The sequence below is a fragment of the Tamandua tetradactyla genome, chromosome 4, assembly GCF_023851605.1.
Source record: "Tamandua tetradactyla isolate mTamTet1 chromosome 4, mTamTet1.pri, whole genome shotgun sequence".
In the NCBI taxonomy this organism is placed as follows: domain Eukaryota; kingdom Metazoa; phylum Chordata; class Mammalia; order Pilosa; family Myrmecophagidae; genus Tamandua; species Tamandua tetradactyla.
The window spans coordinates 110301860-110446038 of record NC_135330.1 but is presented as its reverse complement, the minus strand read 5'-3'; the positions used below and the strand labels follow the sequence as shown (position 1 = coordinate 110446038).

General features: G+C 37.7%; 1 protein-coding gene, 1 long non-coding RNA gene, 1 other non-coding gene and 1 pseudogene across 4 annotated transcripts in view; 2 read left to right on the top strand and 2 right to left on the bottom strand.

Moving 5' to 3' along the window:
• Positions 1–50322: 50322 nt before the first annotated feature.
• SUCLA2 (succinate-CoA ligase ADP-forming subunit beta) lies at positions 50323–114912 on the bottom strand. 2 transcript variants are annotated; one of them, XM_077158244.1, is made up of 12 exons: positions 114779–114912; positions 101597–101786; positions 99606–99641; positions 92195–92294; positions 90690–90852; positions 84629–84757; positions 79867–80005; positions 60097–60258; positions 59863–60005; positions 54422–54542; positions 53687–53775; positions 50323–51116 (listed from the first exon to the last, which is right to left on the bottom strand). In XM_077158244.1, exons 1-12 carry the CDS (start codon positions 114866–114868, stop codon positions 51042–51044), a joined length of 1437 nt encoding a protein of 478 aa, XP_077014359.1. In that variant the 5' UTR covers positions 114869–114912; the 3' UTR covers positions 50323–51041. The 2 variants fall into 2 exon arrangements, with proteins under 2 accessions (XP_077014359.1, XP_077014360.1); XM_077158245.1 differs by lacking the exon at positions 99606–99641.
• LOC143679469 (pre-mRNA-splicing factor RBM22 pseudogene) lies at positions 64330–65418 on the top strand (annotated as a pseudogene).
• On the bottom strand, positions 74042–74144 carry LOC143681864 (U6 spliceosomal RNA). The gene has a single exon (XR_013174917.1). It is a non-coding gene; the product is annotated as a U6 spliceosomal RNA (small nuclear RNA).
• A 25013-nt stretch (positions 114913–139925) lies between the features above and the next one.
• LOC143679268 (uncharacterized) overlaps positions 139926–144179 on the top strand; it is a 9785-nt gene continuing 5531 nt past the window's right edge. The window contains exons 1-2 of the long non-coding RNA XR_013173622.1: positions 139926–140172; positions 141010–141095. This is a non-coding gene — a long non-coding RNA (uncharacterized LOC143679268). The remainder of the gene's footprint in view (positions 140173–141009; positions 141096–144179) is intronic.

The following is a 144179-nucleotide window of genomic DNA, read 5'->3' as shown; positions in this document are numbered from 1 at the left end:
GTTGCTTGCCCTGAACTGTCGCTGGGAGTTGGTATGTTTTCAGTATTTGTCAATGTTGAATAAATCCTGAATGGCACGAGGTGTGTCATCTAAACCACACAAGTTTCCAAGACAAATCAATTAATAAACATAAATTTATGAATATCAAAATAACAAGTATTAACATCTAATGAATACAGACCCTGTGCTAGGCCCAAGTGGAGCTCATTACTTGGTACCTCAACAAAACGGCACCACATGGCGGATATTCCAGGTATCCTGTCTTTCACAGATGGTGAAACTGATGTTTGGAGACTTGCCTAAAGTACAGAGCTAGCAGATAACACAGCCAGGATTTGAACCCTGGCATTCTGAATCTAACTTATAGGAACAGAATGCTCTGGGACAATAAGAGAAGACAATTTTCTAAAATGATACTTCGGATTCTAAACTAGAGAACAGTATTTACACTGGTCTTGATATCCATGTGTCTGAAAAAAAGATTACATACTTCTTTTCCTGAAGAAAGAGAAATAGACTAGAAATCTTCTGCTTTTCTGTTAATAACCCAAGAGAAATTGACATAAATACCTCAATAATTTAAGGCACAAATTGTTCTAGTGAGACTGAGGGATTATTTTATCTGAAAAATTATGGTGTCTTAGCTTGTCTTATAAAACCAAATTCATTTTTAAGAGTTTTGGCCATTACATATTCTAAGACACTTTGTAAAGCTTCTTTATGGCAAATGAGAACAGTTGGGGAAATAACTGCATGCATTGAAAAGAGCTACAATATCCTGTTCAAAAAGAAATGAAAATGGGTAGGCAACGGTGGCTCAGTGGCAGAATTCTTGCCTGCCATGCCAGAGACCTGGGTTCGTTTCCCTGGGCCTGTGCATGTAATAATAATAAAAACAAAATGATGCTAACTCTGAAAGCTACGTATCAGAACAAATGTCCATTTGCAAGTTTGGTTACCATCAGATCAAAGAATAATTTTTTAAAAAAATGTTAGGAAGAAGCTCCTGGCTTAGGTGATGGTAACACATTTTCAATTAGAGCTTCTAAAATGAAGTTCAGCCAGTTTATCTGGAAGATGCCCTCCCAATCACAGGTAGAAATCCTCTTCTATGGGAATTACTCCTGAAACCAGGTTCTTTCCTGAATGTTTATCCAGAAAAGTTCTATTGACTCATCACCTACCACATTGAGCTTGAAATTAAGCTGCAGAAGCTCTTTCCTGGCCTGTCTTGAATGGGATATGCCATTTCTCTGGGTCTTGGCTTTCTTGCTAGATGCAGGGGCCACCTACCATGCAACCAGCTGAACATTACAGCTGTCAGTGCAGGCTGGAACTGCTCCTGAAAAGGCAGCCAGTTCTTACATCTCTGTGACCACAAACCTTCCAGCTAAGATGCATTTAGCAAATAGTTCATTCATTTCCTATCCTTTCCCCAATCCCTTTTGTCATTTATTGTGGGGGTACCTTTGATTAGATTATTTCCATGGAGATGTGGCCCTGCCCATTCAAGATGGGTCTTAATTAGTTTACTGGCATTCTTAAAAGAGCTCATGGAGAGAGGGGGCAAGAGAGTTCAGAGCTGACACAGAGAGCAGATACACAGAGACATCTAGAGAGGCAGAAGGAGGTGAGCGAGCCATTTGAATTCAGAAGCAGGGGAGAAAGACAGCAGACTTCACCATATGCCTTCCAGAGAAAGCCTGGATATGATCAGCCTTTCTCAAGAGAAGGTATCCTCTTGTTGGTGCCTTAATTTGGACATTTTCGCAATCTTATAATTGTAATTTGTAACTTAATAAACCCCCTTTATAAAAGTCAATCTATTTCTGCCATATTGCATTCTGGCTGCCTTAGCAAACTGAAATAGTCATCTTTATTCCAGTTTGCAATGATGCATTCATCATTTCCATCTAAGGTCTCATCAAAAGTACCTTTAGCATCCATATTTCCACCAGCATTCTCTTCAAAGCAATCTAGGCCTTTTCTATGAAGCTACTCACAATTCTTCCAAAATCTTCCCCTTATCCATTTATAAAACTGTTCCAGCATTTTGGGTATTTACAAATTACAGCACCACTTATCTGGACCAGAATTTATTTTGGTTTGCTAAAGCTGCCAGAATGCAATATACTACAAATGGGTTGGCTTTTACACTGGGGATTTATTCGTTTATAAATTCACAGTTCCAAGGCCATGAAATGTCTCAATTAAGGCATCAATAGGATGATACCTTCTCTGAATAAAGGTCAATGGCATCTGGGGTTTCTCTGTCAAGAGAAGACACATGGCTGGCATCCACTGATCCTTCACTCCCAGAATTCATTGCTTTCAACTCCTGGTTTCAGTGGCTCTCTCTATGAGCTTCTGTGTGTCCACTGTTAGCATCTCTGTGGCATTTCTCTCTCTAAGTGCTCTTGCTTGGTGTTTCTGCCTTTTATCCTCTCATGTAGGGCTCCAGTAATGAACTAAGACCCACCTTGAATTGGGTGAGTTACATTCTCAATTGAAACAACTTAACCAAAAGGTCCCACCCACAGTAGATCTGCACCCACAAGAATGGATTAAAAGAACATGGCCTTTTCTGGGGTACATAACTGCTCCAAATTACCACCCTGCCATTGCCACCATTTGCCTTTGTTTTGCTTTTGCTAAAACTGATGAAATGCAATAGTCCAGAAACAGGTAGGCTTTCACAGTGGGGATTTATTAACTTAGAGTTTACAGTTCTTAGGCCATAAAAATGTCCAACTCAAGGCATCAACAGGATGATACTTAGGTTCTGAAGATAGGCTGCCAGCATCCAGGACACCTCTGTCACATGGGAAGGCACATGTGACTTCTGCTGGTTCTTCTCTCCTGGGTTCACTGCTTCCAGCTTCTGGCTGTGGTGGCTGCCTCTTTCAGCTTCTATGGAGCTTTTTCTAGGAGCTTCTCTTAATTTCATCTCTCTTGCTTCTCTGTGGCTACTTTTTTTTTTTTGCATGGGTAGGCACCTGGAATTGAACCAAGGTCTCCGGCATGGTAGGAGAGAATTCTGCCATTGAGCCACTGTCACACCTCTCTTCTCTGTGGCTTTTAAAAAGGACTCCAGTAGGAGGATCAAGACTGACTCTGAATGAGGTGGGTCACATCTCAATTGAAATAACTTAATCAAAAGGTGCCACCCACAGGAATGGATTAAAAGAACATGACCTTTTCTGGGGTACATAACAGCTTAAAGTCCCCACAACCCTGTTTCAATTTCTACCCACTGGAACTTATTATGCTTCTGAGGCAAAACAGAACAAGGCTGCCTTTCATAACAAAATACACCTTCAAAGATATGACATGGCCATCATATCTGCCCTTGGTTTTCTTTACACCAAACTAAATTTTTGCAATACTTTCAACAGGATACGGTTTCCAGGCCCCATAATATCTTGAATGCTTTCCTCTAATTTGTTAAAATCTCTCTCAACACTCCCTATTGAGAACTGAATTGACTAATCCAAAACAAAATATAAAGGAATTTTCCTGTCATGTGATGCAATCATTTGCTTCCAAAGTGGTTTTGGCTTTCTTAGAAATCACACTATACCATTGGAATAAAAACTTGTCTAAAACATCAGGAAATGAATTGTTTTCTCTCAGAGGTGATATTTCATTTGCGATATTACACATTTCCATCTTTCTTCAAAGCTACACTTTTTTAAAAGTAGTTATATTATAGGCCAGCACTGACCTTAGAGTGAATCGATTGTAAAGGAATTGACTGCTGATGCTGGTCAGGAAATGGCTCTTTTGCTGACAAGAAGAAAGGTCAATAGATGGCTTTTACAAAAGTAAACTAAGGAAAATGTCTTTCAAATTGAACATTTTCTTTGAGAAAAAGGGAGACTAAACAATGATGTGGACAGCAATTTCCTACTCTGGAGGAAAAATAATGAGCCATGAAAAGATGGAAAGTCACATAAAATTACATTTGTTGTGTTAATTAGGTGACATGCTGTGCGAAAGACTGAAGAAAATAAAAGGGAAGAAAAAGCAACCGATTTCTGATGTTAATCCCCCAATTTAAAGGAGAGGGACAATGCAATCACCTGCTCACCCTAAGGATTTTGCTTCAAGGAAAAATGCAGTTAGAGACATTGGTTTCACAATCAACCTTTGGACAATGTGAGGGATATAATCCTGCAAAAGATTTATATTGAGAAGCATGTTCCTGGGGAGCTGGCCTCTAATTTTTGTTTAATTCAAAACATTCATGTTTCCTTTTACTATTTCTCCTTGAATAAATCTCAGCTACAATTTGGTGAAACTGTAGGTAAAAGGACAAGGTGTATTCTTCAAAGAAGGATAACTGAAAAAACAAGAGTGTGTGGCACGAAAAAAACTAGAATGATTGTCACCACTTTTAGGTCAATCAATAAAGACTTACTGGGTTGTGGGTTTGTTCCAGGAGAGACTCCCGAGGCACTTATTTTCACCACAGTCATAAAAGTAGTTCCAGGCTAGTATAACTGCATGTGAATTCCCTTGTGTTATTATTTGAGGAAATACCTCTCTGCCCTCTCCCCAGCACACACCCAAAACCATTTTTTAAAGCACCCCTGAGAATGTTTGAAGTTTAAGAGACACATTTGTACCTTGAGTGATTTCACGCAGTGTGGTTAATGGAGCACACCATTTGACGTGCATACGAAACAGAGAGTCTATGTCAACTCTGAGAATTCATTGGGCCACCCTGGCAGTCACCATAGCCTCTCTTTGTTTTTTTTTTAATTTTCCCTCCCAAATATCTCCATACTACCATTTTTCCTTTGCTCTCAGTCACCTCTGGTGTCCTCTGGGACCAATCTTTCTGGTGGCATGCCTGGACCACAGCCCATTACATGAAACCTCCCATGCCCTTTGGGGCCCTGTAATGTTAACAAGGAGAATTCAGATTACATCTCTGATGCTGTGGATTCCAACCTTAGCTGCACGGTAGAATACTTTGTACAGCTTTTTTTTTTCTTTTGCATGGGCAGGCACCCAGAATCAAACCCGGCGTCTGGGCATAGCAGGCGAGAACTCTGCCTGCTGAGCCACCATGGCCCACCCTGTACAGTTTTTTTTAATTGCCAATCAAAGTCTCATCCTCAGAGATTCTGATTTAATCCCGGTCCCTGGCATTCGTAATCCTTAAAACTGTTTCAGTGATCTAATTTGCAGCCAAGGTTCAGAGTCATTGTTCTAATGCCCCAACATACATGGAAGATGTGACCTATGCCACCAGAAATAGGTTCTCACTGTCACAGTTATATTCATGGGGAGAAGGGTGGTAGATTCCTAGAGAAATACAGCTTCTAGCCAGTCACTGAATGTCCTTAGAAATAAACAGTCAAGGATAAAAATCTGAGAAAAAGTGATCCTAAAGTTCACGTGGACAATTAAACACACATGAATGGCTAAGAAAACAGTCATAGTACTCTTGCTTGGGGGGATAGCCCAACCTGACAGTAAAACATACCTAAAAGCCTCTAAAATTAAAAGAGTGTGTGAACAGACAAACAAATCAAAGAGATAGAATGGAAAGTTCAGAAATAGACCCAACTATATGTAACAATCAAGCCTATGATAAAGTTAGTGACTCAAATCGCTATGGCAAAGATAGTCATTGCAATAAATGGTGTTGGGACTTATATTCATTTGGAAAAATGTAAAATCAGACCCATTCCTCATACCAGAGACAATAATAACCTTCAAATGGATCAGAGATCTAAATGTAAAAAAGTAAAACTATGCAATTATGAGAAGGAAACATGAGTGAATATCTTTTACACTTTGGAGTAGAAAAAGGCTTCCTAATTATGACTCAAAATTCAGAGGCAATAAACAAAAGACTGAAAAACTTGACTAGGTAAAAAGAAAAAAAATTTTCATGTTCAAAAATAAGCAAAGTCAAAAGACAAATGACAAACTGGGAGAAAACATTTGCAATATTTATCAAAGGTTAAAGGCTAATATGCCCAATTTATTGAAAAAATTAATTGAGGAAAATGTCCAAAATTATATGTAAATTGAGCAAAAGACATGAACAGATAATTCACAAAAAAATAAGTAAAAATGAACCTCATATAAGTGAAAATATGGTTAACTTCTCTCATAATCAGCAAAATGCAAAATAAATTTTACTGAGATCTAATGGGTATATCTATCACCCATTAGATTGGCAAAAAAATTAAAATCACAATACACTGTTGTCAAGACTGGAGAACTGGCACGCTCACACATTGCTGGTGGGGAATGCAAAGAGGTATAGCCCCTATGGGGGGGAACCTGGTAAAATCTAATAAAACTATGTATGTATTTACTCTTCAACCCAGTAACCCTATTTCTAGGAATTTACCTAAGAGTATACCTCCGTTAATACTGGAATATGTATGCACAACTTTATTCATTACAGCATTAGTTGCAATTGTGAAATGTTGAAAACTGTCTAAATGCCCAAGTAAAGGGGATTGATTACATGAACTATGGTATATACACACAACAGGCAGCTCTGAAAAGGAATGAGAAGGGTCACAATGAACTGGTATGGAGTAATTTCCAAGGGATATTTTTAAGTGCAAAAAGCATATATAGGGTACTATATTTTGTGTAAATAAAAATATGAAAAATGCATACATTCGCTTATCATTAAAAAATAAATATAGGACCAATGAACCAAGAAACAATGAAGCTGGTCATCTACAAGGGTGAAGAGAAGAGTAGAAACTGGGAAAAAGTAATGCCTCTCTGAGTGTATCTTTTGGATAATTTTTACTTTAGAAAGCCATACCAGTTTTAAAAAATAAATTGAAATCATTAAGAATGAGAAAGAGAAAAAAACTAAAATTGAAAGCAAACTGACTTAGATGACTCTAATTGTATTTCAGATGAATAATATAACCGTATTGAATGGGGGGTGGGGAAAGTAAAAGGAAAGAATTAATCCAAATAACTCATGTACGCAGTATGGCAAAGGATTTGCCCCACAGTCTGGAGTAGGGTAGGCTATGAAGTGAGGGAAGAGAAGTGCCTACAAATCCTCAGCTCTTTGTATAGGTTTGTTTATTATAGCAGCAAAGGAAAAGAAATTCTGAAACTATTTTGGATGTATTATTAGACAAAGCAAAAGAGTCAATATGCTGATATTGTTGAAAGGCAGAATTTTCATTGGGAAAGAAGGGACATATAAATATGGAATGGGAGACAGTGGTGTTGTGAAGCTGTTATGTACCCCAGAAAAAGCCATGTTCTTTTAATCCATCCCTGTGGGGGCAGATCTTTTTTGGTGGGTAGGACCTTTTGATTTAAGTTGTTTCAATTGAAATGTGACCCACCCAATTAAAGGTACATCTTAATCCTTTTTATGTGAGTCCTTTATGAAAGGATAAAAGACAGAGAGCTCAGAGAGAAACACCCAGAGAAGCTCAGAAAAAAAAATCCAGAGATGCTGAGAAAGCCATAGAAACTAGAAGCTGAAAGCAGTAGAACCTGACACTAGCCACGTACTTTGCTAGCTGACATAGGAATCTCGGATGCTAACAGTGTTTTTTCAGAGAAGGTATCTTCCTCTTGATGCCTTAATTTGGATATTTTCATGGAATTAGAACTGTAAATTTGTAAAGTAAACAAATCCTCATTGTTAAAAGTCAATCCATTTCTGGTATATTGCATTCAGCAGCTTTACCAAATCAAAACAACGTATTTGTGTCTGAATATGTGTATATGCATGCACATATTTTCTATTCCTGTCTCTGAAAGGTCCAAGAGGCAGGGGCACCCCAGTAGTCATGAGTACACCTAACACCAGATCTTCATCTTTAACACCATTCTCCACTAAAAGGAACCAAAGCTTCTGTATGAAATGGCTGGTTCCATGGCTGGGACAAGATAATCCTGGAATACCTATCGTGCTAAAGAGTAAGGAAGTACTCAAAAAATGTCAGGAGCATGTCTCAAAGATACAAGATCCAATTTAAAGGGGCTTCCAATGGTCAAATCAGGGACAATTTGAGCACCAAAATAATTAATAACAATAAATTATAAGCCATCGGAAAATGGAAATTCATGTGTACGAGAAAGGGGAGATAGGGTGCTTTTGCTTGCAGGAGAATGTTGAGGTCAAGCTAGTAAATGTAGAAGGAGTTGCAAAAATCATTTTGAAACCATTGTTGTAAAGAATGGATCAGAAGAAAAGCATGGATGCCTATATCCAGGGGGAAATTTTAAATAAGAGCAGGATATCCACATAGTCTTAAAGGATCTCCCCAAAGACTGAACATTAGTAACAAGGACAAAAAGAAAACATTGATTATACAGTGGACCAATTGAGGAAAACCTTGAGAGATCAAAACTATCACTAAGGAGGGACAGGTGGCCACCATGTACCTCCGGCTGTGATACCTAAGGATGACACAACATTGCCTGTAAGGTATAGTAGCTGAAAATGCAAAATCTCAATCAATCACAAGGAAGAGCTAGATAAACACAAAATGAGAAATGTTCTATTTTTTTAAGTGAGGGGGCTGTATTTTCAATGTCACAAAAGACCAAAAAGAAATAGAAATACTACATTTTAAGGAAGCTAAAGAGATATAACAGCTAGACGCAATAGACAAGATCCTCACTAAAAGGGAACATGTATTGAAGACATTATTAGGTCATTGAATAGAATTGGAATATAAATGGTAGACCAAATTAAAGTTTTGTATCAATTTTCATTTATAAATTTAACAACAGTACTAACGTCATGGAAGAGAATATCCCTATCCTTAAGAAATACTCATTGAGATATTTAGTGGTAAAGGGCCATAATATATGTAACTTAACCTCAAATAGTTCAGGAGAGAAATTATGGAAATAGCAAGAGAAAGACTGGAAGATTAGACAAATGGGGTAAAGTGTAAACAATAGGCAAATCTAGATGAAGGGTACTGGAATGTTCCTTGTACTGTTTTTAACCTAGCAACTTCTTCTAAGTTTGAAATTATTCCCAAATAAAAAGGTCATTTGTTTAAGTATTTTAATATTAATATTCCAATCCAGATTCAAAAAGGGCATTCAGCCTGTAAAATGCTCACCAAAATTTCCTTTCAGTTATAAGCTTGAAGATGTAGTCTGGGGAGCACTCACACGTTCTTCCAGATCATTTTATATCTATTAATTTCCTACTGGCTTTGCTTGCCACCATTAGAACTAGAAATCTAAAATGTCTTTACAAGGCAAGGACAAGGTTCAAGAGCAATAACAAAACACTCCAGGTCCTATGACAAGTGGCTACAAAAGCAATGTAATTAAGCTCTATGGGTGTGACGTGTAGAAGGGGCTGTGCTTTCAGTCCACTGGGACTCAAGACCAACGAGAAGACCCTGTGAGCCCTGAGCCTCCTGGCTGCTGGGAGGCTCAGACACCACCAAGGTCACCTTCATGTTTCTCATGTTTTGCCCAGGTGCTACTCCTGCCTACCTCCACAGTGACTTTCTTTTCTAAGCCAATTAACATCATTGCAGGTGGTAACCCACACACATCACCTCTCTGGGTGCAGACCACACTCTCCCACCCTCTGTGCCTACCTGCCTGACTTCCATCCCTTCTTCAAAATATGGATGCAAAAACCTTCCCTGATCGCCGCAGGTCCGCAAAGGGTGACCCTCCTCTCTTCAAACCATCTCTTCTCCTGCAACTCCCTGAATATACCTTTGTCACTGTGGGAGCTACATTCCAGTAAAAGCAGTTCCTTAAAGGGCAGAGGTCTCGCTTTATTGATTTTTGTATCCCCAGTTCCTCCTAAATGTCTTGCAATTAACAAGCATGTTTAATTGAACTGGATTCTGGATTACAGGTGTTTTATTGTAAGCCACCTCAAGTCCTATGATGAAAAGAAGAACAACATAAATAAATCTGAACAGGAAATGTGATGGGTAGTAGGCAGTAGCTCTACCTCTCAGAAAAAGGAACAATCCTTCCTGCAAATGCCCTTTTGCTGAATGTGAGGCATGAGAAGAGGAAATAAGGAAGGGTGCATCAACTGTAATGCCTGTTTTGATATGTGGGAAATAAACCTCTGGTGCTGTCTTTTCAGGGTGACTGAGATTTTCATGTAAGAAAAAATGACTAATTATTGGGTGCTTAATTATAATGCTATCTTGTCTAGCAATGGAAAAAAAGTGGTATATTGTGCTGGGTTGACCTAAGGTCACAGCATTAGTTACATTAAAGAATATTTTAAGCACAAATCATACTCTCCATAAGTTAATCACTACCCAGACATGTGTTCTTTGCTGATTAAAGGCATAGCAATAGTGAACTACCTGGGTTACTTTTAGCCAGGAAAAGAAGAGATTTCTTATCCTTGCAAATTAAGGCATGAGATGTTCATTTGATTTTGCCACCTCTAAGGAGTTCACGTTTCATTCCTTCTCACACGGTCTGGTGTTCTTCCTATGCCTCTGCAGTGTTAACAGCTTTTGGGGAATGTGATTATAAAAGCTCCATCCCTTCATAACATTCTGTACCTATGTCTTTAACTAATACCCCCTCCAGCTTAGCTGTAGCTTACCAAGTACCATTATTTTCCTTTGCATGGCATTTTCTCACCATCTCCTGACTTGAGAGCATTAAAATCTATTTTGGGGTCGATTTTCTCTAAATACATTTCAATGTGGGGGGTTACAGGGTATGCTAATCATCTCATACCCTCTTCAGATTCAGAGGCTCTTAGGGTCAGCCCCATGCTCCTGCCAATGACAGAGAATGCATTAGATCCAAAGTCACCAACATTTCCAGTCCATGATATTAAGGCCTCAGTAGAAGAGAAGAGTAAAAAGAAATGTAAGGGATAATGTCATCGACATGGTAACATAAGATATCCCCCTGCAAAAATCTCCTGTCAGAATTAACTAACAAAAGAAAAAATCCTGCTTGCTTGAAATGCTGGAGGATGAGAGACACTAGGAAAGGATTCCATAAATGCTGAATCAAAGAAAAAAAAAAACAAAAAACAAAAAACATGTAGAAGATTTATGTCCCAGACCCACCAGTCTGACCCCTCCTGCTCACTCGGTCCAATGCAGTTTGAGTTCCCAGTTCCTCCTGCCACAGCTGCAGATCACAGAGTCACTCACAGCAGCTCCTGAGGACTCCATGCATATCCAAGCACAGGGACTCAAGTCTGCAGGGACCTAGTGTGAAAAAAGCTACTGAGAAGCACCACAGACAAAAGGTTCTCCAAGGAGCAAAAAAAAAGGTAGACAGACCATGGTAAAACTATTAGCAAGAGGTATACACATTCAATCCAGTCTCTCTTTGCTGGATCACCTAAACATAAAATGGAACTTTCTAAATTGACCCCATTTGGCCTCCCAGGGTGGAACACCCTATGGGGAATACACTGGAGCCAGTAAATCCACACAAGATTAAAAAAAGGGGGGGGGGGGGGGTTGAGTCAGACTGAACTGCTATAAAACAGAATAAAATGGAGACACTGCATTAGGAAGATAATTTAAATAAATCATAGAGGCTGGGAGGAAAGCTCTGCACAAAAACAGAGTGAACTGTGGAATTTAGTTCATCCTCTAGAGCAGCTAGTGAATAGCCAGGAACTCTCTGGAACAACTGTTTAGGGGACATCCATGACTGGACACATATAGTACACTAGTCTGGAACAAGTACTAAGGGCTAAGGTACTTAGGTGGAAGGGCTAAGATCATAGCACAGAATTGTAAGTAAAGCCACCAAACTGTGGAGTATAGAGCCCCTTCCCCATTGGCCTGCAGGCTCTATTGGAGATACTTCCCTGTGGGAAAAAGAGCTTCTTCTAAGAGCAATGGAAGGTAGCTCAATGAAACTCCAATTGCAGTTTTTTAAAACCATTTTTTATTGTGAAATATAATGTATTACAAAAATGCAATAAATTTCAATGTACATTTTTTTAATCATCACAATAAAATTTTTTTCTTTTTTGTGAAAAATAACATATATACAAAACAACAAATTTCAAAGCACATCACAACAATCAGTTGTAGAACAGATTTCAGAATTTGGTATGGGTTACAATTCCACAATTTTAGGCTTTTACTTCTAGCTGCTCTAAGATACTGCATACGAAAAGAAAAATCAATATAATGATTCAGCAAACATACTCATTTGTTAAACTTTACCTTCTCTGTATAAATCCACAATCACCTTTGATCTTTCTCCCACTCTTTAGGGGTATTTGGGCTATGCCCATTCTAACTTTCTCACATTGGAGGGGGCTGTTAATAATATCAGGTAGGGAGATGAAACTAGTTGATGTTCTGGAAAGGCTGGCCCCTCTGCATTTCAGAACTTATCTTGTCCAGGGACCCATCTGAAGGTTATAGGTTTCTAGAAAGTTACCCTAGTGCATGGAGCCTTTGTAGAGTCTTATATAATACCCTAGGTGTTCTTTAGGATTGGCAGGAATGATTTTGGTTGGGGGTTGTAAAGTTATGGTAGGTAGCAATGTCTAACTGAAGCTTGCATAAGAGTGACCTCCAGAGTAGCCTCTCGACTCTATTTTAATTCTCTCAGCCACTGATACCTTATTAGTTGCACTTCTTTCCCTCCTTCTGGTCAGGATGGCATTGTTGATCCCACAGTGCCAGGGCCAGGCTCATACCTGGGAGTCATTTCCCACACCACCAGGGAGACTTTCACCCCTGGATGTCATGTCCCATGTAGGGGGGAAGGCAATGATTTCACTTGCAAAGTTGAGCTTAAAAAAGAAGGAGAAGCCACATCTAAGTAACAAAAGAGATCTTCAGGAAGTAACTGTAAGCATACCTATAGGTAGGCTAAACTTCTTTACTACATACATAAGTTTCACAAGAGCAAACCTCAAGATCAAGGGCTTGGTCTATTGATTTGGGTGTCTCTAATGTTTGACACAGTATCAGGGGTTTCCCCAGTGGTAAAGTTTAATAGTTCTTTTTTCTCCCATCCTTCTAGGGACTTTGCCAATATACTTTTTATTATCTGCTTCATATACTCTGGGATGTATCCAGGCATTACATTCAGCTATAAAGGATTAAAGGCCCTCATTCTTATTCTGGGCTCCCTATGTTTAGATTGTTTAAATGATCTATGCAGACAAGGTAAGTTAGATTATGTGCTACGAAAAATTTAGATTCTAAACAAAATAAACCTTTCTTCCTTTGGTCTCAAAGAGTAGATGAAGTTCTAAAATACAAGTCTTCCTTACCCCTGTATTCTGAATTACCTTAATCCTGACCTGATTGGCTTCATTCTTATTTCTAAATACCAGATTATACATATATAAAACAGCCTCTCAAAAATCCAGAAATAACAATTTCCACTCCAGACTAAATGTGACTGCTAAAAGAGTTCACAATCTAAGCCTCTATTTTTTCATAAGTATTTTCTAAATGAGACCATACAATATTTGCTCTTTTGTTTCTGACTTATTTCACCTCACAAAATGTCCCATGGGTTCATTCACAACTTTTCATGCCTCACAACTTTGTTGCTTTTTGTAGCAGCACAGTTTTTGATCATATGTATACACCATCATTTGCCAATCCACTTGCAGTTTTAATTAGCAAATTTGGACTGCCTAAGACAATCTCCATGCACAGATAACCCCAAAGAAATCAGGAAAGTAACTCTGAGGTCTGTCCCAGCTGAGAGGAGACAGAGCTGATTAAGAAAAAAAGAAGAGACTGTTGGGGTCACCAAGCTCAGAAAACTGAAAAATGGCTGTGCACCCAAAACAGGGGGGCACACAGAGCTGTGTATCAACTCCAGCTCTTGACTGGACATTGGAGGCTGGCAATAATGTAACAAAATAAGGTATCAGTGGCTAAGAGAGGTCAAATAGAGTCTAGAGGCAATTCTTGAGGCTACTCTTATGTAAGCTCCAGCTAGATATTGCTAATCACCACAGTTTGCCAACCCCCAACTAAAATCATTCCTGTTAACCCTAAAGAACACCTAGGGCTCTATCTGAGATTCCACAAAAGTTTCAGACACTCTGAAAAGGGATCCCTCTTGAAATCCTCTGAAAAGGGATTTTTTTCTCTCTCCCTCTCTCTCTTTTCTTCATTCAAAGTATTTAAGTAGCACATTTGAGAAGGCCTCATGTGTTTTCAATAGTCAGTGCTGACCCAGGCAAGGCCAGAGTCAAGACAGGTCTAAGACACCAAGTTACAAGTCAAATGAAGGACATAATTCCCTAAAGGGCATTTCTTCCCTCAAGAAAAGGGGGTCGGGGCCCAGCTCAAGTGGTAACCCTCCTTCAGAGAATTCAGACCCCAGGGGCTGGGAATCAGAAACAGCCTAAGCTGGCCTTTCACTTCAGTCTGTCTCAGCCATGACCCTGGCAGACTGAGAATTAAAGGCTTCAAACCACTTTACACCAGTGGGGAGCTGGGGGCTGACAAGCGCCACCTGCTGAGCAGGATAGGAAAAACACAGAGTCTAAAACCTCCACAGGAAAGTCAGGCAACCTACTGGATCTCATCCTCAGGGAAACTTGATACTGATTACACTCTCCTCCTGAGTCCTGGGTCTGTCTTGTCTTGGAAAATCTGATTGGGTTTATCATATCTTGGAAGCCCGTCTTCAAAAAAAAGGTTACATATAAGTTCTTTTCCAAGAACTGGAAAAACAAGAGTTGAAAAACTCTGATCAGTTAAACAGAAGCTATGCTAGAACTGAATGCCAAAGAACAGATGGAAAACAAAGCCTTTGGTAAAAGAGGGAAAATGACCTCCAGAATAAACTAATCAAGGAAATAAGATGCCTAGACACCAGCAAAAAATAATGAATAACACTAGGAAAAATTAATATACAGCCCAGTCAAAGGAACAAACTAATACTTTAAATGAGATATAGGAGTTGAAACAACTAATTAGAGATATTCAAACAAGGATGCTAAATCAATTCAAAAATCGAATCAATGAGGGAAGATATGGCAAAAGAGATGAAAGTAATAAAGACATTGGGTGACCATAAAGAAGAACTCAAAAGCTTGAAAAAACAAATGGAAGAATTTTATGGGAATGAAAGACATGATAGAAGAGATGAAAACACAGTGGAGAATTACAACAGCATATTTGAAGAGGCAGAAGAGAGAATTAATGAACTAGAGGACAGGACATCTGAAATCCTACATACAAAAGAACAGATAGGGAAAAGCATGGAAAAATATGAGCAGAGTCTCAGGAATTGAATGACAACATGAAGCATATGAGTTTAAGTATTACAGGTGTCCCAGAAGAAAAAGAGAAGGGAAAAGGAGCAGAAAAAATAATGGAGAAAATAATCAATAAAAAATTTCCCTTCTCTTATGAAAAACATAAAATTACAGATCCTAAACAGAATAGATCTGATAGATATACTCTAAGAAACTTATTAATCAGGTTTTCAAATGTCAAAAACAAAGATAGAATTCTGAAAGCAGCAAAAGAAAAGCGATCCATTACATACATGGGAAGCTCAAAAAGACTGTCTGCAGATTTCTCAACAGAAACCAAGGAGGCAAGAAAGCAGTGGTATAATATATTGAAAGGGAAAAACAGTCAACCAAGAATTTTATATCCAGTGAAACTATCCTTTAAAAACAAAGGAGAGTTTAAAATATTTTCAGGCAAACAGACAAAGAGAGTTTGTGAAGAAAAGACCTGCTCTACAGAAAATGCTAAAGGGCATACTACAGGCAGATAGGAAAAGACAGGAAAGAGAAGTCTGGAGAAGAATATAGAAATGAAGACTATCAGTAAGGGTAAAAAGAGAGAAAAAATAAGATATGATATATGAATACAGCACATGATACACCATGAGGATATTATGTTGAGTGAAGTTAGCCAGAAACAAAAGGCAAATACTGTATGGCCTAACTAATACAAACCAACAAGTGAACTTTGAGAGTAAAAGTTGAGAATACAGATATGCTGATTCGAAAGTGTCATGTACCCCAGAAAAGCCATGTTCTTTAATCCTCATTCAGGATTGCTGGGTGGGATCTTTTTTTATTGTTTCCGTAAAGAGGTGGTAACTTTTGACTAGGTGGTTTCCATGGAGATGTGTCTCCACCTATTTAAGATGGGGATGTTTACTAGTGTCCTTTAAGAGGGAACCATTTTGGAAAGAGCTTTAGTACCAATAGAGCCCACACAACCAGAGATCTTTGGAGATGCCAAAGAAAAATACCCCTAGAGAAGCCTTATAAAATGAGGAGAGAAAGCTAGCAGACACAGCCATGTGTTTTCCCAGCTGACAGAGGTATCCAGAAACCAGACACCCCATCAGACACCAGCTGCATGCCTTCCCAGCTGACAGAGTTGCTCCAGAGGGTATCAGCCTTTCTTGAGTAATGGTAACCTCTTGTTGGTGCCTTAATTTGGACATTTTCATGGTCTCAGAACTGTAAACTTGCAACTTAATAAATTCCCTTTTTAAAAGCCATTCTATTTCTGGTTATTGTATTCCAGCAGCTTTAACAAACTAAAATAGCAGGTTATCAGAAGATAGAAAAAAGTTAGAGATTGGGTATTTAATGCTAAAGGAGCACATAATGTTCCACAGGATTGATTGTAAAGATGTTAGCACAATATTGTAAATACACTGAACAAAACTGAGTGTGAGTCTGGTTGAAAGAGAAGAGGGGCATGTATGACACTGGAAGTAAACATAGAAGACAAAGACTGGGACTGTATACCTTAGTAAAAACTAGAATGGACAATCATGGTGATTGAATGTACAAATATAAGAATGTTTTTACATGAGGGAGAACAAATGAATGTCAACAGTGCAAGGTGTTGAAAATGGAATGGTGTTTTAGTTTGTTAATGCTGCCAGAAATGTAATATACCACAAATGAATTGGCTTTTATAAGAGGAATTTATTAAGTTGCAAGTATCCAGTTCTAAGGCCTTAAAAATGTCCAAACTAAGGCATCCAGAGAAAGAAACCTTGACTCAAGAAAGGCTTACTCAAGAAGATCTGTCACATGGGAAGTCATGTGGCTCACATCTTTTGGTCCTTGTTCATGATTCTATTACTTCCTGCTTCTGATTACAGTGGTTTTCTCTCTAAATGTCTGTGGGCCTTCACTTAGCTCCTCTGGATTCTGGCTTGCTTAGTATCTCATGGGAAGGTTCATGGAAATGTCTGCTGGGCTCTAATTTCCAAATATCCATGTCTAGGCATCTGTTCTCCCTATCAGCACTCCAAGCTTCTCCGAAAGTCTGTGTCTCTGTCAGCTCTGGTCCCTATCTTGCTTCTGTTGGCTCTCTCAGCTCTTGGTGTCTCCTGGGGCTTCTGCATTTCCAAACATCTGTGTCTGCATCTGCATCTAAGGTTTCTCCAAATGTTTCTCCTTTTGAAGGACTCCAGTAAACTAACCAAGTCCCACCTTGAATGGAAGGAGTCACACCTCCATCTAATCAAAAGGTCACACCCACAATACTGTGTGTCATATCTCCATGAATACAATCCATTCAAAACCCTACAATATTGAATCAGGATTAAAAAAAAAAAAAAACATGGCTGTCCCTACAAGATTATATCAGGGAAAAAACATGGCTTTTCTGGGGTACATAACAGTTTCAAAATGGCACAAAAGGTATTTGGAAAAATACAATCAATACAAACTAGGGTCTATAGTTAGCAGTAATATTGTAATATGCTTCCATTAAGTGTAACAAAGGCAGAATATCAAAGCTAAATGTCAATAACAGGGGCATAAGGGTTGTAAGGTTCTCAATGTTGTTGATTCTCCTTATATTACATTTTATTTTTTATTCTTCATTTGTTTCCTCTTCTTTCTCTGTGGAAGAAATGGAAATGTCATATAGATTGTGGTGGTAAATGCACAACTATGTGATTGTACTGAGAACCATTGATTATGTCCTTAGGATGGATGGTATTGATGGTTTGTGAATAAAAGCATTTAAAAATAAATACAAAGATACAAGTGCTGGAGAAAATGTGGAGAGGGAAATGTACCTAATCACTGTTGGTAGGGAAACTAAGAGGTGTAGCTCCTTGGAAGGCAATGTGGTGGTTCCACAGAAGGCTAAGTACAAAGTTGCCATATGATCTTACAACCATTTTATTAGATGTATACTTGGAAGAACTGAAAGCAGGGACACAAATGGACATTGGCACACTGGTTGTGTTAGTTAGATTCAGTTGTCAACTTGGCCAGGTGAGCATACCTAGTCTTGTTGCTGCGGACATCAGCCAACGGTACGTGAACCTCATCTGTTGCCAATTACATCTGCAGTCAGCTAGGAGGCGTGTCTGCTGCAATGAGTGATGTTTGACTTAATTGGCTGGTGCTTAAATGAGAGAACGCAACGTAGCACAGCCTAAGCAGCTTGGCATTCCTCATCTCAGCACTCACAGCTCAGCCCAGGCCCTTGGAGATGCAGAAAGAAGTCACCCCGGGGAAAGTTGTTGGAACCCAGGGGCCTGGAGAGAAGACCAGCAGAGACCATCCTGTGCCTTCCACATAAGAAAGAACCTCAGTGGAAAGTTAGCTGCCTTTCCTCTGAAGAACCAACAAAATAAATCCCCTTTTATTAGAAGCCAATCCGTCTCTGGTGTGTTGCATTCTGGCAGCTAGCAAACTAGAACACTGGTGTTTATAGTGGAAGTATTCATGACTTTCAATGGACGGATGTGTCCTAAGGGTACAACACTGATGAATGGAAGAGTGAACTGAGGTGTATACATACAATGGAATGCTGAGTGACTGAAAGAAGGAATAAAAAGTTGTGAGGCATGCAACGAGGTGAATGAAATTTGAGGACAGTATATTGAGTGAAATAAGATAGACATTATAATGCCTCTCTAATGTGGACTAACTACAACATACAAACTCTGAGAATTGAATTTGAAAGCATAGGTTATCAGGGGAAGTCTTATTGTTAAGGTTCCTAGATTATAAGCCCTTACTGCAGTCAGATATATTCCTGAGTTTAACTATTATTTCTAAATTCTGAGATGTTGAGTACTTTGTGTATACCCTGGTCATTCCTTGAAACTTCAGGCATCTATGTGACACCAGAGATTCAGAGCTAGAGCTCTGCATCTATCAAAGTCAGCATTATCCTATATAGCAACTATTTAAAAAGCTGAAAAAGAGATGGGACTTTATGCTGGCTTGAAAGTATTATGTACCTGAGAAAAGCCATGTTTTAATCCTGATCTAATCTTCTGGGAGCAGCCATTTCTTTTAATCCTGATCCAAAACTGCAGGCCGTAAATTTTGATTAGATTATCTCCACAGAGATGTGGCTGTGCCCATTCCAGGTGAGTCGTGATTAGTTTACTGGAATCCTTTAAAAGAGAATACATTTTGGAGAGAGCCAGAAACAACAGAAGCCCCAGAGCTGACACAGAGAGTAGATGTAGATGCTCGGAGAACAATTGCTTCAGAGTGCAGAGACATGGATGTTTGAAGGTGCCTGGAGCCCAGCAGACATCACCATGAGATGTTAAGCAAGTCAGAGCCCAGAGAGAGCCAAGGGAAGCCAAGAGATGAAAGCCAGCCCAGAGAAGCAAAGTGAGGAACCCTCACATGAACAGAGGGTGAAAGCAATGGAGCTCAGGAGCAAAGGAACAGCAGATTCCAGCATGTAATTTTCCAGCTTTCAGAGGTGTTCCAGACTCAATGGCCTTTTTTGAGTGAACATAACCTCTTATTGGTGCCTTAATTTGGATACTTTCATTTCCTAGAACTGTAAACTTGCAATTTATTGAATTCCGCTTTTAAAAAGCCATTCTGGCAGCTTACAAACTTACACAGACTTCAATTAGAGATATAAATGAAGATTATCTGGCTAGGACTAAGGTAAATCAGATTAAAGAGTAATGGATAATAATGATTATATTTTGAAACTTCAACTTCTGTGTAAGACCAAAAGAAGAGATATTTATCTGGTGCAAAGTTTACATTTTCTGGGCGGGCCATGATGGCTCAATAGGCAGAGTTCTCGCGTGCCATGCTGGAGACCTGGGTTTAATTCCTGGTACCTGCCCATGAAAAAAATATATATATTTTCTGTAGCCCATTATCTAAGATAACGGTCAGTTTATTCGAGCATAATAATTATATGGAAGCTTTAATAGGGAGTAAGATATTTTTGTTTGTACAGGTGAGTGTGATGGCCCGATATATCCCAGAGTAATCTGGGCAGAAGATAAAACATATGTGCAAACTCCCCCTTCAGAGACTGGGGAAAATGTGGATATATTAAACTTTCCCACCTGGGGAAGACTTGATATTCTTTTTTTTTTTTTTTTTTAACTTTTTTTATTGTATGGTATAACATATATACAAAGCAAAGAAACAAAAAATCAATAGTTTTCAAGCACTCTTCCCAAAGTGGTTATAGGATAGATTCCAGAGTTTGTCATGGGCTACCATATGATCCTCTCATATTTTTTCTTCTAGCTGCTCCAGAATATAGGAGGCTAGCAGGCTTAAATACTTTTTTATCATCACAATCTACTTTTTTCGTTCTTTTTTTGTGAACAATAACATACTGTCATTGCTATAAATTTCAAAGCACAGTACCGCATAGTTGTAGAACATATTTCAGACTTTGACATGGGTTACAATTTCACAATTTTAGATTTTTATTTCTAGCTGCCCTAAGATACTGGAGACTAAAAGATATAAATTTAATGATTCAACATTCCTATTCATTTGTTAAGTCCTATCTTCTATGTATAATTCCACCATCACCTTTGATCTTTCCATACTTCTCATTGGGGTTGTTTGGACTATGGCAAATTTAAGTTTTTGATATTGGAAGGGTCTGTCACTAATATGGAGTAGGGAGATGGAACTATCTGATGTTCTAGAGAGGCTGGGCTAGGTTGTAGGATTTATTTGGACGAGGGACCCATCTAGAGGTTTCAGGTTTCCAGCAAGTTACTCTAGTGCCTGGAACCCTTCTGGAATTTTATAATTCCCCTAGTGTTCTTAAGGATTGGCTGGAATGGTCCTGGTTGGGGGTTGGCAGGTTATGATAGGTAGCAGGGTCTACCTGAAGCTTGCATAAGAGCAACCTCCAGAGTAGCCTCTCGAATTTATTTGAACTCTCTCTGCCACTGATACTTTATTATTACACTTCTTTTCCCCCTGCTTCATCAGGATGGAATTGCTGAACCCACGGTGCCAAGTCTGGATTTTTCTCTGGGAGTCCTCTCTCATGTCACCAGAGAGACTTTCACCCCTGGATGTCATGTCCCATGTAGGGGGGAAGGCAATGATTTCACTTGCTGAATTGGCTGTGAGAGACTGAGGCCACATCTGAGCAATAACAGAGGTCCTCCAGAAATGACTCTTAGACATGCCTATAGGCAGTGTAAGCTTCTATGATACCTACATAAGCTTCACAAAAGTAAGCCTCATCATCAAGGGCATGGCCTATTGATTTGAGTGTCCCTAAAGTTTGACACAGTATAAGGAGATTCCCTGATGGCAAGATTTAATAGTTCCATAGTCTTTCTTCCCTCCCTCAGGGGACTTTGCCAATACTTTTTGATTATCTACTTAATATATTCTAGGATGCTTCCAGGCATTACAATAATCTATACAGGATGAAAGGACCTGTTTCTCATTCTGTGCTCTCTGTGTTTCAATTGTTTAAATGAGCTATACAGATAGGTTGAATTAGATTATGCATTACAGAAAATTTCATTTCCAGATGAAATAAACCTTTCTTCCATTGGTTTCAAAAAGTATGAGTAGTTTTAAAATATAGACACTGTCTTCCTTACCCCTATGTTCTGAATTATTTTAACCCCAACCTGTTAGGCTTCATTCTTATCTCTAAATATCAGGTTATACATATAAAATAGCCTCTCAAAACCCAGAAATAATAATCACCACTCCAGACTTAATGTGTCTGCTCTAAAAGTTGACAATGTAGGTCCCTGTTTTCTTATAAGCATTTTCTAAAGGTGACCAGATCATTGTTATTGTTTTTTCATTTCTGGCTTATTTTGTCTCACCAAATATCCCACATGTTCATTCACATGTTGCATGCCTCACAACTTTGTTTCTTTTTGTAGCAGCACAACCTTTGTTCATAAATATAAACCATTGTTCACCATTCTGCTTCTCTGCCAGTGTACCCTTCAGCCTCCTGTTTTCATCAGGCATCATGTAGAGGGTCCAAAGTCCACAGTTCATCAACATTCTCAATTTTAAATAATTTCACTGCTCCCAAGAGACAGAAAACCAATAAACGCACCCTCAGCAAATAGGAGATCTAAACCTCCTCTTAACTCTTGTCCCTCACCCCATTATTTACCTCTGCTGTTGCTGTGGTCATGCTGATGGTTTCCTTTGCAACATAGCTCACAGCATGCAATAGCAGCTTTCCCCCTGTACTCTGGACTTAAACGCTCTTTATACAAGAGTCAAATCTTTGAAGTAATTCTTACAAGAAAGAACTCATTCATATTTCTAGTGTGAGTCAGTGGAACACGTAGGTCTATACAATCCCTTTCAATCTTGCTCATCTTCAGTATGGTAGTATTACTTCTAGACCCACTAGAGAATTACCTTCACTCCTAACTATTCCCTTACATTGGAGTTCAACCTCATTAGCTAAAAGTTCTGCCATCTCTAGCGTCTATGTATCCCCTGTATTCTATATTATAGAATATAGAATTCTATATGTGCTTATACCTTTATGCTGGTCATAAAAGAGGGATCATACAGTATCTATCCTTTTGTATCTAGCTAATTTCGCTCAGCAAGGCTCATCCATCTTATCGTGTGCTTCAGGATGTCGTGTCTTACTGCTGCATAATATTTCATTCTATGTATATACCACATTTTGTTGATCCACTCGTCTGTTGATGGGCATTTGATTTGTTTCCATCTTTTGGTAATTGTGAATAATGCTGCTGTGAACATCAGTGTGCAAATGTCTGTTTGTGTCATTGCTTTAAACTTTTCTGGGTATATACCAAGTAGTGCTATTGTTGGGTCATACAGCAGCTCGATATTTAGTTTCCTAAGGAACTGCCAAACAGTCTTCCATAGTGGCTACACTACTGTACATTCCCACCAGTACTGCGTAAGTGTCCCAGTTTCTCCACATCCTCTCCAACATTTATAGTTTCCTGCTTGTTTAGTAGCAGCCATTCTTATAGGTGTGAGGTGGTATCTCATTGTAGTCTTGATCGGCATTTCCCTTATAGCCAGTGAAAATGAGCATACCTTCATGTGTTTTTGAGCCATCTATATTTTTTTGCTCTTCAGAAAAATGCCTATCCATATCTTTAGCCCATTTAATAATTGGGTTGTTAGTTCTTTTGCTGTTGAGTTGTATGATTTCTTTCATACACAGGAAATCAAACCTTCGTCTGATATGTGATTTCCAAATATTTTCTCCGATTGAGTTGGCTGCTCTTCATCTTTTTAACAAAGTATTTTAAGGTGCAGAAGCATTTGATTTTGAGGAGTTCCCATGTATCTATTTTTTCTTTTCTTGCTTGTGCTTTGGGTGTAAAGTTTAGGAAGCTACCTCCTATTATTAGGTCTTGAAGATGTTTCCCTACAATTTCTTCTAGAAGCTTTATGGTGCTAATTCTTATATTTACTGTTTGATACACTTTGAGTTAATTTCTGTGTAGGATATAAGATAGGGGCCCTCTTTCATTCCCTTCGCTATTGATATCCTGTTCTTCCGTGCCCAATTATTGAAAAGACTATTTTGTCCCAGTTCAGAGGATTTGGGGGTCCTGTCAAAAGTCAGGTGACCATAGATTTGGTGCTCTATTTCTGCACTCTCAATTCAATTCCATTGGTCAGTGCTTCTGTCTTTGTGCTACTACCATGCTGTTTTGACCACTGTGGCTTTATAATACATTTTGTAGTCAGGGAGTTTTAATCCTCCCACTTTGTTCTTATTTTTTAGGATGCTTTTAGCTATTTGGGGTCTCTTTCCCTTCCAGATGAATTTGGTAGTTAGCTTTTCCAAATCTTCAAAGTAAGTTATTGGAATTTTGATTGGTACTTGTTGAATCTGTAGATCAATTTGGGGAGAATTGACATCTTAACTATATTTAGCCTTCCTATCCATGAGCATGGAATGTCTTTCCACCTATTTAGATCTCCTTTGATTTCTTTTAGCAATTGTTATGTAGTTTTCTGTGTACATGACCTTTACATCCCTAGTTAAGTTCATTCCTAAGTATTTGATTGTTTTAGTTGCTGTTTTGAATGGAATTTTTTCCTTAACTAACTCCTCAGCTAGCTCATTGCTTGTGTATAGAAATGTTACTGATTTTTGCACATTAATTTTATATCCCTCCACCTTGCTGAATTTGTTTATTAGCTCAAGTAACTTTGCTTCAGATTTCTCAGGATCTTCCAAGTATAGTATCATATCATATGTAAATAATGAGAGTTTTACTTCTTCCTTTCCAATTTGGATGTCTTTTCTTTCTTTGTCCTGCCTGATTGCTCTAGCTAGAACTTCTAGCATAATATTGAATAATAGTAGTGACAGTGGGCGTTCTTGTCCTGTACCTGATCTTAGGGGGAAGGCTTTCAGTGGCTCTCCAGTACGATGTTGGCTATTGATTTTCCATATATTCCCTTTATCATATTGAGGCAGTTACCTTTGATTCCTATCTTTTGGAGTGTTGTTATCACAAAAGGATGCTAAATTTTGTCAAATGCTTTTTCAGCATCAATCGAGATGATCATGTGATTTCTCCCTTTTGATTTCCTGATGTGCTGTGTTACATTAATTGATTTCCTTGTTTTGAACCATCCTTGCATTCTTAGTATAAATCCCACTTGGTCATGGTGTATAATTCTAATGTGTTGTTGGATTCAATTTGCTAATATTTTATTGAGAATTTTTGCACCTATGCTCATTAGGGAAATTGGCCTGTAGTTTTCCTTTCTTATAGCATCTTAACTGGTTTTGGTATTAAAATGATATTAGCTTCATAAAATGAGTTAGGTAGAATTCCTTTTTCCTCAATTTTTTGAAAAAGTTTGAGCAGAATTAGTGTTAATTCTTTCTGTAATATTTGATAAAATTCTCCTGTGAAGCCGGGGGCTTTTCCTTGTAGGAGGATTTTTGATGACTGATTAAATTTCTTTACTTGTGATTGGTTTGTTGAGATCTTCTATTTCTTCCTGAGTCAGTGTAATTTGTCTGTGTCTCCAGGAACTTGTCCATTTCATCTAAGTTGTCTAGTTTGTTGGCATATAGTTGTTCATAGTATCCTCTTATGATTTCTTTTATTTCTTCAGGGTCCATGGTAACGCACCCCTTCTCATTTCTGATTTTGTTTATTTGCATCTCTCTCTCTTCTTCTTTGTCAGTCTTGCTAATGGCCCATCAATTTTATTGATTTTCTCAAAGAACCAACTTTTGGTTTTATTGATTCTTCCTATTGTTCTTTTGTCCTCCCATTCACTTATCTCTGCTCTAATATTTGTTATTTCTCTTCTCCTATTTGTTTTGGGGTTAGTTAGCTGTTCTTTCTCAAGTTCCTCTTTTGCTGCTAAGCCCTCAAGTTTTGCTCTGTCTTTTTTTTTTAATACAGGCATTTAAGGCAATAAATTTCCCTCTCAGCACAGCCTTTGCCACATCCCATAATCTCGATAAGTTGTATTCTCATTTTCATTCATCTCCAGATAGCTGCTGGTTTCTTTAGCAATTTCTTCTTTGACCCACTGGTTGTACTTTGGAGCTCCTTGATTGGGAGTTTATGATTCTTATATCTTCTTGGTGAATTGGCCCTTTAATTAGTATAGTGTGTCCTTCTTTGTCTCTTATGATGTCTTTACATTTAAAGTCTATTTTGTCCAATATTAGTATGGCTACTTCTGCTTTCTTTTGGTTACAACTTGCGTGGAAGATCTTTTCAATTTATTTGTATCTTTGCATCTAAGGTGAGTGTGTTAGTTAGATTCAGTTGTCAACTTGGCCAGGTGAGCATACCTAGTCTTGTTGCTGCGGACATAAGCCAATGGTACGTGAACCTCATCTGTTGCCAATTACATCTGCAGTCAGCTAGGAGGCGTGTCTGCTGCAATGAGTGACGTTTGACTTAATTGGCTGGTGCTTAAATGAGAGAACGCAACGTAGCACAGCCTAAGCAGCTTGGCATTCCTCATCTCAGCACTTGCAGCTCAGCCCAGGCCTTTGGAGATGCAGGAAGAAGTCACCCCGGGGAAAGTTGCTGGAACCCAGGGGCCTGGAGAGAAGACCAGCAGAGACCATCCTGTGCCTTCCACATAAGAAAGAACCTCAGTGGAAAGTTAGCTGCCTTTCCTCTGAAGAACCAACAAAATAAATCCCCTTTTATTAGAAGCCAATCCGTCTCTGGTGTGTTGCATTCTGGCAGCTAGCAAACTAGAACAGTGAGCCTCTTGTAAGCAGCATATAGCTGGATCATGTTTCTTAATCCATTCTGCCAATCGGTGTCTTTTAATTGGAAAGTTTAGTCTATTAACATTCAAAGTTATTACTGAAAAGGCATTTCTTGATTCCACCATCTTATATTTTTTATTTTATTGATCAAGTCTATACATTATTTTCCCTCTCTCTCTTTGTATTCTTTAAATTACCCTTAGTGGTACTCTTCAATTCTGTACCCTCCTCCAGACCTCCCTCTCCTGTCTTTTTTTTTCAGCTGTCAGAACTCCTTTTAGTATTTCTTATAGGGCTGCTCTCTTGTTGACAAATTCTTTCAGGACTTCTTTATCTGTGAAAGCTTTAATCTCTCCCTCAATTTTAAAGTACAATTTGACTGAGTACAGAATTCTTGGCTGGAAGTCTTTCTTTTTCAGGATCTTGAATATATCATACCACTGTCTTCTCACCTTCAGGGTGCTAGTTGAGTAGTCTGAATAGTCTGAACTCAGTCTTATTTTATTTCCCTTGTATGTAGTAGATTGTTTTTCTCTTGCCACTTTCAGGATTTTTTTCTCTTCAACATTTGACAGACTGATTAGTATGGGCCTTGGGGAAGGCCTATTTGGATTTATTCTGTTTGGAGTTCCTTGGGTTTCTCTGACTTGTGTATTTATGTCCTTTATGTAGGTTGGGAAGTTCCCCCCATTATATCTTCAATTACTCTTCCTAGCCCTTTGCTCCTCTCTTCTCCTTCTGGGACACCAATGATTTTTATATGTGCACTTTGCTTGGTCTATCATTTCCCTTTAATTTTTTCCTTTTTTTTTTGTCATGTGCTGTTTTGAGTCTTCGAAGTCAATTATCCTGTCCTCTATATCACATATTCTTTCTTCTGTCTCTTCAAATCTGGTGTTGTACGCCTCTAGTTTGTGTTTTATTTGGTCAACAGAGTCTTTAATCTCTGTGGTATCTTGCTATTTTTCTATTTATTCTTTCAAATTCCTCTTCGTGCTCTTCTGCTGTCTTCCTGATCTCCTTTATATCATTTGCTATCCCGCTTTTATTTATCTATTTATTAAACATAACAATATACAAACACAAACATTCTTACCATATGATCATTCCATTCTTGATATACAATCAACTCACAATATCATCACATAGTTGTATATTCATCATCATGATCATTTCTTAGAACATTTGCATCAAATCAGAAAAAGAAATAAAAGGAAAACAGAAAAGAATTCATATCTCTTACCACTCCCTTTCATTGATCACTAGCATATCAATCTACTAAATTTATTTTAACATTTGTTCCCCCTATTATTTATTTTCAATCCATGTTTTATTCATCTGTCGATAAGGTAGGTAAAAGGAGCATCAGACACAAGGTTTTCACAATCATACAGTCACATTGTGAAAGCTATATTATTGTACAATCATTTTCAAGAAATATGGCTACATTTTCAGACAGTTCCCTCCAACCTCTTCATTACACCTTAATTAAAAAGGTGGTATCAATTTAATGTGTAATAATAACCTCCAGGATAGCCTCTCAACTCTGGAATCTTTCAGCCATTGACAATTTATTTTGTCTCATTTCACTCTTCCCCCTTTTGGTCAAGAAGGTTTTCTCAATCCCTTGATGCTGAGTCCCAGCTCATTTTAGGATTTCTGTGCCACGTTGCCAGGAAGGTCCACACCCCTGGGAGTAATGTCCCATGTAGAGAGGTATCCCGCTTATTTTATTAGAGTTGTATGAACATCTTTGATTAGTTGCTCCTATGTCGTGTCTCCTCAGGTGTTTTAATTTGATCGTTATGTAGGGCTATATGTGTCTGCATTGTGATGTGCTTAAAGATGTCTTCATTGCATGTAGATATCTTGATTGATTTACTTCGGCAATTGATTTCTTTCAGTAGTCTAAGGCTTTTTGTTTGCAAGATGGTTGAACAAGGGACCAAGGCATGGGGTGGGGCACTCAGTATGGTGATTTGTTTCAGGGCAGGTATGGGTGCAGGTTGGGGAGGTTATGCTGGTGCTTATGAACATGGGTGCCCAGTAGCCAGGAAGGATGTAGTTGTGCGGGTGCACCAGTCAGGGGGACGTAACCTTGATGTGCACCGGTCTAAGGCACAGGGCCCTTTGTGTATATGTGTACAGCTGTGGCAGCAGGTCAGCATTGTGCTTTTGTGGACTGGGGGCTGATGTGCCCCAGCTGTGCAGGTCGGCACTTTCTCAGAGCTGGGAAGTGAATCTGAGGGCTGTGCACATGTGAGGTTTTAGAACTGCTGCAACATGCCCAGAGCTGAATGATGTGTTTTGGGGCCCATGCACATGCCTGGGCCTGGGATGCCGTTAAGGGGTGTGCTGTGCTCAAGAAGGGTGGGGTGAGGCTGTGTGACAGTACAGGCAGAGTGGGGAGAGAGGGCAGGGGTAGGCTAGGTATGGAGTTTAGTGCCTGCAACCTTTAAGCGCTGGTAACAGCCTGCAGGGAACAGGGAGGGGGAGGTAGTGCTTGGGAGGGGTGTAGAAGAAGTGGGTTGGGCTGACTTGGGGTGGGGGTTTGGGGCAGATACGTGCACTGGGGGCTGGTGGGGTAGGGGCGCCTGGAGCAGAGGAAATGGGAGCGGGTATGGGGATTCAGGTGCGTGGATTGTAGGGTGAGTCGCCGGTCACGGGGCTGCACCGTTGAGGGTACCGCATCCAAGGAACTTGGCCTACCTTACTTCCTATCCCATGTGTCCATCTGTGCACTCCCGCGGGCTCCGCGGTTCTGCTGCTCCGCACCTCCATGCCAGGCTCCAGCCCTCTGTCTCTCAGTTCCTTGGCCTCTGCAACCAGAGCTGCCATATGTGGTACAGAAGGCTCTCCCAGGTCAGCCACACTTCCGAATTGCTGCCTCAGTCACCCTCCTGTCCCTTCTTTAACTTTTCCATAGAGCAGGTCTAGTCTCAATCTATTCTAGTTGTCCATCTTCCCAGAGGAAGACTCGATATTCTTATAAGCATTGGAGACAACCAATTTAATAGGCCAAGACCTCAATCTTGGGATTTGCCTTTATGAAATTTATTCCTGCAAAGGAGAAGCTAATAGTACTTAAAATTATACCTGAGTCACCCCCAGAGAACCTCTTTTGTTGCTCATATTTGTCCTCTCTAAATCAGCTCTGCAGGTAACCTCACTGCCCTCACCTGTACTTGGGGGATGACTCCCAGAGGTGTAAATCTTCCTGGCAATGTGAGACCTGACTCCTGAGGATAAATTTGGCTCTGGTATCATGGAATTGAGAAAGACTTCCTAGGCAAAAGTGGAAAGAGAAATGAAACAAAATTAAGTTTCAGTGGCTGAGCGATTTCAAATAAAGTGAGAGGTCATTCTGGAGGTTATTCGTATGCATTATATAGATATCCCTTTTCAGCTTTTGGTGTATTAGAGTAGCTAGAGGAAAATGCCTGAAACTGTTGAACTGTAATCCAGTAGACTTGATTCTTGAAGATGATTTTATAACTATATAGCTTTAATGGTGTGACCATGTGATTGTGAAAACTTCGTGACTGACACTCCCTTTATCCAGTGTATGCACAGATGAGTAAGAAAATACGGATAAAAAGTAAATAAATAATAGAGGGATCTGGGTATGGGATGTTTTTGGATGGTATTTCTTACTTTTTCTTTTATTTTTATTCTTAATTTTATTGCTTATGGAATAATGAAAATGCTCAAAAATTGATTGTGATGATGAATGCACAACTATGTGACGATACTGTGAACTGTTGATTATATATTTGGATGATTATATGATATGTGAATAAATCTAAAAAAAATGCATTAAAAGAAAAACCACAGCAAATCAAGATTCCCAGGGAAAGAGCAGAGGAAACAAAAATTTCTCCTGGAAGTGAATCAATTGCACATAAAAGATTAAAACAATCCGAGTCTCCATCAACCAATGAATGAATAAATAAAATGTAGTATATACGTACAATGGAATATTATTCAGCAGTAAGAAGGAATGAAGTCCTGAAGCATGGATGAACCTTGGGGACATTATGTTGAATAAAACAAGTCAGACATGAAAGGAAAAATATTGTATGATCTCACTAATATGAACTAATTATACTATGTAAAATCATAGACATGAGGAATCTAGAATATCTGTTATCAGGAGATAGAATGAGACTAGAGAATGGGAAGTAGTTGCTTAACATGCAGAATTTTTAACTAGCTTGAATTTAAATGAGTGGAAATGGATAGAGGTAATGGTAGCACATTATTGTAAGTATAATTAACAGTACTGAATGGTGTGTGACTATGGTTGATAGGGGAAGTTTAGAGTCATATATGTCATCAGAAGGAAATCCAGAGGTTAAAACATGGGACTGTATAATTAAATTTTATGGTGGACAATGACTGTGATTTACAGTATAAATATAAAAAATTTCTTCCATGAACTAAAATAAATGTACAAAACTATTACCAGCAGTTAATAATAGAGAGATATATGGGGGAAATGCACCTATTGCAAGCTATGGACTAGAGTTAACAGTAGTATCTTAATATTCTTTCATCACAGTAACAAATATACCACACCAATGCTAGGGATCACTGATGGGGGATGGGATAAAGGCTATGGAATGTTTTGGGTTTCTTTTTTTTTCCTTGGAGTAATGAAAATGTTCTAAAATTGACTGTTGTGATGAATGCACAACTATATAATGATACTGTGAGTCACTGATTGTATACTTCACATGGGGTGTATGCTGTGTGAATATATCTCAATAAAATTGGATTAGAAAAGAAAGAAATCATCCAAATTGGAAGAAAGTAAAACTTACACTGTTTGCAGATGACATGATCCCACATACAGAAAGTACTAAAAATTCTACATGGGAAACTATAAAAATTTGCTAAAAGAATCAAAGAAGATCTAAATAAATGGGAAGTTATTCCATGCTCATGGTTTGGAAGACTAAATATTGTTAAGATGTCAATTCTACCAAAAATGATTGACAGAATCAACACAATTCCAATAGAAATTCCAACAGCGTCCTTTGCAGAAATGTAAAAGCCATTCATTTTCTCATCTTGAGAAATAACTAAGTTGAAAGACTCAATTTTCCTGACTTTAAAACTTCTTACAAAGCTACAGTGGTCAATACAGCATAGTAATGTAGTACAAGGACAGACATATAGACCAATGGAATTGAATTGAAAGTTCAGAAATAGACCCTCACACCTTTGGCCAATTAATTTTTGATAAGGGTACCAAGCCCACTCAATTGGGAAAGAATAGTCTCTTCAACAAATAGTTGCTTGGAGAACTGGATGTCCATATGCAAAAGAATGAAGGAGAATCCCTATCTCACATTATAAATAAAAACTAACTCAAATGGATCAAAGACCTAAATTTATGAACCAGGAGCATAAACTCCTAGAAGAAAGTGTAGGGAAGCATCTTCAAGATTTTGTGTTAAGCAACGGTTTCTTAGACTTTACACCCAAAGCACAAGTAATAAAGGAAAAAAATAGATAAATAGGACCTTATCAAAATTAAAAACTATGTGCATCTAAAGACTTTATCACAAAAATGTAAAGACAACCTATTCAATGGGAGAAAATATTTGGAAACTACATATCAAACGGAGGATAATACACAGAATATGTAAAGAAATCCCACAACTCAACAATCAAAAGATAAACACCCCAACTAAAAACTGGGCAAAAGACTAGAATAGACATTTCTTCAGAGCAGACACATCAGAGATCTCAAATACTGAAGAAACACTGTATTTGTAATCAATATGGTAGTGTCTTTAGGTATCAGTGCTATTTCAGTGAATATAAGGAAACTTAATACAGGAAAGAATCCATATGAATGTCCTCTTCACAGCAAAACCCTTAGTTGTTGGTCTGATGATATACCATATGAGAGAATTCAAAATATAAACCTAATGGAGATGGAAAATCCTCATCTACCACTCTGATAAGCCAGGAATTCTATACATCCAATATGGGAGTGCCTTAATTTGTAGTTTGTTCTTTAAGTAAAATTAGCGGGTGCCATTTAAAAAATGGGTAAAAAGCACATGAACATTGTGAGCCATTGACTGTAAACCATGTATGGAATGTTTGTATGTTAAGAATGTTTGTGTTTGTATGTTGTTTGGTCAATAAAAATATATTTTTTAAAAAAACAATGAAAAGATGCTTAACATCATCTTCTTTTATGGAAATGCAAATCAAAACCACAATGAGTACAGAAAATGTGTGTAAATATATTTCAATAAAAATATTAGGAAAAAAAATGAGATACAATTTTATACCACTTGAATGGCTACTGTATTAGTTAGGGTTCTCTAGAGAAGCAGAATCAAGAGGGAACACCGCAAATATAAAATTTATAAAAGTATCTCACATGACCACGGGAATGCAGAGTCCAAAATCCGCAGGGCAGGCTGTGAAGCCAACGATTCCGATGGAGGATCTGGACGAACTCCACAGGAGAGGTTCACCAGCCAAAGCAGAAATAGAGCCTGTCTCTTCTGAATCCACCTTAAAAGGCTCCCAGTGATTAGAATAAGCATCACTCATTGCAGAAGATACTCCCCTTTGGCTGATCACAAATGGAATCAGCTGTGGATGCAGCTGATGTGATCATGATCTAATTCTATGAAATGTCCTCATTGCAACAGACAGGCCAGCACTTGCCCAACCAGGCAAACAGGTACCACAACTTGGCCAAGTTGACACATGAACCTGACCATGACAGCTACTATAAAAAACATACAGAAAATTCACGTGTTGGAAAAGATGTGGAAAAATAGAAACACTCATTCATTGCTGAAGGGAATATAAAATTGTGCAGCCACTGTGGAAGACAGTCGGTCAATTACTCAGAAAGCTAAGCCTAGAATTACCGTATGACCTGGTAATGCCACTACTAGGTATACACACAAAAGAATCTAAAGCAGGGACGAGAACAGGTAGCTGCACACTAATGTTCATAGCAGTACTACTCAGAATTGCCAAAAGATGTAAGCAACCCATCAGCTGATGAATGGGTAAAAATGTGGTATATTCACACAACAGAATATTATTTAGCATTAAAAAGGAATGAAGTTTTAATTCATGAGACAACATGGATGAACTCTGAAGACATGTTGAGTGAAACAAGCCAGAAACAAAAGGACAAATATTGTATGGTCTCACTGATACTAAGCAAACTCAGAGAGTCAGAATCTAGAATACAGTTTATCAGGGACTAGGGTGGGGGTAGGAAATGGGATGTTAATGATTAAATTGTACAGTTTCTATTTGGGTTGATCATAAAGTTTTGGTAATGGATGGTAGTGATGGTAGCATAACACAGTGAATGTAATTAACAGCACTAAAATACATGTGAATGTGGTTAAAAGGAAAAATTTGGGGTCATACATAAACATATGTATATTTGTTACTAGAATCAAACATTTTTAAAAAACATAGGACTGTACAACACAGTGAACCCTATTGTAAATGATGAACTATAGTTAATAGTATAATTATTAAAATGTTCCTTCATGAATTGTAACAAATGTACCTCACTAATGCAATTTGTGCATTAATAATGGATTAGCATATAGGAACTCTGTACAATATGTACAGAATGATTACATTTGTATGTTGTTTTGTCAATAAAAATTGACATATTTCTGTACACCTAAAACTTTTCTAATAAAAAGTTAATTTTATAAAAGGAAATCTAAGGAATAGGGAGGAATGGAACACAAATAGAAGGGAAGAGAGAAGAGGAAGAACTGAATAAAGGAATGAACACACGCTGTGACCATTTTAAATCCAAGACCACCATTTTATGATGGACATTCAGCAGTAATTCTCAGTCCTGCTGAGTCTGTGTCAGCTCAGCATTTCAGTTGGAATATCAAATACCACATAATCTTTGAGTCAAATTCATATACACCAAGTACCAAGAAGCCTTATCTCACTGTTAGAAGAGGGATGGACAGCAAGACAAATAGTCAAATCCACACAAGTCAACTAATAAAATCAAATGGGAATTGAGGAGAGGGCTGTGACATGTTTTTCAAGTACAATTCCAATTAGATCTGTAGACAGGGATGCTCTATTTGATTCTGTATCTCATATTTAACTATGACTTAGCCCTGCACCTGGTACAAAGCCAACACACAAAAACTATATGCTAAATTCAGTCGAACTACAACTTACATGATGATTGTTAATCTATTTACCTTTTCTTTCCTCATTAAGTTCATAATTCATAGTTAAATATTTCTTCATATGCTTATTTTGATTATTTGCTAATGTCTACCTCCCCCACTAGATTATAAATTCCATGAGGGATCATGTCTTGTTTATGCTATATACCCAGCACTTGATACAGCATGTGGCACAGAGGAGGAGCTCAGTTACTATTTGTTGAGTGAACTGAATGAATACTGGAAGTAGATTCCTGAAAGAATTGTATGCATGAAAGAATTCTAGAATCTTAAGTCTTTCAGTTAGAAGACACCTTAATAATCTTTTGTTATTATTTGTTTATCATCAAGTCTGCCCATTTAGATTGAACAATGCAATAAGTGAAGGAATTTAATCTATATAAAGAAACTGTAGATGTGATAGTAATATCAAGGATATTTTATCCAAACTGGAGTTTGTAAGTGCTCAGGAGAATTCCAAGAAAGACTCAGCTTTAGGCTCTTTGAGGGAAGCATTTCAGTAACTTGCATCTTCAAACAGCAGGTCAATCCATGGACTGTTACTAAATTAGTCCTCTCATTCAGGCAGTAAAACCGAATTTATCATTTCACTGCCACCTTCTCCGGAGGGGAAGCTAGACAGAGAAGAGAAACGAAGTCAAATTATGGCACATGAATTTTGGTCGCGTTCATAGTGAATATTTGGTGGCTCCAATGTTGTCTTTGGACCTTTTCCACCCAAACCAGCTTTCAATCCAAACTCTGATCCCTTCATACTCATTGAGGCTCAAATGTCTTTCTAAGGCAGTGCTACTCAAAATGTGTCTCTGAACCCACTTGCTACAGTCTACCATAAGAAAAAATCTAGCATCAGAACGTAAATGAAAACCCTGAAGCTCTTTCACTGGAAAAGTCATGTTAAAAAGACAAAAACATATGTAGGAGAAACTAAACATAACTTGTATGTTTGTGACATAATTTATTTACATCTTGGCACAAGTTTCTTACCTGGTTGCAAATCAGTAACAAATAGTTTCAGACACTGGCACTTTGAGTAGCACTGGGCTAAGGCATAGAATGACATCTCCTTTGGGGTTTCTACATTGTAAAGGACAATAAGATTCAAACCAAAAGAACTATGTTAGGTTGAATTATGTACTCCCCCCAAAAAAACATTTTTTTAATCTTAATCCATTCCTGTGGGGTGAACCCATTGTAAATAGGGCGTTTTGAAGATGTTAATTTTAGTTAAGGTATGGCCCAACAGAGTGAGATTGGTCCTTAATCCTATCACTGGAAGTTTCATGAAGAGAAAATGTATTACTTAGGGTTCTCTAGAGAAACAGAAACAACAGGAAATATTCATCAGTATGAAATTCATAAAAGTGTCTCACATAACCGTGGGAACATAGAGTCCAAAATCTGTAGGGCAGGCTATGAAGCTGACGATTCTGATGAAGGGTCTGGACAAACACCACAAGAGAGGCTCTGGCTGAAGCAGGAAGAGAGGCTGTCTCTTCTAAATCCTCCTTAAAAGGCTTCCGGTGATTAAATTAAGCATCACTCACTAAAGAAGACACTCCTCATGGCTGATTACAAATGGAATCAGCTGTGGATGCAGCCAACGTGATCACGATTTAATTCTATGAAATGTCCTCATAGCAACAGACAGGCCAGCACTAGCCCAAACAGGTACCACCACCTGGCCAAGTTGACACATGAACCTGACCATAACAGAAAGCCACAGGGAGGAGCAAGAAGCTAGAAGTCAATGGAACTCAGAAGAGAAAGGAGAGGACATCGCCATGTAATGGGAAAGCCAAGGAACCCAAATATTGCTGGTCAGCCACAACACTACCAACTCTGGAAGGAAGCAAGTCTTCCAGCATCTAAAGCCATGAGCTAATAAATTTCTGTTGTTAAAGGGACCCACTGTGTGGTATTGGTCATCACAGCCAGGAAACTAAGACAAGAACCATTCCCTAAGTGTGGTTTCTCAGGCACAAAATATTATGTCCAAAGCAGGTGGACAAAATATTTGAACTTTGGAAGGAAACCACTGAAATAATATATCCTGGAATGACCTGACCTGGTACACAATAGGTGCATAAAACAATACTAATTCATTTTCCCCTACTCCTGTCGCAATCCAGTGTTATTCAAAGGACTCCCACCATGAGAATCACCTAAGAAGTTGGGTTTTTTTAAATTTTTATTAAGAAATATAAAATATGTACCAAAAAGCAATACATTTCAAAACACATTGTAATAAGTATTTATAGAACAGATTTCATAGTTTGATATGGGTTACTGTTTCACAATATTAGGTTTTCCTTCTAACTGCTCCAAGACACTGGAGACTAAAAGAAATATCAATACAATGATTCGGCAGTCATACTTATTTGTTCAATCCTTTCTTCTCTGTTATAACTCATCCTTCTTCTTTGATCTCTCACCCAATCTTTAGTATTTGGGCTCTGCCCTTTCTGACTTTTTCATGTTGGAAAGGCATGTCAATAATATCGGATGGGGGATGGAACTAGTTGATGGTCTTGGAGAAGCTGGCCTGTCTGGATTTTAGGACTTATCTGACTTAAGAACCTATCTGGAGATTGTAGGTGTCTGGAAAGTAAACATAGTATGTGAAACTTTTGTAGAATCTCAGATCCCTAGGTTTTCTTTACGGCTAATAGGAATGATTTTGGTTGGGATTTGGCAGGGCAATTAGCAATATCTAGCTAAAGCTTGCATAAGAACAGCCTCCAGAGTGGCCTCTTAACTCTATTTGAACTCTCTTAGCCACTGATACCTTATTTTGTTACACTTCTTTTCCTCCTTTTGGTCAAGAAGGCATTGTCCATCCTTGGTGCCAGGGCCAGGCTTAACTCTGGGAGTCACATCCCGTTTTGCCAGGGAGATATTCAACCCTGGATGCCATGTCCCAAGCAGGGAGGAGAGTAATGATTTTCCTTGCAGAGTTGGGCTTAGAGAGAGAGAGGCCACTTCTACTCAACAAAAGAGGTCCTCCAGAAGTAACTCTTAGGCATACCTATAGGTAGGCTTAGGTTCTCTGCTACAGGAAGAAGCTTCACAAAAGAAAGCCACAAGATCAAGGGGGTAGACTATTGTTTGGGAGTCCCTAATATTTGAGACAATACCAGGAGTTTCCCTGCTGGTAAAGCTTAATAGTTCCATATTTTTTCTGCCATTACTCCAGGTACTTTGCCAATACTTTTTGATCACCCAACATACTCTGGGTTGTATCTAGGCATTACATTAAGCTACATAGCATTATAAGCCCTCATTCCCATTCTGGCTTCATGTGGGGGTTGTTTAAATGAGCTATCCAGACAGGTTAATAAGGAGTTTATCAAAATGCATATTGCCAAGTCATCTGTATTAGAATATTCAAGTAGAGAACCTGGGAAACTGCATGGTTAAAAGGCATCCAAATGAATGTTTTCTGTTACACTGGAATTTCAGAACTACTGATGTTAGCTGAGACCATAGGAAAGATCTAATTGCTTACACAATTTTGAAACTGCAAATAAAAATTAAAACTGAACTTCTGGGTCAAGATGGCAGCTTAACAACGTGCGCATTTTAGTTCGTCCTCCAGAACAACTACTAAATACCAGAAACAGTACAGAACAGCTCCCGGAGCCACGATAGTAACCAGACACACAGTGTACCCCAGTCTGGACCAGCTGGACCCGCTGAGAGCACCCCTCAGAACTGTGAGTTCCCAAAACTGCGGCGGCCAGTGCCCCTCCCCCACAGGCCATTTCCTAGAGGGGAAAGGAAAGGACTTTACCAGTAGCAGGGACTGGGCACAATCAAACGCCAATAGTGGAACTAATTAACAAATTCTGACTACTAAAAATAGGCCCCCAGCTTAGGTGAACCTGATCAAAGCAGAGGTTGCTCATTTTTGCCCCGGTGCCAAGGGGGCAGGACTGACAGAAAAAGGGGGAAAAAAAAGAAGGAAACAGGTTTTTGTGGCTGTGTATCTACAAAGGCTTGACTGCCTCTGGATATAGCGGCAGGACTTTTCAGGCTGCAACTGCCCCAGGCATAGGCAGAAGTGAACTCTTTGGGGGTCTTATCTGGAGCTTGTGCCTTCCCCAGGGGAGGGGTGAAGCCCCACCCAGGTGGAATACCTCCATCAAGGAATTCAGACACCAGGGCTTGGTAATTTGAAGCCATTAAAACCAGCCTACAACCTCTCCTCTGTCTCCACCATGCCCCCAGCAGGGAGAGTCTGCCAAAGTTAAAGATACCGCATCATCTTATGCTGGTGGGACCTGCAGTCAGACAAGCACCACATACTGAGCAGGATAAGAAAAACAGAGTCCAGAGACCTCACAGGAAAGTCTTTCACCTGCTGGGTCTCACCCTCAGGGAACACCGACACAAGTGACTCTTTCCTCCTGATAGGAGGCCAGTTTGGTCTGGGAAAATCTGGCTGGGGTCTATAATATCTAAGTAGACCCTCCTAAGTGTGTGTGGAGGGGAAGGCACCACACAAGCAGGGCAAGAAACAAGAAAACAAGAACTGAAAAATTCTCCTCTGTTAAACAAAACTTAAAGCTAAAGGTCCAGATAAAGCTGAACGGAATGTCAAAGAACAGATAGACAACAAATTCATCCAATAAGAAAACCCTAGATAAAAGAAGTGAAAGCAATCTCCAGAATAAACTAATTAAGGTAATTAAATGCCTAGACTCCAGCAAAAAATAACAAATCACACTAGAAAAATTAAAGATATGGCCCAGTCAAAGGAACAAACCAACAATTCAAATGACATACAGGAGGTGAAACAATTAATTCAGAATGTACGAACAGACATGGAAAACCTCATCAAAAACCAAATCAACAAATTGAGGGAGGATATGAAGAAGGCAAGGAAAGAACAAAAAGAAGAAACTGAAAGTCTGAAAAAACAAATCACAGAACTTGTGGGAATGAAAGACACAGTAGAAGAGATGAAAAAAACAATGGAAACCTACAATGGTAGATTTTAAGAGACAGAACATAGGATTTCCAAACTGGAGGATGGAACAACTGAAATCCAACAAGAAACAGAAACTATAGGGGAAAAAAATGGAAAAATATGAGTAGGGACTCAGGGAATTGAAAGACAATATGAAGTGTATGAATATACGTGTTGTGGGTGTCCCAGAAGGTGAAGAGAAGGGGAAAGGAGGAGAAAAACTAAGGGAGGAAATTATCACTGAAAATTTCCCAACTATTATGAAAGACTTAAAACTACAGATCCAAGAAGTGCAGCCTACCCCAAAGAGAATAGATCCAAATAGACATACTCCAAGACATTTAATAATCAGAATGTCAGAGAGAAAGAGAGGATCTTTAAAGCAGAAAGAGAAAAGCAATCCATCACATACAAGGGAAGTCCAATAAGACTATTCATAGATCTCTCAGCAGAAACCATGGAGGCGAGAAGACAGTGGGATAATATATTTAAATTACTAAAAGAGAAAAACTGCCAATCAAGAATTCTATATCCAGCAAAATTGTCCTTCAAAAATGAGGGAGAAATTATAACATTTTCAGACAAAAAATCACCGAGAGAATTTGTCACCAAGAAACCAGCTCTGCAAGAAATACTAAAGGGAACATTAGAGACAGATACGAAGACAGAAGAGAGAGGTGTGGAGAAGAGTGTAGAAAGGAAGACTATGAGTAAAGGTAAAAAGAAGGAAAATTAGATATGACATATAAAATCCAGAAGGCAAAATAGTAGAAGAAAGTACTACCCATGCAGTAAGAACACTGAATGTTAATGGATTAAACTCTCCAATCAAAAGACATAGTCTAGCAGAATGGATTAAAAAACAGGACCCATCTATATGCTGTCTCTACTCAAAGGACATGAGGCCAAGGACACAAATGGACATTTACACACCAATGTTTATAGCAGCAATATTAACAATTACCAAGAGATGGAAACAGCCAAAATGTCCATCAACAGACAGTTGGCTAAACAAACTGTGACATTTACATAAGATGGAATATTATGCAGCTGTAAGACAGAATAAAGTTATGAAGTATGTAACAACATGAATGGACCTTAAGGACATTATGCTGAGTGTAATTAGCCAGAAACAAAAGGACAAATACTGTATGGCCTCACTGATAAGAACTGACACTAGTGAATAAACTTGGAATATTTCCTTGGTAACAGAGACCATCAGGAGATAGAAATAGGGTAAGATATTCGGTAATTGGAGCTGAGGGGATACAGATTGTGCAACAGGACTGAATATAAAAACTCAGAAATGGACAGCACAGTATTACCTAACTGTAATACAATTATGTTAAAACACTGAATGAAGCTGCATATGAGAATGATAGAGGGAGGAGGGCTGGGGCATAAATGAAATCACAAAGAAAGATAGATGATAAAGATTGAGATGGTGTAATCTAGGAATGCCTACAGTGTATAATGATAGTGACTAAATGTACAAATTTAAAAAATGTTTTTGCATGAGGAAGAACAAAAGAATGTCATTACTGCAGTGTGCTGAAAATAGATGGTACTTAATATTTTAAAATTTCAACTAATGTGTGAGACTAAAGCAAAAAATGTTTATTTGGTACAAATCTACACTTTGACTAATGCATCTCCTAATATAACTTATGTAGATAGTGGATTGAACACCTTAAGTACATGGAACTTTGTATAGGACATGAGATTTTGTTGGTTTGTCCAGGTGATGCCCTGATGAATCCCAGAGTGATTTGATCAGTGAGTGGAAAAGTATTTGCAAAGTCTCCTTCAGGGAATGGTGAGAATGGGGGAAAACTCACCTTTCCCAAGTTGAATTCTTGATATTCTCACAAGCAGTGTGGACAACCAAAGCTATAGGCTGAGCCCCCAGTCTTGGGGTTTGCTCATATGAAACTTAACTCCACAGGGGATAGGTCAAGCCTACTTAAAATTAACCCTAAGAGTCACCCCCAAGAGAACCTCTTTTGTTGCTCAGATGTAGCCTCTCTCTCCAGCCAACACAGCAAGCAGACTCACCACCCTCCCCCTGTCTACGTGGGATATTACTCCCAGGGGTGAGGATCTTCCTGGCGGTGTGGGACAGAAATCCCAGAATGAGCTGAGATTCAGCATCAAGGGATTGAGAAAAACTCTAGAATGAGCTGAGACCCAGTATCAAGGGATTGAGAAAACTTTCTCGACCAAAAAGGGGAAGAGTGAAATGAGACAACGTGTCAATGGCTGAGAAATTTCAAACAGAGTCGAGAGGTTGTCCTGGAGGTTATTCTTATGCATTGAGTAGATATCACCTCGTTATCCAAGATGTAATGGAGAGGCTGGAGGGAACTGCCTGAAAATGTAGAGCTGTGTTCCAGTAGCCATGTTTCTTGATGATAACTGTATAATGATATAGCTTTCACAATGTGACTGTGTGATTGTGAAAACCCTGTGTCTGATGCTCCTTTTATCTACCTTGTCAACAGATGAGAGGAACATATGGAATAAAAATAAATAATAGGGGGAACAAATGTTAAAATAGTTGTAGTCTGAAATGCTAGTGATCAATGAAAGGGATCAGTAAGGGGTATGGCATGTAAATTTTTTTTTCTGTTTGTTATATTTTTCTGTTGTCTTTTTATTTCTTTTTCTGAATTGATGCTAATGTTCTGGGAAATGATCATGATGATGAATATGCAACTATGTGATGATATTGTGAATTGCTGAGTGTATGTGTTGGGAATGTTTGTTTCTTGTAATTTTTTTTAATTAATAAAAAATTTTTTAAAAAAATTAAAAGTGGGCAGAGTTTCTCGGGCACCATCTCCATGACAGCCAGTGGAAACTTATTTTGAGTAGTGGAGCTCATCAACTGAGGCAAACACACTTAGGCTACACTTTGCACCACAGCATATCTCTTTACCAATTACTCTTTTTTTTTTTTTTCTTTTTGTATGCTGTATAGTGGGGATCACATTTCATTCTTCTTCCATATGAGTATCCTATTGTTGCAGCACTATTCATTGGATTTTTGCTTTGTTTGTTTTTGGGAAGTGCATGGGCCAGGAATTGAACCTGGGTCTCCGCAATGACAAGCAAGAATTCTACCACTAAAGTACTCTTGCACCCCCTACCATTTACTTTTTTTTTTTTTTGTCATGGGCAGGCTCCGGGAAATTTTTTTTTTTTTTGCCCATTTACTCTTTAAGAAAACTTAATGTCTGGTAATTTTATGACCCACATTGTACTGCCATTAACCTCAGAGGATTCTTGACAATGGGTAACCCATTTCTCAGTGAGATACAGGATATCTGATTACATTGAATTGAGAAACAATGGAGCGTTTGGCTTTGATTTTTTTTTTTAAATGGAACTTCCTCACCTCAAACAGCCTGGAATTCAGTTAGCTGGTTTTTCACCGAGAAATTTTCAAAACCATAGGCTTCTTTCAGATAGCATTTCACTCACAAGTCCCTACATGACTGGCTTGCCAAACCCTGCTCAAGTAAGTAGGCTGAATGACACTAACAGAAGTTTAAGATTTGGCATTGCAGCAACATGTAAAAGGACATGCAGGTTTTTTAAACCATCTCACCTATGTTCTTGGCAACAGCAGACCTCTATAAGAAGATCATTAGACCAAGTCCTATATCATAAAAATAACCTTTACCTGTTGTGGCATTAATGCTTGGTCAAGCAACTAATTCAGTACAGCCAAGGTACATGGAAACATCTCAACCATACAGGAGAACACCACTGAAATGAGCCATTCAACAGAACACTGGTCTATTGGGAGAGGAATCAAATATGGACTCCAAAAGGGTCAGCAAAGGCCCAATGTTTCACAGTGACTTACAATACAGTACATACAAAAGCCGCCTGTGTAAAGTAACTCCAGTGTTTTTAAAATTGATCCATAATGAAAAGTTTCTCACAAGCTAAAAGAATGGTCCATATCAATTGAATCACAATTTTTGAGAAAGCCATAACGAACTTGCTCAAACATGCAGCTCTGGCTGTCTCTTCCGTGTCCCACCCAGAGTAAGAGAAAGCACTAGATAAAAAGATTCACTTCTACACTTGCCCCCTTCACAAGACTCATGGTGCACCAGATGCAAAGTAGTAAATCACCAGTTAAACCAGTGTTTCCATATAAACCCACACTATATCATAAATCTGGTGTAAATATTATAGCTTATTTTTCCTCTAGCAGAATCTGAATCATCACAAGAGGAAAGGTCAGTTTTTCACAAATAAACAGTGATAACTTTAATAGCTAAATGACTAAACATATAAACAATGCTGTGTCTTTGACCTATTTGATTCTATTTGACCTTTGTCTTTGTTCTATTTTCAACTGCTCAATCACTTGCCTACCTCCCACCCCAAGTAAAATTTAAAAGATTGTTCCTCTAAATACTAGTTTCATATACACCCAAGAGTGGAATTAAGTGTACGATCAACATGGCATTTCAAAATTGGTGGGGAATGAATGAAATAGTAAATAAATGGTGTTTGGGAAACTGGCTAGCCATTTGGGAAAAAAAAAACAAATCTGTATTCATACCTCAGACCAAAATAAATTCCAGATGGAGTACAAGTTTAAATGTTTTTTTTTTTTTAAAAAAGCAACTATAAAAGTACCAGAATACATGTGAGGTTAAAATAGTAAAATGTGGAAAGCCTTTCAAAATATATTGTGAAAACCAGAAACCACAAAGACTGATACATTTGATTAAAATGACATCATGAGAAACTGTATGCAAAACACAATAGATAAATGGTTAAGCTCAAAAAAAAAGAAAGTTTTCATAGATCAATAGGAGTGGACAACCAATAGAAAAATAGTCAAAAAACATGAAAATAATGTGACACAGATATACACAATTCCCCAGAAATGACCAATAAACAGATATAAGTCAAAGGATAAGGTTTTTTGCCTGGTGGAATAGCCATGCAGTCCTGCTAAAGGGATGAGAAAACTGTTACACACTATAGATGATCTAAATGGGTACAGACTTTCTGGAAGGCAGATCAGCAACTAGCATGCACATGTTAAATGTAGTTACTGTTTTAGTTTCCTAGCTGCTCAAATACCATAGGGTGGAGAAATAGCTTAAACAACGGGAATTTATTGGCTCACAGTTCTGAGGTTAGGAGAAGTCCAAAATCAAGACATCAGCAAGGTGATGCTTTCTCCCCAAACAGAGGGTCTCTGGCTGTTAGCAATCTTTGGTCCTTGGCTTTTCCATCCCCTGGCAATACACATGGGGGTGGCTTCATCTATCTCATCCAGGTTCCACTGACTCTCAGCTTCCAGCTGCTCCGCATGGCTTCTCTCTGTCTAAACTTCATTCTGCTTAGAAAAGACTCCAGTCATCCAGATTAGAGCCCAACCTGACTGAGTTGGGCCATACTTTAACCGAAGCAACATCTTCAAGAGTTCCTATTTACAATTGTTCACACCCATGGGACCAGGGATTGGGACCAGAACATGTGAGAGATATGACTCAATCCCCAACACTTTAAGTTTTGCACAGCTATTCCACCTCTAGGATTTTACCTAAGGACTAATTAATCCCTAAGGGTGAAGACATATGCACCAAAGTATTCGCCTCTGTTATTTATAGTGTTAAAAATGTAGACAGCAAACGGCATTAAATGTACGTAAACTGTGGTATATATATTTTCTGCGTGAGCAACCATTAAAAATCATGCAGACCTCTATCAGATGGCATGGAAAGATGTTTGCCTCTTTAACTGAAGAAGAGCAGATTACAGAATGTTATATATATTATGATCCTATTTATGTAAAATTGTATTCATACCTCTGTACACATTTAGTCATATATAGAGAAGACTGAAGAATACTTTTCCAACTCTTAACAGTGGTTATCTCATGTTCTGGCATTGCAGGTGATTGTTACTTGACTTTACATTTTTCTGTCTCATTTCAGTTTGCTGTTGTTTTGTTCTGTTTTTTAATCATGAGTATGTATCATTTTTCCTAAAACAAAGTCTTCTTCATAAAATTGTTAGTTTCATCAAACACATACATCAAGAACAGTATAAAAAGATGCTTTTCTGCTTTTGGAATTATTCATAGGAATAATCATGAACTATTCAAGGTTTGCCTCTAGTTCCCTTTTCCTCACATATCCATTCCACCCTGGAAATGTCACCCTAGTTTGCATTACTGTAGGGTCTCAAGGGTAATAAATTAATTCCTGCTGAAAACTTTAACAGACTCAGGAAGAGAGTGAAACTTAGGAAAACAGCAGTTCAGGACTAACAAAAGCACGAGTCTCTTGCAAGGAGTTCCCAGTTCAGAGGAAGGACTTTCAAGAGAGGGACTTATTGCTGGTCAGGATGTGTTATCTGGTTCCTGGCAGGCACCTGGACTCTGAGGCCCTTAGAAGTTTATCAGTCAAAGATCTTTCTGCTCCAACTTCCCAAACCCCAATTCTAAATGTTTTAAGCATAAGAATAAATTCATTGGCTCACCTTACTGAAAAAGCCAAGAAGGGGCCCATGGTGGGCCTCTGAGAGTCCTCCTGAGACTTTTTATTTTTACTTATTTTTTATTGTGATATAATTTAGGTACTGTGAAAAAAAAAAAAAGGTAATAGAGCATTCAATTAGCCATCTACAAACCAGACCATGAAGGTCAGGCCACCTCTAGCCCTTTCAATGCATCCCTAAACTTTCTAAACTCATTGATTTCTATATTAGTGTTAACTAGACTCTATAGGACACACAGCCATCAGGTGGTGTTTTTTATTAATGACAAGTGCCACAGATTCACATAGCTGTGGGTGCCATGATGCTGACTAAAAAACTATTCAATCCACAGTTTACTGACCCCCAAGAGATAAAGATATTTAGAGTAAGCACTTAGAACTTTTAAAACAATTTGAAAGAGTAATTTTATGCTGTTGAATCAAATAATAGAAGAATTAGGACTGGTGTTTTATATGCTTTTTAAATTTCATTTTTCCAGTAATTGCTTTTATTGTATTTTACAAGTCTCACTTCATGACAGATGGCAATTTTAAAAAACTGATCCTTTACCTCAGTATGGATGATAGTGCATTTGTTTCCTATGTTGTCATAAAAACTACCATCAATTTAGCAATTTAAAACACAAATCAATTATCTCACAATTCTGTAGATCGGAAGTCTGGGTGGGCTTGGCTGGTTTCTCTGCTCAGTTCCACAAAACCAAAGTCAAGGTATCAGCTGGCTATGGGAAGAATCCACTTAAAAATCCATACAAATTATTAGTAGAGTCAATTCCATTTCCTTCTCTGTCAACGGAGGGCCATCTTTAGCTAGAGGCCTCTCGGTTTTTGCACATGACCACACCTGAGCCAGCAATGTGCATTCATACTTGGAATCTCTCTTTTCCTACTGCCACATCTTTCTTGTCTCTAGCCAAGAAATGTTTCCTGTTTTTAAGGGCTCATGTGATTACATCAGATCTACATGAATAATCTAAAATATTCTAGCTATCTTAAGGTCCACTGCCTTACTTACATCTTCAATGACCCTTTGCCATGTAACAACCTATACAAAGGTTCTGGGATTAGGGCATAGATAGCTGTGAAAGAGTCATTATTCTGCCTACCACATAAGGGATAAGATGAAGTTCATAAGTCCTCGGGCATTTACTTCTTCATATAGGGAACCTGAAGGCTAACACCAAAGAAATAAAGGCAATAATGATGGTGTAGCTGCTATGGAGGGCAAATCAAATTCCAATAGACAGTCAAATGTCAAACTAGCTTTTTTCATCTGAAGCAGGTATGGATGTACGAAAGGAAGTTATCAGCCCTACATAAGAATATTCAAGAGTGTATGTATATTTGGGAGAGGAGGTGGGAGGATGTATTAGTAGCTAGAGCAAGTTGTTTCAACTTTTCATTCTCCACATCAGTCTCACTTCCTCCTCCACCATTCCACTCTAATAATTCTTGCAAAGATTAGTTACATCCTGTTTTTCAATTCTACTTGATATTCCTTAGTCCTTATCTTACTTGACTTCTCAGCAGTATTTGACACTTGATCACTCCATCCTTTTTCTTTCCTTGCTTTCCCTAATACTATATTCTCAGTTTACCCAGGCTCATGACTTAAACAGGATTTTGAACACTCACAGCCAAGGTATTCTTCTGTCAATGGCCCCAACACCAGAGATCTTTCAAATTCCTAGATTCTATTTAACACCACCAGTACCACCAGTTACTTCTCTGAGTCAACTCAGCAGACACTATTTTTTCTTTTAGCCTTCTAATACCAGTTGGAGTGGTTTTAAAATGTCCACAAATTCTTTGATATGTTTCCCTTCAAGAGGTGCTTAATATCCTTCCCCTGTGGGATGGACTAAGTGATTTTTTTTTTCTTAGAGCAAATACTGATGTGGTTTTGTAGAAGTTCTGCTTATCTTAGCCAGTTATCGTAGACGGCAGAAGGGATGCAATGACTTGTTCCATTCAAGTATATACCACATTTTGTAAAAAGGAATGAAGTCCTGAAACATGTGACCACATGGATGAGCCTTGAGGACATAATGCCTGTAAAATTCCATTCAAGTATATACCACATTTTGTTTATGGATTCATCGGTTGATGCACACCTGAGTTGTTTCCATCTTCGGCAATTGTGAAAATGCCACTAGGAGCATCAGTGTGCAATATCTGTTTACATCCTTGCTTTCAGATCTTCTGGGTATATATCAAGTAATGGAATTGCAAGATCATAGAGTAACTCAATAATTTTCTGAGGAACCACAAAACTGTCTTTCACAGCAGCTACACCATTTTACATTTCTACCAGCAGTGACTAAGTGTTCTTATTTCTTCACATCCTCTCCAACACTTGTAGTTTCCTATTCAATAGCAGCCATTCTAGTAGGCTGAGATGATATCTCATTGTAGTTTTGATTTATACTTCCCCAATAGCTAATGAAGATGAACATCTTTTCATGTGCTTTATAGTCATTTGTATTTTCTCTTTGGAGAAATGTCTATTTATGTCTTTTGCCCTTTCTGTCATCAGGTTGTCTCTTTAATGTTGGAGGTCTAAGATTTTTTATATATACTAGATAGCAAACCCTTGTCAGGTATGCGGTTTCCAAATATTTTCTCCCATTGAGTTGGTTGCCTTTTCACTCTTTTGGCAAAGTCCTTTGAAGCACTCAAGTATTCGTCTTATGGAGTTCCCATTATCTATTTTTTCTTTCATTGCTTGTACTTTGGGTGTAAGATCTAAGAAGCTAACTCCTATCACTAGGTCCTAAAGATATTTCCTTATATTTAGGAATGTTATAGGACTGACTCTTACATTTTGGTCTTTGATCCACTTTGAGTTAATTTTCGTGTAGGGTGTGAGATAGGGGCCCTCTTTTACTCCTTTGGATATGGATATCCAGTTTTCCCAGAATCATTTACTGAAAAGACTATTTTGTCTCAGTTCAGTGGATTTGGAGGCCTTGTCAAAAAAAAGTGATTCATTTTTAAAGAACAACCACGTATGGCAGAAGGGAAGGCATGTGAAATCTGCAATTAGAACATAAAAAGCACTGTGGTTTCTTTCTTGCTCCCTTGGATCACCTGCTCTTGGGAAAATCCATGTTGTAAAAACTCAAGCAGCCATATGGACCCACTTGGTGAGTAAATGAGCCTTCTGCCAACAGGTATGTGAGTGAGCCATTTTGAGTCAAGCCTTCAGATGACTGCAGCATCAAAAACACCCAGCTAGATTTCACCCAAATTTCTGACCCACAAAAAATGAGATAATAAATGTTGCTTAAAATCACTACATTTGGGGGCAATTGCTTATTATGCAACGAAATGAGTAAAACAACAGGATTGCCATTTGTGTATATCCTATCTAAAATACCAAACAGTTCCTGACTAGACATCAACTAACACAAATGATAATCTTCTCAGAAATAACCATTGGCTAGCATTCTTTGCAATGAGGTTTTAAAAATTAAATGTTAAACTTCTAATTCTAATTCTAACTTTACCACAATTTTAAATGGTTTATGACTCTGATTTGGTCCTTAATGTAGACAGATAGCTATGATACATATAAAATGTTCACTTGCATATATATTTTTTCTACATATAAATTCTATATATCTATACTGCTAAATAATTTTAGTGAAGAAAAAGTAGCTAAGAAGACTAAGGTACACTGCGATTAACAAACCTGCACAAACTCATATTGCAAGTAAGTAGTAGAGCCAAGATCCAAATTAGGTAGTCTAACTCCAGACTGTACACGATCATTATGACAGGCTGCCTCTCATAGGATACATAGCTGATTACAATTTAAGAACATCATAATAGGCAGAAGTTCTTAAATTCACTAGTATGGTTAAGGTGCCAACCGGGTGATGTTTGCTTCCAAGGTACTAGTTAAAGAGCAGCACTGTTCTATGTAGGGAATAAAAGATAAACACATACAAATACTAAGGATGATGACTTTTTTTTAGATAGAGAATGTACTGTATGCACACACATAAAGAACAGAAATCCAGTGAAATATCTGTAGGGAGCTTTAGGACATGCACTGTCATACCCAAATATATGATCCACCAATCAGTTCCTTAAAGCTGTTACTGAAATGATGAACACTTACACCTACCAGGTTTACTTAAAAAAATAAATAACATTAACCAAAATCATATTGAGAGATTTTTAATAACTTAAATTGACATTCTTTATTTTATCTGCCAAGTCCTTAGTAAATATAATATGCCTTTATTTGATACAAACCTATAGGTGCTTTTCAATAATACCACAGAATCATGAAGACTTGCAGTTATCAGTGTTGTGTAGTGATTAAAACAATGTCCAAATAATTAACAACTTACTTCATTGAAATACTTAAAAGACTATTCTGGGGAGTGTTTGAAAGTTCTGTTTATAAATAATGATCAATATACTTAGTATGTATTTGGTTTTGAAGATAAACACTTCTTATATAAAACATTGTTTTAATACATTGCTCTACTAACAAGGCTAGTTGTTAGATACATTTCTAAGACTAAAGGATAAAGCTTTATCTTCATATTTATTTTACTCATAACACTCTCATCAATGAAGAACTCTGTACCCAACAATAACAAACAGGCATTTTGTGAGTGACTTTCTTGTAGGAAAAGCAAAAAAAAGCTTCAACAAAAGAAACTAGGTAACTGCATTATATATTCTTTACACAAACAGCTCCTTCTGTCCAAGAGAATTAAATGCAGACCAAATGCTCTTAAAAGTTTCTGTGCCTAGATGGCAATTACAATCCCCATAACACTAAAAAGAAAAAGACTAACAATACAGAACACAGTATTTTTTAACAATTATAACACATGTAACACCTTCAGCCATCCACTGAGTTCTCAGATCAGATTGGCAACTGAAATTTCACATCCACCTGTGCTTGTTTGGCTAAGGTCACTATTTCAGAGAGCTTTACAACCTGAAAGGAAAAAAACAATACATTTTTGTCACTGTTTTTTCAAAAACATAAAATCAGAATTATTGGTTAATGGGAAATTAATATATGCTCTATCTTTTTCATTTAAAATATCTGAGCTAGAAAAAAAAGAATAAAAACAAATAAAAAAATAAAATATCTGGGCTACTCTGACACTGTTTTATATCACATCAATTGCCACTCACAAAATATAGTCAAGTCAAATACTCTTCATAATGCACACTTCGATTCAATGCCTTACATTATAAATTAGGTAGGTATGCAAGTAAGTAGGTGTGCAGATAGGTAGGTATATAGGTAGGTAAGCAAAGAGAGAGAAAGGGAGATCTATAAACTCAGAATTAAGTTTAAATTCCTCTCTCTAAATTGTAGTTGATTTTATTTGTTAGCAGGTACTTTCTCAAAGAACATAAGATCTTGATTATTCTTGTGACATGCATTCCATTATCTCAGCAAATCTCAAGAGCCTATGACTGATTCAACCACATAGGCCCTAAAAAGTATTCCATTAAATATCTACAAACATGGGGTGGAAGACAAGCAAAAGTTCTCGTTTAGTAGTATTTCTATATCTGCTATGGCATATGCACTAGGATACATTGTTAAGCAAGGCATTTTGATACCATTCATCTAAAATCAGAAGGAACAGGGATATATATATACAAACACAAAAAATAAATACATACATATACAGTATTTGCTTATGTTTTTTAGAAAAGAAAGAACAAAAGACTTCTTTAAAAAGAAAAACTGGTTACCTATAGGGAAGGAAGAAATAGGAATAGGTATAGTAGATTCTCTGAAGATAACATGTTTTTTTAGTTCTGACTTTGGAGCCATAAAAATACTTGTTATATAAAATTAAAAAGGTTTTTTCTTTTTTCCTTAAAAAAAAAAAAGCAATCTCTTAAAATCAAAAAGAAACCAAAACTAATGGAACTGTATATCAAGCTGAGGCAAAATATTCAGAGAACTAATTCACATTCATAAATCTTAAACTACTTTCAGTAATCATATTGTCAGAATTATTATTATAAAACTGTCACGACTGACTGAGGGACAAATCAAATGAGTTATTATGTCAGTTTGGCATGGGAGAAAGAAGAAAGGTAAAAGATAAAAAAAAAAAACCTGTACTTCTGAATTTGCACTGGAGATATCAGGATGATTTATCTTTTAAAGAAACAGATATTTTCTTAGATTTGTCCCTGAAAAGGCCTAGAAACAATGATTAACCCAGTGGCCATGAATACCCTTCAAGCTTAAATTATGGTCTCTAGATAACATTTGATAACAGGTCTGGGGCAACAAATAAAAATGAGCCTGGCACATAACACACCGGAGCAGACCAAACACCATGTCAGAAGGAGTCAACTCAAAGACCAAACATCGGACAATTTGAGCACTGATAAGAATAACCAAAATGGACTGAACCAAAGCAAGTGTGTTTAAATCCATTAGTTCAAAACAGCACATGCATGCACACAGAGACCTGAAAACAAAAAATAAGAAACAAGAATTTAAAAATGGTCACCTTTGTTAGATGTAAGCAAACAAATTCATTAGTTTGAAAACTGGTTAAAAAAGGCAAAATTCAATTTTGCCTTTTTTTAAATTATCCTATCTTTGCCTATCTCATGCAAAACGTACCTCATGGTACCAAGTAGTTGATATGAGTTAGTTTCACTTTTTAGTAATATTCCATATAATAAATGAAGGATGACAGAATTAAAATATCACCACTTTGCAATCACAGATGAAATAATGGAAATAAGCTACCATCATTAATGGCTGCTAGTACCACAAAAAGAAAAATACTCTGACATTGCACTTCTCCTCACAGAAATATGCAATGCCAACCCTAAAAACAGTCCTGTTTATGGATTCCCAAAATCAAACATGAAAATGATACCAGTGTTTATATCAACTATCAGTTTACAGGAAATACAGAGGGCAAACAAGTGGAATGACATAACATGGATACAATCATTAAAGCACAGATTATAGGAAACTCTACAGGCCCATCCACCTATGACTAGCCAACAAAGAAACTGCAGAAAAAAAGAAAAGCAAGAGGGAATCTATAGATTGAGAGAGACTTAGTAATGTATTAAGGTACAGCAACATACAGATTTCTTTTGATCCTAACAAACAACCTAGACAAAAAATATTTGGATGAGGGAACTCTCAACACTGATTAGAGCCTTTTCTAAAACCTACCATACTATTATCAAACCTAAAACGACAGTAATTCCTTTAAATCATTATCATCATCTTTATCTTTTAGAGATGCACGATAACATGTACAAAATGACATGTCTGGGATCTGCTTCAAAATAATCACAGGTGAGAGAGGAAATAGGTAAGAATACAGATGAAACAAGATTTGCCCAAGTTGTCAATTGTTTAAGATGGGTGATATACACAGGGGAATATTTAGCAGAGGCACTATATTTATTAGCAATATCAGCTGGTTCATTTTAAAATCTAAGTGTTTCTAAATCCTTTATACACTTTGCAAATTCATCCTAAAGTTAACATAGCCTGTTTACCATTTTTGCAGCTTCATCCAAGTCATCACAAGCCAGAATTTTAAGTCCACTGTCCATTATCAGAGCCTTAGCATCATCAACTCTTGTACCTGGAAGTGATTTATGCAAATATAAAGATGTTTAAATACATACACAAAATTGTTTAAAATGTTTCCCACAGCATGTTTTAAGTATGAAAATGTCAACTAGTAGTACCTCCAACATTTAATATAAAGTCTTTGAAAAGCAAAGAAAACACTGTAAAAGGCCTGAGTTACCTCGCAGGATACCTTGGCTTACCATACCCATGGTAAATCAGGCAAAGTCAGAGACTGAGACAAAACAACAAATACAGGATGTATCAAATTATACCAAGCAAAACGATGAACATTTCTGTCCCAATGTTAGAAAATTTTAAAAAACCCCATGGTTGTAAAATTTCCTATTGTGTGATACTTTCATTAAAAAGAGCTGTTTGAAAACTGTTTTAAAATAACTGAACTTTGGCAATATAAACTTTTTCTTTTTCTTTCTCTCGCATGGGCAGGCACCAGGAATCAAACCCAGGTCTCCGGCACGGCAGGTGAGAATTCTGTCACTGAGCCACCATCACACTACCCAGCATTATAAACTTTCTAGCCATTAAAATCCATGGGACAAATGCAAACCACATTGTGCTGTGGTTCATTCTGCTTATCTTTACCTGAAGAAGCTAAAGTCTTGGATTTGTAACAGACTAGCACTCATCAAACTCACCTTGTAACCGTACCACAATAGGTATTTTAATTTCCAGGTCCTTTACCGCCATGATTATGCCCTGTGCAATGACATCACATCGCATGATTCCTCCAAAAATGTTGACCAGAATAGCCTGTACCTGTCAATAGAGCGTTTGGGTACATTAAATGTAAAAGGAATGAGTATTTGTCCCTCCTTCCCAAGAAAATATTGGTATATGTGCCTTATGATAACAATTAATTCTACAGAAACATTTTCAGACCAATCTGCCATAACTTCTCTAGCGCCCATCACTGAACCACCAGAAATCACTTCTGCCTCCTTGGGTCATTTCAGCGTCTGGCTCATGTTCTCATCTCTATTATCTCATTTGTTATCAACAAGACCTCCCTGATTCCATTTACTTGTTCCTTATTAAACATACATTCATCAACATGACTCTTCCCTAGATCCACATATATTCTACGACAATGTCACATGAAAGACCTCCAGTTTATTGTTCATTATCTGTCATCTCTTCATTTAACCCCATTTACTCAACCAACCTTCCACAGAAACCAGATCCTCAAAATCACTCAACTTCTCTATGCCTACCCCTGGTAATACTTCACATCCAACCCTCAGGGCTGTTAGAAATAGCATTCTTTTACCATCATACTGATAATTCTGAATCACTGTTCTTCTCTCCTTCCCCACCCCCCCCAAAAAAGAGAGGCTTGGTTCATTCAGCTATACCAGAGCTTCTCAACCAGTGAGATAAAAATGGGTTATAAATACACCAAGATACTGTTCCCCTCAACACCTGGAACAACTAGAAAGGTTCTGGGACAGATGGAGCCCCTGGGCTAGTGAACTCTAACTACAAGCAACCTTTTCCATCCACAATCAATGTCCTATTCAAATATCACTTTCTGTGAAATGCAGGACATGTAGTAAACTGAGAAATAGTGTGCTATACTACACATTACTTGTCTCTACCTGACTGAATTTGAAAGCCTCAAATTCGTAATGGACTAGAATTCATATGGATTTGTCACTCTTTTCTTCCTCTCTCCCTCCTTCTAACCTCATTCTGGATGATTTCAATATTTACCAGAAGGTGTTACCTAACATTCTAGCCTTAAAGTTCCTGGATCTCTACAATGCCACTTTTCTCTCCTGTCATTTTAACTGACAAATCCTTTACTTGACCAAACTGAATGTCTCTAGGATATCAAATGTCTAAACCATAATCTCTGCTCAACCTTCTCTCCTTTTACCTCTAACTCTGAGATGCATCCCTAAGTCCACCAAACCCAATCTTTTCCTCCTAAAGGCCTCTACTCCTTCAACCCCTTTTAAACTCCCAGTCTATGAAATTCCAACTTATTTGACTTTTTTCCTTATAGAGCCTGAAATCTATGGCTGAATAATTTAACAACACGGTCGCTACAGGCTCAATTCTCTCATACACATCAAATGTTTCCATGGATGATTCCAGACAATTATGTTATCAATTCCAACTTCAAGGAAAAGGAAAACAACAACAAAACCTTAAACACAAGCACAACCTGCAGAGCAGTATAATAAGGATTCATTACAACTCTTTCCTAAAGAATATGCCTCATGCCTTGAACTATTTTTCAGCCTCCTATCTTGCTTCAAGCCCTCTAACTTTCAGCATATAATCTGCCCTCATACTTCACCAAAAAAATAATGACAAGGCAGGATCTCCAGCTATATACCTTCCTTTCGACCTCAAAATATATTTATCATCCATAATTCTCCTCTACTCCAATAACATCTTAAGGAAAGAGTAAAGTCTTCTCCAAAACTAACCTCCCCATTTAATTACGATATTCTATCTCCTTCAGGTCACTTTGTTCTTTATCTTCAAATACCTTTTCTCCTCCATATAAAAATAGCTCATCCTCTCAGTCTTCTAACCAAATAAACACAGTCCACAAATCTCCTCGACATCATCTCCGTCCCTTCAAATGACAGTACTTTGTCCTTCCTTGCCCTCAGAAAAAAACATACACTAAGAGTAATCTCTCCTGGTAGCTTTACTCCTTCAATTCCCACTCACATGTCAATCCATCACAATCTGACCTCTCCTCTACTATTCTCACTAAGGCTCCCAGTCACTCCAACAGCATTTAACATTGCTGTCTACCCCTTACTTCTCAAAAATTTTTCTCTGGCCTTCTACGTTACCACCCTTTCCTGATCTGCTCCCATCTCTGTCCATTCGTTCTCCTTTCTCTATTTAACCCTTCAAAACAGAAACACAGGTTTCATTTTTGGTTTCTTCAGCTCATTCCCATGGGTCATCTAAACTCTTAATTCTCTCAACATGTTTAGGACTCTCAAACCTACCATTATTGAAAGTGCAATATTTTCACAAAAACTATCTACTAAACATGGTCACCACAACCTAACCTTACACATTCACTCAGACATACCTATTGTTCTCCACTGCCTCTGATAACATGAAGGGCATCACCACCCAACAATTTTCCCCAGTCAAAAGCTTTAATGTTAGCCTAACCAACCCCTCTCCAGGCATCACCCCCAAAAAGATTCTGAGAAATGCCTCTAAACTGAGATTCTTTGCTTTACTCTTAGGGATACTAACTTTGGCAAGGCACTGTTCATGTTCTCTTTTTTTTGGGTGGGGGAAGTTCTTTTATGGACAAGCAGGCATAACAACCAAATTGATCCTTCCTGCCAGTACCTCCCTAATTTCCATTTCATCCTCAACTAGCAGAATTACCTCCCTTAAAAAAAAAAAACAGAAAGAAAGAAAGACAGGGAGTAGATATTCTGTTTATCATCCCTTCCTTGAGCGGAAGAGCCTTGCATCAAAAACACAGTGTCCAACACAAAGAGACATAATATATATATAGCTAATTCAATGTTATACCCATTATCACCCTGGACTTCTGTATTGTTTCCAACAGGAAAGCCTACCACGTCAGTCCCCATCACTGGAAGTCTTCATATGCTTTTCTCCATTCTTGTACCTGGGCCCTAAAACTATGCTTAGAAAAATAAATAACTTGAGAATTCTACTTCACCTCAGCCGATGTTCAACAGTTAGATAATTAAGATTCCATCATTAAAACTCTGTTTTAGTATTTATGCCCCCCAAAAGCTATAGATTTATAGTTGCAATAAAATTTACTCTTTTACTGAATAATTACTAAGCAAGAAAAATAAAGCACATTTTGTATCTCATTCTAGTTGATTCCTCTTTGTAAAATAAATGAATATGGCAAATAAGTCTATAGGCTCAAGGAGAAACATCAATGAAGTAAGTTTATTTTTTAAACAATTCAAGAGTGTAACTCTATAAATAAACCTGTACACTGTCATCATCAATAATAAACATTTATTAATGACCTATTTATGAGCATAATTCTGAGCATTATGCCAGCCACTGGGAGAAGAAATGATGAGTAAGATATGATCCCTACCAAATATGAATTTTCATCTAAACTCAATAAGACCAGTCCCACTTAAGCCATTATTTTACATTTCTATAAGCTTTGCAAATCCACACTGGTCATACAGTAGATATACTCCTGAACAAATATCTAGTGCTCAATATGTCCTTTGGACTATACTGCTTCATATCCCTTGTATTTTGATGATCATTTATAAATTTTTAATTCTAAATTATGGCATATCTATAGATGATAGATCATTCAATGATTAAAATAATTGTTTTAGAAGAATATCTTAGCAAATGCAAAACTGGTAAGACATTAGCAAAAAAAAAACCCTCAAAATATGTACATTAAAAGATATGTATGAAAAAAAGATATATATGGAGAGAAACAGATCTTGGGCTGTTAGGCTGTCTGCTCTTCTGCTAACATGTAGTAATAATAAACTCTTTCTCTCCTTGAAACCCCAATGTCTCAAAATTGGTTTATTGAGCACGTTGGGCAGAAGAATCCATGAACTTTGGCCGGAAACAATTTTGTGACCATGAAGGGATGAATGTCTGAATCTCAGGAGCCCCAGGAGAGCAGATTCACAAAATGATTGCAGACCAGACATCACATGCAGATGTAACGTGGCCAGCAAAAGAAGAAGAAGAAGGCCTTTCTTATCATGTGTTCACATTTATAAGTGAAAAAGAACTTTTCTCAGAAACCACCAATTCACTTCCCTTCCCTTTAAATCCCATTATACAGGCTTGGGCTACCTCTGTTAGCCTAGCCCTTAGTTACAAGGAAACTAGGAAAAGGAAAAGCTGGCATATTCCATCTTGCTAATGGGATGAGGCATGGAAGAAAGCAGGTGGGAGAAAGCAGGTGCGAGTATGGCTTTTGGGAGGTCTCCATCAATGTTAGTCACAATAGGTTTTCTGTTAAACACAACAGTCAAGTAATTTTTTGCAAATGCTGGCTCAAGGATAAACAGATTTTGTTTTGTTTCATTTTTTAATGTAAGATTTCTAGGAGTTCTTATGATAATATGACTCTACAAATGAGGGATATATTATGTAGCAGTAGAAAATATTTTTCCCTTTGAAAAGCTATTAACATTTCATTATCAACAAACCAACCAAAAAAAATGAATAAAAATTTACATGTATGAGGAAAAAAAAAAGATATATACGGGCAGACAATGGTAGGTCAGTGGCAGAGTTCTCGCCTGCCAATGCCAGAGACCCAGGTTCAGCTCCTCGTGCCTGTCCAAGTTTAAAAAAAAAGATATATACATGATTATATAGACGGTAACAAAATAAAAAAATTTTTTAAAAGCCATGGAACTACACTACACAAACTGTGAACTCTAAGTTAAACCCTGGACAATTATTAGTACAATTAATAGTAAAATTATAGAAATGTGCTATCATCAATTATAACAAATGTTCCACACCAATGCAAGTTGTTAATAATAGGGTGGTATATGGGAGTTTCATATTTGATGCATGTTTGTTCTTTAAACCCACAATTTCTCTAGTAAAGGAAAAAGAAATACATACATGAATTCAGGTAAACTATATGGTATATGAATTATATCTCAATAAAGCTATTTCTAAAAAGATATAAATGAGATGCTACGAAAAATGTGTATGTATTTAAAAGTCTGGAAGACAATAAATCAAATCAATAGTAAGAAAAGCTATCTCTGGATAGAATTATACGTTATTTTTATTTTCTTCTTTGTAGCTTTTATATATTTTCCTAAATACCTGGGCTTCTATGGTCAACTAACACCTCCCAGAAATTGTTTCCCTAGGAATGGATCCCATATTAGATCACTACCATCTAATATTTCTTCATCTTGGTTCCTAAATCACAATGCGAAACTTTTTCTCTAGTTAACTTTTAGGGCATTGATTTCAGCTTCTCTTTCCAAAGTACAGAGGTCTTCTGAATTCTGAAATTCAAGCAACACAATGACCTTATCAAGTTACTTCATCCTATCAAAAAATCCTAACAAGTAAGCCCTGCTCTTACCTTTTTATCTGAAGTGATAAGCTTAAATGCTTCTGTTACTTGTTCAACTGTGGCACCACCACCAACATCAAGAAAGTTGGCTGGAGTCCCTCCATGAAGTTTTATTATGTCCATTGTGGCCATAGCCAAACCAGCACCATTTACTATCAAGAGGGGGAAAATGATTCATATAAATAACAAGCACAATAAATTAAAACTCAGCCAGTCCAACTCAAACATAAAAGCACATAGTACCTAGACAGCCTATATTTCCATCTAGGCCAATGTAGTTGAGATCTGCCTTGGCGGCATCTTTATCCCTTTTATCTTCCTGGGTCCAGTCACGTAGGTCAAAGATTTTCTTCTGGCGATAGGCTGAATTTGAATCAAAATTGATCTTTGCATCCATGCAAAGCACTTAGAAGGAAAAAAAAGAGTGATCTTAATTTCAAGTCAGGCACAATAAACTATCATCAAGCACTTTTTAGTTTAGGTAAAAACATATTTTAATTTTGTCACTTATTGAAAGCATTTCAATTGATGCTCACAATTAAAACTTTCTAGGAAAAGAAAATTTGAGGTTTAAAACTGCTGTATCATATCCTGACCAAAAGGGGGAAAAGAAGTGTAACAAATAAGGTATCAGTGACTGACAGAATTCAAATAGAGTCAAGGGACTACTCTAGAGGTCACTCTTATGCAAGCTTCAGTCAGACATTGTCAAGTGTCTATCATAACTTGTCAAACCCCAACCAAAACTATTCCTGACAATCCTAAAGAATACCTAGAGCATTAATAAGATGCTACAAAGGTTCTATGCACTAGGAAAACTTTCCAGAAACCTACAACCTCCCTGGACAAGATAAGTCCTGAAATGCAGAGGGGCCAGCCTTTCCACAACATCAATCAGTTCCATCTGCCTACCCCATATTATTGACATCCCCTTCCAGCATGAACAGTTAGAATGGGCATAGCCCAGATACCCCTAAAGAGTGGGAGGACGATCAAAGGTGATGGTGAAGTTATACAGAGAAGGGAGGGTTTAACAAATGAGTATGACTGCTGAATTATTATACTGATATTTCTTATAGTCTCCAGTACCTTAGAGAAGCTTAGAGAATTAAAAACCTAAAATTGTGGAATTGTAACCCATACAAAAGACTGAAATCTGTCCTATAACAAACTATTGTGATGTGCTTTGAAATTTATTGCTTTCTTGTATATATGTTATTTTTCACAAAAAAGAAAGAAAAAGGAGGAGGAGTATAACAGAGAAGACAGAATTTAACAAATGAGAATGACTGCTGAATCATTATATAGTTATTTCTTTTGGCCTCTAGCATCTTAGAGCAGCTAGAAGAAAAAACAAAAAGTCGTGGAACTGTAACCCATATCAAAGTTTAAAATCTGTTCCATAACTACTTGTTAAAATGTATGTGGAGGGCAGGCCACGGTGGCTCAGCAGGTAAGAGTGATTGCCTGCCATGCCCAAGGACCCGGGTTCGATTCCCGGTGCCTGCCCATGTAAAAAAAAAAAAAAAAAGTATGTGGAAATTGAAAAAAAAAAGCTTAAAATGCCAGTCTGTATTACAGGAATAAAACTCAAAATGTGTTAAAATTTAAAACAAAACAAAACTGCCCATCAAAGCAACTGGTTCTGCATCCATCCTAGGCAACAGATAAAAGCAAACAACAACAAAAAGAACATTTTTTAAATGTATGAATTAACAATAATTTACTGTCCATGTGCCCAGGTAGCCCCTTCATTTGTGCCCAAGATCCCATCCTCTCACCTACTTAAGGATATTGTTTCAGCAATTCTGACTTTTCTGTATTATAAATCTCTCCCTCTCTTTTGGTCAAATCCCACTGGCTTACAAATATATACTATTTCTTCCACCTTTAAAAAAAATCTTTTAACTCTATTTCCTCTCATTCTCATCTTCCTAAATTCCTTGAAAATTTCTTGAAAGAGTTGTCCGTTTAAACCAGAGGTCAACAAACCAGAGCCCACGAACAAAATTTGGCTTGCTGTTTTTTTATGGTCTGTAAGCTAAAAAAGGTTTTTAAAAACATTTGTAAAGGGTAGTGAATAAGAAAGAAGAAAGAAAAAAGGAAAGAGGAAGAACAACAAGAAGGAGCTGCTGCTGCTGCCACAAATGAGACCATATATGGCCCAAAGCCTAAAATATTATCTGTCAGCCCTTGGTTTCAACTCATTGTACCAAATTCTTCTCCTGCCATTCTCTCCTGAATTCTCTCCAATCAGGCTTCTATTCATCAAATGGCTCTCATAAAGGTCATCAACATGTCCAAAAGTCAAGTTCTCAAACTTCATCTTAGTTAACACAGCTGATCACCCTTTGTATCTTGAAATGCTTCCCTTTACTTGGCTTTCAGAACAACACTTGTTTTTTCTCCTACCTCTCTACCAATTCTTCTTCAGTATCCCTTGCTAATTACTTCTCACCCCCTGCCCAACCCTAAACACTGGAGTATCCCCTATCTTTAGATCTGGTCTCTCTTCTATCTATATCCACTCAATTGGTGATCTTATCCTCCAGGTTCCTGGCTTTAAATACTATCTCTCTACTATCAATGGCCAGATTTATATTCCAAATTGAGATCTCTCCCCATTATTCCAGGCTTACATATTGCTTTGACTTTTCAACATCTCCACCTGGACATCTAATAAGCACCTCAAAGCTATAAGTCAAAAGCTGAACACCTAGTATTCTTTCCCCTCTCACAATATTCCATCTCTCAGTAAAAGACAGACCTATTTTTCTAATAGTTCATGAAAATTTTAGATTCATACCGAGCATCTAATATAACAGCAAATTAAATCTAATAGCTCATTCTAAATATTCTAATAATCTAAAATCTAATAACTCATTCAAAATTTAGATTCATCCTTGGTTTCCCTTCTTTCACACCGAGCATCTAATATAACAGCAAATCCTGTTGAATCTTCCATCGAAATATACCCAGAATCAACCTATTTCTAATTATTTGCACTATCACCCCATTTGAAACCACTAGGATTTTCACAGCATCTAAAGTAGTCTCTCTGCTTCCTCCTTTGTCTCCCTTTAGCCTATACTCAATACAACAACCAAAGTGATCTTGTTAAAACCTAAATCAGATCATAACACATTGCTGCTCAAAATTCTGTCTTTTCCTGCCACTGAGAGAAACTCAAAGTTCTTACCAAATTCTACAAAGTATATAGAATTTAGACCACTCCCCCTTAACCCTATTATCTGTCTGGCTTCATCTTTTATGACTCTACCTTCCCCACTTCCATCCAGCCTCACAAGTTTCCTTACTGTCCACTGACAGCTAGAAGGCTAAAAAAAAAAAAACTTGAGCAGTTGCAGCTGCTGCCCAATAGAGAACAAAATCTGGAGTTGAGCTAAGTCAACTACAAAATGTCCAATATACAACTAAAAAGTACTAGATCTGTGGCGAATCAGGAAAACGTGATCTGAAGAGAAAAAGCAATGAACAGAAACCAAAACAAGATATCCCAGATTTGGAATTAACAGAAAAAGATTCTGAAACAGTTATTAGAAATATGTTTAAGGACTTAAAGGAAAATATGATTATAATAAATGAACGGATGGGCAATCTCATCAAAGAATAAATTATAAAAATAAATCAAATGAAACATCTAGAACTAAAAGGTACAATATCTGAAATGAAAAATTCATGGGCTAGGTTAAAAGCACATTAGAAAAGATTCAGTGAACTTGAAAAAAAGAGAATAAAAATGAAAACAGCACTTCAGTGACCTATTAGCGAATATCAGGAAGTCTAACATAAGTGTAATTGGAATGAGAACGCAACAGAAAAAAACAGCAGAAGAAATAATGGCTGAAAATGTTTCCAAATTTAGTGAAAATAATTATCTACAGATCCAAGCATCTCAATGGACCACAAGTAGTTTAAACACAAAGAAAATCACACCATGAAACTGCTAAAAGGCAAAGATAAAAGAACCTTTAAATTGATGAAAGAAAAAAAAAACTCAAGTCAGAATTCTATATCCACTGAAAATATCCTTCAAAAATGAAGACAAAATAAAGACATGTTCAGACAAATGGAAACAAAACTCAATGCAGCAGAGCTACATTAACAGAAATGCTAAGGGAAGTTCCTCAAGCTCAAAGGATATAACATGGAAACATGTATATACAGCAGTAGTCGTCAACTAGGGCTGATTTAGTCCCCAAGGGCACATTTGGAAATATCCAGTAGGGGATAGGGGAGTGGGCTGGGAGATGCTTCTAGCATCTGGATGCTACTGTATAAACTAACCTGTTAAACACCCTACAATGCCCAGGACAACATGACAAATATTCTCTGGCTCAAAATATCAATAATGCCAAGGTTGAGAAACCAAGATCTACAGGGAGGAAAGAAAAGCATCAAAAATATATAAGCAGAACTAGAAAACCATCACTGCCCCCAGATGCTCTCAAGACGATGACCTCTCTGGGATCCAACACCTATAAAAGGCAGAACTGGGAGGATGTGGACTACCCCATACTGTGCTGACATGCCTTGGAGAAAACCCATATATCCAAATGACCAAAGAAAAGTACAGGAAGGAATGCAAAATTTGTGCCAAGGCCATTCAGTGTTTCACTGATGCCCTGGGATTCGCATGTGTTTCAAGAGACTGAGTCTGCCAAACCTGCAGCAAATTGAAGAATGTCTGCCAGACCTGCCTCTCAGACCTAGAATATGGTCTGCCCATCTAGGTCCATGGTACAGGATTGTCTTTTAAGGATTATATGCCAAAGTCAGATGTCATCAAAGAGTACTACACACAGAATATGAAGAGAGAGATTTCTAACTCTGATGGAACACAGCCAGCTGGTCTGATGGGGAAAGCCACATCCACTGGTGACAAGCTACTCAAACTGGCCCAGATCACACCCTATTATAAATGGAAACGATTCCACGTTTGCTCCTTCTGGGTGAAAGGAAAATGTAAGAGGAGAAGGCTGTCCATACAGACATGAGAAGCCTACTGATCCAAGTGACTCCCTTGCTGATCAGAATACTGAAGACCAGTACTAGGGAATCAATGATCCTGTGGCAGATAAGCTTCTAAAGCGGGCTTCAACAATGCTTTATCTGGACCCACCAGAGGATGAGACCATCACCACACTCCATTTTGGTGGTCTGTGAGATACCATTATTGAAAAAGATCTAAGAAATCATTTCTACCAGTTTGGAGAGATTTGGACAATAACTGGTATATAGAGAGAGCAGTGTGCTTTCATTCACTTTGCCACAAGCCAAACTGCAGAAGTAGCTGCTGAAAAATCTTTTAGTAAGTTAATTGTCAATGGCTGCAGGCTCAACATGAAATGGGGAAGATACCAAGCAACCAGAGGAAAAGAAAAAGAGAAGGACAGAACCACAGACTCTGGAAAAAGTAAAAATAAACAAAAAAATAGGCTAGAGTCTGTTCTATGGCTGCCAGGAGGTCTTCCTCCTCCTCCTCCTGCAGCAAAAGAAGCCTCTGCCAACTACTTCAATCTACTCTCAAGTTTTTTCTTCTAGCTGCTCCAAAGCACTGGAGACCAAAAGAAATATCAATATAATGATTGAAATTATACCACCTCCAGCAGTAGTGAACACTGCCCTGTCACCATTCCCTGGTATTGCTCCACCCCAACCCCCAGGTTTTGGGCCACACATGCTTCACCCAATGGGAACCTCCCCTCCTTTCATGAGGGCTCTAAAACCAACCCACTATCCTTCTCACAACCCTCAGAAGATATGAGCTTATGCTGGGAAACACAGCACTCCGTAGCATATCATCACCACACTTGGGCTCTAAAGAAAGGGCGCTTTCGTTTCTCAGTAAATGAATCTTGGAATAAATATATTTTTTCTTCTTTTTTAGTTTCCATGGTAACTGAATATGTTCTGATGTGGGCAGTTAAACTATAGCCATGTTTTCCTACATGTATTCAAAGGACTGATGGACCTCAAATAAGCTGCCATTAACACATCTGGTTACTACTATAACATTACTAATAGCCTACTGCTGAATCATTATATTGATATTTCTGTTGGTCTCCAGGGCCTTGGAGCAGCTAGAAGAAAAAACAAAAAATCATGGAATCATAACCCATACCAAATTTTAAAATCTGTTTAACTACTTGTTAAAATGTACTTGGAAATGTATTGCTTTGTTGTATATATCGTATATTTCACAATAAAAAACATTAAAAAAAAAAAAACCTCATGTCTAATCCCTTTTTCTATACGGGAGAAAACCTCATGTCTAATCCCCTTTTCTATACAGGAGACAAATGACTGAATGAATTGGAATGTGCAACAGAGTTACCATTTCAATTATATGTTCATTTTGTATTTTTATTTTGGAAAAAAAAATTGACCTGCAGTTTTAAAATAACCATTTTTATGTTCTTTGGGTATTTTCCTTTTTCATCTTAAAAAAAGATTATTACTTCTAATCACTGTAGTGGCCTGAGTGTGACTGAACTCTTCCAAAGCCAAACTCTTGGAAAAACAAATAGAAACCAGCACCCAGCACAGCACAGATCTTTTTTTTTCCTCTCTTTCCCTCACTTCTTACTAAAGGAATCTGGCTGATGGCTTTGCTTTTCTATAGCAACAAAAGACAAAGATCACTTTTTATTCCTATCAATCAGGTGGAAACATAAATTCCATGGTGCTATCATCGTAGAAGCTTGCTTGGTGTCTGCAATGAAATTATTTTAAAGAACTTCCCGTGAAAAACTATAACAAACTGAAAGAGAAAAGTGTTGCAGAGTGTTTGGATGGAAGACTTGTGACTTACAGTCAGAATTCTGATCTCCAGCATTCACCTTCATGCATCTTCGGCATCACATTTTAATTCCTTGCTCCTGGGCAGGGGGGTTATCTGTTGGTCTTAGAATGTTTGGATATAACTGAATTATAGATGGTAAAGGAAATGTGATGTTCTGTTGTGTTGTGTTGTGTCAATTTTCCAAAAACAAAAAATACATATAATATATATATAAGCAAATAAATAAATATATATTGAGGATAACAGAAGCCAGGTTTTGAAATGTTGGATAACAGAATTACAAATATTGAAAAGGATAAAACTAGAATGAGCCCTGTAGAGTGGACTTGGAGCTATGAGTATAAATTCAGATTTTTTTTAACAAGCTGAACATGAATATATATACATGGGTATTTATAGGTATGGTTATACAAACACACATATTTCCTGGCTCTGTTGGCTGAAAAGGCCTAGAAGCAATGGTATATACCACTAGCAAAAAGCATATGCAGTCTCCAAATCTCCAATAAGCCATTCTCCACTAATAAGAACCATAGCTCCTTGGAGAAAAAGTCAACTGCAGAACCGTGGGAAGGAAAGTTATAAGATGATCCTAGAGCATCTTGTCATGTAAAAAAGTAAGGAAATGCTCAAAAAATAAGGGGACATTTCAAAATAACAAAGGGAAAACTTACGTTCACACTAAAATTGGTACGCAAATTTCCATAGCTACTTTATTTGTAATAATAAAATATTGGAAAAATCCAAATATCTTCAAGGAATGAATGGATGAACAAATTCTTGGTACATCCATACAACGGAATAATACTCAGCCATAAAAAGGAATGAACTACTGGCCATATAACAACCTGCATGGATCTCAAGGACATTATACACATCAAAATAAGTTTATCTCAAAAAGCTACATACTAATGTAAAATGGAATAGCCACTGTGGAAGATGGTGTGACAGTTCCTCAGAAAGCTAAATATAGAGTTACAATAAAGCAATCTCACTATTCAGTATACACTCAGAAAATCTGAAAGTAGGGATGTGAACAGAAACTTGCATACCAATGTTCATCAAGGCATTTACTCACAATTGCCAAAAGATGGAAACAACCCAAATGTCCCTCAACTGATGAACAGATAAAGACAATGTGGTATATACATATGGTTCCACAGTAAGAAAGAATGAATTTCTGAAGCACACAACAACATGCATGAACCTCAAGGACATTATGTTGAGTAAAATAAGTCAGACACAAAAGGAGAAATATTTTATGTTCTCACTGATATGAACTCATTATTATATGTACAATCATAAACATAAAATATAGAATAAAGGTTACCAGGGGACAGAATGAGGCTACAACAATGGGGAGTGACTGCTTAATAAGTACAGAATATTTAACTAGGTTGAACTTAAACATTTGGAAAAGGATAAAGGTGATGGTAGCACATTATTGTAAGTATAATTAACAATGCTGAATTGTGAATGACTGGTTGAAAGAGGTAATTTAGAGTCATGTGTTACCAGAAGGAAAGCTAAAAGTGAAAACATGGGAATGTATAACACAGTAAATCTTGTGATGGACAATGACTGATTAACAATACAAATATAAAAAAGTTCTTTCAGGAACTAAAACAAATGTATGATACTATCACAAGGTGTTAAAAAGGTATATGGTAGCTACTGCAGGGAGAAAAGGTACCTATGGCAAACCACAGTCTATAATTAACAGTAAATCTTAATATTCGTTCATCAAGAGGAACATGTACTACACGAATACTAGGGATTAATAATAGGGAGGGATAAGAGGTATGAGATGTTTGCTCTTTTATATCTTTATCTTATTATTACTATTATTAATGGAGTAATGAAAATGTTCTGAAATTGATCATGGTGATGAATGCACAACTATTTGATGATAGTGGGAGCCACCAATGGTATACTTTGGATGAACTGCATAGTGTGTGAATGTATCTCAATAAAATTGCACTTTTTAATAAAAGGGAAAAAATGGCTACCCACTATATGATTCTATACATAGAACATTAAAAAAATGACAAAGTTACAGAGACAGAAAATAAATTAGTGATGATGCAACATTCTATATCTTGATTTTAGTAGTAGTTACAAAAGTCCATGTAATATAAAACTGCACAGAATTATACACCCATTACAACCATACGTACAGACACAAACAACTGTGGGTTCAAGCAAAATGGTGAGAAGGTCTGTAGTACTGGTTATCAGAAAGTGTACCAGTGTCAATTAACTGGTTTGGGTATGGTACTACACCTGTATGATGTCATCACTGGGTAAGGCTGGGCAATGGGTACATGAGACTAAACTATTCTGACAACTTCTTGTGCATCTATTATTATTTCAAAATTAAATCTTTAAGAAAAAAAGAAGAGATAGGAGACATCTAGAAGGTCCCCATAATGGCCAAATCTGAGACAATCTGAGAGCAACAAAATAATGGCAGAAATGGATTATAATTCATTGAATAAAATAAGAATCCATCAACCTAGTCTGATATAAACAAATGGACCAATAAGTGGAAAAAAGGAAAAGTTTACGGTGTAACGTTAGAAAATCACCAATGGATGTTGTGCCAGTTTGAAACTGATGTGTACCCCAGAAAAGCTATGTTCTTTAATCCTGATTCAATATTGTTGAGTGAGATCTTTTTGATTACTTTGCTTCCATGGAGATGTGACTCACCCAGTCATGGGTGGGACCTTTTGATTAGGTAGTTTCCATGGAGATGTGTCTCTACCCATTCAAGGTGGCTCACTTACTAGAGTCCTTTAAAAGGGAACCATTTCTGGAAGAAGCAACAGAGCCAACAGAACTGGGAGCCAGCATGAGACCCAGATGTATGAAGATGCAGAAGGAAAATGCCCCCAGGGAAGCTGTGTGAAACCGGAAGCCAAAGACCCCAGCAGATGCCAGCCATGTGTCTTCCCAGCTAACAGAAGTGTTTTGAACCCATCAGCCTTTCTTGAGTCAAGGTATCTTTCTCTGGATACCTTAGTTTGGACATTTGTATGGCCTTAGAACTATGAACTTGCAACTAAATAAATTCTCTTTTTAAGAATCGTCCCACTTCTGGTATATTGCATTCTGGCAGTTTTAACAAGTCAAAACTAAGAGAGTAAAAGTTTGAAGAGGAACATAATCTCACAAAATTTCCCCACAAATTTCCTATTAATAAAATGAGGATAATAGTAATTCTATAATGGAGAAACCTGGTGGACACTACACTGACCAAGTAATACAAGTTAACATTACCAATAATGAAACAATATTGATTTTTCCTTAAAATGAGTACTATATACTGCCCGGTTTGTTCATTTCTAAATATTTTCTTATGCCTTTATGTCTTCATTAAGACATGAATTGTTGAAGACGCTCCTTTAAATTTTAAAAAATATGAGGATAATATTTTATACTGATTTCTATTTTTTCGCTTTGTGTTTAAAGACAATTACCAATGTGTTATTAATCCTTGGATATAAGACTTTTCCTCTGGCACAATATTTAGTTTAATGGATATTTGAAAAAATGTGCTTTTCTAAATGTCAGGTACAGGATTCTATATATCTTCATTAAATACTGTAATGTATTCTTCCAAAAAAAAAAAAGGAAAAAGAAAGAAAGAATAAGGCACAGACAACGAAGATATTAGTCCTTCCTAGGCCTCTAGAATAAAGACTCCAGAAGATCAAGGCAGCTTCACTCAGGAACCAGCTGAGAGTGATTTTTCCATTGAGAGCATACATGCAGTGAAGGTGAAAATCTTCCCTAAGAAGCAGATGTTTCAGGCCTAAGTGCCATGTGAATAGGCAGCAGAAACAGCAACTGACAATACCTGCCCACAAGATAGTGTGGGGCTATCACTAGATAGAGCACACATTCAGTTCATAATGGGTCACCAAAACTATGATGCTCAAAAGGGGACAAATTTTTAAGAGACCACACATTCTTACTTTATTACCCAGTAATTTTTCCTAAATGACCTTAAGTTTATAGATAAAATTATCAAGACAACTGGCATCAGGACAACTAACTACTGTGTACTCTCCTTTACTCAGATAAGTCAATGCCATTACCTCTGACAAAATTAAGTACAATATCTATAGGCATGCCTAAGAGTTACTTCAGGAGGATCTCTTTTGTTGTTCAAATGTGGCCTCACTCTCTCTCAGCCCAACCTCTGCAAGTGAAATCACTGCCCTCCCCTCTACGTGGAACATGACATCCAGGAGTGAAATTCTCCTTGGAGGTATGGAAGATGACTCCCAGGGATGAATCCAGCCCTGGCACTGTGGGATCAACAATTCCATCCTGACCAAAAGGTTAAAAGAAATGAAAGTAACAAAGCATCAGCGGCAGAGAGAGTTCAATTAGAGTTGAGAGGCTACTCTGAAGGTTGCTCTTATGCAAGCTTCAGTTAGACATTGCTACCTATCATAACCTGCCAAATCCCAACCAGGACCATTCCAGCCAGTCCTAAAGAACACCTAGGGGACTATATGGGATTACACAAGGGCTCTGTGCATTGGTGTAACTTTCCAGAAACCAACACCCTCTGGATGGGTCCCTGGATTTGAAGTCAGGGGGGCCCAACCTCTCCAAAACATAAGATACTTCCATCTCCTACCCCATATTATTGACAGGCCCTTTCAACATGAAAAAGTTGGAATGGCCATAGCCTAAACAACCCTAAAGAGAGGAACAGAAAGATCAAAGATGATGGTGGAGTTATACAGAGAAGACAGGATTTAACAAATGAATATGATTGCTGCTGAATCATTAAATTGATAATTCTTTAGGTCTCCAGTATCTTAGAGCAGCTAGAAGTAAAACCCTAAAATTGTGGACTTGTTAACATATGTCATACTCTGAAATTAATTTCAGAACAACTAATTGTGGTGCTGTGCTTTGAAATATATTGTTTTTGCATATATGTTATACTTCACAAAAAAGAAAAAAAAAAGTCGATTGTGATGATAAAAAAATATTTATGCTTTCTAGCCTCCTATATTCTGGAGTAGCTAGAAGGAAAAATCTGAGAGGATCATATGGTGGCCCATGACAAACTCTGGGATCTGTCCTATAACTACTTGTTGAAGAGTGCTTTGAAAATTATTGCTGTTTTATTTCTTTGCTTTGTATGTATGTTATATTATACAAGGAAAAAGTTTTTTAAAAAAATAACCAAGTACAAGGTTCTGAAAACATAAATGTGTATGGATTATGTTTCACATGATAAAAATGGCTGAGGTTTCTTCAAGTCTGATAACTGCAGAGCCAATGCTATGACAAACTTGTCTGTCTTATAACTTTTTACACTCCTTAAAAGTGAAGCACAGGGCAGTGCAACAGTGGCTCAGTGGCAAAATTCTCACCCGCCATGCCAGAGACCTGGGTTCGATTCCCAGTGCCCGTCCCATTAAAAGAAAAAAAAAGTGAAGCACATAAGAGACGTGGCATTCAAACACTATAATTTCTAAGACCATGAAGGAACTCTACCCATTCCAGTAGGACACAGTCCAAACAGCTGTGACTGAATGAATCCCAAATCTATCTAGGATTCATAATCCCTCTACGTAATACCCAGCAAAACAAGGACTAGAGACTTCAGTTTTCAAAGTCCTTTGGACTTTAACATACTTAACTTTTAATGCCAGGAAGATTTCATTTTATTGTTGGTACGCTTTATTCAATTTATTCAGACAGTTTATTACCATTAGAATATCTTAATTTGATCTGATTGTAGAACCTGTGACATCTCATTAGTCAACATGACTGGGTATAATCTGGTGTTGGAAACAAATATTGATGAATTTTCAGAATTGAGCATGACACTTCCTTACAGCTGATATTAACGTACTATTCTGACACACTTCAATAACTTTAGAGAGCAAAAATCTAAATTACCTACTGGTGCTCCTAGGAAAACACCCAAAACAACAATGGTTGGCATTAGGATATTGGCTGTGCTGATTTGAAAGGATGTATGTACTCTAGAAAAGCCATGTTTTAATACTAATCCTGTTTTGCAAAGGCAGCTGTTTCTTCTAATCCCTATTCAGTACTGTATGCTTGAAACTGATCATTTCCCTGGAGATGTGACTCAATCAAGAGCAGTTATTAAGCTGGTTTAGGTGGAGATGTGTCTCCACCCACTCGGGTGGGTCTTGATTAGTTTACCGGAATCCTAAATGAGACTGACAAGAGAGAAAGCCAACAGATTTCTGAGAAGCAGTGAGTCTACCCAGCCAGCGACCTTTGGAGATGAAGAAGGAAAATGCCTCCCAGAGAGCTTCATGAAAGAGGAAAGCCAGGAAAGGAAGCTAGCAGACGATGCCATATTTGCCACATGCCTTTCCAGATGAGAGAGAAACCTTAAACTTCATCAGCCTTCTTGAACCAAGGTGTCTTTACCTGGATGCCTTAGATTGGACATTTCTACAGACTTGTTTTAACTGGGACATTTTCTTGGCCTTAGAATTATAAGCTAGCAACTTATTAAATTTCCCTTTTTAAAAGCCATTCCATTTCTGGTATATTGCATTCTGGCAGCTAGCAAACTAGAACATTGGCCTCAAAGTTAGAGAACTGTCCAAACAAATAGTTAATTTCACCTCCCTCAAGACATCTGTCTCTATCCTGAGTAAGCACAGGAGCCATTGTTAAGCTCAATGTTTCAAGAAAACACTGAGGTACATTGGGGAGAGTTGAGTCTTACCCACCCCTGATGTTTCCTTTCATTTAAAAGAACTCATTCAGTATGACATCTAGCCTCTCACTGACCCTTTACTTACATCTCCCCAGAGAAGTGGAAGCAAAATATCTGACTGGTAAATCTGGAAATGATAAAACCAGGTATGCATAATTCAGCTCAATCTTTCTTCTTCTTGGGAGTGAGCTGCCTGTAGAGGGTAAGCACTCCCAACTGCTCTGAAATTAAAGATGACTACCCTGGTACAGTCAAGCATATGTGTAAGCAGGTAAGTCTGCCTAATTCTATAATTTAATTATCATATCCATTCTGATTAGAATTCTGTCAAGGAAGAGGAGTGACTGTTCGAGAACCTCTCAGAGACAACAATGATAACAATGATAAGCTATTTAAGCAATTCTACTCAATTATATCAATTTTATATCATTGTATGTTTTCAGAACATTACTGAGAAAATAAGTCTGTTCTATAGGCCTTCATCTGTACAATTATTCAAACAACCAGACAGTACAGATTAAGAGGTATACTTCAATCTATGCAGCAGATATAACTCTAAATTTAATTATTCAAAGGAGACAAATATTTATATATCTATCTATATATTTAGAGATATTTTTATCATTAAAAATATGGAACAATTCACAAATTTACATGTCATCCTTGCACAGGGGCCATGCTAATCTCTGTAACATTCCAATTTGGTATATGTGCTGCCAAAGTAAGCACAAATATCTATATTTTTAATTATTACTTTTGAGACTAAAAGTAGTAAATGAAATTTCTCAATCTGCAAATGTTAACAACTACAGAGTCTACATTGGTTTAAAGCCCCCATTCAAAACATATAAAGAAGGTACTGTGAGGAATGTAGATTTGCCATCTATCAAAGCTTGAGTTTGGACTCATCTAAAAAATAAAGGCCTCTCCCTTCCATTCCCACTGCCTTTGTTAGCTTGGACTACTATTCCAGCTTCCTAAAATACTAACCTACCTCTAATCTGTTTTTACTCTAACAGAGTCTTTATTCCTGATATACAAAACTGGGTTACGTTATGAGAACAAGGTTTAAAGCTGGCTGCCTGGGTCCATAGCCCACCCTCACCATTAGCCACATAGCTCTGAGCAAGCCACTTAACCATCTTGGTAACTGAATTTCTAAATCTATAAAGTTAGGATAGGGTGCATGGGTGATTCATGGTAGAATGCTCGCCTTTCATGTGGGAGACCCAGATTCAATTTCTGGACCATGCAGCCCCCCGCCCCCAAAATTAGGATAACAGTAGACTCTATTTTACAGGATTATTATAAATATTAATGAATTAAGTAAGTTCATATTTGCAAAGTACTTACAACACTGCTTAGCAAATAGCAATTGCTATGCTTTTGTTTAAAAAATCAGGTAAAAATATATACTTTGAAAAAAACTTTCTATAGGAAACCAATGTATGAACTCAGAATGACTCTTTTGTGTGGTCAAATCCAAAACTATGAACTACTGTGCCAATTTCAAAAGATTATATACCCTAGTAAAGCCATGTTTTAATCCTCATCCATCTTTTAGAGGCAGCTGTTTTAATCTCTATTCAGTACTGTAGGTTGGAAACTTGATTAGATAATTTCCACAGAGATGGGGCACACTCAATTGTGGGTGTTAACCTTTAATTAGAGGGAGAGTTGACTCTACCCATTACAGGTGGGTCTTGATTAGCTTACTGGAATACTTTAAAAGAGAAACATTTGGAAAAAGCGAGAGAGCCATGAGAACCAAGAAAGCCCACGCAGCCAGAGACCTTTGGAGATGAAGAAGGAATATGCCCCTGGGGGAGCGTCATGGAACAAGCCTGGAGAGAAAGCTAGCAGATGATGCCATGTTCGCCATGTGCCTTTCTAGTTGAGGGGAAAATCCTGAATTTCATCAGCCTTTCCTGAATGAAGGTATCCTCTTGTTGGTGCCTTAATTTGGACATTTTTATAGACTTGCTTTAATTGGGACATTTTCACAGCCTTAGAACTGTAAACTTGCAACTTAATAAATTCCACCTTTAAAAAGCCATTCTGTTTCTGGTGTATTGCATTCCAGCAGCTAGAACAACTACAAAGAAGAAACTGAAGATAAAAAAATATGGGTACAAGTTAAAATACAGGTAGAACTATATTTTCTAAAACGAAGGAAAATAAATACGAGAATAGAATTAAAATCTTCAAAAAGAAGAAAAAGTCAGAAATCTCTTTATCAGCAATAAAGTAAAAAATGACAAAAAACGCCATTTGAAACATCAAACAAAAATATATTTCCACAAAAAAAAGAGGAATACATATATAAAGAAAACAGTTTTACTACAGAAGATATAAATGAAAACCTAATACGTTCCTAGTTGGAAAAAATAACTAGTACTTAATTCTTTCCAACTAATAAATGTTTAATGCAATTCTAGTAAAAATCCCAGAATGATGTTAAGAAATCTGACAAGATTTTGAAGTTTAACCAGCAACAGAAGGTAGTAATTTAAAGTTAAGTAAAAATAGCAGGGCCAAAGGCTTCAGGGAATTTGTGAATATTCTGAGAGAAAGCATGGCAGCCAACACCTTGATTTTGATGTCTAGCCTCTGAAACGTGGCAACAATAGATTCCTGTTGGTTTTAGTTTGCTAGAGCTGCCAGAATGCAATATACAAGAAATGGAATGGCTTTTAAAAAGGGTATTTATTGAGTTATAAGCTTATAGTTCTAAGGCTGTGAAAATGTCCAAATTAAGGCACCAACAAGAGGTTACCTTCATTCAAGTAAGGCTGATGCCATCTAGAACATCTCTGTCAGCTGGGAAGGCACATGGTGACATGTTACCTTTCTCTCCTGGCTTTTTGTTTCATAAGGATTCCCCGGGGGTGTTTCCCTTCTGCATCTCCAAAGGCCTCTAATTGTGTGGGCTCTAAAGCTTTTTCCAAAATGGTTTCTTCTTAAAAGACTCTAGTAAGCAACCCCTCCTTGAGTGGGTGGAGACACATCTGCATGGAAACCACCTAATCAAAAGGTACCACCCATAATTGTGTAGGTTGTATCTCCATGGAAATAATCAAAAAGATCCCACCCAGCAATACTGAATGAGAATTAAAGAAAATGGCTCTTCTAGGGTACACAACAGTTTCAAACTGGCACACTGTTATTTAAGCCAACTCGTGTGTGGTATTTATTATGGTAGCCCAAGCAAACTAAGACAGAACCTACATACATGGAGAGATCACTAGGATATATTTACATTACATTGTTATATTATATATATTGTGAATGATTATTATATAAAATGCAATATAATGATTATTAATTATAATATATCAATGTTTTAATATATTATAATATTATTAAGTGAATAAAGCAAGGTGCAGAACAATGTATGTAGAGACTAAAAAACAAGGGGAGGGGAAAAGAGATAGCAAATTGGGGGGCAAGACTGGTAGAAATATACTTTGGTATATTGTTTTGATTTCTGAATCATGTACATATATTAATATCCAAAAAATAGAGTCTCATACAAATTCATGAGAAAAACCCTATCTATGTTTCCTTTGGTAAGGTACTAAATGGAATAATGGCCACCCAAAGATATCAGTTTCTAATCCTCGGAACCTATGAATATTACCTTGTATGGCAAAGTTTTTACATGTGTGATTAAGTTAAGGAGCTTGAGATTGGGGGAGGAGGTTATCCTGGATCCTGGATTATCCAAATGAGCCCTAAATGCCATGGCAGGTGTCTTATATATGACAGATGCAGAAGATTACACACTCACTCACACATGAGGAGGAGGAGGCAATGTGACCACAGAGGCAGAGACTGGAATGATGTGTCCACAATTCAAGCAATGCCAGCTGCCACAAGAAGCTGGAAAACACAAGGAATGGCTTCTCCCCCAGAGCTTCCAGAGGGAGTGCAGCCTGTCCAACACCTTGATTTTGGCCTAGTGATACTCATTTTGAACTTTTGGCCTCCAGAACTGTGAGAGAATAAATTCCTGTTATTTTAAGCTACCTAGTTTGTGGTAATTTGTTACCACAGCCATAGGAAACTATTACAGGTATCAAAGGACATCAAGAAAAATTCCCAGTAGGAGAATATGCCCAAAGCATATGCCCAAAATACACGAAAAATGTTCATCATCCCTAGTAATTAAATAACTGAAAAATAAAACAAGTCACCATTTCCTAATTATCAGTTTGCTAAAGATTAAACCCAATAATAACCCGCACTTCTTGCAAATAGGCTATGAGATGGACACACTGAATGTATATTAAATAACCTTTCTAGAAAACGATTTGGCAAAATACATTCTAAAATGTTATTATTCTGGGCAGCGCAACAGTGGCTCAGTGGTAGAATTCTCACCCATCGTGCCAGAGACCCGGGTTTGATTCCCGGTGGCTGCCCATGCAAAAAAAAAAAAAAAAAATATATATATATATATATATATATATATATATATATAGTCTCTTCATGTTTAGGGGTGCATGGGTGGTTCAGTAGTAGAATGCTCATCTTCATCAGGAGACCCGGATTCCCGGACCATGCACCCAAAAAAAATAATAATAAATAAAAAATGTTATTACTCTGACCCAACAAACAAAATGTATCTTGAAAATATCATTATTCTTTGACCCAAAAATTCCACTTGTAGGAAACTATATGAAAGATATTCAGGGTTACAGTCAATGATTTATATACAAATAAAATGCTTTAAGGGCGGGCCGCGGTGGCTCAGCGGGCAAAGTGCTTGCCTGCTATGCCGGAGGACCTCGGTTCGATTCCCGGCCCCAGCCCATGTAACAAAAACGGAGAAACAGAATACAATAAAACAAGAAAATGTTTAAAGATGTTTCCCTTTCTTCCTTCCTTCCTTCCTTCTATCCTTCCTTCCTTCTCTCTGTCTAAAAAAAAAAAAAAAAAAAAAAAATGCTTTAAAAGTAGTGTCTGGAAATAGTCTATAAATTTAAAAAGGAATGGACACAAACTGAATAGACATTATGATACTAATTACAGAAAAGAATGAAATTAAGTATACAAAGCATTATGCTGTGTTATAGTTCTTTTATCCTATTTCTCAATATTTCTTGGCATTTTGCAAATTTTCTATAATGAATACACAATGCCATTAATCAAAAAAAAAAACTACCAGGCGGGCCACAGTGGCTCAGCAGGTAAGAGTGCTTGCCTGCCACGCCCGAGGACCCGGGTTCGATTCCCAGTGCCTGCCCATGTTAAAAAATATATATATATTTAAAAAAAACTACCTTAAAACATATATAAATGCACACAAAGAAAAGAAAAATTAATTATTAAATTATGAGAACTAAGACATTCCCTTAGAGACAGAACATGGCTATAGAATTTCAGTTGGAATGAATTCAGTAGTCTAGCTTTCAATGTTATTGGTCTCTCTTAAGTTATACAATCAAGAAAATAATAAAAGAAATACCCCTCTTCTACAGATAATTTCCCTTTATTGAACAGCTCACTTTTTAAATGTGCAACAGCCCTACCTGTTAAAAAAAATTTTTCAGTTTTATAAACTACATCTAATATCAGAAAATGTATTTGTTGTTTATATTACCATATATATCATCAACCAATAACTGATTTCTATGATAAAGAATACAACTACTTAGAAGCATAAGAATAAAAGATGATCTACAAATGCTTTAGAAGATTAGAACTGGAAATCCAAAGTGACCTGAAACCAAAATCAAATAAATTACAGCAACGGAAACCAGTTAATACAAAATGTCATGAAAAACTTAAGCTAGGATAAAGCAATTTACGTAAAACAACAACAGAAACACCACATGCAGAAGGCATGATGATTCAGAATCTCATTTTCCTTTAAGCACATAAAAAGGTAGAGCTGCAAACTGACATACTAATCTTATCTCATCGGTTAAAATTATTCAAAGAACTCTAGTATCAGGATATTCGCCTTTGCACAATAAAGATCCATGAGGTCTCTAAAGTCTGAAATGCATGGAGAGCAAGACCATGAATTCCCCATAACAAACAACTGTTTACTCACCTCCACACTGGATACTCGAGCCCAGAGCTGTAGAACAGAACTTTGTGTAATGATGGAAGGATCTATATCTTCACTATCCAATACCGTAGTCACTAGCCACATGTGCATACTAAGCTAGTGCAACTGAGGAAATTTTTAATCTTATACAACTTTAATTAATTTTAATTTAAATAATTACATCTGGTTAGTGGTCACTGTATTGTGGCATACAACTCAAACCCCTCCATGTGCACATAAATATATACTTAAGGTACTGATTTTAATGGATCACTTTAATATTTCTATAAATTCATTTTATTAATATCTTCTACATAGGAACTACATGAGTTCAACTTTCTTATAAAGCATATCATAGGTAAACACATAATGAATACTGATAAGATACTTTACCAGCTCCATCTGCATCTTCTACCATTGGATTTATTTCTACCATGGTTGCATCATACTTCAGAAAAAGATTGTAAAGCTTGATCATGTTTTCTGCTGCAGAATCCACAATATTAGGTGGAAATCCCATCTTCTGCGCAAGCTGAAAGCAATATGTCCTTTTATTATAGGTATATTGCATGTGTCCAACATTGAATTATTTTAAATAAAAACCTTTTAGTTTATCATTTAAATACTAAGTATAAATCATGTATAGTAAAACCTTAAATACTGAAATGGAGGCTACTATTATTAAATGGTTGAACAAATCTTTTTAATCAAAATCCTCACAAGGTAGGTATTATGCCCATTTTACAGATAAGAAAGAAATCAGAGGTCAAGTGTCTGACCACTCACCTAAGATTCAAATTCTAGTGTTCTTGCCATAGCCTCCATTCTGCTTCTAAGCCTTAAACTGAAAGAGGCTTATACTTTATTAATACTAGATATTGGCAGTCCAAAATATTTTACAAGTAATTTTTAAAAAGTGGGGGAATTCACAGTCAAATGGGAATTATTCCATTCATTTAAAAATCTACTGCACACCTGAGGTGTGTCAGGCAGTGCAACAGGCCTGAAGTACTTAAGTTTCCTCTAGTGGAGGAGTTTATAGTCTGGAGCCGAGATTCCTAACCACAGATACCTGTAGAGCTTTTAAAAAACTATGTATACCAAGGTCCTGACCCAGAAGTCCCATGATGGGCCAAAGTAGCTGCAATTACAGAAGTCCCATAAGCAATTCTGAACCACTGGTATAAAGGGTACATGTCTGCAAGTTTATTCCAATAGTGCTGCCCCTGCTCAGAATGCTACAGAAGAATTCCTGCCTCTTTTTCCACTGCCATTTAAGACTGTCACCCATCCTTGTGATTTTCAACAATAAAATATCTTCAATTCTTTGAAGGTATGATTTTCTACAAAAAGTCAAATGCCAGTAAATAAAGTAAATGATCAAGCTAAGGAATATAACTTTTAGTTGACACATTTCAAACACAGAATAATAAAAAATAAAGCACCATCTCATTAAGAAAGTGCTAAGTTATAGTCTACTCCCTTTAAACTTAAACATTTGAGAACTGCACATAACTCTGACTTATTCAGCTTGACATAAATTTTCTAAGCACCAGGCTAGGCACTATTTCTGTTCAGCACTTGAAATGCTATCATCTTAGTAGATTATTTCTTCTAATATTCTTGTAAATCAAGTGTTTTCTTATCTAAATTTAACAATCTAATCATCACCCTTCCATACGAATAACTACTTAGCAAACCAAATCTTTGTCCTTTTTAAACATTTATATCACTCACTCACCTAAATGACTAACTTCAAGCATCATCAGGGAATTTTCTCTATCTGCTTAAACTCTGTGCTAGTCTATTTCTTACTCTTGTACTTCAATGCCATAAGGTTATTCTGACATATTATTTTTTACTAACAGATGTCTAATTTCCAAGTTTATTCAAACTTTTAAGACAGGTGACATTTATTTTAATCTGTAACAACCTATTTTTATTTAGCAATGTCATGAATATTTTCCCCATTCCGTTAAAATATTTTTGTGACTAGCCTCTGTGATTCCACTGATTATACTATCCATAGTTGTGCATTTATTTATGCCTCCTGTTTCCTCTTCTAATAAAGTTCTTGAGGGTAGAGACAATATCTTTTTTTCATAATTGGATAATTTTATTAATATTGAATGAAATTTTTAAAACACATCATTACAATGGCATTTAATAACCAAGAGCCAAGAGAATATTTTCCAAAATAGTTGCCAGTGAAATACTTCCAGGGAGCAAAATCTCTCTTCCCAGTACAGAGACTGCTTAAAAGTTGAAACACCCCTGGGAAGTCCATTAGCCAAAGTCTCCTAAAACTCATTCAACTGCACAACAATACAAATTAATTTCATGGCTTCCTACTGACATTATACTAAAATGGGAGGCTAACTCTTTCTTGCCATGTGGACTCTCACTCTAGCCACTATCCTCAGAGAAGGAGACTAGAAGAATCTCATAGAAGAAAGTCCCTGCGGTATGGGAACAGTGTTCCCCAACTTCTCTAAGACATGAAGACACTGACTGGGAAGTGTAGGCTTCTCAGGAAGTTGGGAGGTGGGGAAGTTCTAACCCTGGAGCTCCATCATTCATTGTCCAATCTGGTAGACAATTCTGAGGGGCTGGCCTGGCCCATGGATTGCTGGTAGAATTTGGGATGTGATGCAGGCCTGGACAGTATTCAGATGAGGGCTGTTGGGTGGATCCTAGAGGTCTCTGAGTGTCACCTGTACAGGTGTACTCATGATCCCTTGGGATGCCTCTTTGTGTCCTAGTCCAGTTGTAAAGGGGGAAGCCTGGAAAGTATGGGCAGCCCTCGGAGCAGGACTCTGAGATCTCAGCTGAGGTGTCTAAAAGGGGTTCAGTCTAAGACAATATCTTTTTTACCACAATATCCCCATACTTAGACCAGAGCCAGGAAAGTGTAGACAATCATTAAAAATTTGATAAAATGAGTAAATTAATTTAGCCAGTCCCCTCTTGTGGGACACTCAGATTGTTTTCATTTCTCCACCACCACAAAAACTGCTTTTGTATCAGTTAAGATTGGGTCTAACTCAAGTGACAGAAAATTCCCAAAGCAGTAGCTCAAACAAGATGGAAGTTTATTTCTCTTTTGCAAAAGTCCAAGAAGTTAGTCCATTGGCATGGACTCCATTTCCAAAGTCACCTTATTGTTCAAACTGACTACTAAAGCTCCAGCCACATACCAGCCAACAGGAAGTCAGAAAGGAAGAAGATGCACCCTTTCTTTAAGGACCCCTCTTGGAAATTCCACCTACCACTTCTGCTTACATTCTCATAAGTCAGAATTTAGTCACATGACTATATCTTTTAACTGCAAGGGAGGTTGGGAAATGTAGTCTTAGTTTTACAGCTAATATTCAGGGCTACAATGAGGAAGAAGGAAGACAAACTGGAGGCCACTTGAAGGGATGACTCTTGACCCCTGGATTGAACCCAGCCTCTCTAACTAGCCTTTCCCTATCGAGGTCACTTGTTTTTATACCCAAACTAAACAATTTAATTCAACAGCAGTATTACAAACATTTACTAAGCAACTGTCACAAGCCATGTAAGACTGCATGGAAGGGTTTTTGGGAAGAGGGGGAGAAGTACAGGAAGGATAGTGCAGAAACCCAGTAAAATTGCAGGCAAAATTTATTGTTTATGTGCATACATTAAGAGAACATCCACAACTTTCCTCAGATTCTTAAAGAATCCATAACCACTCCACCAAAACAAAACCACTGACCCATCATAGAGATATATAAGGCAGTGTCTCTACTAAAAAAAAAAAAAAAAAAAATCTCCTGAGTCAGAGGCATAAAAAATGAATACAGTGTGATGAGTTTAACCAAATAAAGAATACACAGGTATCAAAAAAAGTTCATAATTTGTTATCAGAGAGGGCTAAGGAAGACTTTCTCCCCCAAGGAAGTGATATGACAAGTTGCAACATAAGGGAAGGGATGAGCATTCTTGGTCGACCTCACGCAAACAATCCTGGGATATAAAAGGTCAAAACGTTTTGAGGTTACAAGTAACTTCTCAGTGAGGAGGGCGTGGACACAGAAAATGAAACTGAAGAAGTAAGGGAAAAGTAAAACCAGGTTATAAAGTATTTTATAATTTAGCCTAAGGAGCTGATTTTATCTTTCTAAATCAGTGATTCTCAATGCTGCCTGCACAATAGAAAATCACTTGGGGAGCTGTTTTTATACTATCAGTGCCCCAATCCTGCCCTCAGGACTGTGACATGGAAATAATCTAAGCAAGGGCAAATTGCTCTAAGGACCATGGGGAGTAGATGCCAGGTGGAAGTGGATACAGGAACACCATTAGGGAGTTCCTGCCAACGTCTAAGCAAAAGACAATGAGAACTGTGCAGGGCAAGGGTGGAAAAGGCGGAGAGAACAAATACAAGGGATCACCACAACCACCAGCCACAAGGCTGACCACCAGACATTGGAAGTACTTCTACTATATCTTCTGCCAAGATTACCCCTTCTGCACTTCTGTAATCCACACCAAATTATCAGTTTCATTGCTTTACAGTCACATAACATGAACAGTAAACAATACTGTCTATATGTCCTAACCTCCAATATAGTTGTTAGATATTAAATTTTTGCCCCCTCAAAAGTTCCATTCCATACAATTTATAGGATAAAGAAGACATATAGGAACATGTTATGTGCCACCAAGAAGATGCAATCAGCAAGTTCAGATCACAGAAAATGATATAGGGCAAATACACCAGTTTTTTTAAACAAACTGAAAGAAAAAAAGGGGAGACAATGAGGGAGAGCAAACCTAAAAACTAGAAAAAGACATATGAGACACATTAATCAATAGCAATGAACGGATCTAACATGAATCCTGATTCAAACTGTATTACAAAAAATAATTTGAGACAGGTGAATTTGAACAACTGGGTATTGATGATATTAAGCAATTACTATTAATATTACTAGGTATGGTAATGGTATTAAGACTATTTTTAAAGAATCCTTACATTTTAAAGATCCATACTGAAATATTTATGGAGAATATCAAGAAAAATAATTGTAGCTATTTCAAAAAATTTGTATTTCAAACAAGATATTAATGTGTTGATGCTCTTGATAGTATCCAATCACAGGTAGAAAATTTTTTAGCAACCTACCCTCACAGCTTGTTCCTTTTTGATGCCTTCTACAATATCAATAGGTTCTTTAATTATCGCCTCGGGAGTCTCAGCAGCAACATCTTCAATGTTGACACCACCTTGAGAGCTTCCTATTAAGACAGGACCCTGGCAAGAGAAAAAGCAGTCAAAATATCTAGATTTTATTTTGGACCAGTCAAGAAAATTTTAAAGTCTATCTGTATGCACCATCAGATTTATGCATCTATCATTCGCCAACTCTACTTAAAAATTTCCTTGAGGATTTACCTTTGTATCTCCAGCACAGTACCCCTTTATAAATGTTCAGTTGAAACAACGGAAGAGTTAAAAAGAAAGAGGAAGACAATACCTCACCTGGGAAGGAAAAAGACTAAAAATACACCCAAAAACTTACACTAAATAAATAGATTAACTATAAGAAAATACAACCTATGCACTTTTCCAAAGAGCTGAAAGGACAGTTTAAGAACTGAAAGTACTGTCTATACCATAAATGTTAAAAAATCATAAAAACAAATTACTGATATTTGAAAGAGAAAGTCTAAAGAAAAAGCTCCAGATTTTCTAAGCCCTAGCCCTACTGGAAATCAGTAAAAAAAAAAGTTACCTTCTGCAGTGACTGGAAGTATTCCAGAAAAAAACATTCTTAAATTTAATCCATTCCAATGGTATGAACCCTTTATAAGTAGCACCTTACAATGAGGCTACTTCAGTTAAGTGATGACCCACCTCAATCAGGATGGGTCTTAATCCTATATACTGAAGTCCATTACAAGACAATGAAAATTCAGGTACAGAGAGAGAAAGCCACAGAAAGCAATACACTGATCAATGAAACCCAGAAGAGAAGAAGAAATGCCACCATTTGCCTCGCTGTATGACAGAAAAACCAAGGATTGCTGGCAGCCAGTCTTTGGGAAGAAAATATCACCTTGATGATGACCTGATTTGGACATTTTCCTAGACTCTATGAGTGAATAAATTCCCATTGTCTAACCCGACCCATTTCATGATAATTTCCTTTCAGCAAGATAAGCAACTAAAACATCTACCTTGAAAGAATAGGTCTGGTTATTATCATGAAAATATAGGAAGGTAAGATATAAATACTAAATAATTAAGTCATTAACTCTGAGTCCTCCGAAATCAATCCAGAAAAAATTTTCAAAGCAAACTGCCTACTAGACTTGCACAAGCCTGGAAATAATGTTAATATGCAAAAATAGGGAAATAACAAACAAATTCTGACATCTACAAAATCCATGCACTAATAAAATCATACTAAATATTAATATTAATAACATAAGAAAATTATCTCAGTCATATTTGTGGGAAAAAATTACACAAAACCCTAGACTATAAGAAAAAAATAAATTTGAGAATGAACTCAAAGTATGTTTAAGTATAGGACTCACTATTCACAAAGTAGGAAATAAAACATTAAATGATACGACTTTTATTATTTTACATCTCTATTTTCCAAAACAAACAAAATATTTTACAGTTAACATATTATTCTTACCCAAAAAAGTGACTTCTATTTTTAAAAAAATCAAAAGACTAATTTCACTTTTCTATCCCAGCATCTAATGCTTCTTTCAGTAACAAACTCATTTCAAGGCATAATTAAAGGAATACTGTTGTATTCATCACTGTTTGTATAGCAAAACAGTACTTCAAATCCTTAAAATAAGGAATAACCACAGAAAACAAAAAATAATAATCTATTAATTTTTTAAAAGAGCTAAGTGTTATTTAAAAAAAAAAAATTAATTAAAAAGTACCTGCCTCCAAGGAGAAAAAGTGACCGCTGAGGAACAGATTAAGAAAGAGATTTACATTTCTTTGTATATCGTTGTATCTTTTTATTTTGTACCATATAATAGACATCAATATACAAAAGAACATATAATAAAAGAGTTCACTGTAACTTCTCAGACTAAAGGAGAGAACACTAGCAAGCCTGATTTTATGTTCCTCCAGAAATTTCAAATGAAAGGGTATTCTTCATTTCCTCTTTAGCAAAGCAGTTCATAACTATAAGCTTTTATGAAGATCTAAAGAGTAGGGGGAAAATCAGATAAGAAGAACCTGTTCAACTACTACCATGTTACTGAAGTAAAATACAGATAGATTAAATCTATATATAACCACAAAATAGAATTATAGTCAACAGAAGAGACAGAGACCAATAAACCTTTAAAGCATTTGGACATTTTATTTTAGTTTTACTTTCCTTTTCTTCTTGTATCCACTGATAAGAGAAATGAGCTTAGAGAATGCAGCCAAGGAAAGACGTTAGAAGGGGAAAGAAAAGATAATATTAAATTCTCACTGAAGTAGTAACTCAGTCTCCAACAGTTGACCGTAAATTAGGAAAAACTGTTACAAACACAATCCATATAAAACAGTAATAAATAAAAGAAGGTGAAAAGCTTCTATCTGTACTACTTCCATTACCAATCAGAAATGAACCAATTTAAACAGGGTAAATGGAGGTCAGATAAAACAATGACTGTAATTTTATATTTGGTCATCACCACAGAATAAATACCTGTTTCCAGTTAAATCGTTCTGGTTTAACTTTTAATGTTAGTAAAAAGCTTTCAAGACAATTTGATTTCTAATAAATAACTGGAATTTCAAAAAAATTAGTAATTTTAACTTCCTTTAACTAAATCCCTCTTCTGCTAAATCCCTCAAAATGCTAAAGAAAAAAAACATTTTTGCCTTAAAATAGATGTGAATTTAAAATTATAAGACAAAGCAGCCACTAACTAAAATAAAGATCTCTTTGAAAAATAAAAGTACATAAAATTTGGAATCTATTCCAGGCAAAGTTAAAAATGACACGGTTTAAATATAGCATTCATTTTCAGCAAACTGCAATGTTTTACTAGAAAAATAAAGTAACAAATGTCATTTGTTAATTTGATTTGTCTCAGCCCAAAAGTACACAACAGGTACTTGGGTAAATGTTAAGAAATCTAATTTAACAAAAGTGCCAAACAGAGAGTAGGTAGTTCAATTGATTTTCTGGCACACCAACTCAATGGCAGATATCTGCCAAGGCACTGTGATGTGATAAGTACTAAAGAAAACTGGTAGAGCCTATGATTCATCTAAAAATATATAAACACCAAAAGCAATTTTTAATGATCAGTCAACTCTTAGGCATATGACAAATAAATTCAATCAATATATTAGTTTAAATTTAGTTTAAATAGTTGATTTGTTTTTGTTGAACAGGAAGGCCTTATCTGTTCATAGGGATTCCCAAAAAAGCTATCCAAACCCCAAAACATAACACCAACCAATTCTGATCTACACTGATCTAATGTGATTACCTCAAGGAAGAGTATAATGCTTGTCAAACGCTTTTACTAGTATTATAGTATTTTTAGACTGAATCACTGAAAATATGTACTATTTCTGCAATTTAAAAAAATCTGAAAATTCAAACTCTTTGTTCAAAAAGTGATCATGGTGATGAATACACAACTATGTGGTAATATACTGAGTCAGATTGTATACCATGTATGGTGTGCTGGTTTGAAAGGATGTATGTCCCCTAGAAAAGCCATGTTTTAATCTAAATCTCATTTCATAAAGGCAAAATAATCCTTATTCAATACTGCATGCTTGAAACTGTAATCCAATCATGTTCCTGGAGTTGTGATTTAATCAAGAGGGGTTGTTGAGCTGGATTAGGTGATGACATGTCTCCACACATTTGGGTGGGTCTTGGTAAGTTTCTGGAGTCCTATATAAGAGGAAACATTTTGGAGAATGGAAGAGATTCAAAGAGAGCAGAGAACAACATAGCCACGAGAAGCAGAGAGCCCACAAGCCAGTCACCATTGGAGATGAAGAAGGAAAACACCTCCCAGAGAGCTTCATGAAATAGGAAGCCAGGAGAGAAGGTAGCAGATGACACCTTGCTCACCATGAGCCCTTCCAGCCGAGAGAGAAACTGTGAATGTGTTCGCAAGATGCCTTTCCAGATGAGAGACACCCTGAACTTCTTCGGCCTTCTTGAACCAAAGTATCTTTCCCTGGATGCCTTTGATTGGACATTTCTATAGACTTGTTTTAACTGGACATTTTCTCGGCCTAGGAACTATAAACTAGCAACTTATTAAATTTCCCTTTTTAAAAACCATTCTGATTCTGGTATATTGCATTCTTGCAGCTAGCAAACTAGAACATATGGGATGTTTGTATGTCAAGAATGTTAGTATATTTTTTAAGTTTTTACAATAAAAGCAGTAAAAAAAATTCTAATTCTTAAAATGAACTCAAATTTCATCCTTTCCCTAATGCTTAACACATTTTCAATAATATACATTTGGTTTGCTCCATTTACTCCAATTAAAATGAGCTACTCTGAACAAGTAACATTATAAATTCATATCTCAATGTGATCAGGTATACAATCTTACTTATTTCTAGCTACACCAAAAAGCAAAAACATAACTATAAAACCAGTCAACTGGGCACTTGAAAATGGTTTAAAATGGGAATTTTTTAGTCGTATGTATGTTACTACAATAAAAAGTTAAAAAAATAAATGTCTAAAAATATAATTTCTGCAAATTATAAGGTTATTTTCCTGGGGTTTCTAAAATAACTTACGAAACTAAACTCTACCATTTAAAGAAATCTAGAGAGATAAAGATATCACTTAAAAATAAAACAATGCTTCTTATATTCGGAGTGGGTTTATACTACCATCTAGTGTTATACCTTAAGAAATACTTCATTATAAAAGTAAAAGTCAACTCTATGGTTTTGGTGGTGTGACCGTTTGATTGTGGAAACCCTGTGCCTGGAGGTCCCTTTGTCCAGAGTATGGACAGATGAGTAAACAAGGACGGGAAATGGATAAATAATAGGGGGTTAAAGGGTAAAAGAAACTGGGTAGATTGCAATACTTGTGATTAATGAGAGGGAGAGGTAAGGAGAATGGGATACATGAGTTTTTTCTTTCATCTTTTTATTTATTTTTCTGGAGTGATGCAAATGTTCTAAAAATGATCATGATGATGAACACATAACCATGTGATAATATTGTGAGCCACTGATTGTATATTTGGATGGGCTATATGGTACATGAAGACATCTCAATAAAAATATTTTTAAAAAGCTAAAAAAAAAAAAAGTAAAAGTTGTAATAGACATTCTATACCACTCAAACACTATAGATTTAATTAATTGCATAAAAAAATCACAAAACAAAAAAATAGCTATTTTTAATAAGTTATTCTATACAAAAGAGCTACTGTCATGACCCTTAAAATTTCTGTTACTTTAAATTCTACACAATTAATAATGTTCTACACCAAATCCTTATTAAGGTTTCCAACTAAGGAAGCTTGCTTGCAAGCCCAACTGGCTTCAAAATACAGGTTCAGCTCACAATACCTAACTAATACCCTGAATAAGCCAGATTAATATGGTGTAAAAAGATTATCAATGCTTTTTCTGAGCACCAACTCTACGAAAGGATTTTCTCTTCACCTGATGTCTCATGCATTTAAAAGTCCATAAAGAGAGCACAGCAGGGCTGGGGTTATGCTCCTTAGAGCTGCTGAATGCTAACCTTCAACTTAGCAAAAACCAAATCATCTCACAAAACAAATACCAAACTAAAAAAGTATCACAGTTTGAAAAAGAAAAAGAGGAAGCAATTGATATACATTGTCTTAGTGGGTTAAGAGACTGTCTCTTTGGTTAGAATATTATACCGAGTAAAAACTCATTTTCTAATTCTACTGAATCTATAGATGAAGTAGAGAGGATTCCAGTTGTTCTCAGTGAAATAAATTTGGAAATCTTGTGAAATTTATTACAACAGGATTTTTTTTTCACATTTTAAGTCATACTTTATGACATTGATTATGCTATTTTTTAAAAGTGATATATAAATATTGTGTCTATTATATATACAAATAGATTATTGATAGTTTATCTTTCCCTAAAAATAGCAACAATCATTAATTTTTAAAATTGAATGCAATAAATTTATCCTAAATGTATCATGTCTACAAATACTCACTTGAAATGACCTTTCCATTGTTATTGCAAAGTAGTACTCTCTCCTAGGATATCTTCGCTCGCAGACCAATACTTGATTGCATATTCTGCCTTTTTCTCCTGTTTGTTTGGTAATCAACTTTTTCCCAATCATTTGTGAGGAAACAGCTTTTGCTTCTTCTGGACTGAAATAAGAAAAAATACCTATACTCCTCTCCTACAACCAAGGGAAAAAAAAATCTACATCATACCCAAAATTTTATCTGATCTAATATTTAAATCTCAGTATTTTCATTAATTTAATAATAAAGAAAAGGTCATCATTTATAAGATTTTTTTCTATTTAATAATGACAATTTTTCTTTAAAAAATATAATTTACATCACAAAGAGATAGATGATAAAGATTGAGATGGTATAATCAGGGAATGCCTAGAGTGTATAATGATAGTGACTAAATGTACAAATTTAAAAAATGTTTTTGCATGAGGAAGAACAAAACGTCATTACTGCAGTGTGCTGAAAATAGGTGGTAATTAATATTTTAAAATTTCAACTAATGTGTGGGACTAAAGCAAAAAATGTTTATTTGGTACAAATCTATACTTTGACTAGTGCATCTCCTAATATAACTTATGTAGCTAGTGGATTGAACACCTTAAGTACATGGAACTTTGCATAGGACATGAGATTTTGTTGGTTTGTCCAGGTGATGCTCTGATGAATCCCAGAGTGATTTGATCAGTGAGTGGAAAAGTATTTGCAAAGTCCCCTTCGGGGAATGGTGAGAATGGGGGAAAACTCAACTTCCCCAAGTTGAATTCTTGATATTCTCACAAGCAGTGTGGACAACCAAAGCTATAGGCTGAGCCCCCAGTCTTGGGGTTTGCTCATATGAAACTTAACCCCACAGGGGATAGGTCAAGCCTACTTAAAATTAGGCCTAAGAGTCACCCCCAAGAGAACCTCTTTAGTTGCTCAGATGTGGCCTCTCTCTCCAGGCAACACAGCAAGCAGACTCACCACCCTCCCCCTGTCTAAGTGGGACATGACTACCAGGGGTGTGGATCTTCCTGGCAGCATGGGACAGAAATCCCAGAATGAGCTGAGATTCAGCATCAAGGGATTGAGAAAAACTCTAGAATGAGCTGAGACCCAGCATCGAGGGATTGAGAAAACCTTCTCGACCAAAAGGGGGAAGAGTGAAATGAGACAAAGTGTCAATGGCTGAGAGATTCCAAACAGAGTCGAGAGGCTATCCTGGAGGTTATTCTTATGCATTAAGTAGATATCACCTTGTTATCCAAGATGTAATGGAGAGGCTGGAGGGAACTGCCTGAAAATGTAGAGCTGTGTTCCAGTAGCCATGTTTCTTGATGATGATTGTATAATGATATAGCTTTCACAATGTGACTGTGTGATTGTGAAAACCTTGTGTCTGATGCTCCTTTTATCTACCTTGTCAACAGATGAGAGGAACATATGGAATAAAAATAAATAATAGGGGGAAAAAATATATATAACTTACGAGAAAACTATTTTCACTCCTCCCTTGAGGCCACTTTCAAATGTCCCTTTACCTCTACCACCAGCCAAGACCTGTGCCTTTATCACAACATCTTTTGAACCTAGAAGAAAAACACTTCTATTAGAAACAAAGCATGGCACAGCATGCAAGGCACATTTGATTACTCAGCCTACATAGTACAAGGTGTTATTAAACATGTAAAGCCTGATTTATCCAGTCAGAAAATGGGGACCCCACATATGTAGACTTTCTAGCAGATTAGACCATTTACCATCTAAGAAAACCACAACTTAAAAAAAGTAATGACAGGCGGGCCACGGTGGCTCAGTGGCAGAGTTCTCGCCTGTCATGCGGGAGACTCGGTTTGATTCCCGGTGCCTGCTCACGCAAAAAAAAACAACTAATGACATATTAAATCGTTCTTAAAGTATACAGTTTATAATCCTTCCTTGACCTCAAATATCTAGTAGTTCAGACGGAATTAAAAACAAAAAATTAAGACTCAAAAGTCTTCCTAACACTTCCCTCCCTTTCTATTGCCTTGTAAACTTGCTAGCCTGTGAAAATTTGAGTTACAATTGTCGCTTTATATCCCATGACATGGGGGGAAGGTGCTGGCCTTGATTCTGATTTAGACTGTCCCACCTCAAAGAGCAACTTGCTAATGTCAATTAATTTTTATTTTTGTTTTTATTTTTTTGTCTTTTTTTGTTGTTGATAATGTCAATTATAGAAGAGCACTGTTAAGAGTGTACCAGAATTATCAAAGTATGTTTACCAAAAGACTCCAGAATTCTCTGCCGCAATAGCCTACTTTTAAAATAAACAGTCTGCATTATTATTCTTTAATAGGTTGACTATTCATTACCTTCTTTCCCCATTTTCCTAATTTGCTGGAGAAAACCAGCAATTAGCTTTTTTAACCTAGACACTGCCAACCATAGTTCATAATCCAGGGCAAGCCACACCTCCTTGAAGAGATTTTCCCCAAGTCCCCTGAAAGGGGGGACTTTCAGAGCCCCCTCAATTTGGCTTTTGTAGCATTTTACCCCTACTGGCACTGTGGCACCATATTACATACGGCAAAGCAACTTTGGAGGCAAAAGTTAAGGGTTTTATCTTATTTATGATATCCCTAGCACAAAGCAGTTTCAGGGAGATAACAACTATGCTGTAAAAGTACAGTTATTTGACCAGGCTGAAGAGGTGGGTACTCTGTTATTAAAGAAAAGTCAGCCCCTAACGCCATGTAGCAAGAAGAAAGAAAGGGGTCTCCCACCCAATCAGAGAACCAACAACCATATCAGAGTTAACAAACAGAGCTGCAATCAAACAAATAAGAAATTATCTTGTTTATACTTAAACTAATTATCACAAAAGAATGTTTAGGAAATTAATCATGTAAATGAGACTGCACAGGAAATGTTTACCACTTAATTCTGAAGATGGCCCTATTGTTACCAGACAAAGGCCACGGATTCTTTTGCCCCATGCCCTCAATAAGCTATTCCTGAGACACTGGGGTTTCAAAAGAGAGAAAGAGTTTATTACTAGGCGTGCATAGCAGTAGAGCAGATGGCGTAGTAGCCCAAAATCTGTCTCCCAGAACTCCAGTAATTCTGACAGTTTCATCAGAGAAAAAAGATGGGTAGGCTTTAGGATAATGAACACAGTGGTCTCAGATGATGTAATTAGAAGTGATCTAATTATTGGGCATACAGACTGATTACACGCTTAGTCACAGAATATGTGAAAGAAAATGGCAGAGAGGTTTAGGTGATTTGTAGGTTAAAGTTTAAGCTACTGCACACATCAGGCAGGCCCACTTTGGCTAGATCCAGTCTCTGTTATCAAGATAACTTTAAATTTGGGGTGGGTTAGTTCTGGACTGACCCAAGACCCTTCATTAATAAACATTAGGGGATGTTTTTAGTGATTACAAGACTCTAAAGTTGAAAAACTGGATAACTAGATACAAATAAAGATTAGTCACAGGTTTTTACAATCACAGGGACAGAAGATAAGATATATAATCATTATCAGAGATCAAGGCAAATGGATTACAATTTAAAGATTTCAGAAATTTCCCTCTGTCTATTCCAATTTCAGAAATTTCCCTCTGTCTATTCCAATATACTAGAAAGCAAAAAAAAAAAGATTATCTCTATAATGATTATATAATCAAACTCATTCCTTAAATCCCGATATCTGGTTACACTATGGATCAGTCAAGGTAGGGTTTAAAAAAACAAAGCTCTGCTTCCCCACACCTCATATCCATTCAGTCAGGAGAACATACTGTTTCTACCTCCAAAATGTACCCAAAATCTGACTACTTCTCACCTTCAGTTTGGATCTGGGTCCTAGCCACCATTATTTCTCACCTGGATTACCCTTGTCCCCAGCAGAATAATCTCAACACATTATCACTCCTCTAATTGACATCCTGCACGGAAGACCCATTGATCTAAAGTAAAAGTCCAAGTCCTGGCAAAGGCTCCAAGGCCCTATAAGACCTTCCCAGTGCCCTCCCTCTTGCTCATTCCACTCAGCTACCTAAGTTCTTCAGCTACCTAAGGCCCCCTGTGCCTGGAGTACTCTTCTCCCTGGTCCCCCTTGGAAAAGTCCTCGCCTCTTCCAAGTTTCTCTTTAAATCTCATACTGCCAATGAGCTCATCCTGATCATCCTACTTAATTCTGCAGCCTGCCCACATGTCACACCTGTGCTCCATTTCCCCTTAAACTGTGACTTTTTCTTTTTTCCACAGAATTAACCTTCTAACAGAACACATAAGCATTATACATAATTATCTTATGTTATAGTTTGTTCTTTTTTTACCCCCTAGAATACAGGCTCTTGAAAGCAGAATCATTGTTGTATTCACTGAGGTTTTTTCAAGTTCCTAGAAGAGTTCCTAACTCATACTTTGCTGGATATTGAATAAAGTAACATTTAAAAATGCAAAGTGTTCTTATAAATCTAGATTTTTCCACTGCTCTTGGAAAAACTCAGAAATACTGGGCCCACAGTCAAGTGACCAGCAATAATTAGGAGTTTAGATGAGTTTAGACAAAGTAGAGCCTTTTCAATTTGCCATAGTCCCCACCATTCCCAAGTGACAACTAATATTAGTTGCAAATTAAAGACTTAGACGTTTTTCTTTCTTAAAACCAACAGTAATTTTCATATTGAGAAGACAACAGGTAGCCCCAAAGACTATGGCAAATTAAGAGTTCACAGCAACTTAAAAAGATGTCCTATACATCCTACCTATTTCTAGTTACCTGCCAAGTACTGGTCTGCAACTCCCAAATTAAATGAAATCCCTTTTCTTGTACTATAGAAATACAAAGAAGATAACCATAATCCAAACAATATAAATATCATACAAAAATGGTCAATAGTTAAATCAGTAAACTTGGAAATTAACACACTGACCTATTAAATAAGGATAAAGGAAGCTTTATTTATTAAAAAAAAAAAAAAATTTTTTTTTCCATGGGCAGGCAGCAGGAATAGAAGCCGGGTTTCCAGCATGGCAGGCAAAAACTCTGCCTACTGAGCCACCATGGCCTCAAAAACATTTTTACAAGAGAGAAAGCTCTTCCCCCAATGTGTCAATTTCCTTTCTTTAAAAATATAAAACTCCTTAAGATGGTATATCTTCAAAAGTTCCTTCTAAAAAAGCCCTTCACAACAAAAGAAAAGTCACAATCACAAAAAATTAATGAATACAGTCTCTTCAACTATTCAAGGAGTAAAAGGACTGGAAGACAAGTCTAAGGACAACTGAATGAATCAAATATTTTACTCAATTACATTAATTCATTCACCAGTTATGACTACATACCAGACGCGGTGGTGGAGCTGCAAATACAGCAATAAGCAAAAAAGACCTACATTGCCGTTATAGAGCTTACAGTCTTCTTATTGTCAGTCCTTGGCTCTAGTCACACAAGATCTTCTTTGGATCCCAACATTGTCTTTAAAACACAGTCACTATCCTTCCTAGTTTAATCATTCACAAGTGTTTTCAATAACCCTCCTTATTTAGTTATTTAGTTAATAAAACATTGGAAAGAAGAAACAAGAAGCCAAGTCCTATTGTGTGCCATTTAGAAATCTCACTCCAGTCTGACATTCATTAATCAGCACCCTTTGCAGATGTTTATTCAACCAGATAGAGATTTCACCTTATAAAGAATCCAAATTATACTTCCACAATCAATAGAAACTTTGCCAAATGCCTTACTGAAATTTTCCTGATCTAGAAACTTAAAAGAGAAATGGTAAACCAGTCTTAGAACTAACCCCAAAATATAACTAGTTAATTTCTCTTGTATTTACCAACCATCCCTTTCATAATCAATTCTACAATCTTTCCAGTGATCATCAAGCTCACCAATCTTCATTTTGGACTCTCATATGCTTTACATGTCTTTAAAAGTATTAGATTTAGATTGCTTTCCAAATATTCCTCCATTTTTACCCTCAATTATTCATAATAGGAAAATCTCCCAACTTTTTTCACATCATGACACACATAGAAAATGATAAAATTTGTCTGTAATACTGGGTAAAAATAGTGAGGGATATTTTAGGGTCAAGGAGAGCTAATCAGTTGTAGAGCTCAGTGGCCCCAGACCCCATGTTACCTCATCATCTCCCAAGAGGAATCAATAGTTTGGTATACCCACATTCGTGCCCTAATAAATAATTTGTAGCAAAGCTACAGGAGTTTTTTAATAAATGAGAATCAGTATTCTTTGAATTTTGCAATAGCTTAAGAAGCTAAAATTACCATGAGGTAACCAAAAATCGGCACTGGAAATTGCTAGCTAGATGGATAAAACCAGGTGTATTTCTAAGGTACCTCATTACCACACTTTGCGCAGTTAGATCCCATAATCAGTATCTTCTCATATTAATGATGGCTCACAGCAAAATATAAAATTGTTCTCAATGTCTTTACAGTAGTCTACTAAATAAATCTTTTTAAAAAGTAACATTTCTGCGCCTCTAGATTGAAAGCCCTCATTAGTCACTATCCCCATACCATATTATAAATCATTTGCAGTGTTTTCTGACAAGATAAACAAAATGTTCTTTGCTCCCAAAGGATCAAGATCAAAGCTACCTACAAGTTCCTTAGTACTGGTGCTGTGAGAAAAAGAAGCCCTGCTCCCAAATGTGCCAGAAATACTCATAATTTAATGTATGCTGCACAAGTTGACTGTTCTTTCCTCCATAGTTAAGAATCACTGCAGGTTTTTATAAGGAGTTAAAAGAAAAAAAACATAAAAGAGATTAACATCCAAATAAATACCACTAAGTTTTAAGAAAAAATTTCTATACAAATTATTTTCCCTGATAAAACACTAAAATTTGACTGAATGAGAAAATTTGTAGAAAACAGTTAAAAATCAATTTTAATAATTTGGAAACAGAAAAAGAAGTAACTGTTACTGACTTCATTATATGAGGTCCTGTTAACATTGACTAAGGAAAATATTGCATGCCTTCAATATTACTATGAAAGAAAAATTGTTAAGCATCACTCAAAAGATGAGACTAACAAAAATGAAAGAATAAATTATCAAATATGTGATTTTACATGATACATTTCATGTCTTCACACTGAAATGTAAATCCTCTGACCTAAATAGAAGCAAACGTGTATAAATTTATTGTTTGATTTTTCCACAATAAAATGTTCTTTTTCTTTTATAATAAAAGAATAGTATTTTACATACACTGCAACAAATTTGCTACCTAAGCTATGACAAGACTAATCACACACACACAGGAATGGTTTTTAGGGTTATAGAAAATTTATATTAACTATGAGCTTCCCAACCATTGACCTTTCAGGCTCAGAGAGACATTCTCCTCCATTCTCTTAGGTTCAAAAGCAAGGATCTAACCATTCCCAGAGCAGCAGCAATGAGAAGTCACACTAGGCATGTTCCAAGGACAATGTTAGTACCAGTGCAAAGAATTTCATCCCAAAAGAGTCTCAGCTGGACACCTTCTAGGACTAGGGACAAATTGCAATTTGCAACATACAACACCAACCTCATGGTGGGGATGGAAGGAACAGATGCCGCAGCAAAACAAGAAACAGGGGAGACATGGGACATAGGAGAACCACCAGCTTCACACCTGAGAATTCCAAACATTCAAACTTTGCCTTGGGACTTGGCACAAAGGGCTAAACAGTGCCCAGCATTAGCTTTGACCATGGACTGTATGACCCACAGGAAACCTATGCTTTAGATGTAAATAATGTACAACTTGTGGATGTCATTGAACTTAGAGTATCTTTCCCTTTTAATATTTAACTTTCACTTATTTGAAAAAAAGAAAAACAATTTTAAAAACAAGGAGAATGCTTTGACATTAGAGAAAGGATGACCAGTCATACCCATCTATCACCAAGTAATGATACAACCCTGGACCCAGGGGTGGCTGTCACACCTAGTTTACAGAAGACAAACAGAAACAGGCCCTGCTCAGCTCAACTGCAGAAGGAAAAACAGGAAAGTATTAGGGTCCTAAGCTCTGAAACAAAGAGCAGTCTTTGCTTTGTGGTTCTTCAAAGACCTGTGCACACTTTGCAAGGGATACCACGCCTCTCAGAAGCAAGAACTCATGAGCAAGATACAGGCAGAGGGCACCTGAGTCTGGGGTAAAACATGTCTGTATTATTTATATGATGAAATTTACATTTTTAAGTAAGCACGAAACAAAAGCAGTATGAAAGAAAGCAAGACCGTGCCATACTATCTTGAGACACTACATATGCTGTAGTATCATTTTGTATGTTGTGTAAAACAAAAAACATTGACAAAGCAAAAAGCGATGAATGTATATGCAAAAATTAATTGTACAATAGCATTCCAGTACATTTTGCTGTATATTTTAGTCTCATTTACTTTCTCTTCATTGTCAATAAGAGGATGCAAACTATACAGTTTCCAGCTTATTATTCAAATTAGAGAAGACATAAAAAGAGAGTATCAGAAGAAAACAGGAAAGAGAACATCTGTGAATTGCACTTGTCAAAAAAAATAGCCTAGTTGGCCTGATTTGTGAAGTATAATTGCTTTTAGCATATGGAAGTATTCCTTCATATTTTCTCAGATTAAATTTGTATTAAACTTAAAATTATATATAAATATGAGCTCCCAAGGGCACAAATTACAATTCCTTAGTCTCTTATATTTCTGGTAACAGTTCACTCATTATTTCAGAGGTTTTCATTTGGAAACTCAGGTTGTCAGATCCTTTCTTTATGAAAACATTTCACTATTTCTACTATAAAATGATTCACAATGAGATGAAAAAGTTAAAGGGACTGAAATTCATCACTTTGGTGTGCCACGGTGGCTCAGCAGGCAGACTTCTCACCTGCCATGCCAGAGACCCGGGTTCGATTACTCGTACCTGTCCATGAAAAAAAGAAAAGAGGGAAGAATGAAAGAGTAGAATAAGAAAACAATCTCCCTCAATTACATCACTCAGTCTTCCTTCCTATTTTGCTGGGACATCTTTAGAAATTAACATTTAGGTAACAAAGATAAGACTGAATCTCTAAGAGGAAGTTATTTAAAAACAGCCTTGGAAGAAAGAATTGATTTTGTGCAGACATTTCATATAACTTTATGATTAAATTCCACTGAAAATAAAGTAATTGGGACAGGCCACAGTGGTTCAGCAAGCAGAGTTCTTGCCTGCCATGCCAGAGACCCGGGTTCAATTCCTGGTGCCTGCCCATGTAAAAATTAAATAAATAAACAAATAAATAAAGTAATTGGGGATTTTTACCCCTAATTTGGATGGAAAGCACAAGAAGCTAAGTATTCATGAAAATATGCAACAACTGCTCTATTTATTTGTTACTGAATATTTCTTAGAGATTAAAGTTGAAAAAACTAAAATTTATTTTTTCCTTTAAAATTTTAATAAAAGTTTCACCAGCTAGTTGAAAATACAGACATGATGGTTTGAATTGCAAAAAATAATGACAATAATAAAAATAGCCTTTATAAGAAATACTTTGGGAATACAAGGTACAATCATAAGTTTTTTTTAAAACTTAACACCTAAGAGCCTCTGATACTATATAGTGTTTCAAAGGAAAAATGAGGTACATACTGTATACATCATACGTTCAAGTTCAAACTGAAGAGACTATTTAAAAAATGTCACAGAAATTAGTATGAACTACCCAAGACTTTTGCTGCATAAAAAGAAATTTGCCTGAACTCTGAATTAAGATAATTCTTCTCTGATTAACAGAATAATTGTGAATGAAAAATCATGCCTTCAAGTCAAGGAAACCATGGCCAATTCATTCAAAAACATATAACATATAAGTAACAGATAACAATTTTGCGAACTTGTATATGCCCTCGTTTTTGAAAGAAAAACCCAATCTAGAAAAAAATTAGCTCATGGGAATAGACGTCAAAATTAGTAGTTATCAAGATAAAACCTGTAAACTTGGAAACAGGTTTAAATTGCTCCATATCTTTCTTGAAAAACTAATAAAAGCAAAGTCTTCATCAAAGCATATTTAAAACTATATTAGTCAAATTTACATAAGTGAATTGTCCTCATCTACATAAAAAGGGGTAAGAGAATATTTTAAATACTGCTAAAAAGAAAATGCAGTGTATGGTTAGTACCTTATATTATCATTATTAAATTATCCTATTAAATCCTTTAAAATGTAAACTAAGCATATTTTCTACAGTCAAGAATAATTTTTAATTAAGATTAATATCAATGCAAAATAACAAAAGACTAAAATAAGAACCTACCAATAATAATGTGGGCAACTAGTTGATTCATTTATCAAATATTAATATTTATTAGTTACCAAAGTCCCAGCATTCTTTGCGGAGCGTGACATCTATCAGAGAACAAAATAAGATGAGACCCTGCTCTTACAAGCTTACATTCTAGAGCTCAACTTCTTTTTTCCTTTTGAACCCTTATTTTTCACATCATAAAAGGGGGGGGGGTCGTATTACAACTCTTTCCACAATCATATAAACAGCTAAGATTTTCCTTGCCATTTCCCTGAGGAGTCACTATATTACCACTATTTTAAGCTATAAAGTAGTAAATAAAATTTCCTTCCTCATAAATATTCCAGCTAAAAACAAGACTTCAGCTTCCTAATACCAATGTAAGTGGTTTTCAAGTTAACTAACCACGATCCCACAATTATTTTAGAATTTCAACGCACAAAGTTCCACCTTCTCTTTTAAATAAATAAAATTTACTTTCTTAAATGAAATAAAGGCTAAAAATTGTCATTAACCCAAAAATACAGTTCACATCTTATCAGAGTGCCCATGTCAAGGTGGCATAAATTTTCCTCAATTTGGTACCTAATTTTTTGGCAACTGCATAAGCTTCATCTGGAGACTTTGCCACTTGTCCATTGGGAATGGCAACACCAGCTTCTTGCAACAATTCCATGCTCAGGTATTCATGCAGTGAGAGGTTCCTTTGCTGTTGCTGCTGTACTTGGAGTCCATGTTTAACTTGGTTGTTAAACAATCCAGAAGCTCCCAGAACCTAGGGAAATCAGGAACATATTTATATATGACAGTAATTTGGCAGTTACTCTTTTCAAAACACCTTCTCAAAATACTTTATTTATATAGAGAGACAGTATCTGGCTCTTCAGATACTGGCTCTTCTTTGATGATTATATTAAATCATCAAAATATAATACTCATGGAAGTTCTAGCCAGAGCAATTAGACAAGAAAAAGAAATTCAAGGCATCAAAATTGGAAAGGAAGAAGTAAAATTCTCACTGTTTGCAGATGATATGATACCATATGTCACCGAAAAATCCACAGCAAAATTACTAAAGCTAATAAATGAATACAGCAAACTGGCAGGCTACAAGATTAACATTCAAAACTCTCTAGTGTTTCTATATACTAGTAATGAACAATTTGAGGGGGAAATCAAGAAAAAAATTCCATTTATAACTGCAACCAAAAGAATAAAATATTTAGGTATAAATTTAACTAAGGATAAAACAGACCTATACAAAGAAAACTATAAGAAATGGCTAAAAGAAATCACAGAGGACCTAAATAAACGGAAGGGCATACCATGTTCATGGATTGGAAGACTAAATACAGTTAAGATGTCAATTCTTCCTAAACTGATTTATACATTCAATGCAATACCAATTAAAATCCCAAAAACGTACTTTTCAGAGATAGAAAAACCAATAACCAAATTTATCTGGAAGGGCTGGGTGCCCCAAATAGCTAAAAATATCCTGAGAAAGAAAAATGAGGTCAGAGGTCTCACACTACCTGACTTTAAGGTGTATTATGAAGTTACAGTGGTCAAAACAGCTTGGTATTGGCATAAGGATAGAAACACTGACCAATGGAATCGAACAGAGTGTTCAGATATAGACCCTCTCATCTATGGACAATTGATCTTTGATAAGGCAGTCAAGCCAATTTACCTGGTACAGAACAGTCTCTTCAATAAATGGTGCCGAGAGAACTGGATATCCACATGCAAAAGAATGAAAGAGGGTCCATATCTCACACCCTATACAAAAATTAACTCAAAATGGATCAGAGACCTAAACATTAGATCTAAGGCCATAGAACTTTTAGAAGAAAATACAGGGAAATATTTCATCAATCTTATAATAGGAGGCATTTCCTAGATCTTACCACAAAGCATTAGCATTGAAGAAAGAAAGAAAGAAATGTGAACTCCTCAAAATTAAACACTTCTGTACATCAAAGAACTATGTCAAGAAAGTAAAAAAGTAGCGTATACAATGGGGGACAATATTTGGAAACGATATTATCAGATAAAGGTCTAGTATCCAGAATAAATAAAGAGATTATTCAACTCAACAACAAAAGGACAGAAAACCCAATTACAAAATGGGCAAAAGACACAAACAGACAATTCTCAGAAGAGAATACAAATGGCTAAAAGGCACATGAAAATATGCTCAACTTCCCTGGCTATTAGGGAAATGCAAATCAAAACCACAATGAGATATCATCTCACACCTACCAGAACGGCCATTATCAATAAAACAGAAAACGACAAGTGCTGGAAAAGGATGTGGAGAAAGAGGCACATTTATCCACTGTTGGTGGGAATGTCAAATGGTACAACTGCTGTGCAAGGCAGTCTGGCAGTTCCTCAGGAAGCTAGGTATAGAATTGCCATATGATCTGGCAATGCCATTGCTAGGTATCTATCTACTCAGAGGACATGAGGGCTAGGACACAAACAGGCATTTGCACATCAATGTTTATAGCAGTATTATTTACAATTGCCAAGAGATGGAAACTTCCCAAATGTCCATCAACAGATGAGTGGCTAAACAAGCTGTAGCATATATATACGATGCAATACTATGCAGCTGTAAGTCAGAAAAAGGTTATGAAGTATGTAACAACATCGACAGACCTTAAGGACGTTATGCTGAGTGAGATTAACCAGAAACAAAAGGACAAATACTGTATGGTCTCATTGATATGACCTAACATTAGTGAATGAACCTGCATCAATTCAGAAAAAGAAATAAAAAGAAAAAAATTCATACATACCATACTCCTTACCCCTCCCTTTCACTGATCACTAGCATTTCAATCTACTAAATTTATTTTAACATTTGTTCCCCAATTTTCAACAGAGATCATCAGGAGATAGACATAGGGGAGATATTGGGTAATTGGAACTGAAGGGATACAGATTGTGCAACAGGACTGATTGTAAAAATTCAGAAATGGATAGCACAATACTACCTAACTGTAATACAGTAATGAAGCTGAATGTGAAGATGATAGAGGGAGGAGAGCTGGGGGCACAAATGAAATCAGAAGGAAAATAGGCAATAAAGACAGAGATGGTATAATCTAGGAATGCCTAGAATGTATGATAGTGACTAAATGTACAAATTTAAAAATGTTTTTGCATGAGGAAGAACAAAGGAATGTCAATTCTGCAGGGTGTTGAAAACAGATGGTAATTCATATTTTAAAACTTTAATTTATGTGTGAGACTAAAGCAAAAAATGTTTATTTGGTACAAAGTTTATTTATTAACTAGTGCATTTCCTAATATAACTTATGTGGGCAATTTAATTGAAAGTACATAAGCACATGGAACCTTGAGTAGGGCATGAGATCTTGTAGGTTTGTAAAGAGTGATATCCCAATAAATCCCAGACTGATCTGAACAGTGAGTAAAAAAGTATTTGCAAAGTCTCCTTGGAGGAATGTTGACAAAGGGGGAAAATTCAACTTTCCCATGTGAAGAATTCCTGATATTCTCACAAGCAATGAGCAACAGGCCAAGCCCTCAATCCTGGGGTTTGTTCATATGAAACTTATCCTCACAAAGGATAGGCTAAGCCTACTTAAATTTAGGTCAAAGAGTCACCCCCAAAGAACCTCTTTTGTTGCTCAAATGTGGCCTCTCTCTCTCAGCCAAGACACAAACAAACTCACTGCCTCCCCCTCTCTATGTGAAACATGATTCCCAGAGGTGTAAACCTTCCTGGCAACATGGGACAGAAATCCTAGAATGAGCTGGGATTCAGCATCAAGGGGTTGAGAAAACCTTCTCAAGTAAAAGAGGGAAGAAAGAAATGAGACAAAATAAAGTGTCAATGGCTGGGAGAATTCAAACAGTCAAGAAGTTAGTTATCCTGTTGGTTACTCTTATACATTATACAGATATCACCTTTTTAGTTAATGCATTATATAATGGAGGGGCTGGAGGGAAGTGCCTGCAAATGTAGAGCTGTGTTCCAGTAGCCATGTTTCTTGAAGACGATTGTATAATGATATAGCTTTTGCAGTGTGGCTGTGTGATTGTGAAAACCTTGGGCCTGATGCTCCTTTTATCTACCTTATGGACAAATGCATAAAACATATGGATTAAAAATAAATAAATAATAGGGGAACAAATGTTAAAATAAATTTAGTAGATTGAAACGCTAGTGATCAATGAAAGGGAGGGGTAAGGGGTACGGTATGTATGAATTTTTTTCTTTTGATTTCTTTTTCTGAATTGATGCAAATGTTCTAAGAGTTATTCTTTCAGCTTCCTGTGTCAGGACCACAACAGGACGTGCTGAAGAAGGAGTATCCATCAGTAAGATCACTAGTGCCTACAGTTCCTAAAGCTCCACTAATTTACAGACTAAGACTTAACTCATCATTACAACAACACCTAGAAATTCATGCCTCCCTATTTCCAAATTCCTCAATCCTATCAACATTATAGCAATATGTAGAAAAAATTAAGCTCTATGAAAGGCTTGGAAGACTGCACCAGAATCACATTTAAGCATCACCTATACATTTCCACAATCACCACACAAAATATATTATTCTAAAAACACAGAATACCATAATATGAACTGAATTTACAAGAGTCATATAAAAACAGTCTGTTTCTTAAAGTGGGTTCATGAGCAACTGCATTAAAATCACCTCAGATGCTTCTAAAAGTGCAGTTTCCCGAGCCCACTCTAATCCAGAATCCAGAGACTAGGCCCCAGGAATCTACACTCTTAACAAATCACTGGGTTGATTTTTCTTAACTACCCTACAGTTTAAGTACACTAGTTTAAAACATCAACCACATATAACAACAACTTATTTCTGATTCATTTGGTAAGCTAAATTCTTGGGTAACATCTCACACTGGGGAGCTCATTTACTTGATGTAGTGTCACTTCAATATTAAACCCAGCAAACTTCCTAACTGTTAACTACCTTCTGACCTACAACTCCATCTCTGAGAATATATCCAATAGACATAGGATCTCATGTTTACCAAAAAGCATTTATAAGAATGTTCATAGCAGGCTTATTCATAACAAAAACTGAAAATGACCCAATCGCCCACCAAAAGGAGAATGGATAAATTGTAGTATTTTCAGATAATAAGATTTTACAAGGCAATAAGAAAATAACTATTACACACATAACAATGGATGAATCTCATAAATATAACATTGAGGGAAAGAACCCAGATACAAGAGTAGATACTATATGATTCCTTTTTGTTTTCTTTTGATGATTCCTTTTTATACAGTCCAAAACCAGTTAAAATTAGCCTATGGTGAGAGAAGTCACAAGTAGTGGTTACCTTCATTGGGGGAAGTCATGATAGGGAGAGGGTACATGGGAGAGGACACATGGGAACAATCCAGGTGTATACGTACATATTAACCTAGCTATCCACTTGTATACTTTTTTGTACATAAATTATACCTCAAATTAATAATTAAAATAACAGAGAGGAGGAAGTACCAGAAACAACCTTGGCAAAACACAAACATTGTTCTGAGTGATAGAAACACACAAAAGCTAAGGCAGACCTGGTCCCAATCACAAAATTCAGATATGTATATAAGTAAGTATGGATTCATAGTCATTAGGTGGCACCTAATGAGCTGGATGGTCAGAAAAGATACCAAAAAGGCCTGACACTGGATATTTAAAAAAAAGAAAAAAGAAAAAAAACTAACAGCTCGGAGACACTTTGGAAACAACCGAATACTGAATCTGAACTATGCATAAGATATTAGTGTTTTATCAATGTACAATTTCTTAAGTATGATCATTGCATTGTGGTTATTTGGGAGAATTTGCCTACCCTTAAGAAATACATGTTGAACTATCTAGAGGTAAAGGGTTACAATACCAGCCAATTATTTTCAAATGTTCAGCAAAAATAAATGTGTATGATTTTACACATACATGCACATATGTAATATTACGCAGCAGTAAAACAAAAAGACATTCTGAAGCATATGACAAGATAGATGAGTCTTGAAGACATAATGCTAAGTGAAAGTAGCCAGACACAAAAGGATAGATACTGTATGATTCCACTTTAATGATCAGTATAAAGTTATAAGCAGAAGCTTATATTACAGAATATAGGGGACTTAGAGATACATAGAAGCTAGAGATGGGTGAACCATTAGCTAATGAGATTGAACTCTGTACCGCTTTGAATCTGTGGTGGGCCCCAGAAAAGCCATGTCCTTTAATCCTCATTCAATATTGCTGGGTGGGAGCATTTTGATTGTTCCCATAGAGATGTGACCCACCCAGTTGTGGGTGGTAACTTTTGATTAGATGATTTCCATGGAGGTGTGTCTCCACCCATGCAAGGTGGAGTTGCTTACTGGAATCCTTTAAAAGGAGAAACATTTTGGAGTCCCTTTTGTAGAGCCACGAGAAAGCCAGCAGATGCCGCCATATTCGCCACATGCCCTTCCAGATGAGAGAGAAATGTTGAATGTCATCGGCCTTCTTGAACCATGGTATCTTTCCCTGGATGCCTTAGATAGGACATTTCTATAGACTTGTTTTAATTGGGACATTTTCTCAGCCTTAGAACTGCAAACTAGCAACTTATTAAATTCCACTTTTTAAAAGCCATTCTGTTTCTGGTATATTACATTCCGGCACCTAGAAAACTAGAACAGATTTTGGTACAAGAGGAGTGGGGTACTGCTGCAGTCTGGAAATACTAAACATGTTGGAATGGTTTTTTAAATGAATAAGGGGGAGATTTTAGAGAAGTTGTAAGAAGCTTGATAGAGAAGGCCTGGAATGCTTTGAAGAGACTATTGGTAGAAACGCGGACTCTAAAGATACCTTTGATCAGACTTTAGACAGAAATGAGGCATGTGTTATTGCAGACTGGAAGGAAGGCGATCCTTGCTTTAAAATGGCAGATAATCTGGCAAAATTGGCTACTGGCTTTGGCTGGAAGATAGATTTTAAAAGTCATGAACTTGGATTTTTAGTAGAAGAGATTTTTGAATTAAATGTGGAAAGTGCAGGCGGGCCGCGGTGGCTCAGCGGGCAAAGTGCTTGCCTGCTATGCCGGAGGACCTCGGTTCGATTCCCGGCCCCAGCCCATGTAACAAAAACGGAGAAACAGAAAACAAGAAAATGTTTAAAAATGTTTCCCTTTCTTCCTTCCTTCCTTCCTTCTATCCTTCCTTCCTTCTCTCTGTCTTTCCTTTAAAAAAAAAAAAAAAAAAAAAAAAAAAAAATGTGGAAAGTGCAGCCTGGTTTCTCCTCACAGCTTATAGTAGAATGCAACAGGAAAGAGATAAGCTAAGAACTGAACTCTTGGATATAAAGAAACCAAAAATTTATGTTCTGGAAAATTCTGGGCTTCCAGGAGGGAAGACCCCAGAGACTGGTGCCTCACATGAGGATGTGGCCAAATGTGGAACCAGTCAGCCATTTATGGAAAGATTTATGGAAACTCCTTATGTCTGATAGGCATGATCCCAGGCTACTGCATAGAAAGCAAACAAAAGTGTTGCAGGATCTGCATAAAGAGAACCACTGCCAGTCGGGACTGAGAGGGACAGAAAAAGGACACATTAGAGGAAAAATAACTTCAGAGGCAAAGCCAAGGAGGCTGGGGTCTGAAGTGAAGAAGCCTTGGGCCAGGAGAGTGGACCCACCAAAGTACATGGAGAGGGTGGGTTTGCCCCAAAGGCAGAGAGGGTGGGCCTTCCACCTCACTGCAGTGGAAGAGTCATGCCACCTTAGGCCTTGGAGAGGGTGAAGCATACTCCTTGGGGGTTGGGAAGAGTCTGGCTGCCACCATATGGAGGGGTTGAGCATGTACCCCAGAGATGGCAGAGAGCCCAGGTGCAGCCCTGATCCTTGGAGAAGGTGGAGCTGAGAAAAAGGTGGTCTCCTCAATGTCCCCCAAGGTGCATTCGGAGAGAGGCAAACCACTGCGTAAGCCTTTGGAAAGGGTGGGACTGTGCCTTCTAAAGCCCCAAAGATAAATGACTCTCAGACTTCGAAATCTAATGGACTTTGCCCTGCAGGTTTTGGAAACTGCTTGGGTCCTGCGACCCCTGTATTCCTTCCAATTCCTCCCTATGGAAATGCATATATGTATCCTATGAATGTTCTTCTTTTGTATGTTGGCAGTAAAAAACTTGTTCTGAGTTTTAAAGATCCAGAGCCAGAGGAAGATTTTGCCTTAGGATAGACCATGCCTGTAACTGATTTTTCTTTTTCTTTTTTTGGCATGGGCAGGCACCAGGAATCAAACCTGGTTCTCCAAGCCACCGTGGCCCGTCCCCTGTAACTGATTTTGGTGAGATTTTATACTGTTTCTAACTTTGCATTTTAACTGAAGTGGTTTAAGGATTTCTGATACTGTTATGGAATGAATGTATTTTGAATTTGGAAAGAACATGCCTTTGGGGGTTCAAAGGGTGGAATGTGCCAGTTTGAATCTGTGGTGGACCCCAGAAAAGCCATGTCCTTTAATCCTCATTCAATATTACTGGGTGGGAGTATTCTGACTGTTCCCATGGAGCTGTGACCCACCCAATTGTGGGTGGTAACTTTTGATTTAGATAATTTCCATGGAGGTGTGTCTCCATCCATGGAAGGTGGAGTTGCTTACTGGAATACTTTAAAAGAGGAAACATTTTGGAGAGAGTCCCTTTTGTGGAGCCACAAGAAAGCCAGCAGATGCCACCATGTTCGCCACGTGCCCTTCCAGGTGAGAAAGAAACGTTGAACGTCATTGGTCTTCTTGAACCAAGGTATCTTTCCCTAGATTCCTCAGATTGGACATTTCTATAGACTTGTTTTAATTGGGACATTTTCTCAGCCTTAAAACTGTAAACTAGAAACTTACAGTCCCTTTTTAAAAGCCATTTCGTTTCTGGTATTTTGCATTCTGACAGCTAGCAAACTACAACAAACTCCAACGAAAGGGATTAGATAAGAGTGAAGGTGATTCTCTAATGTGTCTATTAGTAATATTACCATATTAAAGATGAACAAGATTTAAAGGGATTGTATAGACCTATGTGCCCCACTGATTAACACTAGAAATATGAATTAGTTCTCGTAAGAATTACTTCAAAGATATGATTCTTGTACAGAGTGTTTAAGTCCAGGGTACAAGGGGAAAACTGCTATTGCATGCTATGAACTATGTTCAAAAGGAAAACATCAGCACTTACCACAGCAACAGCAGAGGTAAATAATGGGAAGAGGGACAAGAGTTAAGATGAGGTTTAGATTTCCTATTTGGTGAGGGTGTGTTTATTGGTTTTCTTTCTCTTGGGAACAATGAAATTATCTAAAATTGAGAATGTTGATGGACTGTGGACTTTGGGCCCTCTACATGATTCCCAACGAAGGCAGGTGGCCAAAGGATGAACTGAAGGAGAAGTAGATTGGCGAATGATGGTATATACTTATGAATGAAGGCTGTGCTACTACAAAAAGTAACAAAGTTGTGAAGCATGCAATGATGTGAATGAACATGAGGGACATTTGGTGAGACAAAATAGGCCAGAAACAAAAGAACAAGAATGGTACGGTCACCTTTAGAAAATGCTTATAAGAAAACAGAGACCTAGATTGTAAGATTTTATTAAGTCCAGAATGGTGATTATTATTTCTGGATTTTGAGAGGCTGTTTTATATATATAACCTGATATTTAGAGATAAGAATGGAGCCAAACAGGTTGGGGTTAAAGTAATTCAGAACATAGAGGTAAGGAAGACAATGTCTATATTTTAGAACCACACATACTCTTTGAGACCAAAGAAAGAAAGGTTTATTTGGTCCGGAACTGAAATTTTCGGCAGCACATAATCTAATTCAATCTAACTGCATAGCTCATTTGAACAACTGAAACACAGGGAGGCCAGAATAAGAAAGAGGCCCTTTAATTCTGTATAGATTATTATAATACCTGGATACATCCTAGAGTATATTAAGCAGATAATCAACAAGTATTGGTAAAGTCCCCTGAGGGATGGGAGAAAGTATATGGGACTATTAAACCTTACCATCAGGGAATTTCCTAATACTGTGTCAAACTTTAGCAACACCCAAATCAATAGGCCATGCCCTCAATCATAAGGCTTACTCTTGTGAAGCTTACGTAAGTAGATGAGAAGCTCAGACTACCTATGGACATGCCTAAGAGTTACTTCTGGGGGACCTCTTTTGTTGCTCAGATGTGGTCTCACTCTCTCTAAGACCAAGTGAAATCACTGCTCTCCCCTCTACGTGGAACATGATATCCAGGTTTGAAAGTCCCCCTGGTGATGTGGGAGATGACTCCCAGGAATGAATCTAGACCTAGCACTGTGGAATCAACAATTCCGTCCTGACCAGAAGGGGGAAAAGAAATATAACTAATAAAGTATCAGCGACAGAGAGAGTTCAAATAGAGTTCGAGAGGCTACTCTGGAGGTTGTTCTTAAGCAAGCTTCAGGTAGACCTTGCTACCTATCATAACCTGCCAACCCCCAACCAGGACCATTCCAGACAATCCTAAAAAACACCTAGGGCAATATATAAGATTCCACAAGGTTTCCATACACTAGAGTAACTTTCCAGAAACCTACAACCTCCAGACAGGTCCCTGGTTCAGATAAGTCCTGAAACCTACCACAGCTTCTCCAGGATATCAAATAGTTCCATCCCCCTAACCCATATTAATGACAGACCTTTCCAATATGAAAAATTTAGAATTACCATAGCCCAAACACCCCTAAAGAGAAGGATGGAAAGATCAAAGGTGATGGTGGAGTCATACAGAGAAAATAGTATTTAACAAATGAATATCAATTCTGAATCATTAAACTGAAAACTCTTTTAGTCTCCAGTATTTTAGAACAGCTAGAAGTAAAAACTTAAAATTGTGGAATTGTAACCCATGTCAAACTCTGAAATATATTCTACAACTAATTGTTGTGCTGTGCTTTGAAATTTATAGCTTTTTTTGTATATATTTTTTGTATATATCTTTTCGTAAAAAAAGAAGTAAAAAAGTCAATTGTGATAATAAAAATTATTTAAGTCCTCTAGCCTCCTATATTCTAGAGCAGATAGAAGGAAAAATGAGAGAACCGTATGATAGCCCATGACAAACTCTGGGATCTGTCCTCTAACTATTTGTTGAAGATTACTTTGAAAACTATTGCTTTTTTCTTTGCTTTGTATATATGTTATACTATAGAATAAAAAAAAAAGAAGTTAAAAATCAAAAACAAATAAACTGTACTATTGTTGGAACATTTCTATCAAAATTTCTATCAGGAAAAAATCTATCAAAATATTTCAGGAAAAAAGTTTAGGGTAAACACAAAATTCTAAGACATTTTTACGGTTTCTTTTAAATACTTATAAAGAATTAGCACTCATAAGGTATTACTGCTGGCTTTTATACCAATTTAAAGGTTTTTTAAATATCTGAAGTAGTTTCATAATCCTTCTCAAGTGCCACCAGAAGTTGTAATTAGAAATATAATCAGCTTTGAATTATGTTAGTAATACAAATTTCCACATAATCACAGGGATTCCAACGTCTAAATATTTTTCTTTGTTGCTATTATCACTTAAAAGATTCCTATTGCCAAAAGGTTACCTACTCCTGGTCAAATCTCTACACTACCACCCATCCAACTGCATTTCTCAATACTTACTCAATAACGAAAAAAATGTAGTTACTGGGGAATATGTTTCACACTGCTATCTTCAAACTTCTTAGTTATTTAACCCACTGGTAACCTGAACTATCTTCAAAGACACATTGGCATAAGATACAGAGAAACTTTAAGATCAGAGAACTAAACTTATTGCTAAGCCCAACATTTGACCTTATACAAGTTTCCTAAGATGGCTAAGGTCCTACCAAACTAAAACTATATTACTTAGCTTATCAGTAGAGCAGAAGAGGAGAGAAGCTATTATGAAGACAAACTCAATTTGTAGGCATCTCTACTTGTACAAAGTCTTTTAATAAGAGTTTCCTAAAGGATAAAGATTATCATTAGGATGAAAACAAATCTGTTCACCAAATTCTCAAATTTAACAGCACCCTTTAAAACTCTTAAGAAGTCCTGAAACCCAGAGGGGGTCAGCCTCTCTAGAATATCAGATAGTTCCATCTCCCTATCCCATATTATTGACAGCCCCTTCCAACATGAAAAAGTTAGAATGGCCATAGCTGAAATACCACTAAAGAGTGGGAGAAAGATCAAAGATGATGGTTGAGTTATACAGAGAATGCAAAAAAACCCACACCAAACAAATTGTAACCCAGACCAAACTCTGAAATCTGTTCTACAACTAACTATTGAGATGTGCTCGGAAATTTCTTTCTTGTATATGTTATTTTTCACACACAAAAAAAGTCGATTGGATGATTTAAAAATTTTCCTTCTAGACTCCAATGTTCCGAAGCAGCTAGAAGGAAAAATCTGAGATGATGGTACCATACCCCATGACAAACCCTGGGATCTGTCTCGTAATTACTTGTTGAAGAGTGCTCTGGAAACTACTGCTTTTTTCTTTCTTTGCTTTGTAAATAAACATCATACAATTTAAAAAGTTAAAAAAAAAAAAAAAAACTCTTTTAAGAAGCACTCTCATATTAGAACCAGACTCATGAGACTCATGAAGCTCATTATTATTTCTAAACCGAAAATATGAATACTTCTAAAAAAGGATAAGAAAAGGGTCTGAGTCAATTCCTATATGGCACGTCTGGGAGGTTACTTCAAAACATATCTTAAAGTTCTAGAACTGACTTTTGAAGTTAACCATGCCCTTGAGAGTTTCTGGGTGTCAATGCTGTAAAGAATTGTGCAACTATCATGTTCCTGAAGAAGTTAAAAAGCAGATTCAATCACACATACTCTCGAGCCAGACAGTCCCGGAATTAAACCTCAGCTTTAACCTCACCTGTAACATGACCTAGTCCAAATTATTAGGTCTCTTACCACAGTTACTTCATCAATGATGGGACTAGTAAGAACTCCCTTACAGTGTTTCTGATAAATCTGAATAGATTCCACGTAATGCGCTTAACACAGTAATACCTGGAACAGTAACTCTCAATAAAACAAAAACAGGAATTGTGGCCATTCTTCTGAAAGGAACTGATCCAAAATAAAATTATTTTCTTGCTTATTCACTTGATACGTTGAAAACATCAACGTTTTACCACCACTGACAAAACAATACACAACTTCTTGGGGAAGGACTTGCCCAGAAAAGGCAAATCAGCAAACAATGCTGTTTCTCTGAAGTCACTTCTGTTACAGTTTCCAAGGGACACAAAAGTACATCTGAAGGGCATCCCGCCGCCCCGGCCCCAAAGAGTAGCCGCGGGAGCTACGTGCACCGCGCAAGATGAAGGAATGAGGGCAGACTGTTCTGGTCTCCTAAATTCCAATCAGAGCCCACCCTCGCCGTCCCCTCTGAAACACGAGTAGGAGCCGCTGCCGAATTAGAGGCTCTCCTGCAGCAAGAGGGCCGGAATGGCGCAAAATAGGCCCGCTCCTAGCAGGCGACATTCTCGGGCAAGCCGCCCGAGACCGGACACCCAGGAAATGTCACCGCAAGCCAAGCGTCTACGACCACGGGGCTAGTACCTCCTCACACCGCACTCAGTCCCCAGCTCTCCCACCTCGCCCTTTCTCCTGACGACCCTCGAGGGGAGAGCAGGCTGGGCCGCAATACCTGGGCGGCGGCCCGCAGCGCGGTCCGGGGCCCGTGGCTTCTCAGGGCGGCGACGGCCGAGAGCCGGCTGTAGATCACGGAGGCCGCCATTTCTACGACCGACCCCGTCCCCTCGGCGCCGCGCGCAGGCGCAAAGACGCACGATCGCCGGCGGCGAGGCTGGTCCCCACACTCCCGTCGGCCCTGGCGTCAAGGGCGGGGCCTCGGGTTAACTCTGTAGTTTCCGGACACTCTGAGCAGGCCTCAGACAGAAGTTTCTCCTCGGACGCGAAGCCGGAGCTGTGGGGCGCCGAGCAGAAGTTGATCTTTGGGAGTGGGCACTGCACGTCAATATGCAACCTGCGGCCAAAAAGCAGCTTGTACACCTCTTAGCGAAATGTAAAGACGGCCGGAGTGCCACCTGTGTGATCTGAGCCTCCTAAAAATGGAGTTCATTCAAATAAATAATTGCTGACTGTTTCATGCCAGAAGCTGCGCAGCGCTAAAGCCCTTGGGATGCAGCAGTGAATAAACAGATCGCTTCCAGTGCTGAAAAGAGGACGGTCGCCAGTGCTTAGCAATCCTGGCTGCACAGTGGAGTTGCCTGGGAAGCTTTTGAAAAAAAAAAAAATACCATCACCGCTCCCAAAAAGGGGTGGGGTCAGGACATCTGTAATTCCTGAAGTCCTCCAGGTGATTCATATGTGTGCATTGAGCATTGAAAAGTGTCTCATCTGGACAAATGCCTAGACGCCTCCTGTGCTCCCGGAATCCGACGTGAATTCAGTGGGCAGGTTCTCTAACTGGAGGTGGGTGGATGTGGCCGGCGAGCCTACCGGTGCGCAGTGGCCCAATGCACTGAGCAGTTATGCGTAAAGAAAAAGTGGCTTTAAGACCAGCAGGCTGTCGGCTTGGGGGAAAGGAGAGGGGCTTTTTGAGGCCCCTAAACTATCTGGGTTCAAGTTTTTCAAATCGGGACCTTTTTAAGGACTTTTAAATACCACTGGCGCAAACGGAGGACTCATCTCAAAGTCACCTACTCTAAGGTCACTGCTTATGAATAGTATGTACTCTACTGTCAACCGAACTCTTTTAATTGATGATAGACAATAGTTGAGGTGACAAGTACGAACACCAATCACAGTCCAAGACCAGTCATTTAAAAGATAAATGGGTAACCACTATAAGTCATGTATTAAAATAAGATTTAAGGCTAAAGCCCTTCTTAGGCCCCCACTGGGTTAACTTTGATTCATATTCAAGTCCTGATCCAGACAACCCGGAAAATATCTCCAGTGCTAGGTCCCCTGCGGTACTAGCTTTAAAACGGAACAGCAGTAGCAGCAGATATAGGGACAGAAAGGAACAAGGGCACAAGTGATTAAAAGAACAGACAGTTCCTGAGTCCCAGCAATTTGAGGAGCCAGCCTAAGGAAGGCGTGGGGACATCCCTTGATTGTTTCAGAGTTCCTAACGTTTGATGACTTCATTAAAAGAAATCAGTAAGACAAAATGATGATGGGAATTCTATGCTTATTGTGCTAACCTTATGTTGTAACCTGGTCAGCCTAAAAGAATGAAATCACTTTACCCAGAAAGTATTTTTTTCACAGCATCAACTTTCACAATCATTATCTTCAAGCAGCTTAGAAACTAGTAGTGGACCTTCAAGGATACCAGAAAATAATGAACAGAATAGATGTGAGGTTTTAGCCCGGGGGAAAGGGAGAAGTTAGATGAGGGGAAAGAATTGTTCTCCAAATATAATGAGATTCCTGCCCTTGGCCATGTCTTCCTCTCTATTGTTCTCTGCCTTCTGTGGAAAGAGTAAAAGTGGGGGTTGTGTGCAGGAAAAAAAAAAGGAAAATGAAATATCCTAAAGGGGAAGATTTCAACATATTCACAGACCTTTAATATCACTAAAACATTCACACCCTGTGTGAGGGTCACTGTGCTCCACTGCCTACATGGCTGGGACAGACATTAAAGGGCAACAGACCCCTCAAAGGGGATCTTCCAGTTCCCAACTGACTGCCATCAGGAAGAATATTCTCCTGTTCATAAGTTCCTGATTAAACTCACAGGTAACTCCACGCTAAGTTTGATTTTTGGTCTTAGGGCTAAATTGAGTTTGAACTTGGTGAGCCAGCCAGGAGACCAAAGAACTGCCAGCCATAAAAGGCATGAATAATGGGAAGGGAAACTCCCCGGGGGTGAATCCTGGGATGACCTGCAACATCTGTGTGCAGAGCAGTGGCTAACCTCCTGGATGAATAGGGACTGCTGAGAAAGTATGGGGTCACCCAGGACTTCCCAGCCAGACTGTTAGTATTCCTGCAGCAGGCCATAGGACAGTTAGAATTTCATAAGAGAAAGAAAAACCATTAGGCCACTGCAGCCATCTCATGTTAGGAGCTGTAGGAATATGGGAGACATACCACTTACAGGTATATGGTGGATGAATTGCAAGACATACTGAGGGGGCTAGGGATGAAGCATTCTATTTATGCTGTTAATTTTGTTGGGCCAAATAATAAAACCTTCATAACAGGAATGAAGGACACTGTCCTGCTTAGTTCCCCCAATCAATGTTATGAGACTCTTATACCCATACTTAACCCAACAGTAGGGCAACCCATTTCAACTGCCACACAAATTGTGGCCAATTGAGAAGAGTCAGAATTCCTAAGGCACAGAGGGGCCTGAGTGAGAGCTACAGGTTATGCCCCAAGGGGCTATACTGGCCCAAGCCATATATCATGCAGGTAGACGTGGGCTGACCTAATAGTTGCCAGGACTAAAATTGAAGATATGGATGGGCAACCAAATGCAGTACTTATCAGCTTCTGGAGAAAATTACCGAAAGAACAAATATAAATTAAACTTGAAACCAGATCAGCAGATGGAGAGAAAAACTCAGGCTGAAAGACCTCAGCCTTTATGGTCTATAGGGCTCTCTGCTCTTCCTACTGAGCAGACCTGGTACGTGCCTTTTCCCTTGCCTAAGGGACTGGCCAAGATCCCCAAATGGGAGCTATATACAGAGACCCTGGGGATCGGAGGTCACATATTGAGTTAACAATCTTTTGGTCCTCTACTAATGAGCATAGGGTTTTGGCACATGTGGACACTGGACCAAAATGCACCTTAAAATAGGGATCCCTCCAGCCAGCCTGTATTTGTTTTCACATGGGAAGGACACAGAGGGAATTTACTGTGCTTGTGCAAGGATATCTCCATTGTCTCACTATCTGCCGTGGTTTGGTAGCCCAAGATTTTAAAATGTGGAAACCTCCAGCAGAAGTCTCTCATTTTCATTATATTGGTGATGTTATGTTAACTAGTAACTCTCTTGCAGAATTGAAAACTGCCCTTAAGACCAGAGTAGCCCACTTCAAGAGACAAGCATGGGCAAGAACTCAGGACAAATTACAAGGGCCTGGATGCTCTGTCAAATTTGTGGGCACTGTTTGGTTAGGTAAGACTAAGATATTTCCTCTGCTGTTGTTGATAAAGTGCAAAATTACCCCACTCCACATACTCCTAAATAGCTCGTGGCTTTCCTTTGTGTATTGAGTTATTGGAGACCTTTTATGCCCCCATTTAGTGCAGATTATAAAACACTTGTGTGCCCTAGTCAGAAAAAGAAAAACATGAGAATGGGTTGTTTCACAGCAGACTACTTTTGAAAAGGCCAAATAAGCTATCACACAGGTTTAGGCTTTTGGTGTGTGTGTGGGGGTGGGGTGGGGGGGAACCCAGATGTGCCATGTGAATTAGATGTGGCCAGTACCAATATTGGTTTTGGGTGGGGCTTGTGGCAAAGGCAACAGGCCAAACAAGTTCCCATCAGCTTTTGGTCTCAGCTCTGGGAAAGCTCTGAACTATTATATAGCCCTTTAGAAAAAAAAGCCGTGTTCTGCCCATAATGCCATACTGTAAATTGAAGGACTAACTCCAGAAACACCCTGTGAAATCAAGAACAGCCATGCTATACAGGGGTGGATGCAGGGTATTGCCACTATAGCCTCACTCTGGCAGTGCACAATTGAGAACATTAACAAAATGGAAAGCTTTTCTACTACAGCACAGCATTTTTAACAACAACCCTTTTTGCACAGAAATGCATGGACCAAAAAGGTCCAATTAGGACCAATTTCCTATGTGTAAGAATAACGCTTCCTTTTCCGCACTGATCCTCCCAAGTTGGCTGTTTCTGTTCCCACCATTAACAGTTGTGGCAATATACCTGAGTCTACCTGGTATACTGACGGATGAGCATATGGGCAGCCTGCCATCTGGACAGCAGTAGCCATGCACCCTAGGATGGACACTATGTGGTAAGAAACTGGGACCATACAAAGCAGCCAATGGACTGAATTAAGGACTGTACGGATGATCATTGCCCACAAACCAGGAAATGCATTAACTATTTGTACTGACAATTGGCCAGTGTACTGGGCCCAACAGTGTAGATGGCCACAGAGAAGCAAGAGCAATGGACTGTTGCTGGCTACCCAAAATGGGAAAAAGAAATATGGGAAGACATCTGGACTGCCTGCCACAAGCAAAAAGTAACCATGTTTACATTTCATTTGCCTTACAACCCCACTGTGACAGAGTTAATTGAAAGGATGAATGGGGCTTTTAAAAGAGTATTTAAAAGATGACAGACAGTCTCTGCAGCAGTGGAAATACTGTATGTATCTAGCCCTCACCAGCCTCAATTCACAGCCCTAAGCAGCTGCTCTCACTCCTGTTGAACTGGAAATGGCAGGGCCCATGCAGGCACAGCAAATTCAGGCAATAGGACCAACAACACTACAGCCACAAGGAGGTAATGAAAATAACTTGCTCTTGCCTATGCTGCAAGCATTAGAAACTAGGGAAAATAAAGTTGAGTGGCCATAGCCAATGCAGTAGCACTGGTTGGGAACCCAAAGCCTAGGGGGTATTGGGGTTGCCCATAAATTCCCATAAATGTCTCACTTTTTGCCTTTAGCATCACAGAAAACACATTCTGCAATAGACTTCTACAGTAACCTATGTGCACAATAGATCTCAATGCTCAGTGTGCACTGAACCGTCATTGTTGATTCTGCCTTGGACTGTGACCCCTGAGAACTGACTGCATGGAATACCCTGCTGGCCTGGCAGAATTCAGCACATTGGAAAACCTAGAAAAGACCCCTCAGTGGGGAGAGAATGTCATTAAACCTCCCCTCCCCTAATCAAATCACATGAGACCCTGGTGAAATTCCATTTTTACATCCTGTGGACCTAAACCTTTATAAGCCATTGCCATGGCACTCCTCCCTCTCCCTCTCCCTTTTGTACAGCACACTGACTTCCATTTCTTGGCCAGTTGCCATCAGGAAGAATTTTCCCCTGTTCGTCAGTTCCTAACTAAATTCATGGGTAACTCCATGCTAGGTATGTTCTCTGGTCTTGGGGTTAAGTTGGGTTTGAACATCCTGAACATTTGATGTCCAGAGACAAAGCCTTAGCAGAACTGTCCTGTTGTACTTCTATTAAATTCTGTAGCCAAATGCCATAGAAACCATTTTCAGTATACCTATCTATCCCCCAACTGATGCCAATCAAAAATGGTGGATTCTCTGCCCAATGCATGTAACAGCCAATCCATGGCACCGGGGCTTCAAAGAGAGATAGGATTTATTGCTAGGTACAAGGTAGAAGAGCAGACAGTCTATCAGCCTAAAAATCTGTGTCCCCAAACTGCAGTAACCTCAATAGTTTTATAGTATTAAAAGATGGGCAGGTTTCAGGATAATGAGCACAATGGCCCCAGATTATGTAATTAGAGGTGATCTATTTATTGTGCATGCACAGATTAATTACATGCTTAGTAACAGAACATATGTAAGAAAATGGGAGACAGTGTAAGGATGGGTATGATTTTTATTATTATAATGAGGTATAGGTGACCTAAGTTAAAGTCTATGCTACTGCACAAGTCAGGCGGGCCCATTTTTGTTATATCCAGCTTCAGTTATCAAGATAACTTTGGGATTGGGATGAATTAGTTCTGGACTGACCCAGGAACCTACATTAACAAACATTAGGTGCTATCTATAGTGATTGTAAGATTCTTACTGTTTTGTTTTGTTTTGGCATGGGCAGTGTTCTAGTTTGCTAGTTGCCGGAATGCAATATACCAGAAACAGAATGGCTTTTAAATAGGGGAATTTAATCAGATGCTAGTTTACAGCATCAGAACATGTCCCAATTAAAACAAGTCTATAGAAATGTCCAATCAAAGGCATCCAGGGAAAGATACCTTCGATCAAGAAGGCCAATGAAGTTCAGGGTTTCTCTCTCAAGTGAGAAGGCACATGGCAAACACCGTCAGGGCTTCTCTCTCAGCTGGAAGGGCACATGGCGAACACGGTGTCATCTGCTAGCTTTCTCTCCTAGCTTCCTGTTTCATGAAGCTTCCCAGGAGGTGTTTACCTTCTTCATCTCCAAAGGTCACTGGCTGGTGGACTCTCTGCTTCGTGGTGCTGCAGCATTCTCTGCTCTTTCTGAATCTCTCATTCTCCCAAATGTTTCCTCTTTTATAGGACTCCTATAAACCAATCAAGACCCATCCAAATGGGTGGAGACATATCGTCACCTAATCCAGTTTAACAACCACTCTTGACTAAATCACATCATCCAGGGAGATGATCTGATTACAGTTTCAAACTTAAGGTATTGAATAGGGATTATTCTAACCTTTATGAAATGGGATTTTGATTAAAACTTGGCTTTTCTAAGGGGCATACTTCCTTTCAAACCAGCACAGGCAGACTCTGGGAATCAAACCTGCATCTCCGGCATGGCATGCAAGAATTCTGCCACTGAGCCACTGAGCCACTGGTACACTACTCTTTTTTTCTCAGTGATTATAAGATTCTAAAGTTGAAAACCCAGATAAAATGGGTACAAGTGAGGGCTAGCCACAAGATTTCCTGTGTACAATCAGGAAGGTACAAAATAAAGGCTATACAATCATTATCACAGATCAAGGCAGCTAGATTACAGTACAGAGATTTCAGGTATTTCCTTCTGTCTACTCTAATGTAGCAGGAAGTAAAAAAGGAATATCCATCTAATGATTCAGTAATCATAATCATCCCTGTAATCCTAACTTCTTGGTTACACAACTTCTACTGAGGACTGAGATGAGTAACAGCTATTTCTTAAACTTGTAGTATAGTGCCAGATTCTTACATTTTCTTGTCAATCTTCAGAGCAATTCTGCATTTTATGGAAGACAAAACTGAGGCTCAGAAACATTACATAATCTGCCCCATGTCACAGCTTTTTCCTGGTTGCTCCAGTACAATATTTGACCCCAGTTCTGGGTGGCAAGATGAGAACTTGAGATAATAATTGAGATTCATACCTCTCTCATTTCCTCAAGCCCTATACCTTTCACTCAATTTAGTTACTTTTAACTAACTGAATACGATTATTACTCATGCAGTGGAAAGCAGAATAGCAGAGAACAGGTTTTTCTGTTTTGTTTTGTTTTTGCAGTTTTGAGACACATTCACACACCATACAAACCATCCAAAGTATACAATCGCTGGTTTACAGCACCATCGCATAGTTGTGCACATACCTATAATTAATTTTAGAACATTTTAATTATTCCAGAAAAGAAATGAAAAAAAACTCAATTCTTCCCATACCCCTTAACCTTCCATTGTTGACCCACAGTGTTGTTGTTGTACATTTGTTACTGTTGGTGAAAGAACATTAAAATATTACTGTTAATGATAGTCCATAGTTTGTAATAGGTATATTTTTCCCATATAGCCCTCTATTATTGGCTTCTTATAATAATGTCATGCATTTTTCCTAGTTCATGAAATAACTTTTAAATATTTTTATATTTATACAATTAATCATAGGCATAATCCAACAGAAGAGTCATTATTTTATACATTCACATGTTTTAACCTCCAACTTTTTCAATGCAATTTTAGTGACATATATTCTATACTCACATACCATGTAATCATCCAAGTGGTACAATCATTTGTTCACAGTATCGTAATATAGCTGTGCATTCATCATCACACAATAGAATTTTGAACATTTTTTTTATGCCAAACAAAAAATAAGAATAAAAGTTTAAAAATAAAAACACCAAAACATTCCATACTTCCCCCCTTCCCTATTTTTTATTTTTGTCTTTTTATTTCTTACTCTCTGTCCATATGCTGGATAAAGAGAGTGAAGTCACAGGTTTTCACAATCACATAGTCACAGCTTAAGCCCTCTATAGTTATTCAATCATCAAGAATTGGGGCTATTGCAAACAAAATACCAATCCTGGGGGGAAGCATGCCTTTCAGCCTCTGAAACTGAGCCAATAAATTCCCACTGTGAAACCAAAAAAAAAAAAAAAAAAAGAATCAGGGCTATTGGATTACAGTTCAACAGTTTCAGGCATTTTCCTCTAGTTACTCTAATACACCAAAAACTGAAAAGGGATATCTATATATTGCATAAGAATAATCTCTCAACTCTACTTGAAGCCCCTCAGCCATTGGAACTTAATTTTGTTTCATTTCTCTTCCTCCTTTGGTCAAGAAGTCTTTCTCAATTCCATGATGCCAGGGCCGGGCTCATCCCTGGCAGTCATCTTCCACATTACCAGGGAGAACTACACCCCTGGGAGTCATGTCCCATATAGGGGGATGGGCAGTGAGTTCATCTGCAGAGTTGGCTTTAAGAGAGAGGCCTTATCTGAGCATTCAAGAAGTTCTTTGGGGTTAACCTCCAACTTTTGAGGACAGGTTCTGAGTTGCAAATGTGACTGAATTGTAAGACACTGAACTTTTGAGTTTCAAAACGAAGCTCAGGACTAAACAAAATTTTATACCTTATAGCCCAGCCTCTCCAGAACATCAGATAGTTCCATCTCCCTACCCCATATTAGTGACAGACCCTTCCAATATGAAAAATTTAGAATTGCCATAGTCTAAACAACCTTAAAGAGAGGGATGGAAAGATCAAAGGTGATGGTGGAGTTATACAGAGAAGATAGGATTTAACAAATGAATATGAATGCTGAATCATTAAATTGGTATCTGTTTTAGTCTCTAGTATTTTAGAGCAGCTAGAAGTAAAAACCTAAAATTGTGGAATTGTAACCCATGTCAAACTCTGAAATATGTTCTTCAACTAATTGTGGTGCTGTGCTGGGAAATTTATAGCTTTTTTTACATATATGTTATTGTTCACAAAAAAAAGGAAAAAAAAGTCGATTGTGATAAAAAAAAATTTAAGCCCTCTAACTTCCTATATTCTGGAGCAACTAGAAGGAAAAATATGAGAGGATTGAATGGTAGTCCATAACAAACTCTGGGATCGGTCCTGTAACTATTTGTTGAAGAGTGCCTTGAAAACTATTGCTTTTTTATTTCTTTGCTTTATGTATATGTTATACTATAAAATAAAAAAGTTAAAAATGAAAAAAAAATTTATGCCTTAGAAATAGAATTGTAACTACTCATCTCCAGAGAAGACAGAAAGAGATGAGTGAGAAGAGAAGCAAGAAACCTCAAGGTCATTACTTGAGGATGGTCCTGGAGTTACGCACTCCCCCTGGTCCTTGTGTCCAGAGTGGATGGAAATTCCATCCCCAAGAGGTTTGGGAATCTAGAACAAGGAACACTGGAGGGAGAAACAGAAATCCCAAATCCTTTGAGCACAAGGGTGGCACAAAAGATGTGGAAACCTCAGACCACCTAGTGCATTTTTCAGATGGAGGTGATTCATACTCCCAGTATTTATAGCAGCCTCAAAGCAAAGAAGGAAGGTCTAGAAGGGTTCCCAGTGCCATTGTGAGCTGTGAAAACAAGTACAGAGAGCCAGTAGGTGGATAAAGAAGATAAGTCTGTAAGGAGCAGTGAGCCCTGGAATGGATAGGGAGAGGGATATGTCAATAGAAGCCAGCTTAGTTAGTTGACTATACCAAGGAGCAGATGTTCTTTGATTCTCTGTCACTGCATGTACCTCCTGGAGCTGAATGAGGGGGAAGAGAGGGCAAAGCCTTAGATCCTGATGTGGCTGAGGATAAGTTTCTGACTCCTGGTACAATGAAGGGTTAATGCTGGAATTCAAGTTCAGATCTTGAAAAACAAAACCATAATTTTTTTGTGTACATGAATTTGTAGACTAAACTTTGTATTGCCACACCAATTGCTCTCAATCCTGACTGGACTCTAGAATCACCTGGAGATCTTCATACTTTTGTTTGGGCCCCCAAAGAGTCTAATTCAATTGTCTGGGGTGGAACCTTAGAGTGGTAATTTTTTTTTAACTTTTCTTATTAATTAAAAAAAAATTAACAAACAAAACATTTAGATATCATTCCATTCTACATATACAATCAGTAATTCTTAATATCATCACATAGTTGCATATTCATCATTTCTTAGTACATTTGCATCGATTTAGGAAAAGAAATAAAAAGACAACAGAAAAAGAAATAAAATGATAATAGAGAAAAAAAAAGACTATGCATACCATACCCCTCACCCCTCTCTTTCATTTACCACTATTTCAAACTGATTTATTTTAACATTTGTTCCCCCTATTATTTATTTTTATTCCATATGTTCTACTCTTCTGTTGATATAGTAGCTAAAAGGAGCATCAGACATAAGGTTTTCACATTCACAAAGTCTCATTGTGAAAGCTATATCATTGTTCAATAATCATCAAGAAACATGGCTACTGGAACACAGCTCTACATTTTCAGGCAATTCCTTCCAGCCTCTCCACTACATCTTGAACAACAAGGTGATATATACTTAATCCGTAAGAATAACCTCCAGGATAACCTCTTGACTCTGTTTGGAATCTCTCAGCCATTGACACTTTGTCTCATTTTGCTCTTCCCCCTTTTGGTCAAGAAGTTTCTCTCAATCCCTTGATGTTAATTCTCAGCTCATTCTAGGGTTTTTCTCAGTCCCTTGATGCTGAGTCTCAGCTCATTCCAGGATCTCTGTTCCACGTTGCCAGGAAGGTCCACACCCCTGGGAGTCATGTCGCATGCAGAGAGGGGGAGGGTGGTGAGACTGCTCGTCATGTTGGCTGGAGAGAGAGGCCACATCTGAGCAACAAAAGAGGCTCTCTTGGGGTGACTCTTAGGCCTAAATTTTAAGTAGACTAGACCTATCCTTTGTGGGGTTAAGTTTCACATGAACAAACCCCAAGACTGGGGTCTCAGCCTATAGCTTTGGTTGTCCACACTGCTTGTGAGAATATCAAGAATTCAACTTGGGGAAGTTGAATTTCTCCCCACTCTCACCATTCCCCGAAGGGAGCTTGCAAATACTTTTCCAGTCACTGATGAAATCATTCTGGGATTCACTGGAGGATCATTCTGGACAAACCAACAAAATCTCATGTGCTACCTGAGATTCCAAGTACTTATGACATTCAATCAAACTATGTACATGAGTTATATTAGGAAATGCTCTAGTCAAAATCTAAATTTTGGAAAAAAATAAGGGAAGATGGCGGCTTAGTAAGACGCGCGGATCTTAGTTTCTTCTCTAGGACACCTACTAGGGGAGTAGAAACGATACAGAAAGCGCCCAAAGCCACAACAGAGATAAAAAAGACAGCGTACACCATCCTGGAACGGCTGGCTGGCTGAGAGAAGCAGCTCGGGTGAGATCGCCGAGGCGCGCGGGCCTTACCGGGCGGGGTGGCAAGCGGCCGGAGTTACTCCCTTCCCCCTTCCCGGGCCGGCTGGGAGAATTGGAGAGGTGGTCCCCTGAAACCAAGGCGACTGGCGCCCACACCACGCGCAGCCCCCGGACCAACTGAGAGAATTGGATCGGAAACCCCCAGGCCGCGGAGAACGGTGACCCCGTGACTCCCGGGGAACGTGCACTCTCTCGGGCGGGCCGCTGCCGCTGGCGCCCTCCCGCCACGCTTGTTGCCCAGGGCCGACTAGGAAATTCGGACGGGCTCTTTCCCTGGCTGCGGCGACCAGCAACCCTCCCTGCATTCGGACCCCGGGCCAGCTCAAGCCGCTTCGGCTAGCGAACCCCCAGGACGGCGAGAGTTTTCCAAAGTTTAAGGTCCCACAGCACCTTTTACTGGTGGGACCCGCAGACAAACGTGTGCCACGAGCGCCACCTACTGGGCAGGATAAGAAAAACAGAACCCAGAGATTTCACAGAAAAATATTACAACCTTGCTGGGTCCAACACCAAGAGAAATCTGAATAAATGCCCAGACGCCAGCAGCAGAAGATAACTGTCCACGCTCAAAAGATTGAGAATATGGCTCAGTCAAAGGAACAAACCAATAGCTCAAATGAGACACAAGAGCTGAGACAACTAATGCTGAATATACGAACAGAAATGGAAAACCTCTTCAAAAATGAAATCGATAAATTGAGGGAGGACATGAAGAGGACATGGGCTGAACATAAAGAAGAAATAGAAAAACTGAAAAAACAAATCGCAGAACTTATGGAAGTGAAGGATAAAGTAGCAAACATAGAAAAAATAATGGATAGCTACAATGATAGATTTAATGAGACAGAAGATAGAATTAGTGATTTGGAGGATGGAACATCTGAATTCCAAAAAGAAACAGAAACTATAGGGAAAAGAATGGAAAAATTTGAACAGGGTATCAGGGAACTCAAGGACAATATGAACCGCACAAATATACGTGTTGTGGGTGTCCCAGAAGGAGAAGAGAAGGGAAAAGGAGGAGAAAAACTAATGGAAGAAATTATCACTGAAAGTTTCCCAACTCTTATGAAAGACCTAAAATTACAGATCCAAGAAGTGCAGCGCACCCCAAAGAGATTAGACCCAAATAGGCGTTCTCCAAGACACTTACTAGTTAGAATGTCAGAGGTCAAAGAGAAAGAGAAGATCTTGAAAGCAGCAAGAGAAAAACAATCCATTACATACAAGGGAAACCCAATAAGACTTTGTGTAGATTTCTCAGCAGAAACCATGGAAGCTAGAAGACAGTGGGATGATATATTTAAAATACTAAAAGAGAAAAACTGCCAACCAAGACTCCTATATCCAGCAAAATTATCCTTCAAAAATGAGGGAGAAATTAAAACATTCTCAGACAAAAAGTCACTGAAAGAATTTGTGACCAAGAGACCAGCTCTGCAAGAAATACTAAAGGGAGCACTAGAGTCAGATACAAAAAGACAGAAGAGAGAGATATGGAAAAGAGTGTAGAAAGAAGGAAAATCAGATATGATATATATAATACAAAAGGCAAAATGTTAGAGGAAAATATTATCCAAACAGTAATAACACTAAATGTCAATGGACTGAATTCCCCAATCAAAAGACATAGATTGGCAGAATGGATTAAAAAACAGGATCCTTCTATATGCTGTCTACAGGAAACACATCTTAGACCCAAAGATAAACATAGGTTGAAAGTGAAAGGTTGGGAAAAGATATTTCATGCAAATAACAACCAGAAAATAGCAGGAGTGGCTATACTAATATCCAACAAATTAGACTTCAAATGTAAAACAGTTAAAAGAGACAAAGAAGGACACTATATACTAATAAAAGGGACAATTAAACAAGAAGACATAACAATCATAAATATTTACGCACCGAATCAGAATGCCCCAAAATACGTGAGGAATATACTGCAAACACTGAAAAGGGAAATAGACTCATATACCATAATAGTTGGAGACTTCAACTCACCACTCTCATCAAGGGACAGAACATCTAGACAGAGGATCAACAAAGAAATAGAGAATCTGAATATTACTATAAATGAACTAGACTTAATAGACATTTATAGGACATTACATAGACAACAGCAGGATACACCTTTTTCTCAAGTGCTCATGGATCATTCTCAAAGATAGACCATATGCTGGGTCACAAAGCAAGTCTTAACAAATTTAAAAAGATTCAAATCTTACACAACACTTTCTCGGACCATAAAGGAATGATGTTGGAAATCAATAATAGGCAGAGTGCCAGAAAATTCACAAATACGTGGAGGCTAAACAACACACTCCTAAACAACGACTGGGTCAAAGAAGAAATTGCAAGAGAAATTAGCAAATACCTCGAGGCGAATGAAAATGAAAACACAACATATCAAAACTTATGGGAGGCAGCAAAGGCAGTGCTAAGAGGGAAATTTATTGCTCTAAATGCCTATATCAGAAAAGAAGAAAAGGCAAAAATGCAGGAATTAACTATCCATTTGGAAGAACTGGAGAAAGAACAGCAAGCTAACCCCAAAGCAAGCAAAAGGAAAGAAATAACAAAGATTAGAGCACAAATAAATGAAATTGAAAACATGAAAACAATAGAGAAAATCAATAAGGCCAGAAGTTGGTTCTATGAGAAAATCAATAAGATTGATGGGCCGTTAGCAAGATTGACAAAAAGAAGAAGAGAGAGGATGCAAATAAATAAGATCAGAAATGGAAGAGGAGACATAACTACTGACCTCACAGAAATAAAGGAGGTAATAACAGGATACTATGAACAACTTTACGCTAATAAATACAACAATTTAGAGGAAATGGACGGGTTCCTGGAAAGACATGAACAACCAACTTTGACTCAAGAAGACATAGATGACCTCAACAAACCAATCACAAATAAAGAAATTGAATTAGTCATTCAAAAGCTTCCTAAAAAGAAAAGTCCAGGACCAGATGGCTTCACATGTGAATTCTACCAAACGTTCCAGAAAGAATTAGTACCAATTCTCTTCAAACTCTTCAAAAAAATCGAAGTGGAGGGAAAACTACCTAATTCATTCTATGAAGCCAACATCACCCTCATACCAAAACCAGGCAAAGATATTACAAAAAAAGAAAACTACAGACCAATCTCTCTAATGAATACAGATGCAAAAATCCTCAATAAAATTCTAGCAAATCGTATCCAACAACACATTAAAAGAATTATACATCATGACCAAGTAGGATTCATCCCAGGTATGCAAGGATGGTTCAACATAAGAAAATCAATTAATGTAATACACCATATCAACAAATCAAAGCAGAAAAATCACATGATCATCTCAATTGATGCAGAGAAGGCATTCGACAAGATTCAACATCCTTTCCTGTTGAAAACACTTCAAAAGATAGGAATACAAGGGAACTTCCTTAAAATGATAGAGGGAATATATGAAAAACCCACAGCTAATATCATCCTCAATGGGGAAAAATTGAAAACTTTCCCCCTAAGATCAGGAACAAGACAAGGATGTCCACTATCACCACTATTATTCAACATTGTGTTGGAGGTTCTAGCCAGAGCAATTAGACAAGAAAAAGAAATACAAGGCATCAAAATTGGAAAGGAAGAAGTAAAACTATCACTGTTTGCAGACGATATGATACTATACGTCGAAAACCCGGTAAAATCCACAACAAAACTACTAGAGCTAATAAATGAGTACAGCAAAGTAGCAGGTTACAAGATCAACATTCAAAAATCTGTAGCATTTCTATACACTAGTAATGAACAAGCTGAGGGGGAAATCAAGAAACGAATCCCATTTACAATTGCAACTAAAAGAATAAAATACCTAGGAATAAATTTAACTAAAGAGACAAAAAACCTATATAAAGAAAACTACAAAAAACTGCTAAAAGAAATCACAGAAGACCTAAATAGATGGAAGGGCATACCGTGTTCATGGATTGGAAGACTAAATATAGTTAAGATGTCAATCCTACCTAAATTGATTTACAGATTCAATGCAATACCAATCAAAATCCCAACAACTTATTTTTCAGAAATAGAAAAACCAATAAGCAAATTTATCTGGAAGGGCAGGGTGCCCCGAATTGCTAAAAGTATCTTGAGGAAAAAAAACGAAGCTGGAGGCCTCGCGCTGCCTGACTTTAAGGCATATTATGAAGCCACAGTGGTCAAAACAGCATGGTATTGGCATAAAGATAGATATATCGACCAATGGAATCGAATAGAGTGCTCAGATATAGACCCTCTCATCTATGGACATTTGATCTTTGATAAGGCAGTCAAGCCAACTCACCTGGGACAGAACAGTCTCTTCAATAAATGGTGCCTAGAGAACTGGATATCCATATGCAAAAGAATGAAAGAAGACCCATCTCTCACACCCTATACAAAACTTAACTCAAAATGGATCAAAGATCTAAACATTAGGTCTAAGACCATAAAACAGTTAGAGGAAAATGTTGGGAGATATCTTATGGATCTTACAACTGGAGGCGGTTTTATGGACCTTAAACCTAAAGCAAGAGCACTGAAGAAGGAAATAAATAAATGGGAACTCCTCAAAATTAAACACTTTTGTGCATCAAAGAACTTCATCAAGAAAGTAGAAAGACAGCCTTCACAATGGGAGACAATATTTGGAAATGATATATCAGATAAAGGTCTAGTATCCAGAATTTATAAAGAGATTGTTCATCTCAACAACAAAAAGACAGCCAACCCAATTACAAAATGGGAAAAAGACTTGAACAGACACCTCTCAGAAGAGGAAATACGGATGGCCAAGAGGCACATGAAGAGATGCTCAATGTCCCTGGCCATTAGAGAAATGCAAATTAAAACCAAAATGAGATATCATCTCACACCCACCAGAATGGCCATTATCAACAAAACAGAAAATGACAAGTGCTGGAGAGGATGCGGAGAAAGAGGCACACTTATCCACTGTTGGTGGGAATGTCAAAGGGTGCAACCACTGTGGAAGGCAGTTTGGCGGTTCCTCAAAAAGCTGAATATAGAATTGCCATACGACCCAGCAATACCATTGCTAGGTATCTACTCAAAGGACTTAAGGGCAAAGACACAAACGGACATTTGCACACCAATGTTTATAGCAGCATTATTTACAATTGCAAAGAGATGGAAACAGCCAAAATCTCCATCAACAGAAGAGTGGCTAAACAAACTGTGGTATATACATACGATGGAATATTATGCAGCTTTAAGACAAGATAAACTTATGAACCATGTAATAACATGGATGGACCTAGAGAATATTATGCTGAGTGAATCCAGCCAAAAACTAAAGGACTAATACTGTATGGTCCCACTGATGTGAACGGACATTCGAGAATAAACTTGAAATATGTCATTGGTAACAGAGTTCAGCAGGAGTTAGAAACAGGGTAAGACAATGGGTAATTGAAGCTGAAGGGATACAGACTGTGCAACAGGACTAGATACAAAAACTCAAAAATGGACAGCACAATAATACCTAATTGTAAAGTAATCATGTTAAAACACTGAATGAAGCTGCATCTGAGCTATAGGTTTTTGTTTTGTTTTGTTTTGTTTTGTTTTGATTTTACTATTATTACTTTTATTTTTTTCTCTATATTAACATTCTATATCTTTTTCGGTTATGTTGCTAGTTCTTCTAAACCAATGCAAATGTACTAAGAAATGATGATCATGCATCTATGTGATGATGTTAAGAATTAATGATTGCATGTGTAGAATGGTATGATCTCTAAATGTTGGGTTAATTTCTTTTTTTCCGTTAATTAAAAAAAAAAAAAAGAGAAGGGATAATTGGAGATGAAGGGATACAGACTGTACAACGGGACTGGATATAAAAACTCAGAAATGGATAGCACAATACTACCCAATTGTAATGCAATTATGTTAAAACACTGAATGAAGCTGCATGTGAGGTATAGGTTTTTTGTTTTTGTTTTTTTTGTTTATTTTCTTTCTATTATTGTTTTAATTCTTATTCTGTTGTCTTTTTATTTCTTTTTCTAAATTGATGCAAATGTACTAAGAAATGATGAATATGCAACTATGTGATGTTATTAAGAATTACTGATTGTACATGTAGATTGGAATGATTTCTAATTGTTTTGTTAATTCTTTTTTTAATTAATAAAAAAAAATCTAAATTTTGTAACAAATAAACATTTTTTGCTTTAGTCTCACACATAAGGTGACATTTTAAAGTATTATCATCTATTTTCAGCACCCTGCAATAATGACATTCCTTTGTTCTTCCTCATGCCAAAACATTTTTAAAATTTGTACATTGTACATTTCACTATTATTATACACTCTAAGCATTCCTAGATTATACCATCTCGATCGTTAACATTTATCTTTCTTTCTGATTTCATTTATGTCCCCAGCCCTCCTCCCCCTATCATTCTCACATGCAGCTCATTCAGTGTTTTAACATAATTACATTGCAGTTAGGTAGTATTGTGCTGTCCATTTCTGAGTTTTTGTATCCAGTCCTGTTGCACAGTCTGTATCCCTTCAGCTCCAATTACCCACTATCTTACCCTATTTCTATCTCCTGATGGTCTCTGTTACCAATGACATATTCCAAGTTTATTCACTAATGTCAGTTCATATCAGTGAGACCATACAGTATTTGTCCTTTAGTTTCTGGCTAATCTCACTCAGCATAATGTTCTCAAGGTCCATCCATGTTGTTACATACTTCATAAGTTTATTCTGTCTTAGAGCTGCATAATATTCCATCGTAGGTATATACCACAGTTTGTTTAGCCACTCGTCTGTTGATGGACGTTTTGGCTGTTTCCATCTCCTTGCAATTGTAAATAATGCTGCTATAAACATTGGTGTGCAAATGGGCGCTTGTGTCTTTGCCCTTAAGTCCTCTGAATAGATACCTACCAATGGTATTGCTGGGTCATATGGCAATTCTATATTCAGCTTTTTGAGGAACCGCCAAACTGCCTTCTATAGCGGTTACACCATTTGACATTCCACCAACAGTGAATAAGTGTGCCTCTTTCTCCACATCCTTTCCAGCACTTGTCATTTTCTGTTTTGTTGATAATGGCCATTCTGGTGGGTGTGAGATGATATCTCATTGTGGTTTTAATTTGCATTTCTCTAATGGCCAGGGACATTGAGCATCTCTTCATGTGCCTTTTGGCCATTTGTATTTCCTCTTCTGAGAAGTGTCTGTTCAAGTCTTTTTCCCATTTTGTGATTGAATTGGCTGTCTTTTTGTTGTGGAGTTGAACAATCTCTTTATAAATTCTGGATACTAGACCTTTATCTGATATGTCGTTTCCAAATATTGTCTCCCATTGTGTAGACTGTCTTTTTACTTTCTTGATGAAGTTCTTTGATGCACAAAAGTGTTTAATTTTGAGGAGCTCCCATTTATTTCTTTCTTTCTTCAGTGCTCTTGCTTTAGGTGTAAGGTCCATAAAACCACCTCCAATTGTAAGATTCATAAGATATCGCCCTACATTTTTCTCTAACTGTTTTATGGTCTTAGACCTAATGTTTAGATCTTTGATCCATTTTGAGTTAACTTTTGTATAGGGTGTGAGATACGGGTCCGCTTTCATTCTTTCGCATATAGATATCCAGTTCTCTAGGCACCATTTATTGAAGAGACTATTCTGTCCCAAATGAGTTGGCTTGATGGCCTTATCAAAGATCAAATGTCCATAGATGAGAGGGTCTATATCTGAGCACTCTATTCGATTCCATTGGTCAATATATCTGTCTTTATGCCAGTACCATGCTGTTTTGACCACTGTGGCTTCATAATATGCCTTAAAGTCAGGCAGCGTGAGACCTCCAGCTTCGTTTTTTTTCCTCAAGATACTTTTAGCAATTCAAGGCACCCTGCCCTTCCAGATAAATTTGCTTATTAGTTTTTCTATTTCTGAAAAGTAAGTTGTTGGGATTTTGATTGCTATTGTTTTGAATCTGTAAATCAATTTAGGTAGAATTGACATCTTAACTATATTTAGTCTTCCAATCCATGAATATGGTATGCCCTTCCATCTATTTAGGTCTTCTGTGATTTCTTTTAACAGTTTCTTGTAGTTTTCTTTGTATAGGTCTTTTGTCTCTTTAGTTAAATTTATTCCTAAGTATTTTATTCTTTTAGTTGCAATAGTGAATGGAATTCATTTCTTGATTTCCCTCTCAGCTTGTTCATTACTAGTGTATAGAAACACTACAGATTTTTGAATGTTGATCTTGTAACCTACCACTTTGCTGTACTCGTTTATTAACTCTAGTAGCTTTGCTGTGGATTTTTCTGGGTTTTCGACGTATAGTATCATATCATCTGCAAACAGTGATAGTTTTACTTCTTCCTTTCCAATTTTGATGCCTTGTATTTCTTTTTCTTGCCTAATTGCTCTGGCTAGAACTTCCAACACGATGTTGAATAACAGTGGTGATAGTGGACGTCCTTGTCTTTTTCCTGATCTTAGGGGGAAAGTTTTCAATTTTTCCCTATTGAGGATGATATTAGCTGTGTGTTTTTCATATATTCCCTTTATCATTTTAAGGAAGTTCCCTTGAATTCCTATCCTTTGAAGTGTTTTCAACAGGAAAGGATGTTGAATCTTGTCAAATGCCTTCTCTGCATCAATTGAGATGATCATGTGGCTTTTCTGCTTTGATTTGTTGATATGGTGTATTACATTAATTGATTTTCTTATGTTGAACCATCCTTGCATACCTGGGATTAATCCTGCTTGGTCATGTTGTATAATTCTTTTAATGTGTTGCTGGATTCAGTTTGCTAGAATTTTGTTGAGGATTTTTGCATCTATATTCATTAGAGAGATTGGTCTGTAGTTTTTTTTTTTGTAATATCTTTGCCTGGTTTTGGTATGAGGTTGATGTTGGCTTCATAGAATGAATTAGGTAGCTTTCCCCCCACTTCAATTTTTTTGAAGAGTTTGAGCAGGGTTGGTACTAATTCTTTCTGGAATGTTTGGTAGAATTCACATGTAAAGCTGTCTGGTCCTGGACTTTTCTTTTTGGGAAGCTTTTTAATGACTGATTCAATTTCTTTACTTGTGATTGGTTTGTTGAGGTCATCTATTTCTTGTTGAGTCAAAGTTGGTTGTTCATGCCTTTCTAGGAACTTGTCCATTTCATCTACATTGTTGTATTTGTTAGCATAAAGTTGTTCATAGTATCCTGTTATTACCTCCTTTATTTCTGTGAGGTCAGTGGTTATGTCTCCTCTTCCATTTCTGATCTTATTTATTTGCATCCTCTCTCTTCTTTTTGTCAGTCTTGCTAAGGGCCCATCAATCTTACTGATTTTCTCATAGAACCAACTTCTGGTCTTATTGATTGTCTCTATTGTTTTCATGTTCTCAGTTTCATTTATTTCTGCTCTAATCTTTGTTATTTCTCTCCTTTTGATTGCTTTGGGGTTACTTTGCTGTTTTTTCTCCAGTTCTTCCAAGTGGACAGTTAATTCCTGAATTTTTGCTCTTTCTTCTTTTTTGATATCGGCATTTAGGGCAATAAATTTCCCTCTTAGCACTGCCTTTGCTGCATCCCATAAGTTTTGATATGTTGTGTTTTCATTTTCATTCGCCTCAAGATATTTACTGATTTCTCTTGCAATTTCTTCCTTGACCCACTGGTTGTTTAAGAGTGTGTTGTTGAGCCTCCACGTATTTGTGAATTTTCTGGCACTCTGCCTATTATTGATTTCCAACTTCATTCCTTTATGATCTGAGAAAGTGTTGTGTATGATTTCAATCTTTTTAAATTTGTTGAGACTTTCTTTGTGACCCAGCATATGGTCTGTCTTTGAGAATGATTCATGAGCACTTGAGAAAAATGTGTATACTGCTGTTGTGGGGTATAATGTCCTATAAATGTCTGTTAAGTCTCACTCATTTATTGTAATATTCAAATTCTCTGTTTCTTTATTGATCCGCTGTCTAGATGTTCTGTCCATTGATGAGAGTGGGGAATTGAAGTCTCCAGCTATTATGGTAGATGTGTCTATTTCCCTTTTCAGTATTTGCAGTGTTTGCCTCATGTATTTTGGGGCATTCTGGTTTGGCACATAAATATTTATGATTGTTATGTCTTCTTGTTGAATTGTTCCTTTTATTAGTAGATAGTGTCCTTCTTTGTCTCTTTTAACTGTTTTACATTTGAAGTCTAATTTGTGGGATATTAGTATAGCTACTCCTGCTCTTTTCTGGTTGTTATTTGCATGAAATATCTTTTCCCAACCTTTCACTTTCAACCTATGTTTATCTTTGGGTCTAAGATGTGTTTCCTGTAGACAGCATATAGAAGGATCCTGTTTTTTAATCCATTCTGCCAGTCTATGTCTTTTGATTGGGGGGTTCAATCCATTAACATTGAGTGTTATTACTGTTTGGGTAGTACTTTCCTCTACCATTTTGCCTTTTGTATTTTATATGTCATATCTAATTTACTTTCTTTCTACACTCTTCTCCCCACCTCTCTCTTCTGTCTTTTCATATCTGTCTCTAGCGCTCCCTTTAGTATTTCTTGCAGAGCTGGTCTCTTGGTGACAAATTCTCTCAGTGACTTTTTGTCTGAAAATGTTTTAATTTCTCCCTCATTTTTGAAGGACAATTTTCCTGGATATAGAATTCTTGGTTGGAAGTTTTTCTCTCTTAGTAATTTAAATATATCATCCCACTGTCTTCTTGCCTCCATGGTTTCTGCTGAGAAATCTACACATAGTCTTATTGGGTTTCCCTTGTATGTGATGGATTGTTTTTCTCTTGCTGCTTTCAAGATCCTCTCTTTCTCTTTGACCTCTGACATTCTGACTAGTAAGTGTCTTGGAGAACGTCTATTTGGATCTATTCTCTTTGGGGTACACTGCACTTCTTGGATCTGTAATTTTAGGTCTTTCCTAAGAGTTGGGAAATTTTCAGTGATAATTTCTTCCATTAGTTTTTCTCCTCCTTTTCCCTTCTCTTCTCCTTTTGGGACACCCACAACACGTATATTTGTGCACTTCATATTATCATTCAATTCCCTGAGTCCCTGCTCATATTTTTCCATTCTTTTCCCTTAGTTTCTATTTCTTTTTGGATTTCAGATGTTCCATCCTCCAGTTCACTAATCCTAACCTCTGTCTCTTGAAATCTACCATTGTAGGTTTCCATTGTATTTTTCATCTCTTCTACTGTATCTTTCATTCCCATAAGTTCTGTGATTTGTTTTTTCAGACTTTCCATTTCTTCTTTTTGTTCATCCTTTGCCTTCTTCATGTCCTCCCTCAATTCATTGATTTGGTTTTTGATGAAGTTTTCCATTTCTGTTCCTTTATTCTGAATTAGTTGTTTCAACTCCTGTATCTGATTTGAACTATTTGTTTGTTCCTTTGACTGGGCCATATCTTCAATTTTCCTGGTGTGATTTATTATTTTTTGCTGGCATCTAGACATTTAATTACCTTAATTAGTTTATTCTGGAGATTGCTTTCACTTACTTACCTAGGATTTTCTTGCTAGATGAGTTTGTTGTCTATCTGTTCTTTGACCTTCAGTTCAGCTTTTTCTGGGCCTCTAGCTTAAGTTTTGTTTAACAGAGGGTAATTTTTCAGTTCTTCTTTTCTTGTTTCTTGTCCTGCTTGTAAGGTGCCTTTTCCCTCCCCACCCTTAGGAGGGTCTACATAGGTATTACAGACTCCAGCCGGGTTTTCCCGGACTAAACTGGCCTCCTATCAGGGGGAAGGAGTCACCTGCATCAGTTTTCCCTGAGGGTGAGACCCAGCAGGTTGAAAGACTTTCACTTTCCTGTGAAGTCTCTGGGCTCTGTTTTTCTTATCCTGCCCAGTATGTGGCGCTTGTCTGACTGTGGGTCCCACCAGCAAAAGATGTTGTGGCTCCTTTAACTTTGGAAGGCTCTCCCTGCTGGGGGCATGGTGGAGACAGAGGAGAGGTTGTAGGCTGTTTTTAATGGCTTCAAATTGCCAAGCCCTGGGGTCTGAATTCCTTGAGACAGGGATTCCACCTAAGTTGGGCTTCAGCCCTCCCCTGGGGAAGGCACAGGTGGGAGACAGCCCTGAAAGCAGTTTGTTTCTGCCTATTCCTGGGGCAGTTGCAGCCCAAGTAGTCCCACCACTGAATCCAGAGGCAGCCAAGCCTCCATAGAAACAGTCACAAAAACCTGTTTCATCCCCTTTCCTCTTTTTCAGTTAGCCCAATAAGCGACCTCCACCTTGACCAGTTTTGCCTGAGCTGGGGGCCTATTTTTAGTAGTCAGTATTTGTTTATTAATGCCACAATTGGTGTTTGGTTGGACTCAGTCCCTGCTACTGTTAGAGTCTCTTTCCTTTCCTTCCGGGAAGCCGCCTGTGGGGGAGGGGCACTGGGCACCAGCCACTGCAGCTTGGGGATCTCACAGTTCCGAAGACTCACAGCCGGTCCATCTGGTCCAGACTGGGGTACGCTGTGTGTCCGGTCACTATCATGGTTCCGGGAGCTGTTCTGTAGTGTTTCTGGTTATTTAGTAGTTGTTCTGGAGGATGAACCAAGACGCACACATTGCTAAGCCGCCATCTTGGCCCCTAGAGTGGTATTTTATAAAGGTTCCCCAAGTATTCCTAATGAACCCTCAGAGGGAAGACTCACTCATATCTTACTCTTTCCATTACCCTCTCTGACTCTTTGAAGGGAAGGGATTGAGTAAGACAGGAGAAAATCATTTTGTATGAGCTTTAGATTTAAAGCTAATAGGCCTAGATTCAAATCCTAGCTCTGACACATACCAGTTGTGTGGTCTTAAACAAGGTCTTAACCTCTCTGAGTTTAGATTTCATATTTGTAAAAATGAGGCTAATAATAGCTGCTGACAACCTCAGGTTGTAGGGTTGTAGTAAGAACCAAACAAAGTAATTATGTGAAAGCACTTAAAATATTTTGCAAATGCAAGATAAAATCATTATTATGAAAGCAGTAATAATGCTTTACTTACTAAAGCAGTAATAATGGTTATATCTTTTTTGCATAATATTTTCAATTCAGCTTTTAAAACTCCCAGTGATAGGTCCTGTGCCCCTGGGAACCTGTTGGGATCAGGTCAGGTTTTTCATGAAGCAGGCCTCTGACTACTGACAAGGTCACATCAGAGTACCTTGGAGGCACGGCCTCTTGGTCTCCAGTGGGATGAGGTCTGGCCTGGGCTGTGCCTTATCTAATCTGGCCTTACTATGAGAAAGTTCTGCCTCTGCAGTTTCAAGCAAGCTAATTAATGTTCACTCTGTTCTCAGAAAATTCTGTATCCCTATTCATTATGTCAAGCACCTCCTCATGTACTGCACTGCCTTATCTTAATTTCTGTTGTTAAACAGTATAAGATAAACTTGCACTGGCTTCTCGTGGTCATTGAGCTCAGTCAGGCAATGATCCACCTAGCCTCTGCTTTCTCTTAAACTATGTGTTGTGTTTTTTCTCAATCTCCCACTGCCCCTTTGGACCCTGTTTGAACAGTTACTTGAGCTGGACTCGGCAATTGGCACCCAAACAAGGACCTGATAGGGGAACTCTTAAAGTGTAAAGAAAGGAGACACTCAAGGGACATCCACTACAAATACTACAAAGAGCTACTAAGAGCTACAAAAAGGTAAGGAGTGGATTGAAGGTATTTTAAGCTAGGTGTAAAACATGGGGTGTTCAGGTTCAGCAGGAAGGAAACTCTATAAATCTATGATGTCCACTAGAGGCACAAAATTTTCTTTCTCAGTTAGAAACTTTTCTTAGTCATGTACAGGATTGCTCCCCATGGTTTCCAGAAGAAGGTACAGTTCATCCTCAAATTTGGGCAAAAGTAGGAGAACAACTAAAAAGTAGATATGACACTCTTGATCTTAAACATACTCTATATGTACCTTTAATTTGTGGATGTTAATTCATGATCTGCTTTCTCCAGATCATGACTGTGTCCGAATGGCACAGTCAGAACAAGAATCTTCGTCCTCTGTTGCCATTATTACCCTCCTTATGCTGGTTTGAAAGGATGTGTGTCCACTATAAAAGTCATGTTTTAATCTAAATTCCACTTCATAAAGGCAAAATAATCCCTATTCAGTACTGTACATTCGAAACTGTAATCAAATCATCTCCCTGGAGATGTGATTTAATCAAGAGTGGTTGTTAAACTGGATTAGATGACATGTCTGATGACATGTCTCCACCCGTTTGGGTGGATCTTGATTAGTTTCTGAAGTCCTATAAAAAAGGAAACATTTTGGAGGAGAGAGATTCAGAGAGAGCAGAATGGCATAGCCATGAGAAGCAGAGTCCACCAGCCAGCGACCTTTGGAGAAGATAAGGGAAAATGCCTCCTGGGGAATTTCATGAAACAGGAAGCCAGGAGAAGTTAGCAGATGATGCTGTGTTCACCATGTGCCCTTCCAGATGAGAGAGGAAACCTGACTGTGTTCACCATTTGTCTTTCCAGATGAAAGAGAAACTCTGACTGTGTTCACCATGTGCCCTTCCACTTGAGAAAGAAACCCTGAACTTCATCGGCCTTCTTGAACCAAGGTATCTTTCCCTGGATGCCTTAGATTGGACATTTCTATAGACTTGCTTTAATTGGGACATTTCCTTGGCCTTAGAACTGTAAACTAGCAACTCATTAAATTCCTCTTTTTAAAAGCCATTCCATTTCTGGTATATTGCATTCTGGCAGCTAGCAAACTAGAACATTCCTAATTCTACAATAGGTGATAAAAAGGGGAAGGATGATAAGCCAGGAATAGATGATGCCTTTTAGTTTTCTTCCTTTTCTTTCTCTGGCATCTCCTGGTCCACCTTAAATGACTTATCCTGATTTAAACACACTTTTTATAAAGGAAACACTGCCTAATTTATGTCATGATACTGCTTCCCTGAATGTGGGACCACCTCATATGAGGCCATGGCGACCTGGGGAAAAAGATACTACTGAAATTGTAACAGGAAACTAGATTGTTCAATTATACTGGCTATTAAGATGGTCTTCACAGACTTCCGGGTCAAGATAGTGGCTTAACAATGTGCACATTTTAGTTCGTCCTCCAGAACAACTACTAAATAACCAGAAACAGTACAGAACAGCTCCTGGGGCCACGTCAGTGACCAGACACACAGCATATCCCAGTCTGGACCAGCTGGACCTACTGCAAGCACTCCCCAGAACCATGAGTTCCCAAAGCTGTAGCGGCTGGCACCCCTCCCCCACAGGTCGCTTCCCAGAGGGGAAAGGAAAGGACTTTACCAGCAGCAGGACTGGGCACAATCAAACGCCAATTGTGGAACTAATTAACAAATTCTGACTACTAAAAATAGGCCCCCAGCTTAGGTGAACCTGATCAAAGCAGAGGTTGCTCATTTTTGCCCAGGTGCCAAAGAGGCAGGACTGACAGAAAAAGGGGGGGAAAAAGAAGGAAACAGAGGTTTTTGTGGCTGTGTATCTACAAAGTCTTGACTGCCTCTGGATACAGCAGCAAGACTTTTCAGGCTGCAACTGCCCCAGGCATAGGCAGAAGTGAGCTCTTTTGGGGGCTTATCTGGAGCCTGTGCCTTCCCCAGGGGAGGGATGAACCCCACCCAGGTGGAATCCCTCCATTAAGGAATTCAGACACCAGGGCTTGGTAATTTGAAGCCATTAAAACCAGCCTAAAACTTCTCCTCTGTCTCCACCATGCCCCCAGCAGGGAGAGTCTGCCAAAGTTAAAGGTACTGGATCATCTTATCCTGGTGGGACCTACAGTCAGACAAGTGCCATATACTGGGCAGGATAAGAAAAACAGAGTCCAGAGACTTCACAGGAAAGTCTTTCAACCTACTGGGTCTCACACTCAGGGAAAACCGACACAGGTGACTCTTTCCTCCTGATAGGAGGCCAGTTTGGTCTGGGAAAATCTGGCTGGGCTCTATAATATCTAAGTAGACCCTCCTAAGTGTGTGTCGGGGAAAGGCACCACACAAGCAGGGCAAGAAACAAGAAAACAAGAACTGAAAAATTCTCCTCTGTTAAACAAAATTTAAGCTAAAGGTCCAGATAAAGCTGAACGGAATGTCAAAGAACAGATAGACAACAAATTCATCCAGCAAGAAAACCCTAGATAAAAGAAGTGAAAGCAATCTCCAGAATAAACTAATTAAGGTAATTAAATGCCTAGATGCCAGCAAAAAATAACAAATCACACTAGGAAAATTGAAGATATGGCCCAGTCAAAGGAACAAACCAACAATTCAAATGACATACAGGAGCTGAAACAATTAATTCAGAATATACGAACACACATGGAAAACCTCATCAAAAACCAAACCAACGAATTGAGGGAGGATATGAAGAAGTCAAGGAAAGAACAAAAAGAAGAAACTGAAAGTCTGAAAAAACAAATTACAGAACTTGTGGGAATGAAAGACACAGTAGAAGAGATGAAAAAAACAATGGAAACCTACAATGGTAGATTTTGAGAGACAGAACATAGGATTTCTGAACTGGAGGATGGAACATCTGAAATCCAACAAGAAACAGAAACCATAGGGGAAAAAATGGAAAAATATGAGTAGGGACTCAGGGATTTGAAAGACAATATGAAGCGCACAAATATACATGTTGTGGGTGTCCCAGAAGGAGAAGAGACGGGAAAAGGAGGAGAAAAACTAATGGAGGAAATTATCACTGAAAATTTCCCAACTATTATGAAAGACTTAAAACTACAGATCCAAGAAGTGCAGCCTACCCCAAAGAGAATAGATCCAAATAGACATACTCCAAGACATTTAGTAATCAGAATGTCAGAGGTCAAAGAGAAAGAGAGGATCTTGAAAGCAGCAAGAGAAAAGCAATCCATCACATAGAAAGGGAAGTCCAATAAGACTATGCATAGATCTTTCAGCAGAAACCATGGAGGCGAGAAGACAGTGGGATGATATATTTAAATTGCTAAAAGAGAAAAACTTCCAACCAAGAATTCTATATCCAGCAAAATTGTCCTTCAAAAATGAGGGAGAAATTAAAACATTTTCAGACAAAAAATCACCGAGAGAATTTGTCACCAAGAGACCAGCTCTGCAAGAAATATTAAAGGGAAAACTAGAGACAGATATGAAGACAGAAAAGAGAGGTGTGGAGAAGAGTGTAGAAAAGAAGATTATGAGTAAAGGTAAAAAGAAGGAAAATTAGATATGACATATAAAATCCAGAAGGCAAAATAGTAGAAGAAAGTACTACCCATGCAGTAAGAACACTGAATGTTAATGGATTAAACTCTCCAATCAAAAGACATAGTCTGGCAGAATGGATTAAAAAATAGGGCCCATATATATGCTGTCTCTACTCAAAGGACATGAGGCCAAGGACACAAATGGACATTTACACACCAATGTTTATAGCAGCATTATTAACAATTACCAAGAGATGGAAACAGCCAAAATGTCCATCAACAGACAGTTGGCTAAACAAACTGTGACATTTACATAAGATGGAATATTATGCAGCTGTAAGACAGAATAAAGTTATGAAGTATGTAACAACATGAATGGACCTTAAGGACATTATGCTGAATGTGACTAGCCAGAAACAAAAGGACAAATACTGTATGGTCTCACTGATATGAACTGACACTAGTAAAT

What these genes read in the sequence shown, in the direction of transcription:
- SUCLA2 (XM_077158244.1), bottom strand. Translation starts at nt 114,868, where the DNA reads ATGGCGGCCTCCGTGATCTACAGCCGGCTCTCGGCCGTCGCCGCCCTG. An exon ending in TATTGTGGTACGGTTACAAG is followed by an intron (nt 53,776 to 54,421) that starts GTGAGTTTGATG and finishes AATCACTTCCAG; the next exon opens with GTACAAGAGTTGATGATGCT. An exon ending in TGGATGAAGCTGCAAAAATG is followed by an intron (nt 51,117 to 53,686) that starts GTAAACAGGCTA and finishes TTTTCCTTTCAG; the next exon opens with GTTGTAAAGCTCTCTGAAAT.